Source organism: Sphaeramia orbicularis, chromosome 8, assembly GCF_902148855.1.
Source record: "Sphaeramia orbicularis chromosome 8, fSphaOr1.1, whole genome shotgun sequence".
Taxonomy (NCBI): Eukaryota; Metazoa; Chordata; class Actinopteri; order Kurtiformes; family Apogonidae; genus Sphaeramia; species Sphaeramia orbicularis.
Window position 1 is genome coordinate 20493302 of NC_043964.1, and position 120231 is coordinate 20613532.

At 36.0% G+C, this 120231-nt stretch overlaps 3 protein-coding genes across 6 annotated transcripts; 2 read left to right on the forward strand and 1 right to left on the reverse strand.

Annotated features, from left to right (window-relative positions):
• Positions 1–23092: 23092 nt before the first annotated feature.
• Positions 23093–50054, reverse strand: atp6v0a1a (ATPase H+ transporting V0 subunit a1a). 3 transcript variants are annotated; one of them, XM_030140987.1, is made up of 22 exons: positions 49938–50054; positions 48040–48202; positions 47454–47532; positions 47191–47288; positions 46962–47090; positions 46128–46210; positions 45579–45705; positions 45343–45425; positions 45158–45251; positions 43292–43504; positions 40082–40232; positions 39751–39890; positions 39437–39603; positions 38468–38558; positions 36731–36849; positions 36428–36644; positions 36225–36332; positions 33924–34031; positions 32602–32619; positions 31971–32088; positions 30050–30221; positions 23093–23895 (listed from the first exon to the last, which is right to left on the reverse strand). In XM_030140987.1, exons 2-22 carry the CDS (start codon positions 48154–48156, stop codon positions 23802–23804), a joined length of 2526 nt encoding a protein of 841 aa, XP_029996847.1. In that variant the 5' UTR covers positions 48157–48202; positions 49938–50054; the 3' UTR covers positions 23093–23801. The 3 variants fall into 3 exon arrangements, with proteins under 3 accessions (XP_029996847.1, XP_029996846.1, XP_029996848.1); XM_030140986.1 differs by having other exon boundaries at positions 32602–32646; XM_030140988.1 differs by lacking the exon at positions 32602–32619.
• Positions 50055–54267: 4213 nt separating this feature from the next.
• cavin1a (caveolae associated protein 1a) lies at positions 54268–88594 on the forward strand. The gene is made up of 2 exons (XM_030142339.1): positions 54268–55068; positions 87510–88594. Exons 1-2 carry the CDS (start codon positions 54568–54570, stop codon positions 88260–88262), a joined length of 1254 nt encoding a protein of 417 aa, XP_029998199.1. The 5' UTR covers positions 54268–54567; the 3' UTR covers positions 88263–88594.
• A 4297-nt stretch (positions 88595–92891) lies between these two features.
• On the forward strand, positions 92892–117297 carry stat3 (signal transducer and activator of transcription 3 (acute-phase response factor)). 2 transcript variants are annotated; one of them, XM_030140333.1, is made up of 24 exons: positions 92892–93125; positions 96449–96599; positions 97507–97750; positions 97862–97954; positions 98060–98141; positions 98272–98372; positions 98632–98783; positions 98892–99050; positions 99316–99408; positions 100736–100795; positions 100908–100937; positions 101034–101127; positions 101220–101267; positions 102572–102655; positions 104865–104963; positions 105093–105228; positions 105327–105379; positions 105466–105560; positions 106320–106459; positions 106551–106772; positions 108400–108442; positions 111212–111271; positions 114616–114713; positions 116177–117297. In XM_030140333.1, the coding sequence occupies exons 2-24, from the start codon at positions 96472–96474 to the stop codon at positions 116215–116217; spliced, it is 2355 nt and encodes a 784-aa protein (XP_029996193.1). In that variant the 5' UTR covers positions 92892–93125; positions 96449–96471; the 3' UTR covers positions 116218–117297. The 2 variants fall into 2 exon arrangements, with proteins under 2 accessions (XP_029996193.1, XP_029996194.1); XM_030140334.1 differs by lacking the exon at positions 111212–111271.
• The last annotated feature ends 2934 nt before the right edge of the window (positions 117298–120231 follow it).

The following is a 120231-nucleotide window of genomic DNA, read 5'->3' on the forward strand; positions in this document are numbered from 1 at the left end:
GTATTGATAGGATTAGTCGATCAACAGGTGTTAAACAGTTTAGATCAGTAGATGCTTTTGGTCGGTGATGGATGTTTGGGTCTTTATGGGTTAATAATCAATTATAGAAATTCCTCTAAAACATAAAATGATCTGAATTAGGTTGGATCATGTGTTTCTGTTTCCATGTATTGAACAAATATTTTCTGGGCTGTTTTTTTTTTTTTTTTTTCTTATCTTGGTAAAATGAACTCAAAAACACTGGTGAAAACCCATAAATCTATGAATACCCACAAAATAAGAAAAAATGTGTTTGTCTATTGTTTCTTTCATGAGGTCCAGTGTCACACAGTCAGGTTCCTCTACAGAAGAAGCCAAATATGTTGTGTAATCATTGTCTGGTGCGATCGTGGTTAAATCGACGGTGATGTAAGAGTGTTAGCTCACAGCTGTGTGACAAGGCCTATCCTGTTCATTAAGTTAATATTCAAATTATAAGTGGATAAAAACAGTTCAACTCACTTCATCTGATATTTATTGTGCTCAGAACAACCACCTGCATGTTTCATAACATAATGAAATCATGTTTTGGAGGCAAGAAAATGTCAATATTTTTAGATCTGCCAGGTATATATGTGGTATTTCTACTTTAAAGTATTAAAAAAATGACCGTATTTACCGGAATTTACTTTTTTTACTCAAAAGTTCTTATCCTATTGTTTATATTATTTTACTGGTCCGGCCCACTTTATATCATATTAGGCTGGTTGTGGCCCCTGAAGGAAAATGAGTTTGATACCCCTGATGGAGATGTTCATGAAAACTCAGAGTAAATTCAAAAGTTATTAGATAAAAACTAAAGAAAAAATGACTCTTTCAGCAAAATATATCACTAACTTAACAAGCCTCAAAAATCCACTGTCACTGATCCAACTTCATGGGTTTTACTGGTGAATCAATGTTGTAGAAGATGACGGTGTTTCCACGTCCGATCGTCCAAATGGGTCGTATCTGATGACCATGAAAAGATGACAAACTGTATTTTACACCAATTATTTTCATGTATTGCTAGGATTAGTGTATCAACAGGTATTAAACATCAGAAGTGAGTAGATGCTTTTGGTCACTGGTGGCTTTGTGGGTCTTTATGGATTAAAAGAAAAGCATTGAATATTTCAGGATCCTTCACGCTGAGTCATTCTGTGCAAAACCAGGATAAAACACAAAACATAAGTAGTGGTTTCATAAAAATAGTAACGTGATATCAAAATAAAAACTGAGCCTGATGAAGTTTGACGTCTTGTGACTCAGTTAAAGTTTCAACCATGTTTCTGTGTTAAAGTACGATGAAGCAACGTGAATCTAAACACAGTAAAAGACTAATTATTTCCACCGTGTTCCACTGAAAATCAATAGGAAATGTTTCAGAGTTTTGAGGAGGATTTTTACTAAGAAAAGTTATCGCACTATGTGCAAGTTATTCACAGATTTTATGTTGTTTGTTCTTCAAAGTTATGGGACTTGTGGTTTACCAAAGGTCATATGGAGGATGAAGAATGAAAACAAGCAGCAGAATAATAACTGAAAATGTGCCTGTTTACATTCTGGCAGAGCAGTCCTGTGATAAAATGGACAGACACATCCAGGAATTGTTTTTTTCCAGTGTCCCATCCTTTACGTCAGGTCAATAATTTCCCTGAAATTCATTAAAACTAACAGAAGACTGGTTTTGTAAGTATTTTATGCACGTTGCAATGTAGGAAATGGAAAGCGGTGAAATTCTAAATACTTAACCCATGAAGACGCAAACATCCACTAACAAACAAAACCATCTATTGATCTAAAATGTTTAATATCTGCTGATCCATTAATCCTATCAATACATATGAATAATTGGTGTAAAATACAGTTTATCATCTTTTCATGGTCATCACATATGACCCTTTCGGATATTCAGAGGCTCCGTAGTTACCATGGAAACACTGTCATCTTCTACAACAGGGGTGTCAAACTCATTTTAGTTCAGGGGCCACATTCACCAAAATATGATCTCAAGTGGGCCGCACCAGTCAAATAATACCAGTGAAAAAAGTAAAAATACATTATGATAATGTTTATGTCTACATCGTTTCCTTAAAAATCGGAATAACGTGAACAACTTGAAATGTCCAAAGAAAAACAAGTGCAATTTTAACAATATTCTGCCTCAGTTTATCATTTACACATGTGCATTACAACTACAAATACACAAACATTTGGTAACAGGTATAATATTGATAAAATTGCATTTACTTTTCTCAAGACATTTCACCTTGTTGGTATTTCTTCAGGTTATTCACTTTTTTTTTTTTTGTAAAAGTATAGTTTGTTAATGTCAACATTTTCATGTAATTTAACTTTTTTACACTAAAACAAAAATGAACTCTGCAGTTGTCATTATTTATAGCTTATTATGCCAGTATTTTTCTGGTCTGACCCAGTTGAGATCTATTTAACAACTTTATTTATCAGTTTTCCATTACAATAATACAATTACATCTTTAAGCATATCTTATGCAATTCTTAAACTTGCCCCCCCCCCACCCCCCCATCCAGGTGGCATCCCCACAAATACATCCATATAAATACAGAGACAAACAAAACACCAAAAAAACAAAAAAAGACTCAAACCAATTTATGTTGATCATTTTGGTCATATCACCAACATTCTGGACCTCTTGCATAAGGGAAAAAAGTCCCAGCAGTCAGACTGTGGGCACTGAGAAGACTAAGATGGCAGTAAAAGAATAAAGAAGAAAGAAAAATGCATTAAGTAAAAACAAGGAATCAGGAAAAAGGCAGGTTCTTGATATGAATTATTAACTGTGACCAGGTTCTATCATATTTATCCTCCAACCTGCAGACTGCATATCTAATTTTTTCCAGGTCCAATCCCAACATCACCTCTCTAATCCAATGAACATAGGCAGGAGGGTTCTTCCCCTTCCAGTTCAGTAATATCAGACGGCGGGCATGTAACGATGCAAAGGCAATTACATTTTTGTGGAGATGGGACAAGTTTAGATCATCCCTAACTACACCGAAAATGCCTATCAAAGGGTCAGGCTGCAGTGTTGAGATCTAATTGGTTTATATGTGTATGTATGGAACCTGAAATAAAATGATTTTTACACTATTGATTAATATCTTCAGTGTAATTTTTGCATTTCACAAATTCATCCCAGGGGCCGGACTGGACCCTTTGGCAGGCTGGATTTGGCCCCCGGGCCACATGTTTGACACCTGTGTTCTACAACATTGATTCACCGTGGAGTTTGATAAATGACAGTGAATGGAGACACGTATTTTATGTTCAGTTATTAATATATTTGCTTAAAAAGTCACTTTTTCTTGATTGATTGATAGATTGATTGATATATTTATTTCGAACATGAATGTCAAACAGAAGAAAATAAATAAACAAAACACTTAAACATAAGACATATAATACATATTCGAAAAGGAGTGAGAAGAAGTACAACTTATAAACTCCCACCCCTTCTCCTTATATAATTAATAACAATAATAACCTTCCTCGTCTAATCGTATCTATACACTATGCCATAATATGACTGATACTTACTAGTAAATAATTAGGTTTCTGGCTTTATATTATTATGAACAAATATAATATGATTTACATAAACACATAATCCAATAACACATAAATATAAATACAGATTCATACACAGATCTATACACACTTATACACCTACATATATACACACACACATACACACCTATACATACATTTACACACACTTACCACATACTTGTACATCTTTAGAACACCCAGTGATCCCCAAACTAGGGCTGCTCGATTATAGAAAAAAAAAAAAAATCACGATTATTTTAGCAATAATTGAATTCACGATTATTAAAAACGATTGTTAACCTTAAAGTTGTTTATTTTTTTCTTGCAAAACAATGTAAGATATACTCTTTAAATATAAATAAAGCTTTTAACCATTAAAACAAAGTATGTTCACTTTTGTACGAAACAAAAAAATCTTTGAATGCAAATAAGTGTACTGTAAATTCAAGTGTTTCCTTTTGTAAACAAATAGTGCACTGGAATTAAACTGCTCTAGACTTGCTATAGAACTGGAGCAATAAAAAAAACTCACGTAAAGTGCAAATTATAAATTCAAGTATGTTCAGTGTAGTATGAAACATAGTAAATTCAGTGGCGTGCCGTGAGGTTTCAGTTCAGGCCTTCTGTATACATCAGCCATCTAGAATACGTACGTTAGGGTTATACAGGTTAGGGTTAGGTTAATACAGGAGTTGCAGCGTAAAGAGATTCGGAGACTGAAGATTGCATTGCGGACGAAGTTGTAGACGGAGTTTTTTTTATGTGTTTTAGTTTTTCATAAGATTATGATAAAGGTCACGGTGGTTAAACTTTAGATGGTTAAAAAGGTTTGCTGTGTTACCGGTCGGTGCGGACACAACTACGAAACACTTTTTGCACGTAATGGGTTTTTGCTCTTCATCAAACCCAAAGTGATTCCATACAATTGAATTTGACTTGCCTTTTTTGTTTACCAAGCACTTCTGCTGCGATTCTCCTGCTATTTTTCCAGACCAGTAGGTACAACTTTCCTCTTAGGGTGGACCTGTCGGCTAGCAGGCAGCAGTAGCTTAGAGGGGGGCGGGGCAGAGTAGCTCATGGTAGCTTGCATGCGCGTGAATTAAACAACTCAAAATTAATAATCGTTTTTTCTCGATTACATAATTTTTGTAATCGTTGCGTGTAATAATCGAAATCGTAATTGAATTTCGATTAATTGCACAGCCCTACCCCAAACCCTCCCTCCTTCCTGTACCTCTGAAAAATTGTGTCTTTGTACCTCTTTTTAAATTCTTTCATGCTTGGACGTTGCTTTAACTCTATATTAAATCTGTTCCATAGTCTCACCCCGCTGACAGAAACACAAAAACCCTTCCTAGTCGTGCGTATTAAGGGAATTTTAAAGTTAATTTTCCCCCTTAAATCATAACCCCCCCTCATGAGTACTGAATAATTTCTGTATATTTATTGGTAAAAGATTACTTTTAGCTTTGTACATTGTTTGAGCTGTTTGATAGTCCACAATGTCTGTGAACTTGAGTAATTTTGAATGAATGAATGAATGAATGTTTATTTCAGTTAAATACAAAACACATACATATTAAAAAAAACCAAACAAACATAAAATTAACACAATTTGTAACTGAAAAAGGAGGAAGCTGAAGCCAGAGACTTATTTCTGCTTCTCCTATTCCCATCCTTACTCTAAGTCCACACCTGAAGTTGCAGCAGATTAATACTTAAACACAAATTATACTACATTCGGTGTTATAAGTCACTTTATAATCATATTACTTTCATAGCCCTTCAGAATTTGACAAATTAAAGTCTTTTTGAAACTCAACAGTGAGCTACACAATTTCACTTCATCCTTCAATTCATTCCATAGCTTGACACCAATAACAGAAACACTGTGATTTTTAATGTTTGTTCTTACTTTACATTTTTCAAACACAACCATCCCTCTTAAATTATAATTTCCTTCTCTTAACTTAAAAATGTTCTGAATACAAGGAGGAAGATTTTTACTTTTAACACGAAACATAAATTCCATTGTTTTTAAATATACAATATCAAAAAATTTTAGAAAACCAGATTCTACAAAAAGTGGATTACTTGATTGGAGATAACCAGCTTTGTTTATGACTCTAATAGCTTTTTTTTAAAGTTTAATTATTGGGTCTATATTAGTTTTATACACATTGCCCCATATTTCCACACAGTATGACATATATGGCATTACAAGTGAACAATACAATATATGCAAACATTTTTTGTTTAACACGTCTCGAGTTTTATAAAGAATCGCAATAGCCTTGGACATTTTACGTTTGATATATTCTATTTGTGGTTTCCAACAGAGTTTATGGTCAATAATCACTCCGAAAAATTCTGTTTCATACACCCTTTCAATTTCAATAATTTTCAGTTTTGACTGTAAGAATAATGAGTTTGTGTGTTCCTGGTAGCCAACATTATGAATGATCCGTATCACTTTTTCTTCCATTTTTGATCCAAAGTTTTGACACAATAACCTTTGAATTTGCTGACTTTTCATGAACATCCAAATTGAATATAGGAAAATACATAATTTACAGTGAAAAATGAAAAATGCAGAGGATAATATTATAATAAATGGTGATAAATCGCTTAAGAAAGGTTAAATAGGGAGAAAAATCCTTTTGGGAACTACCAGAAAAGTAACTCTGGGTCTTAATGGGTTAAAAACTACAAAGACTTTTATAATCTATAAAGATATTTGTACTTTGTAACTTCAATCCTCTACCTCAAATGTTGTAATATTTTATAACTAAGTCCAAACATGACACATAAAAGCCTGACTGATTCCTTTTTTGATGTTGAGTACATTTCTTTCACATGTCCCAGAAATGCTTGCAAAAGAAAAACAGAAAGAGAGAGAGAGAGAGAGAGAATTTCCAGAAGAGGCAAAACACTGGTAACCACTGGTAATATGTTTCTCATGGTGGTGCATTCATAGCAGCGAGGGAGGCAAATGCCTTTGGTTAAGCGCAGCTATTTATTCTGTCCCTGGAAACGGCTGAAAAACAACAAAAGCATTCTCAACAAAGAGTAGCGCGACCTGATGCTGCTGTCTGTTTTCCTTAGTCTGCGGTGACCATCCTCCCTCAACATGGGGGCACTACTGGCACTGATTGTACTCTGAAAAAGCCACACAATAGGCACACTCAGCACAGAGAGAACTTTTCAACTCAAACATAGTGTAAGGAACCCAACCAAAACAAGGGACACTGCTAAGTTAATCCTGAAAAGGTTCAATTTCAGTGTGGCTAAGCTCATGGAAAGAAAGAAAAACACAGCCAAGTTCTGTTGTTTGGATTTGTAGGATGCGGCGCACACGAACGCCCGCTAACATATACTCAAATTTTCGATTACGCACACAAACACACACACTCACCAGAGCACCCGCAGTGAACCCTGTCCGCTGGTTCTGCACAAGCTTGGGATGGAGTCCAGGTTTTTAGACAGACAAGGGAGCAGATTCTAGTGGTCTGGATCACTTCACGTTCTTGATTTTCAACCCATGGAACTCTGATTGTTTACTACAGCATTGGATTAGGGAGTTATTTACAGTACATAGAACACACACTGCAGATTCAGACACGTGCCCATACTCTGTTGTTCAGGGCTCTCTAACTCATTTTCTTTCAGGGGCCACATTCAGCCTGATTTGATCCCCAAATAATAGCAGAATAACCCATAAATAATGACAATTCCAAATTTTTGTCTGTGTTTTAGTGCAAAAAAACCTCATTAAATTATGAAAATACTTACTTTTATAAACTGTCCAAATAAAAAAGATGTGAATAACTTGAAAAAACTGAAATTTCTTAAGAAAAATAAGTGCAAATTTAACAATATTCTGCCTCAACTTATCATTTCTACATGTGCGTTATGGATCAGATCTACAAAGACACTAAATACTGAGGAACAGGCAGAAAAGAGTTAAAATTGTGCTGAATTTTCTTTAGACATTTCAGGTTGTTCATATTTGTTCAGGTTATTCACATTTTATTGTTACAGGATAGTTTGTACATGTAAATATTTTCATAATTTAATGTTATTTTTTGCACTAAAACAAAGACAAAAATTTGAAGTTGTCAATTCAAGATTTTTTGCTAAATTTAAGATTTTTTGTTTTTGTTTTGCTTGATTCAAAATTTTTTTGGGCTTAATTCAAGATTATTATCTTTTACTTAATTGAAGATTTTTTTTAATTTTTTTTTTTGCTTAATTCAACATTTTGTCCGTAATTCAAGCTAATTTTTTTTTTTTTTTTGCTAAATTTAAGAAATTTTTTTTTTTTTTTGCTTAATTCAAGATTTTTATTTTTTTTTTACTTAATTGAAGATTTTTTTTTTTTTGCTTAATTCAACATTTTTTCTTTAATTCAAGCTAAATTATTATTATTATTATTATTATTATTATTATTATTATTATTATTATTTGCTTAATTCAATTCAAGACTGTGGAATTTTGACACTTTGTAAATTCATCCCACGGGCCAGATTGGAACCTTTGGTGGGCCGCATTTGGCCCCTGGGCCACATGTTTGAGACCCCTGCTCTTGCTCAATCTTTTATGTATTTTCTCTCCTTTATTGCTTTCATCCATGTATGTTTATGATATGATGCCATTTTCACAACTTCTACAAACAAGGAACAAATGACAGGTTCAGTAAGAAACATTTGTACGTGCTCGTGTGTTCACATGAAATTTGTATTGGAGTCTAAGTTGTTCTTGGAACTGGTCCGTTACTGACGTTACAAGCGAGGCATTGAAGAAACTCGGGAGTGAATATAAGGATTTCATGGAAAAATCAACCTAAGATCCGCTACGCAGAAGTGCAGTACAACTGAGACAATTATCCAAGCACAAAAAGACTCCAGTACATAAGCACAGAAGCAAACATTTAAAGGAAGAGGCTGAATGATTGATTAGAGAAACAGCAAATGCACATGATTTCAGGTTCACTGTGTGGACCAACACTAAGCTGGGAGGTTTTGGACCCATGTGTTAGACAGTGTTCTCCATAAGCACAGCATGCTAATACATGCTAATACAATTAGCATTAGGATTAGCTAATAGCAGAACCTTCATTCATTTAACCCTCCGGTACCCGGGTGCGCCTTTTAGGCACACTTTACACTTTGTTTTAAAAAACTTCATATTATTTTTCACAATTTAAATAAGGTTAGAATTCAAAAGTTGTTCATTTGTGCATGATTATTAAAATTCTGGCCACCAACTAAAATGTGCACATTGTAAACAAAAGAAAATTACAAGACTAGCATCTGTCTCCCAAGTGTGCCTAAAACACACTATTTCTTCCATTTGATATGTATGATTAGGGCTGACCTTGATTTACAAAAATAAAATCAAATTAGAGCAGAAAAATAAATCAATATATAATATTTAATAGTTTGATTTATAGGTGTGCATTTTACGCACACTTGGTGACAGATGCTGGTATTTTTGAACATTTGACCTAGCGCCAAAAATAATCATGCAAATTAACCAATGTTGGAGTTAATCATTAACATATGCCAGGCTGCAAAAATCAAATATGTGATCCACTTTTTATGTAGTATATTGAAAAAAATTTTTTTTTTAGTTTTTTGCATCTAAAAAAATGGTTTGTTTACATTACAAACAGCATTTAAAGGGTTAAAAAATGTGACAATTATTGAGTATTTGGTATTTTTATTTATGGCTCAAGTTAATGAAATAGAAAAAAGTGTAAAAGAATTAAAAACAAACTGTATGAAAATTTTTTTGACATTATTCCACAAGTGTGTCAAAAAGGCACACTTGGCGCTTAGTCAGGGCCTTGCTGGACGCGATACCGGAGGGTTAAACCAAGTTGTGATAGCAAAGGTAAGATTAAATCTGTAACCATTGCTTCATAATGTGACGTTTAATTTTGTTCTATTTTGTCTCCTTCAGTGAGTTTTGGTGGCAGAGAAATAATAATTGTACTGCTCATTTAGTGTTAGCTTAGCGGTGCAAAGCTTGTCTCACTAGTAGCTCTTCCATTGGACATCTGCACAAAACTTTACTGATATTTACTAAATGTCAAAAAAACAGAAGTGCGTAATGTCGGTTTTTCCATTAAATCACAAATGCGTTGATTTGTTTATTTATTATCGCGAGATGACACAAGAAGTCATTCCATAAACTTGACAACAAACGTAAATATGGTGTTGATTTACAGATATATTCATTATTATTATATATTACCCCTCTATCTCGTACTAAATTAAAAAATGATCGGGTTTCCTGGTGTGTCTACACATACCACAACATGTTTCTTCTTCTTCGCGTGTTGTAACGTTCATCAACAACTGTTTTCTTAATTTACCTGACTCTAGTTGTGAAAAAAAGGTCTTTCCATTGCAGTTTTGCGTGATATACCATTTGCGCTATGCCCGAAAAACCACCTCTTGCAAAAACTTTTAACTGAAATATGAGACTTTTGGTGAAATTGTCATTTTTCCATTAGGTAAATTTTTATGCGCAAGTTATATTTGCGCAATTTGAGGGTCAATGGAAAAGTGACTAATGATAAGTTGTTTTTATTAAATGATTCATGACATACGCTGGTCTGTAACTGTTAGCTTGTTTTAGATATTTGCCCATTTAAGTGCTTTAGCTGATGTTCTTCTGATTACGTGGATGTGTATGTTGCTACAAGTGCTATGTAGCGTTACCACGGCAACACGGATGGAACTGCGGCTACCTTCTGTACTGGGGGGGGGGGGGGGGGCAACTGGGTTTAAGAGGCTACAGATTCAATATGTTGCTTATATGAAGAAACCAACCTGATTTATTTATTTATTTTTAATTTTCAATGTGTAACCAGATTGTAACATACCTTAAAAATAAACTCCCTTTTACGTAGAAGAAGTTTTTTCCAAGGGGAGGCCTTTTGTTCACAGGTTTTGTTTTTTTTTCTCTCTTCTGATTGTCTAGTGTAAGACTAGGTAATATTAGTTTTGACAGCGGTTCCCAAACTTTGTCAGCTCGAGGCCCAAAAATTCAATTTTATGTGTCCTTCAGCCTCAAATTGACAATGTATAATGTTATGAGTTGCCTTATTTGTCAATATTTTTACTGACTCTTCCACCATTAAAGCAATGTAGAATTAAATCCGCATGCTAGGTCTTTTTCATCTGTTCCATCTTGGTATTGTTTTGGTCTCGTTACATGTTTTGTGTCATCTGTACTTTGTTGCATATTTTATATAATTTTGTCTCATCATGTGTTCTTTTTCATAAACTCTTCCAGAGAATGCCTTTGTTTTATTTTGATTAGGAAAATGAATTCATATATAGAAAAAAAAAAAGTGTGATGTTGTGTCTATTATTGTTTCTCCCCTTCCTCCTCCTCTTTCTTTTCTTTCCCCTGCAGGTGTATGAGGAGGCGTGGCTAATCTCTGGTTGATAAACTCACCTGTGTCCAGTCTCAGTTCACTCAGTATATAAACCTGGTTTTTGATGATTCTGTTGTGTTGCAGTAAAACCCATGGAGTTGGATCAATGACAGTGGATGGACACACTTGGTTTATGTTCCGTTAATGATAGATTTTGTTGAGAAAGTCAGTTTTTCTTCAGTTTTCTGGTATAATAACTCAAAATTAGTCTGAGCTATTATGAACATCTACATTGTCAGTAAATTAAATACAGGAAAATACATGAATTCACTGAAAAAAATGCAAAATACAGAGGATAATATCAAAATAAATGGTGATAAGTCATTTAACGCATAAAGACCCAGTGCTACTTTTGTAGCAGTTGAATGAATGAATTTTTCTCTCTAAACTTTCTGAAGTGATTTATCACCATTTATTATAATATTCTCCTCTGAATTTAGCATTTTTCCACTGTAAATGTTTTTCCTACACTCAACTTCCTATATTTAATTTAGATCTTCATGAAAACTCATAGTAAATTCAAAAGTTATATCAAAAGAGAGAAAACTGAAGAAAAAGTGACTTTTTCAGTCAAATAAATCATTAACTGAACATAAACCCAGTGTCTCCTTCCACTGTCATTGATCCAACTCCATGGATTTTACTGGTGAATCAATGTTGTAGAAGATGACAGAGTTTCCACGGTAAATATGGAGCTTCTGATGACCATGAAAAGATGAATAATTGTATTTTATACCAATTATTTACATGGATTGATAGAATTAGTGGTTTTACAGTTATTAAACTTTTTAAATTTGTAGATGTTTTTGGTCGCCAGTGGATATTTGGATCTTTATGGGTTAAGAAAGGTGATATCTTAAGTAAAATTCATTTGAGAATTGCCACAAAAGCAGCATTGGGTCTTTATGAGTTAAAAATGTAAAGTCTATCTTAGTTCAAGTGTGAAATGAGCAGATTTTCGCTAAGTAGGTTATAAATGCCTTGTATTTTTTTTTAAAAATAGGCATTAAAAAATATCTACAGTGTCCGTTCTTTGTGAGATCCACAGGTGTTATGCCTTTATTTTTCCCCTGTACGTACATCTAAGTATTGGTATGGCACCTGTTAATACAAAACAATACACTATAACTCTGCAAAATCAAGATCTGTGCCCCTTAACCCTATAACATCAAATGTATCATATTTGACACGAGTTGTGAAACCCTCTACATGATCAGTGCGATTTTTTTTTTTCTTGAAAAACCTGATGTATACAAATAGATACATGCAATACACAGATAATCCACCAGGGGGGTGAAATTCATTCACCAGAGGCCTTTCCAGTGACGCTACAAGATTAAATTAATGAGGAAGGAGGCAGAACTTTGACAATTTTGAAAAGGAATTACCAATTTGTTAGACATGTTTGTGTTATATTATGTTTTTGTTTGTTCAAAAATAATAATATTTGAGCATGGAGACCTGATGTATCAAATATGATACAAAATTGAAACCCATACATAGAGATTGATATTTGAAAAATGTTTTTTGGTTGTTCAGAAGGACCAATAAAGGCTCCGTTTTCAAAGAACTGGAATTTTATGTCAATGATTTAATGCAGTGGTTCCAAACCTTTTTTGGCTCACGACCCCATTTTAACATCACAAATTTCTGGCAACCCCAGACATTCAAAACACAGACTTTTTTTTTTTGCTAAAATTAATTTATTTTTGATGATGTAAAAGTTTGCTATACTATGTTGAAAATAAACATTAATTTTAGACGGCATTTAGTCTATATAATGTATATTATTATGGACGGAGGCAGAAAAGCCAGGTAAAGATGGCTGCACAAAGTGAGAATTTGATTTTCCTTGGTCAGGATATGTACAGTCAGTCCAGCTTGGATTTACAAGGCTGACAATTAACACTGAACAAACAATAACTCAAACTATGAATTATGAAAGAGCTGCAGCATCTGAAACCGACCACAATGAACATTTGAAAGATAAACAGAACCACAGTGCTTCAGTTTCAGCTTCAGTTTGTCATGTCTTTTATGAAATGTGATTGTCTCTGTCAATTCACCATATATTTTTTATTAGTAAGTTTTTTTTGTTTTTTTTTGTTTTTTTTTTATGAATTACTAGAAATTTCAGGTGACCCCATTTGAATTCCAGGCGACCCCACGTGGGGTCCCGACCCCAAGGTTGAAGAACACTGATTTAATGGTTGAGGCTTTACAGGGATAATGAAAGAAATCATGCAATTGTTTGAGAACTGCCACAGAGGTAACACTGGGTCTTTATGGGGTTAAGAAACTATGGATAAATCAAGAAAATACTCCTAGACATTAGAGAGTTTAAAAAAAAAAAAAAAAAGCAAGTGTTTTGGAAAGAAGTAGCGTTTGAAGGTTCAGAGTGAGTCTTTTTTGTAGGATTTGTTGTCAGCTGTTGATTTGTCAGTCCTGTGAATTCTACGGGTGAGACTAAGGATTTTGAAAAGTGAAGGAAACAAATATGTCCTTTTCTGGAAATTGGTGACTCTTCAGTGGAACATACTGTCTCCACAAATATTTCCAAGGTTTCCTGGAGTTTTGGAACAATTAATTACTTAAAAAGTCATCTGTCACATTAGTGATTGTCACTTTGCTCTTTACTTTCCATCTCTTCTGATACTCTGTGTTATGTAACTCTCCTCCTCAGCGCTATGGAGATGTGTGCGCGTTCATGCGGGTGCGTGTGTCATTACTGTCAGGTTTTCATATTGTCCACAGCTTCCTGATGTAATCGGCCAAATCGGTGTGTGAAAAAAGGGCCTGGAAACAATGGCCGAGGGTCAGACAGGTCGTGGAAAACTGTTTGAAGAACAATGTTATCTCATGACCTGGTAATAAAATCCCAGCGGTGTTGGAAAGGTACAAACCCTTTGAGTAAAGAGAGACTTCCGCTGTCCCAGACTCACCTGGGCCATCTATTAGCTTGGCTGCCAGTCACGTCTGCATAAACAAATGTCACTTCTCCGTCTGTCAGCTGGGATTTTTCTTGATCTGACAGTTTATTGCCGTCTGCGTGATGATAAAACAGGTAATGTGGTTCAGTAGCAGATGAATGTCAACAGGGATTAGCATGAGATATCAGTGAGGACAGATAGTCTCTGTGTTTTTTTACCATGAAAATCAAACAAAAACATGTAAATTAATAAAGATAGAATGTCCTTTTACTCAGATCCTCCCCTGAAGCTGTTATTTCCATTTGTATGACATCTCGGAGGCAAATATTGTACATTTTACTCCACAGCTTCAGTTACTTGTCAGGTTGAATGTTTGAGATGCACTCAAGGATTAAGTGTCCCTTTATGGGTGGAGAGCATTCTGCATCTGCTTAAGCTAAATAAACTCTTGGATTTACTGGAAAATGCACCGTCACAAAGCTGAAAATAGACCTATGTTTCTGAGCTTGTGAAAATATGACTTTTTTATTTATTTATTTATTTATTTACCCCGCCCCCTGAAGGAGAAGCAAGGGGTATTGTTTTTGGTTCGGTTTGCTTGTTTGATGGTTAACACTCTAGCAGCAAAACTATAGATTGAATTCATACTAAATTGGGAGTGTAGATTGCCAGTGACCCAGAATAGATCTCATTACATTTTGAGAACAGTCAAAGTTCAAATTTTTGATGAATTTTTCAAATCAGTTTTTTCCCCTTGACTTATAATGGATGAAATTTAAAAAGTCTGTAGCAGCAAAACTATTGGTTGAATTCAAACCAAATTTGATTTATAAATTGCCAGTGACCCAGAATAAATGTCATTACATTTTGGGAAAAATAGGTCGAAGTTTCAATTTTTATGATTTTTTTCCCCATTTACTTATACTGGGCGAAATTTCAAATGCCTGTAGCAGCAAAATTGTTGGTTGAATTCATATCAAATTGGGTTTGTAGATTTGCAGTGACCCAGAATAGATGTGATTACATTTTGAGAGCAGTAAGTCACAGTTAAAATTTTTAATGAATTTTTCAAATCTTTTTTTTTTCCCATTGACTTATAATGGATGAAATTTAAAATGTCTGTAGCAGCAAAACTATTGGTTGAAGTCATACCAAATTTGGTGTATAGATTGCCAGTGACCCCGAATAATTGTCATTACATTTTGGGAAAAATAGGTCAAAGTTTCAATTTTTATGATTTTTTTTCCCCATTTACTTATAATGGGCAAAATTTCAAATGCCTGTAGCAGCAAAATTTTTGGTTGAATTCATACCAAATTGGGTTTCTAGATTTGCAGTGACCCACAATAGATGTGATTACATTTTGGAAAAAATACATGAAAGTTCAAATTTTTTATGAATTTTTTACATATTTTTTTCCTTCCCATTTACTTGTAATGGACGATATTTCACGTCTATAAAAACATCAATTTTGTTTCAATTTACTAAAACTTGGCTCATATAGAAGCAATTAATATGCTGACATCAGCACACGCATAAACATGACGACATCAGCTGGATCTATGCCAAAATAAGCTACAATACATGCGAGGGGTGGGGTTTGTTGTGTCTGGAACCACTTGTTTTTTGGCGTTGCTTTTTTAGAGGTGACATGGTTCTCACAGGACCGCGACATTATAACCAGATGATGATCTTAGAGAATATGGTTCATCGCTTTAGATTTAACAACCCGACAGTATAAAAAGTAATGAAAATGAGCATATACCCTTTAAAACCTGAAGCTTTTTTTGTGGCAACTTTCAAAATGAATTTTCCTCTACATCTAACCTTTCCTAAGTGATTAATTATAAAATTATCCTCTGCATTTTGCTTCTTTTTTTTTTTTTTGGGTGAAAATCAGGTATTTTCCAATATTTAATTTAGTGATCATATAGAGGTTCAGAGTAAATTCAGAGGTTATTACATCAAAACAGAGAAAACTGAAGAAAAAATGACCTCTTTATCCAAATATCTCATTTTCTGAACACCAAAACAAACATCTACAACCACTGTCATTTGTCAAACTATATATATTTTACTGGTGAATCAATGATGTAGACGATGACAGTGTTTCCATGTTCACTACAAAGCCTCTGAACGTCCATATTGGTCAGATCTGACAGTGACAAAAAGCTGAAAAAATGCATTTTACCTGAATTACTATTAGTACTTCAACAATATTAATGGTTCAAAAGTGAAATATTTTAGATCAGTAGATGCTTCTATCCTGTGGTGGCTGTAAAATACAAAATACACATGAATGCAGCGATAAAGTGAATAAAAACCATCACAAATACAGTACAAAGACCATTTTACTGGACACAATTGAATTAATTTAACTTAATTTAATTCAATTATGTAAAGTAAGTAATTTTGTTGTCGCTCATTTACTTCATAAAGACTTCCATTAAGGTTTTTCCCTGAAAATCTCAAGACTGTTAAAGTTCCCTTCAGAAATATTCAGAATTTCATACAGTACCTGCCCTGTAAATACAGACTAGGTAGTTAAAAACAGTAGAAAGTAGAAAAAAAACAGAGTATTAAGAGTAACCCTTAAAGACCCAAACAGTAACTGGTGACCAAAATCATCTACTGATCCAACATGTTTAATACCTGTTGATCCAATAATCCTATCAATACATGTAAATAATTAGTGTAAAATGCAGTTTGTCATCTTTTCATGGTCATCAGATATGACGTTCAGTGCCTCTGTTGTGAATGCAGAAACACTGTCATCTTCTACAACATTGATTCACCAGTAAAACTCACATAATTTGAATAAAGACAGTGGATGGAAAAGCATGGTTTATGTTCAGTTAATGATATATTTTACTGAAAAAGTCACTTTTTCTGCTGTTTTCTCTGTTTCTGATATGAAAACATTCAACTTTAATCTGAGCTTTTGTGAACATCTACATCATAGGTGTCAAACATGCGGCCCAGGGGCCAAAACCGGCCCGCCAAAGGGTCCAATCCGGCCCTTCAGATGAATTTATAAAATGTAAAAATTATAATGAAGATATTAGTAATCAAGGATGTGAAAATCATTTTAGGTCAATTCAATCTGAAGTGGGTCAGAACCAGTAAAATACAATCATAACAACCTATAATTAATTTTTTGTCTTTATTTTAGTGTAAAAAAAAAAAAAAAGTAAAATTACACAAAAATGGTTATATTTACAGACTATCCTTTTACAAAAAATGTGAATAACCTGAACAAATAAGAACAATATGTAATGTCTTGAGAGACGTATGTAGAATTTTACCAATATTCTGCCTGTTACTAAATGTTTTGTGTATTTGTAGATCCACTGTGATCTGTAAGTTATAATGTACATGTGTAAATGATAAACTGAGGCAGAATATTGTTAAAATTACACTTATTTTTTCAGTTAGTTCATGTTATTCACATCTTTTGAAAGGATAGTTTGTAGATGTAAACCTTTTCATAATGTAATTTTACATTTTTTGCTCTAAACCAGGGGTGTCAAACTCATGTTAGTTCAGGGGCCACATAAAGCCCAAAATGACCTGCAGTGGGCCGGATCATTAAAATATTAACATAATAATACATAAATAATATAAATTCCAAAATGTGTATGTCTAATTTTTATGTTTTAGAGTGAAAAAAGTAAAATTATATTATCAAAGTTTCTACATCCTTTAAAAAAATGTGGAAAAACATGAACAACCAATGACCAAAATGAAATTTATTAAGAAAAGAAGTGCAATTTTAACAATTTATGCCATTATTTGGCCTTAGCTTCTCATTTTCACATGTTCATTACAACGTACAGATCACAGTGGATCTACAAATCCACAAAACGTTTAATAACAGACAGAATATTGGTACAGTTACTCTTAATTCTCTTCAGACATTTCAGGTTGTTCATATTTGTTCAGGTTTTTCACATTTTTTGTTAAAGGCTAGTCTGTAAATGTTAATATTTGTGTGTAATTTTCCTTTTTTTTTTACAAAAAAAAAGAGAAAAATTTGTGGTTTTCATTATTTATAGTTTATTATGATAGTATTTTACTGGTCTGACCCACTTTAGATGGAATTGACCTAAAATTATTTTGAAATCCTTGATTGTTAATATCTTCAGTGAAATTTTTGCATTTCACTAATTCATCCCGCGGGCCGGATTGGACCCTTTGGCAGGCCAGTTTTGGCCCCCGGGCCACATGTTTGACACCCCTGCTCTAAAACATAGGGAAAAGTTTGGAGTTGACATTATTTCTATATTATTATGTTATTATTTTACTGGTGCGGCCCACTTCAGATCAAATTTAGCTGAATGTGGCCCCTGAACTGAAATGAGTTTGACACCCCTGCATTATAATCTAAAACAATGTGATTGTTTTCTCTGAGAAAGAACTGCTTTGAGAATCTTCCCATTTGTCTGACACCAGCCACAAAAGTGTGTGTGTGGGTGGAAAAACAGCAGAGAAAAGAACATTAATGTTATTCTACAGCTGCACAGTGCTTGGTTATTTTGAAAGGAAAAAGAAATTCTCATTAATCCATGATCCCACTATGATGTGCAAGGTATCTGAGTCAGGCTGCAAATATGAAGCAAAATGGATTTAATGACACTTGACATGTACTGTAGGTTTTTCTTTTTTTTCTTTTTTTTAAATTTTGCTTTCTGTTCTCGGATCGTGAGGACACACAGGTTTGCACTAAAACAGCTGCAAAAGCATCTTTGTTATCTCAAAAACATCTACTATTACCGGAGCAGATACACAGCATTCCTTGAGACATTTTTTTTTTTTTTTTTTAAGTGCACTTACTGTTTCTTTTAGATAAAAGACCGAAATAATACACTCAGTCTCATTGGGGTTTATACTTGAAAACTGAAAACTACAGGGAAAATAAAAGTCCCTACAAGTGTAAACACGGCAGGATTTCTGGGGTTCTTATGTAAGCTTGCTCTCACCCCTTAGACATGACACGCTGGGAAATATCAAATTAAATGAGCTTATTGAAAAAGCACTAGGATAAATAAAGAGCTCTATTATTACTTTTGGCCTGTCGTGGCTAATAGTAGAAGTCTCCTTGAAAAAATACGCAGCCAAAAGAACACAATGTTCCTCATTCCACTGAAGGTGTATGCTGGCCGTGACACCTAAAACTGTCCTTTATATGCTACACTTTTATTTTCTCACAGGTTGAATTATGAAAACACAATTATTATGTAAAGCTGAATGTTTCCTGCTGCTTTTGACAGGAATAAGAAAGTCAAACAAGGCCTTTAGAATGGGTGGACATTTACGTTTGGACTCATTATGCTGTGATTGCTTTTAGATGGCGAGACTGAGCAAAAACAGTTTACCACATACGTTTAAGAAAAGCCCCATTATGTGAAAAGGTAATTTATTTCCCAAGTAGTCAGCGCTCTTATGGGAAATTTCCTTTCGGTTTGCCAAATTAATAGCCGGTATCCCGTTTCAAGACTAAAGTTCACCCGTAGAGCAGTTATCAAAATACTTAATCTGTCAGGGAAATAACAGAGAAGTGTTTTTACTCTGAATGTATGAGGAGAAACACACCAGCCTCCTCAAACTATGTTTTAACAGCGCTATCTAGTGGAGTAAAAACAGATTACACCACAGTACAAGATCAGGAAAAACCCTCAAAGACCTAAACAGCAGCCGGTCATTGAAAACACCCTCTGATCTAAAAGATTTTAAATTATAAAATAGGTATTTATAACCTGCTGTAGGTATGTAATGATTACCGGTATAACGATAAACCGCGGTAAAATTAGTAATTATCATGATAACCGTGTTTGATTACCGCACTTTTCCGGAGAAAACGCCTATGTAAAGATCTGCTTTTATGTCAAATATTTGAGTATAGTTTTAATTTATTACAATTTTAATTTAAATACCTAATATTTGGAACCAATATTCATTTTTAAAGTCTTTGAAAAGCTTTGTTAAGCATCTGTGTGTTATTTATGCGATAAATTATATACATTTTTCAAATCGGATTTTATATTTTTTTGTGTTTTTTGTCCTTTTATGTTGTTATAGTAGGTTAAAGTGAAAAAAATAATAGACAGATGATATAGATGAAGTTGTGCTGAAAAAACAGATCCCAAACATGGGTATGGTAAACATTTGTTTATATAGTATATAAAAGGCAAAATCAAAAGTACTGAAAAATGGACAAAAAAGGCTCAGACTACTAAGGGTTAATATTTGAATGTTTCTGCAACAGAAGGTACATTGTGCCAATTATTTTATTTATTTATTTATTTTTTTAAATACAACTTGGTTAAATTATTTCAGTGTGTGTCAGTACTTTTTGAACATTTTGAGCACGATTTCAACAAGACCAGAAGTTTTGGGCGTCTGGCTTTTCTTGGTAAACCTGTTGTCTATCTGCCGAGCTAATCGCTACACACACACAAGCAGGGGCAGAAGAATAGGAGTTAAAATATTGTACTGTCCTCGCTAAGACGTCTGTACTTAGTCTGAGCTAGACAGCGAGCTAAACTCTGAATTGACGATGCAAGATATGTCCTCTTTGAAGTTCGCAGCTTTAATGTACATACTTGACATCATACAGATTGACAGAGTGAAACTATAAAATAAAGACAAAATAAATCAATTAGTTATGTCTATTAATGATATGCATATTCACAGAGAATACATAGATGTAATTATTATAAACTTAAATTGACTGCTAATACAACAATCACATTATAAATAAGTAAAGGTTAGTTCAAAGGCTGGCATATTATACCTAAACACAACCAATGAATTTACATAAACTTAACATGAGCCTGCATAAAGAATTTGCAACCCATCTCCGACTGCTAGCATAAACGAATTAGCTTAAACATGTTAAAAACACATTGGGTACGGTTATATGATGTTTTTTAAATCCGATTTATTTTTCCAGAAGAAATTAATTCGGAACTAAAGTATTCTCTCTCTGTTTACATGGAAATGTTAAACCCGAATAAAGGTTTACATGAGGTATTAATGAGGTAGAGAAGTGAACAAAAGGGTTTGCGCTGCAGTGCTCACGTTGCCTTGTTCTGGCAGCCCTTCTGTTAGCTTAGCTTAGCATAATCACTGGATTTCCATGATCACACGTAGTCAGTTTTTTAAAGGTGATTTGTATTCTTTTGAAAGTGATTTTCTGAAATCTGATTCTCCTTAATTATTTCTTTAGATCCACGACTTACTGCACTCATACAATCTTGGAACTGTTGTGTTGACGGAAGTTGGAAAATCTTTTTGTTGGAAGGGATGCATGCGCTAAATTAGCTTTGCTTTACCGTTTTAGCTTTGCATTAGTTTTTATTTCCCCAGATTTTATTACTGCAGTAAGTCACATCACCATGATTTGAGCCTCAATTTGTGATCATATTGACCCCAGCGGACTAAAGTAATGATTAGGGACAATTGAATGTCACAAAATCACTCATAAAATACTACAAATCACCTATAAAAGCCTGGCTACGCCTGACCATAGGAATGAAGCGATTATGCTAAACTAGGCTAAGCTAGGCTAACGGAAGGGCTGCGAGAAAGAGGCATTCGGTGCACTGCAGTGCAAACTGATTTGTCCACTTATTGAACTCATTAGTGCATGACAAGTGAATTAATAAAAAAAACAGGTGGTGAACTCTTCCTTCGGGGTTTTAGAGGCTGGTACATACCATTAGAATAGCCCACTGGAACGGTTTGGGTTGACTAGACTGCATTGCACATTCTTCCGCCAGCGCAGAATGTGTGCGTCATCGCGACAGGACAAGACAATGAGCATGCGCAGAATGGAAGGAGTAAAGTCCAAACAGAATAAAGGTTTTACATGTCCGAGGAATAATTTAGTTCGGAATTAAAAGGGGATTAAACCAGTGACTTTATTCAGATTTAAATTTATTCCGAACTTTTCTTTTTCAACTGCAATAAGGTGTTTACATGGACATCTGAAATAGGATCTAACGTTTATTCAGATTAAACCAGGAATAAAAGTTGTCATGTAAACGCACGGAATGATTGATACATACAGACGTTGCTTCTGCGGGAGTTACACAAAGTTTGATTCAGCATTACTTGGAAAGTTCGCTTTCTCCTGCTATGTGCAGTTCACACAGAGCACTGGCGCTTGGTGCGTGTGGAGCGCCAAAATAAAAGCGTGAGTTTCAAAATAAGAGTCTGTATGTAAAAATGAGCTAAGACTTGCTTGAAAGGCAGAATGGCATTTATAGGAGATTTTTTAAAAATGTCGGCGTTATTTAACCCTTTCATGCATTAATTATGAGAACCTTAGTCTAGATTTTTTTTTTGTCTTGGGTGTTTTTATTCCTCCTTAGGCATGAAAAAAATAATGTGATCCAAGTTTTTTTTTTTTTTTCATGGAGTTACAAAAATGTCCATGCATTTAATTTTTGAAGTATAGAAATGTGTTTAAAACCCAATATCAGAAAGTGATATGAAAACAATGACAGAAAAACATTTTTAATGCTGCTAATCTGATGTTTTCTCACATTTTAACATACTCTAATGCTAGTTATTGCTCACTTCACTGAAATAATATGCAAAAAAACCTCTTTTTTTCTTACAAATAACAATTGATTTACACTAAAACATGTCACTGCTGATCAGGTTTATCAAGAACAGCAAAGTTACAGTAATGGTATGAATGTCAGTGTATGAGATGATGCATAAGCGTCCACTGTATTGGCTGACATAGAACTAAAACAACAAAACCCATGAATATACAAGGAAACGGCTTTGAATAACTGTCCACTGTAGTGACCAATATGCATGAAAGGGTTAATGAATGCGTTAACGCGGTAATAACGCGTTAACTTGCCCAGCCCAGATAGATAGATAGATAGATAGACAGATAGACAGATAGATAGATAGATAGATAGATAGATAGATAGATAGATAGATAGATAGATAGATAGATAGATAGATAGATAGATAGACAGATAGATAGATAGATATGTGCGAGGGGTGGGGTTTGCTGTGCCTGGCACCACTTACTTGTTATATATGTATAAGGAAAAAAATCACAACCAAACCCAGAACTTAAACCAGCTCTTTCCATTTTATTAACAGAGGTGCACAATTACTGACTGTGGTGAAGTGAATCCCATCCTTCTGTGCTACACCCTTCTACATATGACATCATTACAAATTTTAACTTAAATATGTAAATCAACACAAAGGAAAACAGAAATCAGTAACACCAACACCATCGCACAATGTTGCATTTTTACAAAAACATCCACCTCCAGATTCCCCTTCATACTGATCAAAGATGAAACGTATTCCCTTTGGACTTGGTAGCTCAGCCTGCGTCATTATACATGAAGTCTGTGTGTGAAATCAAACAGATGAGCTGCTCTGAGTGTAAGAAGCGGACAAAGGGACAACATGGATACGAGGCTCACATTCACTCATTTCACACCAATTAATCATCATCGCGACGGATTTCATTTATGATGATTAGTAGTAGAAACACTACTACATATATAGACGATACACGTTTCATAAAAGTAAATTACTGCATAAATTATATTAAACTAAATAATACAAGTAAAACAAAAAATGTCACTAAGACGAGATACACGACAGATAATGCTATTTTTTCGGGGGAATGAACAAACGGGGATTTCCGAGAAGATTTTTTTTAATTTTAGATATTGATTCTAAATTCTTTTAAAACAAACCGGCAGAGAAACGTCTTCAACAGCACCAACAGGTTGTCAAAAGACGAGGCGCGGTAGACTTCATTTTATTCTTCGAACCTTCCGTCCAAGATGCTTTCGAATGTGAAGGGAAGGAACTTGAATCCCTGTCCGGAGTAAAACTTGTTTTGGAACTCCACCCTGTAAAAAGATAACAACGGTTTAGTCGGAGCGTCATGTTTAGGAATCGCCACAAACGGACCTGATATCGGTGAGAAACTGGAGCTCGTGACCCCTGTCCTCCATTCCACAGCCCACCTGCACCCACTCATGTCTGCGCCCACGCTTCTGGAGCTGGTCCGAGGGTCACCTAAGCCTCCCCCCGCCCCCGGAAAAACGATGAGGCTCTATTTTTAAAAGGCAGACGCTAAGTGACGGCTGGGCGACCTTTAGCCGACGACCCATAAATACCTGCTGTTCTGTAGTGGATGTGGTGCAGAACTGGAGCAGGGCTGTCAGAATTTACTGGAACATCAGACTGATTTTAAAATGTCTGCACAATTACACTGGAAAAAATCTAAATCTTTCCAAGTGTATTTTTGCCATTTCTAGTCAAAATATCTCGTTGCACTTAAAACTAGAAACGCACTCGGAGAGCCAAGACCTCCGCCAAGGCAGTTCAGTGTTCCCCCGCCCCCCCCTCCAATTTTTTTAAAATCATTTTAATCATTTGTTCCATTTTGATGAAAATTTCATCAAACCCCACCCCCACCCCCCCCACCCCAATCACCACCAAAATTTAAAAATTTGTTCCTTGTGCCAGTATCAACATTTCCTGAAAATTTCAACAAAATCCTTCCATAACTTTTTGAGTTATCTTGCTAACAGACAGACAAAAAAAATCTCCCCCCGCCCCCCGATCACCACCAAATTTTAAATCATTTGTTCCTTGTGCCAGTATCAACATTTTACTGAAAATTTCATCAAAATCCCCCCTCCCTCCCCCCGATCACCACCATAATTTAATCATTTGTTCCTTGTGCCAGTATCAACATTTCCTGAAAATTTCATCAAAACCCTTCCATAACTTTTTGAGTTATCTTGCTAACAGACAAACAAACAAATAGACAGACACAGACAGACAGACAAACCCTGATGAAAACATAACCTCCTCGCCGGAGGTAAAAAATCTGCCAATAGAACAAGTGAAAATTATCTTGATAAGATTTCTTGAAATAAGATTTTCAAGATCTATTGTCTAAAAATACATTCTTATATCTCACTGAAAAGTTACTCTTTAGGTGATTATGTCTTATTTTAAGTGTGATGAGATATTTTGACTAGAAATGAGAAAAATACACTTGGTAAGATTTGGATTTTTCCAGTGCATGTCCCACCCCTGTTTTCTGCACTGGTAAAAAGACCGAGCTCAAGCCAAGTAAATACACGAGCCTCCAACAGTGACTGCATTGTTCCCAGGTGCGTAATATCATTTGGACAGTAAAAAAAGGGGTTGATTTATGGGACTCTCTACCCACTCACCTGAAACTGGAGACGATGCAAATGCTTTTAACAGAGGGCTTAAAGCAAACCAACAGTGCTTACATGTATAGACACGGACAGTTTTTACTATTTTTATTACTACTATTATTGTTGTTGTTGTTGTTGTGATCATAAATTGTGCTTGTTTTGTTTCTTATTGTTGACACGCTTTGGGACGGTGTCAATGTACTTGTGATGTCCATATCAGATAAAATAAATTAAATTTAGATTGTGTATATTTACTCTATGTAACTTCCTGCACATTTTCTCAGTTGTATGTTTGATTGCATTTGTGGCTCAAAGCTGTCGTTTGCACAGATATATTTATATTCTCGAATCGAAAACCTGTGACTATTTGCTGCATCTGAAAAGCCACACAGACCACCTCTGCACCTGTAGCTTCTCTTCCTTCACTTACTTTACTGCACATTAAAACATATTTTTTTGAACTGAAAGCTAAATTACATGACTCCATTATAAAGAAACAGAGAGATGACATTTGTGCATTTGTTCATTTACAAAAGTCTTGCTGGGAAACATCCCTCCCAAATCACATCCTTGTTGTGATTACCTTTGTAGTCTTCTTGGTTTTTACCCCATTTTTAGGAACTGCCCTAAGTTTATAGACTCCAACTAAATAGAACTTTTTTTATTTTTAATTTTATTGAGTGACGTAAGACAGAACATGACAAGTGAAGGACAACTTACTAGCATTACATACAGACAAGACAAGACAGAGACAGACAAGCAGGGACTCATAACATTTTAACACTTTGAAGGTGTTGAAGGCGTTATGTGTCTGTGGATGTGTGCGTATAAATAAACCTCAAAAAGATGTCACAGTTATTGCGCTGAGAGTATCAAATAGAAACAACAAATTAAATTACATAATAAACTAAATGGAGCTTTGAACATAGCACATTAAAACTGAACACTCCGGTCCTCTTTGGTGGATTTATTTTTTATTTATTAACAATAACTATTCTAATTCATGAGCTTGTGTTTCATGTCATTGTCACTCAATATCTTTGCAAATGACAATAAGCCCTCAATTATACTTGAGTATTAATGACGAAACATAATGCCGGTGATAAAAATTATTAAAAATTTAGCAAATTAATTTTTTAAAAAGTAATGAACAGCTCCCCACACCACCACCAGTGTTAAATCATCCTGTACCTTGAAGGCCAGACTCTGTCAACAGAAGTCAATCTGCTAATCTGTAGGCTACTTTACAGTGTAGAATAAGCAAAGCAATCTGTTGTTGTTTTTCATCTAAAATAGTTGTGATGGTTGTTTCACCTCATCAGTCCACTCTACCTGTTCTACTATCAGTTACCAGTGGCAGTAGATGTGTTTACAATTTATCTGAATATCTAGGAAGGTACAGAAAACAGCTGATCAATCATGTGAGCTGTAATGTTCCCTCCACTGCGATTTATACAAAGACCATGTTTCCATTTCGTGGGTAGTCAGAGGGACGCGACTCTTCTTCCCCAGTCCTTGTATTTGAAAAGGTGCTTGAGCAGTGAAACCATGTTCATTTTCTCAAGGGGAACTGAAGTCATTACATCAAATCGCTTGAACTGCTGCAGTTCTATCGGGTAAAAGCTACAGTTCCACACAGAAACAGGCTGACCGAAGGCAAAGTGAAAATATTCTAAATACCATACTTTGTTCACCTGATCTGATGGGTAGAAGAACTACATTCACGGAAAAAAATATTAGACCATCCTTGTTTTCTTCAGTTTCTTGTTCATTTTAATGCCTGGTACAACTAAAGGTACATTTGTTTGGACAAAAAATAATGATAACAACAAACATAGCTCATAAGAGTTTAATTTCAGAGCTGATATCTATCCATTTTCCATGTTTTCTTGATAATAACCAAAAGTTCTTACATCAGTATCTATGGCATTGTACTGCCAAAAACAGTGTTTTTAGACATTCCATGTTTTCTTTTCTGTCTGTTTTAGTCACATGATACACACAGGAGTTAGTACTTGATTGCATAACCATTGTTTTTGATGACTTTTGATGGTCTAATAATTTTTTCCGTGACTGTATAAAGTACACTGCAAAAATAAATTTTTTTTATCAAGTGTACTTTTCTCATTTGTTTTTTTAAAAATGTATTTCTTTGAATTTTGACTCACAGTGCATAGGTTTAGGTTTTTCTCATTTCTAGTCAAAATATCTCATCACACTTAAAATAAGACATAATCACCTCAAGAGTAACTTTTCAGTGAGATATAAAAACATGATTTTAGACTATGTTTCTTGAAAATCTTATTTCAAGAAATCTTACCAAGATCATTTTCACTTGTTCCACTGGCAGATTTTTTTTTGGTTAATTCAAGATTTTTTTTTGCTTAATTCAAGCAAAAAAAGTTCTTGTATCTCACTTACAGGTGATTATGTGTTATTTTAAGTGTGATGAGATATTTTGACTACAAATGAGAAAAATACACTTGGTAAGATTTAGATTTTTTCCAGTGTACATTCTGCTGATGACCCTGTTCACTCAGCCAGTCCTCTCAGACCCTAAAACGCCTCATGATATTGTGTTGCACTCCATTTTTCTCTGTCCTGGTGTCACTCAGCAGCTCCTGTCCACACCAGCCTCCTCAGACCCGATCTCTTCCATTTAAAAACTTGTAAAAATCATAAAGTGGACGGAGTTCAGAGGCTCAGAACAGGGTACCATTACACTTTAAGGTTCCCATAGTGTCTTATCCACAGTAATAGTTAAATATTTCTCCATCTGGCAGTCGAATGAGATCGGAAAACTTCGGTTCCTCTTCCCTCGTGCAGTTATAGAAGATCCAATATGACGGTCTGGTGTTTTATAATTAGTCTCCATGTGTTTGATAGTGACTATCCCTGAAGGCCATTTAGTGAAAGTTGAGTCACAGAGTACTCCAGCGTAGAGGACAATTATAGTGAAGAAAAGCTGCGACAGGCCTGCTTTGTAAACGTGCCAGTGAATTTTAAAACCGGACTGACATTTAAGCAAATCCAGACAAAGACATTAATGAGCAGACAACAAAGGCTCATCCACGCCATACCAAGGAGTCACAGACCGTTGGGCACTGCGCTCATGCAACAGAAATGGAAGTCACAAAGCTGACCAGACCCAAACTTGTTCCAGGACGCAAGCCAGGAAAGAGAAACGGCTGCTGGGAAGCCATAATCTGTTAATCTCAAACTGTCTCAGACACGCCCCCCCCCCGGTGGCGGCTGGTGATAAACACGATGAGACGAGGTACGAGAATATCAACACAGCAGCGGCCAGTTGTAAATCCATCAACGGAGCCGGACTTCTGACCTGTCAATCAGCTTGTATTTTGCATCTGACATATCGCAAGCATCTCCCGTTTTATTATTTTAATCTACTCTGAGTATTTAGTTTAATGCCGCTTAATGAGGTGCCTGTTGTTACGCAGGGCTGTATGACAGATAAAGTTAAGGACGTTCTGTCACCTCTAATTTTTTTTTGTGATTGATTATTTGACTCTCAATTAGACTGAAATCCCTGCGCAGTTGCTGTCACTTCTGTTTATTCTGTCAGATGAAGCGTAATTATACAAGCACAACAGCTTAAAAATCAGAAGTGGCATCAAAAATTTAAAAAAAAAAAAAAAAAGGAAAATATGAACAGTTTTCTAATGAACTGCACTGTATTATGAGAGTACAGAGAAGAGGAAGAGATGAACTGAAAGGTGTAACAGGCTGAAAATGGACAGTGACATCTGGATGTTCTCAAAATCCACGTGGGTGTGCAGGAAGCAACATATCACAGCGCGGCCTCAAGTTACGCAAGCTGGCGCCAATCGAACAGGACATATACACCGATCAGCGGTAATAATATTGATTAATTCAGTACAATGGTACCCTTCAGTGTAAAAGGTACCATGGCTGATCGGTGCGTATATCAACATTAAATTAAACACAATTTAAAAACAGGGAGGAGAGATATGTCAAGCCTTTGAGATCTGATTTTGCTGAGATGAATGCATGAATGTGAACCCAAAAATCCTCTGAAGGAAATATGTTTTTGTGTTTTTATTTATCTTTATTTATACATTGATTCTTTACTTTGAGATCCTGTATGCCAGGACCATGATGAGCTGCTGTACATGTTTTTGTTTTGTTTTTTTACACCCACTCTCTGGATGTGCATAGATTTGTGTATTTGTTTGTTTTTTCAATGTATGAAAAAAAAAATCAGAATTCTTTCAATAAAAAGAGAATTAAAAAAATAATAATAAAATTAAAAAAAAAAAAAAATTAAAAACATGAAGGAGTGTGAATTAGCCATTTTTATTTTTTTGATGTATTCATTTATGTGGGAAATTACGCTCCAGTAATTTTTATTATTTGGGTAATTGGAAGTCAAAGCCCTGTGACTGATTTATAGATATACCCTGACACTGAACAGCATAAAGAGAAACACAAATGTTTATGGTTATGTGGGTTATCTGCTTAGAATCAGTGTAAATTGCATGATGTTTGTTATTATCAATTCTTTTCTGCTGTAAAAAACATGACCCAGGTTTTCACTTTATTGTTAATTTCAGTGAGAATCATTCACTTATACTGGCCAGCAGATGGAGCTATAACTCAGTAGATAACAGCAGTTGTGAGTCTTTCATTTTTTGGTCATTTTAAAGAACATGGAGAAAAAGTGCAGATATTTATGAATACCAGAATAGATGCTCACTGGTCACAGAGGCAGGTTGTTATTTTATCCAAATGCAAAACAGGATTAGATTGTATAAAAATGAAAAATACTATCAAAACTTGAACTTACCAGTGCAGTCGTAGTGCATGCAGGAAGGCAGACAGTCCTTCCATGATAAGAAGAATGGCAATAGTGAGAACAGCAAAGAAGAAAAAGACTATAGAGAGGAGGATGAAGCCTCCAAGGCTGCGACTGCTGAGGCCGATTCGCATCACCATGGACCACAGCACCTCCGACAACTCTGTCAATGATAAAAAAAAAAAACCCACGACAGATGTTAAACTTGAAGAAGCTGCAAATCACTCATGCATGTGTCCTTCTCTCTTCTATCTTTTATTTCTGTCTAAACCAAAAAGATCTTCATCGTCTTCAGGCTGGTCAGAACTCTGCTGCAAGGCTTTACACCCCCACCAGGAAGAAGAGTACACATCGCATCGATTTTAGCAGAACTACACTGGCTCCCAGTTCTTTTTAGGATGAATTTTTAACATTTTAGTTCTTACTTTTAAATCTTTAAAGGAGTGATATTTTGCTTTTTAAAATGGAATTATACATTTTAAAACATTTCCCTGTAGTCCACATAAACTGTAAATGCTATGCTTGGGTCTGAATTCTTCATTAATTCAACTTCACAGGTCCATCTTCAACCCTATTTCTGACTAATGACACCAGAAAGGTCGTTTTGAGCACTGGCCCTTTAAATGCAAAATGAGCCACTTCATGCCCCACTCCCTCCAGGTTGTTGGCTGTGCTGCTCTGTCCCGTTCAGCCACTTGTGTTCGTTAATACAACCAAGAACTGAAATTTTAGGTAATCAGCTCGAAGTTTGGACATATTTTCAGTTTTTACTAGAACCACTGCTGCTGACAAATAATTATGCCTTATTTGGAGAAATGTTAGTCGGAAGTCTTGATCTTACATGTGCAAATGACGTAACTACTTAAAACATGGTAAATGTATCAAATTAAGCAGGAATTAAAACGGGTTGTAGAAATCCACTTGATTTTTGCTAGAATGAATATAAAGATAGCTTTGCAGCACCTGGAGGGTTCAAACTCAAACTTTTTGAACTATTAGGGTTCCCAAACACACAAATAAATGTACCAAAGACTAATAAAAGTGGGTTTAACAAAATATGACCCCTTTAAATACAGACCGAATCTTTTAACAAACAACTGAAGACCTTCTTGTTAAGACAGGCTTTTAGTTAGGGGTGGGTTTTATATTTTTATGCCTGTGTCTGTATGTAGCTGTGTGGTTTTTTTGCCTATGTATTTTACTTCTGATTTTATTGTAAAGCACTGTGTGTAATCCTTCTGCAAAAAGCGCAATATAAACAAGTGGTTCCAGGCACAACAAACCCTGCCCGTCGAACGTATTATAGCTTATTTTGGCATGAATCCAGCTAATGTCATCATGTCTATGTGTGTGCTGATGTCAGTATATCAATTGCCTCTATACATGTGCCAAGTTTGAAGTAAATTGAAACAAAATTGATGTTTTTATAGACGTGAAATTTCGCCCATTATAAGTAAATGGGACAAGATAAAAGATTGAAAAAATTCATAAAAAATTTGAACTTTGACCTACTTTTCCCAAAATGTTATGGCATCTATTTTGGGTCACTGGCAATCTATAAACCAAATCTGGTACGAATTTAACCAATAGTTTTGTTGCTACAGATGTGAAATTTCACCTATTATAAGTAAATGGGGAAAAAAAAAAAGATTTAAAAAAATGTATACAAAAGTGAAACTTTGACCTACTTTTCCCAAAATGTATTGACATCTACTCTGAGTCACTGCCAATCTATAAACCCAATTTGGTATGAATTCAACCAATAGTTTTGCTGCTAGTGTCAACAAGCAAAGAAACAAACAAACCAAATCAAAAAACAAAACCTCTTGCCTCCCCTTGAGTGGGCAGAGTAATAAACTTTATTATTATTATAATACATGTGTGTATTTATGTCTGAAACAGTGTGACTTACGTGCATGAGCCAGACTGAGGGCCCAGAGTCTCAGATAGGAGGCAGTGTTGGAGATACAGCCCAGGCAGTACTCTATGGTGTGGATTGCCTGGTTCACTGCCACGTCACCGAAATTAAACTGTGGGACAGAGACACGTTAATGTGACTGTGTGTGATCTTGAGTAACAGCGGCTCTAGTGTACTACGGCTCCTGAGGTCCACATAGAGAGGAGTCTGAATTATTCTGGGATTATAATCGATCACGAAATCCATTTGCAATAGCGCAGCCGTCTCCCCCCGAATCAGAAGAAGAGGCATCGAGTTGTCAGGACCCTGTGAACCCACACTGAATTATCTTCCCTGCTGATACCTCATGCAAGAAAGCAATAGCCTATAATTCGTCACGGCCACTGTCTGAGGAAAACCCTGCCACCCATGTTTCAACAAGACAGTCCTGAAACATAATTGCTCTGACACCAACTAACACATACAGTACATCCACACACACGTAGAGGGCTAAAAGCAGGAGGCGTTGGCTGGCAGCAGATGGTGCAGGGACTAACGAAGCCAAGGGAGACAGAACTGATAGACATGCACTTTGCCAGGAGGGGACAGTTTCAGGGTGAAGATGCAGTATGAGCTCCTGTCCTACCTCTTCCTCCTCGCGGGCCTTGAAAGCAGGTGACAAAAGGCAACGCTTGGTTATTGACAACACACACACGCACACAGATGGACCGACAAGACATGAGTAAACAGGAAAGTAACAAGGAAAAAAAAAAAAACAGTTACTCACTTCAAAAGACTAGAAAGACTCATTCAACATTCTGCACAGCTGTACATTAAAAAGGAAACTAAATGATGGAATTTCCACATTTCCTCAAATAATGTCTGGAGTTGTCTTTTAGCTCGGCTGCAGAAGGTTAACAGACTTTTATTTGAAGCAGGCTTGTGTTCATTTATTTCCAAATTCTCTGTGTTTGAAGTATAATTGCTCATATTTTACCGTGAAACCTCATCTTGGCCTGCACCTGTTTCCCTGTTTGAATTACGCAGTTAAGACAAACTCAACATTTCCTGTAAACGGTCCAAATTAAAATCCCTCGTAGTGTTTCAACAAACAGACAAAAGCCAACGATCGCAAAACTTTCTTGGCAGAGGTAAAATCGGCCAGATGGAGATTAAAGGGTAAAAAAAGAAAGTAGAGTGGAGGCAACAAACTAGTTCAGTCAAACTCTGTAACTGAAACGTTATAATAACACTTTAGATGAGGAATCCAAAACAGGGTCAAAACACGGTATGCGAAATCTCTCTGACGGGATATTTTAGAGACAATCTGACAGATTAGTGTTGCTAAATGACCCACATTTTAACCTTTAAATTAATTTTTGCTTTAGTTGGACCATAAGGGATTATCCAAAACAAGGAGCTACTTTATATTGAAATAAATGTTGGAATGGCAATCAATTAAAGTTCGCTCTCTGACAGGACATTACTGTGCTTTGACCCAACAACAAAGTGTCAAAAATAGTGTGATTAAAATGCTCAATTTCTTACAAAGCAGTTCATCCTGCTGTGTATTTTAATTGAGGAAATACAGATGCACATTTTTGTTTTTTTTTAATTTTTACATGGAGGTTGTTTTTAGTTTTATAGTGCCAAAGCTTTGCAGGATGTACCACAAAACACACAGAGGAAACAACTTATAAAAGGACATTTGTTAACTGATAAAATACTGGTACTAAATTTCATTCACAGGGTGGAATTCTAACTTCACTAACGTATTCAGGAAACAAGACTTTCATCTATAATTGATCATTTTCAGTACGTTGAAAAGAAACTGGAGGGACGGGTTTCTATTTTCAGGTGAATTATTTAAGGATGTGAGCAGATCAAATAACCGACTCCGACTTGTTCAGCCAGTCGGTGAAAATGCCACCAGGCAGACAAACATTGACATGACCGTGCATCTTTTACCTCCGGCTCCTCCTCCGAGTGCTGCGAGAGCTGATCATGCTGGATGATTTCAGCCTCGTCCTCCGTGGGTCCGTTGCCCACCCTGATACCCCCAAAGTTTTGTGTGCCCTGTCACAAAAGAAAAACACAGTGATAAACTCAGAGGGCAGCAGCAATGCGTTATGATGTCTTCAATAGTAGAGCAAAGATGAATTACATTGATTAGTCATGGTTAGGGATCGGAATTCAGAACCTATGAGCTCAATTCCTTAGAATCATGCTTAACCTTCATCCTACCAAGCGGGGTCATTTATGACCCCAGACGTTGTTTCATGCGTGTCATTGTGTGTTAAACTGAAACATTTATTCATGGTTTCAGGAGTTTGTTCCTTGGTGTCATCCGGTGTTTGTATTGTAAAAAGTTTTGGATCATCACATCAACTGAACTTGTTATGATGGACTGAGTGTCCAGGGTCATGGATGACCCCAACATTTTTTTCCCAAATTGGCAGTATGTGTCTGATGACACATATGTTTTCTAACATACTTACCTGTAATAATCTATCTGTAACATGATATTCTTTTCCTTTACAGTGAAAAATGGCTTTGAGAGGTAGACCTGCTCGATATACTGCTGCACAAGCATTTGTCAGATTAGTTGTTTGTTGATTGTTCCATTGACCATTTCACAATAAACAAAACGTATTTTTATACTTTGGTTACATTGCTGCAAACTAACTATTTGACTAAGTGACATATCGTGACAATTTTTTTCAATTCATACTGAATTGCATCCAAAATAAGACTGGGGTCATAAAAGACCCCACTTGGTAAGTTTTGGATGTAAACTGTCACGGTAGGATGAAGGTTAATGATTCCTCTTATCAACGTCATCATGTCAAATAAATTACCCATCATTTCTGTATTTTTGTTTAGTATCCTCTAAAGTACGGCTGTATTTCACCAGTAAAGATGAAACTAGGGCCATTTATAACAGTACCAGAGTTTATCAGAGTTTCCATTATGACAAAGGGGGAAATACCTAAAAACATGTATGGACATTTAACCACAGCATCTAATTAAACAGCACCAATATAACGTCTTTGCTTAGCTGCTTAGAAAAGTGGACTCTGGAGGCAGAGCATCCTCTGCTGCAGCCACTAACGTTAAACCTCTCTGGGTTCTATTAATACTGTTAATGTTAGCATCATTTCACTGTGTCAACCTGCTTTCACTATTGTTTATGAATAATCTCCATGTCCTATATGTGGGTGCTGCTATGAAACTGGTCACTAAAAGCAGGACATGGGGGCTAAAAATTCAAACCAGATGTAGACTAATGTTATGTAACAAGTTTGGAAGCACTTTAGGTCTATTTTAAAATAAATATTTACTGAGATAAAAGAGAAAATATTTTTCAGATAAAACACATTTTTATATTATTTTTATACAAAAATGCACATGTAACATGTAAAAAGGACATGAAAATTATGCACTACTCTTTTTTCGAATATCTTTTTATTCTTTCAGGTATATTTTAGGAATCTAACTAATTATGCAAGGCAGTGTTTCACAAAAATGACCACTGTTGAAAAATCACTTGCGATTTCTGTGTTTAAATGAGCAGGTTCTGCATGTAACATGAGTGGACACAATGGGTTACACATGAAACCTGGAATTAGACTGCCGATTCATGAAAAACCTGCATGTCTGGATTAGAAAAACCACTAGGATCCTTAAATTTAACAGTGTCTTTATTAATAGTGATATATAAGACCATTTCAAGCCATGTTTTCCAGATCAAATGCACTGACACCTTGGTAGCTTTTCATGTCCCAACTTGGGTCCTATTTTTAGCCCCAATATTTGATTAAAAATTCATTAATTTTAGGAGTGCTCAGAGCAAGAGTGTAATCTTTTTTTGCATTTATCTGAGGTCATCATTAGGTACATCCTGGGGGGAAAATATGTCTAAATTTCTCTTTTATTATTGGGTCTAAAAAGCTGGCAAAGTGCCAGGTACCACAATGAGCCCAGTTTCATAGAAGCACCCATTTACATTTAGATGACAACAAGGCTACAGCAGGTAGCTCTCACATTCCTTTAACCACCCCTTTATGGGTTTTGTTTGAATCTAATGGAAAATGTTAGTGCATATGTGACATTAGAGTTAAAGCAAACAAAACCAATTGTTTATTCCCTAATCCAATGAGAACTGAGAGGGGATCAAATCAATAGGTGATAATTGATAATGGAATAGTAATCGCTAAATTCTTATCCATTCCCATCCCTAGTCATGTTTGCAGGTTTTCTTGGACTTACCAGGTTTTTACGCCACAAATACTGCCTCCGCATAACCAGAGTCTTCACTATTAACATACAAGGAACACACGCCAAGGCGATTAGCACCAACAGTGACTGCAAGGCCGCCTACATATTCAAGAGAAAAGAAAGGAAGGAAACCAGGTTAAGGTCGCTGTGGCTTCTTTTGAGAAAAAGGATGAGTGAGAGTGACTGTATCTAACCTGTCCTCTGTAGAGAGGTTGGATAGTGGGATCACTGTAGTTGAAGAGGAACATGTTAATGAAGGCTATGAGGAGACTGGGAGCATGCCTAGATGTGCGAGCATCATAGGAGAGCCACTTATAGAAGACAAGGATTACTAGGTATCCAAACAGACTGGACATGAAGATGATCTCGGGGATAAATCCCAAGTAGATGTTCAGCGGTTTATTGAAATACCTGAGGAGAGAATACAAAGTGTAAGAAACCACACGATGCACACAGAAGTAAAAGATATGTAGATCTATATTTGGACAGTATCTCACAGATGGTTGAAGAGACTGAGAGTGACTCCAAACAGCATGTGGATGACTCCCAGGATTACAGACATCTTCATCTTGAAGGAATTCAGGAATGTCAGCTTGTTGGTGGCAATGTTCCATATCTTGGAAAAAGCAGGGTCAAAGATGAGTGAGTTTTAAGATGATCAATACGGACTGTCCTTCAATTTTAACTATGATAACCTTTGTTAAATAGCATGTTTATGGTAGCATTATTTTAATAGAAACCATCAAAACATGAGTAGCATTGGCAGATGTGATAAAAATGATCATTTGTACAACAATTTTGCCTTCTGTGTAATGTATATTGACAAAGCTCTGTGTAATGTATATTGACAAAGCCCACATGTGGAATAATTTGACAAATTTGTGACACTGATGGTTTTAATCAGTCTAGGTTTTCAAAATTTAATGAATTATTTTCACAATATAAGCTATGTCTTTGTATTTGAGGTCAACGGACCTCAAATTAAAACCTCTTAAGTCTCTTAACTTACAATACCATATCAATAAGACTAGTATCGATAAAATCTTTACAATACCAATCCCTACTTATGAACCAGAAGTACATTTACTCGTTGCTAATTTCTTGGACATGACTTGTATATGGTGATTACTTTAACACTGCACATTAGGGGCTGACCAAGGGAAGGTTAACATCTAGATCAAAAAATTCATTTATAATCACCTTTTGAAGACTTTTATATTGTGAAAGTACATTGCTTCTAGTGTCCAGCAGAAGTTTTATTTTTTACAAAAATGTGTTAAAAATAATTAGATGGTATTATATTCAGCATAAATTTATGTTTGCATTCTTTGTCCTTCAGTGCAATTCAAAGCATATCTTTGATCCTACTCTATTGGACCTGTATTATACTTACGATAATTTGTAAGGTCAATTTAAAAACCTTTTGCTACTCTTTTTACAGTGGTTACAAATATCTAATAAATTGAGATAAATATATGTTAATGTATTTAATTTGTTTATTAAGATATTTGACTTTGAAGATATTATATAGGCAATGTATTTACTAATATGCTGAATAAACATTTGACACTTGTAATTATTCTCCTTTGTCCATCTGTTACGAAACACTTAGCAAAACTCTTGCTATTTTATGCCCTTATACACTGAAAAAATATAAACTTTTTACTGTTTTACAAAACAGACACCCTAAAGGACCAACAGTAAAGATTTTACAGTTTTATGAAATTTGGAACCGCACTTTAAGGTAGGTTTTAAAGTGGTTAAAAACACATGGTAATTTTCTGTCCATCTGTTACCGTGAGGTTTTTACTATTTTTAAGCCACAAAATTTTGTGAAACTTTTTTTTTCAATCACACATCTAAAAGTGCTAATTATTCCCTGCAAAATGAGGTAGCATTCATCTTTCTACCATAAACAGTTGTCAAAGGGCAAAAACAAATCTAGTAAGGCTGTCCAGCTGTTACTGCTTGGCCAGCCCCATTTAGCAACAGTACTAATAATTAAATAAAACTAGGTTTAGGTTTAAATTTAGTCAGTCATCATCCATAATACAGATTATACAATCAATGAGGTTGATTTTAAGTCAACCAACTGAGTTTTGTTGAGACTGAACAGGTTTAGGCAGAAGCTAAATGTTTATATACGCCTCGCCTACATTCATATCAAAATCAGTATTAAACTACTGTTTAGAGGGTTATGATAATATAATTGACAATTTAAGTAAAATAGTCACCGGATCAATGCCAATGGGGTAGGGCCCTTGGAATACTCCATCTATTGCAGGGTCCAACTGCAGAACTCGACTGCCGTTCAGTGTCTCAAACCTGAACAGAATCAAGGCAAGGCAAGGCAGGTTTATTTAAATAGCACATTTCATGTACAAGACAATTCAAAGTGCTTTACATAAAACATTAAAAGCATCACAGCAAAAGCAATAAAAAATATAGGCATGAGAAAAACAAATAAACAAACCAAAACAAAATTAGGTAAAAAGAAAAAACATAAACAGATACAAAAAAAAAAAGAAGATAAGCAGAAAAAACAGATAAAAACTTTAAGCTAAAAAGAATAAAAACTCTATTCAAATGCAGCTGAGAACAGGTGGGTCTTTAATCTGGATTTAAATAAACTGAGTGTTTCAGCTGATCTGAGGTTTTCTGGGAGTTTGTTCCAGACATGTGGAGCATAGAAGCTAAACGCAGCATCTCCATGTCTGGTTCTGACTCTGGGAACTGACAACAGACCGGATCCAGATGACCTGAGGGGTCTGGTGGGTTCATACTGGGTCAGGAGGTCACTGATGTATTTTGGTCCTAAACCAGGGGTCACCAAACCTGGTCCTCGAGGGCCGGAATCCTGCATGTTTTAGATGTATCCCTCTTCCAACACACCTGATTCAAATGATAAGCCTATCATCAAGCTCTGCAGAAGCCTGATAACGACCATCACGTGTGCTGGAAGAGGGAAACCTCTAAAACATGCACGATACTGGCCTTCAAGGACCAGGATTGGTGACCCCTGTCCTAAACCATTCAGAGCTTTATAGACCAGCAACAGAACTTTAAAGTCTATCCTCTGACGGACAGGCAGCCAGTGTAAGGACCTCAGAATTGGACTAATGTGATGAATGACTAATGAATCACAACACAAATGAGCATTCTGATGAGTTGCCGCGGTGTCCTAAAGCATCCCTGACACTTACGTCCAGTTTCCTCCGACTCGAGGGTTAAACATGGGCCTGACGCTCCATCCAGAGCCGAACACATTGAGAGACTTGGAGAAGCAGTCGTTATAAATGATGCCCGTGTAGACTGAGAAAACTCCCATCAGCAGGATTATGTAGCGTCCTGCGAACACCATGCTGAACATCTGCCATAAAACAAACACTTGGAGTGAAGCGTCATTGAGATTTCACCCGTTTCAGCTGAAACAAGTCAACAAGTCAAGCTGTATCATTTATGGCCGTGAATCTTAAGTGCGGGGGGGCTGACGAGGGGGCTGTGAGGGGGTTCATACCTCGTTATCATTCTTCTGGGCCATTAGCCTGCTCTCCCTCAACACAAGGTACAGGGCCGCACAGGTCATGAGCACCCCGTGGCCCAGGTCACCGAACATGACCGCAAATAGGAAGGGGAAGGTGATGATGGTGTATGGCGCTGAAGACAAAGGAGGAGGGGGTGGTGTGGCGGGTGAGACAATGAGTGAAACATGTCATAATACACAGAGTGTTTATACAGGATGATAATGATGATGAAACAGGCTGAGGCTGGATACCAGAGCCAGCTGGGTAAACAGACGCCTTCAAAGATGAATGGAATAACCAGAGCGAGGTGTGACGCCTGCTTACCTGGGTTTATCTCCCGGTAGCTGCCGATCCCATAGGCATCGACGATGTTTTGAAAACCCGAGGTGAACTTGTTTGTCTTGTTGTAAGTGGGCGGGGTCTGCTTAGTCTGCATTCTATTGAGGATGGAAGGCACAGTGGAGCCGCTTTTCTCCTGAGGTGGAGAACACAAAGCAGTTAGACCAGGGCTGTCAAACTCATTTTAGTTCAGGGGCCACATTAAGCCTAATCCGTTCTAAAGTGGGCCAGACCAGTAAAATAATATAAATAATAGGATAAGAACTTATAAATAATGTCAACACCAAAGTTTTCTCTATGTTTTTGAGTGAAAAAAGTAAAATTCCGTAATCTACGAATATCTACGAACTGTACTTGAACATAACATGAACAAATACAAACGACCTGAAAATTCTTAAGAAAAATAAGTGCAATTTTAACAATATTACACCTTAGTTTATCATTTATACATGTGCATCACAGCGTACGGATCACAGTGGAGCTACAAATACACAAAACATTTAGTAACAGGCAGAATATTGGTACAATTCTACATACGTCTCTTAAGAAATTTCATATTGTTCATATTTGTCCAGGTTATTCACATTTTTTATAAAAGGATAGTCTGTAAATATAAACATTTTTGTGTAATTTTAATTTTTTTTACACTGAAAAAAAAAAAAGACAAAAATTTGCATTTTTCATTATTTATAAGTTATGATTGTTTTTTACTGGTTCTGACCCACTTCAGATTGAATTGACCTAAAATGATTTTCACATCCTTGATTGTTAATATCTTCATTATAATTTTTGCATTTCACAAATACAGCCGAGGGGCCGGATTGAAACCTCTGGTAGTCCGGTTTTGGCCCCCGGGCCGCATGTTTGACACCTGTGAGTTAGACGTTAATAAACCTTCCTGTAACAAGTCCTCGTCTAAGAGCAACTGATAAGGCGACGTACATGACACAATAACCATCTGCTTTATACACATATTCTATTCTATTGCATACTTTAAGACCATGGGACATCTCAATACAAATATGATGTTTATCATATAACTAGATACAGATGCTTTTATGTTGTAATTATGTCATATTCTGAATTAACGGTCACAAGATTTGAGTTACTGAAGGTACAAAGGCTGTTTCTGAATGACTTTCTAAACTATACAAGTCAATATTCAGTTCTGTATTTCAAAGGAAACAGCTAACCTACTTAGACATTCAATCAGATACTGACAACATGCTGTGTTTCTGCGGTTATGAATGAATGCTGTAACATTAGTGTGACTCATTAGGTGATATAGTGCTATTTCCCATAAACAGAGTTTTTTTAGTCATATCACTTGACTTGCGTGGTACTTGCTGATACAGATTGACACTAAACACCTGATGGAGTTACAGATGCAGAGCGTGCCTTACATAGACGTCAGTATACACCGTACTTCTTACCATTCTTTTGATAACAGCAGGCTCCGTCTGACCTTCACTCTAAAGCCCAATGGTAAACACTCCAAATGGTGTGAAAGAACCTCTTCTTATAGAATTGTTATTCATTTTATATTTTCGGGGCAATAATCAGTGAACATTTCTAGATAGTCTCTTTTCATTTATCAATATCTGGAAATTATTAAAAATAAAACTGCATATATTGGATAATTGTGTTTATAAGTAAAATAATATGGTTGGAAACTGCATTTTACTTTGTTTCACTCTTAGTTAGCTTGATTCTCACCCACAATTACACGTGATTCCTTGTCTATTAACTACCACAGCCTGCAACGAGCAATTGTGGGAGTTTGTTTTACCATACTTTCCGGACTATAAGCCGCTACTTTTTTCTCGTTTTGAACCCTGCGGCTTAGACAGCGATGCAGCTCGAGTATAGAGTTATATGGGCTAATGGCCACCAGGGGGTGCTCTAGCAGGAAGCGCAAAAGTGAGACAGACAGGTGGAAGAGGTGATGCGGAGAGGAGAAGTTTTAATCTTAACTTTTAACAATCATTTTGCGTGTCATGCACAAACTCTCATCATGGAAAACACATGAAGAAATGCATATTTTGCAGCTTTTAAGTTAAAAGCAATCGATGTGTCTGTAAAGAGGGGAATAGTGCTGCTGCACGGAAGTGCCACTGAGCAACAACGGAAGAGAGACGTAGAAGGTGTGTGACGGAGCCTTTGCGGATGTTCAACTCCAACACTGAAGAAGACGACTGCAGTGGTTTAATGAGCAGAAGGAAGATGAAGATAGAGATCAATGACTTTTCTGGTTTTTTTAACCAGCCGTGTTCCTGCCGTTTTACTGCCGTGTTCCAGGCACTGTTTGGAAAAAAGCAGTTAAGGTATGGAAATATACATTTAAATAATCTGTGTTTACCATCTTCCTGTGTAAATATCTCATGTCACAACGTGGACACCTGCGGCTTATAGTCAGGTGCACCTTATAGCCTGGAAAGTACAGTATATTTATTTAGGTTTATGGATTTGTGTTTTAATATTATAAGCCTGGAACTCATTTCAGGGTTCCTACAGTTTTCTATGAATTAAAATTTAAGACTTTTTAAGACCTTTTTAAGACTACTAAGAACAGAATTTAATGTCTATTTCACAGCCATACTGGCAAAAAATTTGTGGCACCTACAATTTAGGAAAATGTATTTATTTACACCAACGTCTTGATTCCCATCGATCCCAGTCATTTCTCACCGGGGGCTACAAAGTTAGCAATAACTGGTTCCTAATTTCATTATATATTGTCATGTTGGAACAGTTGGAACTCACGTTACTTTCTTTGCAGCTTGGACATTTAACAGACATATTTAAACATAATAAATCAAACAAGTTTATGGTAACATAACTTAAGACCTACCATATCAAATTTAATACATTTTAAAGACTTTTTTAAAGGTTTTGAATGCAGATTTGTAAATTCCAGACTTTTAAGACTGTCATTTGTTAACCTGTATGTTCTCTCCATAATCTTCAATATCCCTTCAGTGATGAAAAGTTTGGTGGTGTATCAGGATGTTATGTACAAAAAAAAAAAAAAAACACACTTTGGGACTGTTTGCAAAGCCGTTTTGTTTTAAACCACTTCACATGACACTGAACTTGTAAACTTGAACCACTTTCTAAGAAAAAAAAAATAAGGCTGAAAGTACTTTGGTGGAAAATATCCATTAAACATGAACCTCCTGGAGCTCAGTTACTCACCGTTCCCCTGCGAAGCGCAAACTGGATGGAGTCCAGGTCAGACACGGGACACCACACCTCGGCGATCAGACACTTCTGAGTCACATCGATGTTGCAGAGGTTCAGAGTGTGGTAGATGGCCTTCATCTTCCTCACTTTGATGAACCACACTCTGACCGTCTTGGCTGCAGCCTGCAGGACTCTCTGCCTGTGATCCTCAGTCTGGTTCAGCACCTTTGGAAGCAAACAAAGACCAGGAGAAGTGGTCAAAACAGATGGTTATGGACATAAATGGACAGATTAACAAGATTCTTGCAAAAACCGTGACAAGGCCAAAATATTAACGATTTAAATGACCCATCACAGAAGCGAGGGGTCATCATTTCTTCATACAAAAAAGTGAATCAAAGAAATCTTCAAATCTGGAACGTAAAGCTCTCAGTCAAGTCTCCATTGTTTAATACTCAAAAAAGGTGTTAGTTCTAAAATTGACTATCTTTTGTACTTTTGGCAGTTTTAGTAAACTGATAAAGGCTAAATAGTACAAAAATATAGTAAATTTCACAGTTATAATGGGTTAACATGCATATTTTCTGCCTTAATGGAGGTGAATTCATCCATAACAGATCAGAAATACAGTTCTTGTGGGTCATTTTTCTCAAGAAAAGGAAGGTGGTGTCAAATTTTATCCCTTATTGTATCTAGTTTTGTTAATAATGATTCTCACCATGATAATAAAGACTATCGTAATCAAATGCTAAAAAAAGCAGCAATGGATCGTACACCCCAAGATATTAATAGAAAGGCTTTACATTTACTGGCAAAGTCACCGAGCAGTAAGTCACATGTCGGAGGCGTTAGGCTGTTGAATCCATTAGTTTTACCCATGAGAGTTACAGGATATTCCCAGGTATGTTTGTATGACTCACATTTAATGCCAAGTCCCATGATCAGCAAATAGCAGGGATATGGAAGCCCTGTTCTGTCTGCCTACACACAGACTGGTCTGCTGTTCAGAGCCTTAATGGACCACAAATACGAGCTAATTCCAGTTCAATAGTTTGACGTTCTTTCACACCAATTGTACTATTCAGTTTTTGTGCCAATTTAGCTTAACACAGCATCGACCGAGAACCAGCGAGCCTCTCAAACCCGAGTCCTCCCAGCTATCAAGTAGTTCATAACTCAGTGACAAGTCAAGTGTCGACAACTAAACAACAGAGTGAGGAGCAAATATGACTGAAATGCAAATAAGAGGTAACGCCCACAAAGCCTGTTTAATGCCTGACTGATCCCAGGCCACTGACTGTAAAATTCACAGTCGCAACACAATCATGCAAATGTCAAGCTAGATGTATATTAACTTGGGGATATAAAAAAATAAAATAAAAAATCTTAAGCATTGGATCGGACACTCATATGACGACTCTGCACATCATCTACTGTCCTCAAACTCTCCTGTGTTTCTTTAGTTTTTCTGGGCTTTTACCAAGATGGTTGATACGTCTGATGGCAACACAACATATGACCAAAAAATGGCGAAAGTAAAAAAAAAACATAAACAAAACTTCCACTCTCTTTTTCTAACTGAGTTTTATGTCATGTCCTGCCTTCAGCACATTTTATCCACCTTCTAGATATATCTCCTTACTAAAACCAAACACAGTATTTCCAGTTCAGCAAGAGAACAAACAATAGATTATCTGCCGTTTTGTGTTGCATGAGTGAATGGGCAACTGGAGTTCTCTTAAGACAATGACTTCTTTGGGGCATTATGAAATATATTTCCTGATTATGTAAACTAAGCTGACTGGAGGGAAACAAAAAGACAGACGTGAGCAAATTTATTTCTGTGGAAGTAGTTGTTTTTCCAGTCCGTATATTCACCATTTGCAGGTCATCAATACGGGCATTTACTCCTGCAAGCATCTCCTTCCTCTCCTGGGGGGTTTCTGGACATGGATACAGAGTTGCTCTAAACCTGGAAAAAAAAAAAAAAAGAAATTACATACTGCACACACACACACACAAAAAAAATCTTACATTTTTTTAATGCAAGTTTGCTCTTTTACCCCTCACAGATCTTCTTGACTCTGTTCTTCAGCTGATCTCCCTGGAAGAAGATGATAAAGACAGACTTGTGGACCTGGTCACCCTGTGGAAACAAAAAAACAAACCGAGTATCAGCCATGTGTTACACGACTCACATACACTTCAGAATTCACGGTGTTTTAAGCCTTAAACAAGATATTCTAGTATTCTTTGTATAAGGTACTGAATGTCACATTTGTTGTTCAGAAGTACTGACTGTAGTCGGATCCTCCAGGGGATCTTCAATGTCCGCCTGCCTCAGGAACACATTTCCCCTGCAGACTCTCCACAGCATTCGCTCAAATGTGGGAATGCGTTCCCTGCCAATGACTCCAGCTACAAATCTGTAACGAATAAACAAGCAGAAAAGTCTTAAAAACTGAGAATGCTAACAAAATAAGAGAAAACAACATTTTTTATTCAGCGGCTTTATCAGATTTTAATTTACTGGAGCTGAAACATACAAAAAGTGATGTTTTTATTTTTGTTTTAAGGAGATAAGACAGGATACTGTGGGGTTTTTTTTTATGTTTTGGTACTATTGGTTACAGTAAATTTCTGAGTCGATTGGTATTTGTGACTGTAGACCGAGAGCGGATTCCTGTTTCAGGTCACTTGTGTTGCTTGACTAAGCTGGTCTTGTGTGTGGGAGGTTTTTGGCAAGTTCCAAAATCCTGCTTTCAGATACAGCAAATGCACTGAACTAAATCTTCCAAGGAACAGCTTTATCATTTGAACATAGGAAAGAGAATAACATCAAGCTCACCCCAGTCTGAGAGGAGCCGCTCGGTTCACCTCATTGGGGTCTAAGAGGATGGATGACTCCTCCAGTAAACTGGGGTCCTCCATCTGTAGGACAGTTAGTTATCAAATCATCAACAACAACATTATTGTTATAACCAGACATGACCTTTTTGAAACTTGCTTTCGTGATTGTCTGAAAAAAAAAAAAAAAGAGCTGGTGACTGTCTCCAGCACAGACAGTTAATCTGTTAATGGTTGAACAGCTATAGGTTTGGCTAAATGATTGACCTCAATCAAAGCTCATAACAGCTTGTAAAAGATGACGTAAAATGGAAATCAACTTAATGTTCCTTGTCAAAGCAATGAAGTGGAACTGAGGTCGGCCAAAGGTGGGTAGACCAGTCACTGCTTTGGCAAATGAATATTACAGAGAAATTCATGTGTGTAAAGAATTATTCTTATACAGCCATAGTATTTCCTGGTGTGAATAGCCAGTGGTAAAAGAGTTAAGGGTGTGTGAGCAACTATAAACAGTCACGAGTGCGAAAACCTTTTACCAAATCAAGCCTTGATAACTCTTATGCTGTGTGTGTCAGGAACGTATCAGCACAATCTGTTCACTAGAACAAACAGGAAATATTTGTCACTGACTCAGCACCCTTATCTTCTCACCCACACCAATAGTGAATAAATGCCTGACCTAAACATATGGTTTAATTATGTCTTGTATTTCATGTTCTTTAGGTATTGCAGCATAGGCTTGTTAACTGTTACAATATAATTCCTACTTCCCTTTCAGGCTTCTGTCAGTTTACATGGAAGACTTGACCACATTTTTTGGTACAGTTAAGCTGACCTCATCAAAAAACTGCTGTGTACGTCGCAAAATGTGCTTGAGTTCAGTCAGTTCCAGGAAGTTCTTTTTTAGCGCTTCTTGGTTGGTGTTGATTTCCTTCAGTTCATTTTCAAGCTTCTCAAATGTGGCCTGTGGTCACAGACAGACAGAGAAACCACTCATGAGATACAGGAGGCTTATGAAAAATAAAATTCACTGATCAATTTTTAAAAAGAGAGAAGACAGTCACCTCCAAGTCAATCATATCTCTTGGGAACGGTACTTCAGGGTTTTCTCCTGTGTCAACTATTGGGATGTTAGCCTTCTTTACTTCTTTCTCTACAAATCCTGCAAGGGAAATTTTTACTCTTGAAAAACATAGATAAAGACAGCTACGAGTGTAAACAGAGTCTTGCAATAAGCTTGTCATTCTCTCATTAAAAAGTGAATATTAAATAATTAAAGCCTGTTGTGGTATTGGAGACTAGCCCACATGATAGTGTTATGGCTTACTCAGTTTGCGATCCATCTCCTCGCATCGTCGCACCTCATTAACAAACTTCCGCTGGAACACATTTACATCAGGATTTAACTGGAAAAAAAGCAAGATGTTTTTAGCAAACTAGATAAAAATGCATCAGTTATACTTCCACAGATTCAGTTACATACACTTGAAATACACAAAATAAGCTACTTCCATAACATTTAGTGATGTATTAAAATTCCACTGAAAACCATACAATTAAAAGTTTTTTTTTTTTTTTAAATTTCATTTATGTTCTTTTAAGAAATTTTAAAAGACTGAGGAGGGATGGCAGTGTGTAATGTGATTAAAACCACTGATGCCCAGACATATTCAGTTGTAGCCCATCCTTCATTACTGCACAATGCTTTCCTCAGGACATGTCAGGAATGGGCTTTCTCATGCATGGAATGAGGGGTCAGCTGTGAGCACATGACAAACACAACGCAGAAAGCATGCACTTTCTCAGCTATGTTTGAGAATTGTGAAGCAGGTTTCAGCTGGAGAACAAATTACCAAACAAACAGCAGATTATCACGATCCAGGAAATTACAGGAACGGTGCAAGAGGACTTACATCACGGAACTGCACCATCCCAATCTCTCCCAGTTCACTGACACAACAGTAGGCAGCTTCTGACTGGAGGAAGAGCTGAGCCAGCGTCATCTCTTCACTTCTGAAGAGTTCCCCCATGTTGCTGAAGGAAGGAAGTGGACGCCTCGACGAGAAACTCTAGAAGCTAAACAATGGTCATTTCCATTAGTGCAGTGGTTCCCAACCTTTTTTGGCTCATGACCCCATTTTAACATCATAAATTTCTGCCGACCCCAGACATTCAAAGCTGAGATTTGATTTTTTTTTTTTTTGGCTAAAATTAATTTGTTTTTGATCATGTAATAGTTTGCTATACTATGTTGTAAATAAATGTTAATTTTAGATGACATTTAGTCTATATAATGTATATTATTATGGGCGGAGGCAGAAAAGCCAGGTGTAGATTACTGCACAAAGTGAGAATTTTATTTTTCCTTGGTCAGGATATGTACAGTCAGTCCAGCTTGGATTTACAAGACTGACAATTAATACTGAACAAACAAGAACTCAAACTATGAATTATGAAAGAGCTGCAGCATCTGAAACCGACCACAATGAACATTTGAAAGATAGACAGTACCACAGTGCTTCAGTTTCAGCTTTAGTTTGTCATGTCTTTTATGTATTGGGATTGTCTCTTTCAACTCACCATATATTTTTTTATCAGTAAGTGTTTTTTGTTTTTTTTTCATCAATTACTAGAAATTTCAGGTGACCCCATTTGAATTCCAGGCAATCCCACGTGGGGTCCCGACCCCAAGGTTGAAAAACACTGCATTAGTGACATTTTGATATCGAGTAACTAAATAAGAGATCACTGTATTAAAGCACAAAGCATATGACAAGTGCATGACACTTTGGTGTAAGATCACTAATGAATTCATCAGGTGTGTGTTAATTTCACACAAGTATGAGACAATGGCATGAGCCCAAAGAAAATAAATGCCCCCAAGCCTGATCCCATGATTGGTCTAAGAATGTAGTTCTGCTACATAGTTGTCTCTTGAAATAAAGTAGAATAACTAGATGCATTGCAAATTTGAGTATTGAGCACACGTTGTACGCAACCTGATTGGAGTTTTCTATCATATCTGTCGTTTTATACTTTAAGTTATCTAAAGGGCTGAGGATATCTTCAAGCTAAACAGCACAACCTCCAACTGTAAAAGACCACACAGAGCTTATCTGTGGATTATGAGGAAGCATGTGACCTGCAGCTCCTGAAAGTCTTAATACTCACACAACCACATCAAAGCTGCACATTCAGATACACATTCAACGCTTTTATACACAACATAAGCGTGCACCATGAAATCAAACAAAAAAAATACACTGTTTGAAAAGATGGATTAATTCTAGGAGCAACTCACGACGTCTCCCCACAGCTCTACCTGTCAAAGCTGGATATGTCAGAAAGCTAATGGCTACAAATACACCAGACACTAAACTATTGCAGGTACCACATCATCGATCCAATACACTAAAATAGCACCACTAACGACATTAACGAAAATAGAGTTTAGGCTAGCAAGCTAACATAAACTTTGCTTCATAATATCGCTTGACGGTGCTAAACGAATTAGCAGAAGTTATTTCACGTGTAATGGTAAGACACAAAACAGACAACTAACCATAGAAAGGAAACCGGTGAAGTTGCTGACATTAGTCGGTTAACTTCGATAACAGTTAGCTAACCTGCCTCGGTTTGTAAATTCAATTATGTCAGGCTAAAGATGAAGCTAATGTAACTAGCGCACCTGTTGCTCAGTGTTTAAATCAACAATACAGTAGGTACAATCATTAAAAGTATTATATGTCTTATCACTAATTAACATAACTCATCTGCATGATATTTTTCTTGCTGTTAAAGGGAATCCTACCTCTGGACGGTCCCACTTTCCTCTTTGCTGTTTGTTGTGGACTCTCCGGTTCTGTAAACGGAGCCCGACCTTTCAAAGATGAAGTATCGCGTTAAGATAAGTCAACGCTCTGGGACGTCCATGGTGTTACGCTAAATATCACGTGACCACTGGTTTTGTACAATACCAAACACTAATATGCAGGAGGCAAACAGTAAATATAGGATTTACTGTTACTTGCTCTTATCCATGGTAATTTCTTTAATCATTTAGTGGATAAAGGGGAAATTATATGGTTAGTTCTATTTTTTTACACTTTAAAAACAAACTATGAACTATCCACGCTTAAAAGATTTCAAAAGTACTAGGAGGGATGAGTAATACTGTGTATTCATCCATCTCCGATAAAATAATAGTGCAAAAAAATGTATACACAACAAAAAAAAAAGTTAACCGGAAGTACATTTTATTTTATTTTATATTATTTTATTGTATTGTATTTTAAATTAAATTGAACGTTTTTAACATATAACATTTGGAATGAGAAAGTGAGGGAAATGTATCAGATGGAGCAAATTACATATGTACTTAGAATTCAGGTAAAGTTATTTACAAAGAGATGGAATCCCATGACTAAGCTTTTAATGCAATAAGCATTCAGAAGTGGTTGTATACATGTATGTTATTTATATGTATGTATGTATGTATGTATGTATGTATGTATGTATGTATGTATGTACAGGGTGGGGAAGCAAAATTTACAATGAACATTTAGTTGTTTTTTTCTCAGCAGGCACTACGTCAATTGTTTTGAAACCAAACATATATTGATGTCATAATCATACCTAACACTATTATCCATACCTTTTCAGAAACTTTTGCCCATATGAGTAATCAGGAAAGCAAACGTCAAAGAGTGTGTGATTTGCTGAATGCACTTGTCACACCAAAGGAGATTTCAAAAATAGTTGGAGTGTCCATAAAGGCTGTTTATAATGTAAAGAAGAGAATGGCTATGAGCAAAACTATTACGAGAAAGTCTGGAAGATACTATTAAAGAAGAATGGGAGAAGTTGTCACCCGAATATTTGAGGAACACTTGTGCAAGTTTCAGGAAGCGTGTGAAGGCAGTTATTGAGAAAGAAGGAGGACACATAGAATAAAAACATTTTCTATTATGTCAATTTTCTTGTGGCAAATAAATTCTCATGACTTTCAATAAACTAATTGGTCATACACTGTCTTTCAACCCCTGCCTCAAAAAATTGTAAATTTTGCTTCCCCACCCTGTATGTATGTGTGTATGTATGTATGTATGTATGTATGTATGTATGTATATTATTATTATTTTTCTATTTTAGTATTATTATTATTTTTATTTTTTTTTTTTTGTCATTCATGTTTCATTTTAGATTAATTGTAATCAATATCTACTGTAGATATAGATTTTTTGCTGTTGTTTTTTTTTCATGTGTGCCATATGGGGATGTGTGATTATATATGTCAATGTGTGTATAATGTCTTATATTTTTGGATGAGCAAAACCAAAAAAAAAAAAAAAAAAGAAAAGTTAAAAAAAAAACCAAACAAACAAACAAAAAAATGGACGTTTTTTCTAATGGTGTAAACTGTCGCAACAACTTGACCCTCACAGAGCATGCGCAGAAAACAACATGGACATGAAAGGTCACTTTTTCGTAATTATTACATTATTTTACGTTGTTATCCCGAGTGTACATTGTGCAAACGTTAAATTACAAGCAAAAACACGAAAAGAAGACACTGGCCACCTGGTTCTCACAGTGACTAACTATAACTGACATTTCGAAGCACTGACATTGAATACAAAAGCATTGTTATCGCTGCTTCCGGTGAAAATCTAATACAATAATACAATTAAATCTCCGCCATGATGGATTGAAAACCAGGTTCTTTCTCTGGGCTTCTTTGCTCGTTTTTGTAGGTCCAAGCAATATTTCACTTAAAGAAAATGTAAGTAGAGATAAACATTAAGAAAAGTTCACTGTTAACATGTTTTTCATGACTTATATTACTTGAGTTGACTGAAATTAAATCAGTACAGTCATTTCTGGTCAGTCTGTAGAGTTGTGTATATAGACTAACTGACCACCAGAAATCAACTAAAATATGATTATATTATGATACTTCTGTTCCTTTCTGATTACCTCAGTTTTGTCACTTAAGTTTGATTTACCTATAAAAATGCAAATGAAGTAAATTGATAAATTGACATGACAGGAAATCAGGTAGACTCGTAGTTACTTCCCTCTAGTGGCCACAGTGAGGACTAGACATTAAAGACAGAAAGGACACAGGTGTAATTGGTATCATTAAAATCAGCTGCATCTCATTCTTGTGTATTTGTTTCTAGCCTTGGATCTAAAGTCTCTAAATAGAACAGAGCCATGACCAATCAGTCACACCTACAAGCAAAAAAAAGCTGCTGAGAAAGAAGTCCAAGACACTTCACATGTCAAATAAGCATCAATTGGCAGCACAAATGTGTAGGGCAGCAACTAAGAAATATTTTCTCTGTCATTTTATTGATTAATCACAGGTTTTTTGAACAATAAAATGTCTGAAAATGCTGTAAAATATCAACCACTATCCTAAAATGTCTTGTTTGCTCCACAAGATGTTCAGTTTCAGAGATGTAAATAATACTTATTGTCCTAAAGAAGTACTCAAACTGGGCTCCAGCATCCCTATAACCTTTCCAAAGATTAAGTGGCTCAGAAAATGAATGAATAAAGTACTTACACCAATTAAGCAATTCTTAGTCTATTCCAATTAGCATAATAGTTTACAACTAAATGTATAGTTTGTTAATAGTTACGGCTCTGTAAATATGTCATGTACGCAGATTAAGGAAATGAAACCAACTGTACACATACAAAATAAACTTAATTGCTTTCATTTCTGCTTATTTCTGGTAAATTATCTGTTAAGTTTGTCAACAGTCATGCAGATCTATACTATGCTAAGCTATGTATGCAGGTTTTAAGTTGCAGAAAGCAAAATTACCACCTTGTGTTATAAAAATTTGAAGATTTATTTGTATAATGGCTAAAATTTACTTAGGGGGTCAAATGAGTGGCCATTTTTGTTAAAAAAAAAAGTTGTAAGAAATGCATAGAACTGTGTTGAAATAATACAAATACATTTGTGCACAGACTACTGATTTTATTTGACAGTGGAAGCTATATTTTCAGAAATATTGGATTTTGAATAGTACCTATATGTGAAAACTTTTGCTGGTGGACGGACGTGACATTACCCATGATGATCTGGTCAGTACCAGTACTTTATTAGTAATAAACTTATAGACTTACTATTGCTAATTATCCTCTTATTCATAAATGTTAGTATTGTGGATCTAAAACAATAACAGCTTAACAAAAACACAAAATGTGGCAGTGGACGGATGTGACATGGTTGTTACGGATCCTATCATACTGATGCTCGGCAGCCATGTCACCGTTTCCACAAATGATCCCTGTGCAAAAACTAGGATCAGAATTATTTATTGTATAGTTTATCATCATACTAAAGAGTAAATAACAATATAGAATTGTTATTTCTTTATAAAAATGCTTATTATTAGAAAACTGTTGATTTCAAAAGGGACGTGTGACATTCTTAATGTATGTATTGGCGTAACATAAGCAGGATGGATCAGCACCATACTCCATATTGCAACCTGTAAAAATAAAACATGTGATATGTAGTATAGAATCTTGTAAGAAAAATTGGAGAATCTAAAAGAATACAATATTTGTTTTTCAGGTAAATTCAGTTACAATATAACTTGGCCATTTGTGACATGAAAATATAGCATTAATTGTGATGAAATTGGACATTTTTGAGCTGAAAACATAGTTCATGTGACCATCAACATGTTGCAACAGAACTGAAATCCTGTAAATTTGCATAACTTGCATTTACCAACACAAAGTTCCTTTGGGGATTCACTTATATTGATTTCTTATGCACAAAGACATAAATAAGACCTCTAAGCAAATTTTAGCCGATAGCCACTTTCTAAAACAGGAATTAGCAAAGTTATTTAGAAAGTATGACTTACAACAGGCTACAAAAGATAGTAATAACACATAAGAATAATGTTCCAACATGGCATGGGGTGTGTGTTTTTAAATTTTAACATTATCATGTTGTGTTGTTGCACCTACAGGAGCATGCAGTGCCGCCACAGCAGGGGGAGTCTTGATTTGGAGCTATTTTGCCCTGTGCCTGGGGACAGAATGGGGTGGAGCCCCAGCGGTAGGGGGAGCCGGCCGAAGGGAGTAGGAAGGGAAAAGTCTGACTGGGTGGGTTCACAGTGAGCAGAGGCATTTGAGTCAGGGCACACATGCCTCAGCTGTGAGAGGCCCTACTCCCCTTGGCTGGCTGGCATCAGAGCGCAGAGGTAGAGACAGAGAGGGTGAAGAGAAAGTTGAAGAGTAAAGTAGACTAGGACAAGGCTAAGAAGTGGTTGAGAAAGTTTTGTGTAAAGAAGAAGAAGGCATTAGAGACTGAGTTGTGTGCAGCATTGCTCTTGTAGGTTGTTTTTCAGTCGTTTATTTTTATCTGTGGTGACTGTGCCAACGGCTTGTGTTTGGAGTTGACAGTCATGGCGGATACAGGTGTCAAGAAGGAGCGCACAGCCTTAGAAGAAGTGTCTTATGATGATGAAGAGGTTGCCCTGGTGGGTGCCGCCTCAGAGCCAGCAGTAGATGATGATGACCCGGCTCAAGAGGTGGATCTGGTGCTGCCCGATGCTTCTGGAGGCAAGAGTGAAGCACAGATGAATGGCGTCATGGTCCTGGCCCTGTTAGACAAGATTATCGGGGTGGTCGATCAGATCCAGCAGACCCAGACCGGGCTCGAGGCTCGGCAGGAGGCCATGGAGAAGTCTGTGTCAACCATCCAAGGGGAGCTGGCAAAGTTGTCCAAGAACCATGTCGGCACCGCCAACACTGTCAACAAAATGCTAGACAAGGTACGCAAGGTGAGCGTCAATGTCAAGACGGTGCGGAGCAACCTGGAGAAGCAAGCCGGTCAGATCAAGAAGCTGGAGAACAACGAGAACGAGCTGCTCAAGAGACGCAACTTCAAAGTCCTCATCTACCAGGTGAGGGGGCTGAGGGTGAAAGTATGCACATGAGCATGTAATGTTGATCAGTTTTATCACAGACGGCATGAAGTGACCGCAAAACATCACTGAAACATGGAAATAACATAAATAACAAATAACCAGTGGCTATTTACATTCACATGTTAAAATAACACTCTCAGTTCATGTTAGTTTCTCTGTTGGGTGTGTTGTATTCCCCACATCACAAGGGAAAGTATGAAGGAAGTGTGAAATGCACCTGAAAAGCAACGGGAGCATCAGAGCAACTTTTTTACATCATCTCACAAGCGAGTTCAAGTCACACTGTTGCATGGGTTGACCCTCCTGAGTGCAAACTGAAAGAGGGGGCGTATTAGTTTCTCAGTGTGAGGGGAAGCCAAAGCTTTGGCTCTGTGGTTTCCATGACATAAATGTTCGAATCAGTTTTTCCTAAAACTTAAACAAGGCTGTAAGAATCACACACAGTAGCCCACTGTGAGGAAGCTGTCGAACTCTGTTTAACAGTTTAGAAGGAGAAATGAAGCCAGGTAGTGAGCTCTTCTACCTGACTGACAGGACTACACGGTTACCCAATAAAACTATATAAAGATGTGGGCGTAAATGAAAATATAAGGCCTATAAACACTGGCATGAGGGGCTACTTGAGACACAACCAACGCCCCACCTCTGGTGCTCAGAGGACACATAGTTGGCACGCTGCCTCCATCTCAGATGAAGATGTAGTTTTTATTATAAAGCATTGGTGTAAAGTGGGAACATTTATACATAGATAACCCAAATACCTGCACTACTTGATTACCTATATGTGTGAGTGCAATGTATGTTTTTAGTTGAGGGGTGGTTTCAGTTGAGTGTATGAAAAGAAAGAACAGTGAAATGTAAAGAAAGGACATGACATGACAGCGTGAGAAGAACTGATATGTTTTAACGCCTGCTGTGCATTTGAGACTTGGTGAACAAGTCTTTTTTTAGCTGGACATGCTGTCATGTCTGTCTGGTAAACTCAGTGTGCAGCATGCTGCGTGCACAGCTACACCACTGCTTCAGTTTAGTTTGCATGTAAAAAGCCCTGAAATGTGGAAAAGACTAGACTCCAAATGAAGCTGTAGTACAAAGTTACGGTTTGTCACCTTATGCACATTTCACCTTAATCTCTGCAGTCTGCTACGTTGGTGCATTTCTGTCCAAAGCATCAGTAACATCGGAGTTTAAAGTGGTGCAAAGCTATCGTGCGAAGAGCTTACTTAAGATCTGTTTTGGCAAGCTCAAAGTTTTCACATTGCCCTCCTGGGATATCTACTGAGGGAAGAGGTTACACTATTGGCATTTAGCAGAAATCCAATCATAGACACAAGGCCTCAATAAATTACTGTGGCAAAGCAGGTGCCTCCTGCTGTTTGCAATGCTATCTACTGCAAGTTTCCCCAGCTTCATGTGCAACTGTCTTTGGAAAAGATAAGTAAAAATATGGGAGTAGAGTTAAAGATGTAGAACTCATTTGCCTTTTAAACTTGTGATTTTAAGTTTCTCTTCTGACTTCACTGGCTTGTAGTCATGGAAGAAATTATTAGACCATCAAAAGTCATCAGAAACAATGGTTATGCAATCAAGTACTAACTCCTGTGTGTATCATGTGACTAAAACAGACAGAAAAGAAAACATGGAATGCCTAAAAGCACTGTTTTCCTCAGTACAATGCCATAGCTATTGATGTAAGAACTGAAGTGATTTTGGTTATTATCAAGAAAACCATGGAAAATGACTAGATATTACACCTGCACGATATATTGTTTGAGCATCGTTATCGCAATGTACATGTGCGCAATAGTTACATCATAGGTCCTGCAATGTAACAGACAAATGAACTCAATAAGTTCCCATCTCATTTCAACGTGGGTACCTGACACACACTATGCACAGCGATCCACCATCACAATCATTCTTAAGACCACGCCCCTGCACATGGAGTGAGCCATTGGTAACAACATTGAAAAATGAGCAATGAACAGGAGAAAAATCACCAAAAACGAAGACTTGGTGCCAAAAAGAAAAGCAACGTCAGTTATCGTGAATTATTACGGCTACAAGAAGGATGATATTGAAACATGTGTTCTGTGTCGACAGTGTTTTGCACCTGTTACCACAACAAGAGCTAACACAACTGATTTGTTTCACCATTTATGTTGCCACCACACAGCTATTATATCCTCCTGAGTATTTTTTCATATCGCAATATATGTCACTGGGTTAAAGAAAATTGCATTGTCAGTTTTTTCCAACATCATGCAGCCCTACTAGATATCAACTCTTGAATTAATTGTCCAAACAAATGTACCTTTAGTTGTACCAGGCATTAAAATGAACAAGAAATTGAAGAAAACTAGGGGTGGTCTAATAATTTTTTCTGTGAATGTATGTTTCAGCAGACAGGGCATAAATCTTCCCTAAATCACTTCCTTTTGGTGTTACCTTAACCTGAGTTCTCCTGTTACTGTCCACATACATGGTCACCGTCATGGCTGCAGTTGTCCGAGCTTTGGCACCCGGTTTCAGTAGCCGTGTTGAGCTTCTGCGATCTATTTCTGCACCGTTTTCACTTCGGTAGAAAGACCGACCGGTCAGAGATTGGCAGCTAAGCAAATCAACACTGGCACTCTGTCAGGTTTCACCACTTTCCACTTTCTGTTAGTGTGTTAATGTGTTAGAGAGTGTGAGTAGGATAAGTATAGAATTAGGTTAAGGATGAGGTAAGAGTTAAGGAAGATACTGTGAGTAGAGGTTATGGTTAAGGTTACAATAAACATCTCTGGAATTTATGCTGGTGTCCCTACAAGTGTACTAGTACCAACATTTTTATATGTGTGTGGCTGTTACTTAACAAGTAGCGGCTTTCACCCTCAGTGTAAATGACGTATTAAACATTTTCATTGCGTTACATTTGCTTGGTACTTTGGTTTGTTAGGCTGATGCTGGTAGCAACATGAAGTGTGAACCTTTTCCTTCCTGTCGCTCTGAGAATAGACTCATACTTTAGTATTTCTGGACAGAAATATGCTTTATAATTAAACCTGCATTAATGGGAGCATGCAGCATCCCCCAGCAACAGCAGGGTGTGGCCCACGTGGAACAAGTATTCACATCTGTTACTTAAGTAAAAATACAAATATGGCATGGAAACACCCTGCATTCAAAGTTCACTTAAGTAAAAGTAAATGTTAAAAGCAAGATATACTTAAAATATCGAGGAAAAAAAGTAGTCATTATGGACTAAAATGAACCCTGTAAGTGTTTCAGTCTTGTATGTAACATCTTGGATTTATTTCACCACATATCTCAGCACCAAGTTTCCATAAGCTAAGAAACACAGCTCTGTTTTCCATTTATGTTTTTTTCAGCTACACCAAAGAGTTTTAACAGAGATTGTTCTCACTCTCTAAAGCAGGGGTCACCAATCTTGGTCCTCGAGGGCCGGTATCCTACATGTTTTAGATCACAGGTGTCAAAACATGCGGCTCGGGGGCCAAAATTTGCAAAGTGCAGAATATATTAATAGTCAAGGGCATCAAACTCGAAAATAATAGCATAATAACCTAAAAATAATGAGCCATTTTCTTCTTGGTTTAATGTGAAAAAAATAATATGGCATCGTGCCTATAAATAATGGCAACTCCAATTTTTTCTCTTTGATTTACTGCAAAGAACATTAAACTCTGATATCCTTTAATAAGAAAACATCAATAAACTGAGCAAATATGAACAACCTGAAATGTCTAAAGAAAAATAAGTGTAATTTTAACAATATTCTGCCTGTTTTGTGGTGGATCTGATCTGTAATGCACATGTAGAAATCATAAGTTGGGGCATAATATTGATCACATTTTTCTTGTTATTATTTCTTCTTATTTTTCTTCAGAAATTTCAGTTTTTTTCAGGTTATTCACATCTTTTTTGTTGGGATAGTTTGTAAAATGTAACTGTTTTCATTACTTTATGTAATTTTTTGCATGTAAAAAATTTGGAGTTGTCATTATTTATAGGTTATTATGCTATTATTTTACTGGTTCAGCCCACTGGAGATCAAACTGGGCTGAATGTGGCCCCTGAAAGAAAATGAGTTTGACACCCCTGTTTTAGATGATTCCCTCTTCCAGCACACTACACACCTGACGGTCATTATCAGGCTTGTGCAGTACTTGATGATAGGCTTATCATTTGAATCAGGTGTGTTGGAAGAGGGATACATCTAAAACATGTAGGATACAGGCCCTCGAGGATCAGGATTGGTGACCCCTGCCCTAAAGAAACATACATGTATTTTCTCATAAACAGAATCTTGATCTGAAAGCTGTGATGCTGAAAAGTAACTGAAGCTTTTAGGCAAATATAGTGGAATAAAAAGTCTATTTACCTCTTGAAATGTAGAAGAAGTATAAACTGAAGCAGCTTAAAATGGAAAAAAAATCAAGTACAAGTACTCAAAGTAGTAGACTGTTTAAATACACACACTGTACCATTAGATTCTACCATTGGGTGTGGTGATAAAGATGTATAAATGTACATTACAGATCGGATATGCATCACAATATCTTTAGCGGCCCCAGTCATGCCTTGTCATTCCAGATCTTAATCTGTCTATATGAGTAATACTTGAACAAAAGTGGAAGTGTTTTTCCCATGAGACTGAAATATGAAACCCACTTCACTGCTGTCATACTTTAGCAATGGAGACCGAAAAGAAAACACTCGTTAGAACCGTCATTCAGCTAACGATGTGTAGATAAAGGATTGCTGTTGTATTTTAAGGGAGTACATTACTGACATTCATTCATTCATTCATTCATTCATTCATTCAAGTATAGCGAAATAAAAAAAACACACACAAAAATACACAGCAGTAGTAAAAGTAATAAAAGGCAGTTCAATAAAATAAGAAGAGATAGAAGCAAAGAACTATTAAAAATGACATCTGTTTAAAACCTTTCAGTAATAATGACTCGTTTTCATTTGTGTGTAACAAGAGCCCATATAAAGACAGCAGTGACATCAGTGATATATGGTGGTAAAAACCAGTAATATCCTCATGTATATAAATGAAATCCAGTGTTTATCACCTCTTAAAAAGATGGACACACACCCAGCCTTAACATGAATCTCACAATGATGAGAATTGTAATTATCACTAGTGATAAATCTTGGCTTGAGAATCGCAGCTGAGGCATGTGTACATATGTTACAACCCGTCTGTTACAACTGTCCTTCTGTTCTGCGTCTGTCCAGAGGGTTAGAGAATGATAGAGCCTTGGTGTGAGAGTCCTTGAAGCAGTTGAGGGGCTGTCATCAGCGCTCTATGGATCACATATGGCCGATAACACACCAAGGACGGGCTTTCACTCTGTTTCTGTTTTGACTGCATATTCATTTTACGCTTTACAGACCTACTCACAGTTCGTAGAAGCAAACATAATTTGTCCTGAATCGCCCTGCCAGACAGTTAGACTTAGTTGTGGAAGGCTAATTTCCTGTTGTTGTTTTTTTTAACAACACAAGCAGCGAGACACATTAGAATAAGCTGTTCCTCAACAACTCACTTCTGACTAAATGGTTTCCAAATAATATTGCAGCTTTCATATTAGATCCTCATAATTGTTGGTAAATGTGTCTCTAGAGGCCTTTTTTCATTTCTGCAGAAGCTCCATATCAAATCGTATCTCTGCTCATCTTTTAATACAAGTGATATCTGCTTCTTGGCATGATTAACCCATAAAGACCCAAACAGCCACTAAACCACCAAGACCATCTACTGATCTAAAATATTTAATAGCTGTCAATCCACAAATCTTATCCTTACATGTAGATAATTGGTGTAAAATGCAGTTTGTCGTCTTTTCATGGGCATCACATATGACTCATTTGGATGCTCAGAGGCTCCGTAGTGAACGTGGAAACACCATCATCTTCCACAACACTGATTCACCAGTAAAACCCACGGAGTTTGATAAATGACAGTGGATGGACACACTTCTTTTTATGGTCAGTTAATGATATATTTTACTGATAAAGTCACTATTTCTTCAGTTTTCTCCGTTTTGATATAATATCCTTTGAATTTACTCTGAGCTTTTATGAACATCTACATGATCAGTGAATTAAAGCTAGGAAAATACATGATTTACACTGAAAAAACTGAAAATAAAGAGGATAACATGACAATAAATGGTGATAAAACACTCAAGATAGGTTAAATATCTTGAATTACGCTGTCAAACCGCCGGCTTACCTACTCCCAGAAATACAGCCTTTAAAACTACTTATTTATACCTTTTAATGTTTTTTTCACTCAAACCTAACGTTTTAACTGAGTCTTTTTAACTTGAGTGGTTTAATCTAATGATCGAAGTGACCAATTGTTATATTTTTTTTCACCGTGTTTTTACCTATACAGCGCCATCAACCCAAACCGCCATCAACGTAGCGCTGGGGTTTTTTTGTTTGTTTTGTTTTTAGGAATTTGTTTTGTTCTACTGTACGACAGTGGTTTAATTGTACAGCTGTTTATGTTTTTAATCTATTCTTGTATTTTTCTTTCATTTTTTGGGTTTTCCCCTGTAAGTCGCTTTGGAAAAAAGCATCTGCCAAATGCATAAATGTAAATGTAAATATTGAGAAAAGGTCATTTTGGAACTGCCATAAAAGTACCACTGGGTCTTTATGAGTTAAAGCAAACACAGTGACAATAGTAGAGTCTTCTATAGGTGATGTTCTTCTGCATTTCGGTAATGTTTATAGTTGTCCCAGTTCCCTTTTAAGAAATGTCACATTAAGTTCTAGAATGACTCAATTCTTTTAACTGTGACTCGTGATATAGATAACGCACTTAAAATATAATACGTGTCTTTAACTTGAGTAGTAGCTGAAAGTGGCTTTTTCATCACCTCGTATTTTTTGTCATGTCATTTGTCATTTTTATGCTAAGAGGCTTTGCCTTTCGCCAGGGATTTATTGTAGAAAAAGAATGCTTCCTAAATGATTTATCTGGTTAAATAAAGGTTAAAAAAAAAATTCAATCATTTAAAAAAAGGAAGCCTATCCCGGCTATCAGGCGTAGGTTGGGTATGCCCTGGATGTATCGCATGGCTGACATATACGGGCGATTAACCATATGTTCTCACATTTACACCTATGGGCGATTTAGATTGACTGATTAACCTACTAAGCTGCATGTCTTTGGACGGTGGGAGGAAGCTGGAGAACCCAGAGAGAACCCACACAGACACAGGGAGAACATGCAAACTCCACATAGAAAAGCCAGCACTGGGATTGAACTGTTTTGATTCTTACTCGTTAAAACAGGATTTTTAAATGGACTGAGTTTGTAACACCAATCAGATCTGGTTTCCTTTGACTGCACTTGTGCTTTGTGTGAACCTATCCTCTTTTTTACGTGATGTTTTGACTGTATGAGGTGGTACAGTCCCCTGTTCTGTTTTGTTTTGTTTTAGCTTTAACTGAAATAATTAGTGGTTTGTAAAAGGAAATCCTGGAAGGGCAGTATGGACATAAACACTCAAACTTTCTGCATCCATCCTTTTTTTACGTTCTTGAATGACTAAGACTGTAATAAATGTATGTGGTAGAAATTTGCTGGTCCAAATAAAAAGATAATTAAAAGAAAAACAGAGGATTTTTACCGGAGGAGAAATGAGTATGAGCTTCCCAGATGCCATGGCAAGTCAAAAGAAAGGAACTGTGGGCTAAACAGGGGGCTTCCAAAAGGGCAGTCATGCTTTTAGTCATAACCCCTTAATTAAATGGTTGTTATTGTAACTAAGTAGCAATTTTAACCAAAACCGAAGCATTTTTCTAACCTTAACAAAGTCTTAGTTTCACCCAATACTACATCTGTGCCTAACACGGTTTGTTCAAACCACACCAAAGCCATTTCAGATCATAAAAAAGGTGTTGCATTGCACAGCAACTCAACACATATGCCTCAGAGCTCATGTTTCATTCACCAACACAGACCAAACTTCTGTATCACTATGAGTATTATATGAGCCTGACTGTGTGATTGTGGTTGTAATGATCACTGACAAGTAATATATAGAACGGAAAAGTAAAATGGAGGAATGCAGGTACTCTTATCTATTTAACCCATAAAGAGCCAAACATCCAATGGTGACGAAAAGCATCTACTGATCTAAACTGTTTAATACCTGTTGATCCACTAATCTTATCAATACATGTAAATAATTGGTGTAAAATGCAGTTTGTCTTTTCATGGTCATCAGATATGACCCATTTGGACGTTCAGAGGCTCTGTAGTGAACGTGGAAACACCGTCATCTTCTACAACATTGATTTATCAGTATAACCCATGGAGTTGGATCAATGACAGTGGATGGAGACACTGGGTTTATGCTCAGTTATTGATATGTTTTACTGGAAAAGTCACTTTTTATGCAGTTTTCTCTGTTTTTGATATAATAACCCTCAACTTTAATCTGAATTTTTATAAACATCTACTTCAGGGGTGTCAAACTCATTTTCATTCAAGGGCCACATTAAGCCAAATTTGATCTGAAGTGGGCCGGACCAGTGAAATAATAACATAATAATATATAAATAATGTCAACTCCAAACTTTCTTCTATATTTTAGAGCAAAAAAAGTACAATTATGTGATGAAAATGTTTACATATACCAACTATTCTTGAAAACAATGTGAATAACATGAACAAACTGAAACTTCTTAAGAAAACTAAGTGCAATTTTGACAGTATTATGTCTCAGTTTATCATTTAAACATGTAAACGCTTCAGACATTTCAAAATGTTTATATTTGTTTAGGTTATTCATGTTTTTGTGAAATGTTAGTTTGTTTTAGTGTAAATACAGTAAAATGATGTGAAAATTTTTACATTTACAAAGAGAAAAATTTGGAGTTGTGAGTATTTATGGGTTATTCTGATAGTATTTTACTGATCCGACCCACTTGAGATTAAATTGGTCTGTAAGTGGAACCTGAACTAAAATGATTAATATCTTCAGTGTAATTTTTGCATTTTACAAATTCATCCCAGGGGCCGGACTGGACCCTTTGGCAGGCCGGATTTGGCCCCCGGGCCGCATGTTTGACACCTGTGCTCTACATGATCATTGAACTAAAAATAGGAAAATACTTGATTTTTACTGGAAGAAGAGAATATTCTAGTAAGTGATGATAAATCACTTAAAGGTTTAAAAGAGAGAAAAATTAATTTGGGAAATGACACAAAATTAGCACTGGGTCTTTATGGGTTAAAGTTATTTGTTTTATTGTGTTGTATTTTATTTATTTGATCTTGGCAAGGAAGGTGCAATAAGTAGATTAAGTGTATTACATAACTGTGAGTATGCTGACTCCAAAATCTTGAGACTGAGTGTGTGTTGTTTATTATATGTGTCTGATGTCAAGCGGAGGAAAAGGATGGACTCAAATGCACAGCGCTGAAGGAGTAAAGGTGATTTGTTAAACAGAAAATAAACGTTAACATGAAATAACAAAAAACCTGAGAGTGGGAAACAGTTAGAGTCCGGGTTATGGCAAAGAGGTGAATAATATCAGAGTCTGTGGTGGGCTGTGGAGTAATAGCAGATGATTCAGAGGTAGAGGCAGAATGTTCCAGCACCACCCTGAAGAAGAGGAGCCCCTTATATGGGGTTCTGATTATCTACTCCAGGTGCGGCGCTGGCAGGTGAGACTCATTAACCCATAAAGACCCAAACAGCCCCTGGCGACTAAAACCATCAACTGATCTAAAATGTTTAATACCTGTTAATCCACTAATCCTATCAATACATGTAAATAATTGGTGTAAAATATAGTTTGTCATCTTTTCATGGTCGTCAAATATGACCCATTTGGACATTCAGGGGCTCCGTAGTGAAGACGGAAACACCGTAGTCTTCTAAAACAGGGGTGTCAAACTCATTTTTGTTCAGGGGCTACATTCAGCCCAATTTGATCTCAAGTGGGCCAGACCAGTAAAATAATAACAGTGAAAAAAGTAAAATTAAATTATGATAATGTTTACATCTACAAAAATATGAATAACATGAACAACTGGAAACATCTTAAGAAAAACAACTGCAATTTTAACAATATTATGCCTCAGATTATCAGTTAATCCTTTACACGTGCATCACAACTTTCATAACAATTACAAATGCACGAAACATTTAATAACAGGCAGAATATTGGGAAAAAATACATTTACTTATCTTAAGATATTTCAGATTTTTCACATTTTTTGTAAAATGACAGTTTTTCAATATAAACATTTTCATGTAATTTTACTTTTTTACTCTAAAATATAAAATTAGCTGTTTTCATTATTTATCGGTTTGATATGATAGTATTTTACTGGTCTGACCCACTTGATATCTAATTGGTCTGTATGTGGAATCTGAATTAAAATGATTTTGACATCCTCGATAGTCAATTTCTTCAGTGTAATTTTTGTATTTCACAAATCCATCCTACGGGCCAGATTGGATCCTTTAGCGGGCAGGATTTGGCCCCCGGGCCGCATGTTTGACACCTGTGTTCTACAACATTGATTCACCAGTAAAACCCATGGAGTTTGATGAATGACAGTGGATGGAGGTGCTGGTTTTATGTTCAGTTATTGATATCTTTACTGAAAAATTAATTTTTCTTCAGTTTTCTCAGTTTCACATATAATAACCTGCAACTGTAATCTGACCTTTTATGTACATCTACATGATCAGTAAATTAAATACAGGAAAATACTTGATTTTCACTGCAAAAACACAAAATACAGAAGATAATATTACAACAAATGGTGATAAATCACTTCAGGAAGGTTAAATATATAGGAAAAATTCATTTAGGAACTGACACAAAAGTAACACTGGGTCCTTATGGGTTAATTAGATTGAGGGAGGGGTCTGGCAACACAGGATTGCACCATGACATCTGTGGGCAATGGGACAATAAAATTCATTCTGATCCTAATCCTCATATTCTCCTGTTAATAGGTACCAATAGAAGAATAAGTGTGTTGCATAGATGTGTTGTTCTTTCCATGTAAAACTAGCGTCTGTTTTCATTTGGTGGAATTATTAGGTGTTCCAAGCAGCAGCGGTCCAAGGTTTCCATGTGAGCATTAGTCATGCACGTTGTCTATTTAATTATGTAGATTAAACCAGTTTATGCAATGTGATCGCGTCTGTCCATCAGAGTGTGAGACACTACTTCTGCGTGCTTGGAATCTGGGTGTGTTTGGCTGCAGCTCAAGGCCAGCGATAGCCAAGACTTCTCACTTACAGACTACTTATTGCACAGCGGCTTCACAGACCGATCAGAGCTCAGATCTCAGCCAAAAAACCTCACCAGCAGCCACAGCCCACTGTCTGCACTGGCTTTTAACCGTGTCCAAGCTATCTAATATCTTCATTCTACTTTACTCCACACATGGTCACACAGCCCGGGCTTGTTTCAAACCATTACAGTGGGTGATTAGGAAGCACTTACAATTCCATGTAACAAAGAGCAAGCATGAGGAGAACCAAAAGCACTTGACCAGCAGCACTAAATTAGTGTTGTGATTCACCCCACTGGCGTCTCTCTGCTTCCTGCCAGCACGCCCACCGGGTATCCTTCCTTCTCCTCAGCTTCTTTCCACTATCACTCACACTATCAGTGGCGGAACAAATATTTAGATGTCACTACCCACAACTACAAGTATCTATACAGTAACAGTAACAGAAAAAAATACTCTATGAATGAAAAATCCTACATAGCAGAATAAAACCCATTCAAGCGTCTCTGACTGATCTACTTTTATATATGATTAGATAAGATTATTGATTAGATTATTACCCCGCCCCCGAAGGGGAGGCAAGGAGTATTGTTTTTGGTTCGGTTTGATTGTTAGCACTCTAGCAGCAAAACTATTGGTTGAATTCACACCAAATTGGGTTCATAGATTGCCAGTGACCCAGAATAGATCTCATTACATTTTGGGAACAGTAGATCAAAGTTAAAATTTTTTATTAATTTTTTAAATCTTTTTTTTCTCCATTTGCTCATAATGGGTGGAATTTCAAATGTCTGAAGCAGCAAAACTATTGGTTGAATTCATACCAGATTTGGTTAATAGATTGCCAGTGACCCAGAATAGATGTCAGTACATTTTGGGAAACATAGGTCAAAGTTTAAATTTTTAATGATTTTTTTGTTATATCTTTTTTTTGCCATTTACTTACAGTGGACAAAATTTCACATGTCTGTAGCAGCAAAACTACTGGTTGAATTCATATCAAATTTGGCTTATAGATTGCCAGTGACCCAGAATAGATTTGGTTGCGTTTTGAGAAAAGTAGGTCAAAATTCAAATTTTCTATGAATTTTTAAAATCTTTTTTATCTCCCATTTACTTATAATGGGCAAAATTTCTAATACTTATAAAAACATCAATTTTGTTTCAATTTACTTCAAACTTGGCCCATATATAGAGGCAGTTGATGTGCTGACATCACCACACGCATAGACATGATGACATCAGCTGGATCGATGCCAAAATAAGCTACAATACGTGCGAGGGGCGGGGTTTGATCCGCCTGGCACCACTTGTTATTACTGAAGTATTTGCATTAGAGATTAATGTTACTCGTTTTGAAGTAGCAGCCTATATCATACCAGGACACCACATTAAAGTGCCATGAGATTATCAATGGAAAAAAAAACAAAGTTAGTCAGTTTTTTTGGTGAGATACTGGATGATTTGGCTATTGAAATAACCTCCTAAGACCCACTGTCCACATTTGTGGTCAAGAGTTTCACAACTTTATACAAAAAAAACAAAAAAAAAACTGTCCACCACAAAGGATATTCCATAAAAATTATAAAAACTGCATCTGAAAAAACTGTTGCATTATGATGTTTCCAATATAGGCACTTATTTAATAAAAAACAGAAAAGCTTGTACTGTGCTGACATTTCCTGGGTCTTAGAGGATAAAGCAGTGTGAGAAGAGAAAAATCTCTATTTAGTGGAGCTGTTAAAAACTCCAAAATGCTACAAATGTGGAATGGGAGCCCAAATTCACACAGATTTTTGTAAGATGCTTACAAGATGTTAAATGTTTGTTACACTATGCATCTGCAAGTAGCAACTAAAGCTGTTAAATTTGGAGTAAATATGTAGATTATTCGCCTCTGACATGTAGTGGAAAGTGTTAAGTAGTATGAAATGTAAATACTTATTAATACTGAAGTACAGTAATAGAGCTACTCCTCCTCTTATCCAGAACCAAGGGCATGGTTCATTCAGTACCTGTTATAGAGCTTAAAGTACAGTTTGTTGTTCTCTTCCAGCTCCTCTTTCCTCAGCGAGTGGAAAGATCTCTAACAGGCTCCACATTTCACTATTACATGTCAGCTGCTATGTAGAGCCACTTCTGAGTTCTAGTACTTAATCGTGTGGAGAGTTGGGCTGTACATGTAAACTATCTGGCTCATTGTTAATTATTAGCAAAACTAAACTTCTTTTGGACTTTTTAATTTATGCCATTATTTAAGGAATAGGATCAAGAAAAACAAAAACTAAACTCTCAAGAAAACTGCTTCACATCCTCTTAGTTTCCTCTGCTTGCCATTCTCTTTTCATTCGTTTTAGCAGAAAGACTGAACTGAATTTCTTCTTATTTTGCCGTTCTGTGGAAAAAGACTGTATGTTATTGCTTTAATGGGAGTGCACCAACCAGGCCAACATCCTGTACTATTGTTCACTGTGTTTGTTGTAGTCCCCGCTTCAACAAGCAAAGATGAAAGCATGGTTTTGCGACTGTGCAAGCAAACACAATCATGTGGAAAATCTAAATATGGTGAGGTTTAGTGAAGTCATTGTATGGCATCATTGCATAGAGTCCACACCATACACTCTGTCAGTCAGTGATGTGTGTACAGTTTGTAGGAGGTGGATTTGTTGATAGTGTTACAGTAGCATTTCCTGTGGTCCTGTCATTAGGATATACAGTCTGTGCAGCAGAAAGAGGATCCCTGCTATTTCGACAAGTGGAAACACTTCACATGTCTATCACTGATGATCATTTCGGGGATCTATCTGGGGATCTATGTGGGGATCTATCTATACAGGGTTTTCCTCTGGTTTCTAGAGGACTTAGGTGCTGTCTGGGTTCCAACAAGATTGAATCATAATTTCACATAATTTTAATCCATTATCACCTTGTGATTTGCGCACAACTTTGGAAAAGCTGCAGTAGAATGACCAACTGGGGGTTCATTTTTAAGCTGTTTTATGGGTGCACATTAACAGTACATTAACACGTACACATGTGCAGCACCTTAAAGTCGAGCTGTTTTTTCAAGCTGTTCCCCCAGATCCTGAAGAAGACACTTTCTCATTAAAATAACTCAGGCTATGTTCAGACTGCAGGCAAATGTGGTGCAAATCAGATTTTTTTGCCCATATGTGACCTGTATCTGATCTGTTAAAGACAGTTTGAAAAGTGCACATCCAATTTTTTCAAATCCAACCCAGGCCACTGTCATATGTGATCCTAAATCTGATACGTATCTGATATTTTTAAAAAAATTTCAGTCTGAAAGGCCAGGTCACATTTATCCAACCTTTACGTCATTGACATGCGACAAATATCACAATTCTGGTTCGCAGGAGGAGGAGCGACAGGAAAAACATACTTACTTCCGTAAACACAGTGTGCGCCTGTGTGGTCACATAGCTATTATGTCAGGACCTCTTTTGCACATGCGGGTCACTTCAGGGTAGCATTCAGTTCATACTAAAAACTGAGAGAAGACACATTTAATGTGTAATATGAATGAGGACACAAAAAAATTGGATTTCACCAAAAAATCTGAATTGTGCATTAAGACCTGCTGTCTGAACGTAGCCTAAGTTTGATGTGTCCTAATCACACTGCAAAAATCCAAATCTTACCAAGTGTATTTTTCTCATTTCTAGTCAAAATATCTCATCACACTTAAAATAAGACAGTCACTTAAAGAGTAACTTTTCAGTGAGACATAACAATTTATTTTTAGACAATAGATATTGAAAATCTTATTTCAAGAAATCTTACCAAGATAATTTTCACTTGTGCCATTGGCAGATTTTTTTATTTTTTTTTGCTTGAATTAAGAAAAAAAAAATGTAATTAAGTTAAAAAAAAATCTGCCAATGGAACAAGTGAAAATTATCTTGGTAAGATTTCTTGAAACAAGATTTTCAAGATCTATTGTCTAAAATAAGTTCTTATATCTCACTTACAAGTTACTCTTTAGGTGATTATGTCTTATTTTAAGTGTGATGAGATATTTTGAAAAAAATACACTTGGTAAGATTCAGATTTTTGCAGTGAGCTGATCTGAGGGCCCAGCTACCTCCCCGTCTCACTAAACATCCAGATCCCACAGCGGGAGACAGGATTTACCAGCTGGGACACTGATCAGGTCACCCCTCCATTTGAACAGTTGTAGTCCCACCTTCTTGGCTGGTTAACAGAAATGTGTCCTCATGCCATATCACAACTCCGTGCTGTTTATACCAAGATTTGTAGGCACACCCTTCATCTACGAGGCCACAGCCAAAATAAAAAGTTAGCCAAACTATCTGAGCCGGTATATTAAAAGAAAGTGCTATGATGCTTTTGATTAGTCTATAAATACACTGAAAGCGATGTCACGGAATGATGTAGTGTCTGGTTTCATTAAGTACATCTGAATTTAGCAATCAGCACCACCAATTGATTGATTGATTACATGCATTTGTGTGGGTTTATGTTACCTGTGACTGTCTTGTATGTTTACCAAGCTTTGTAGGGCATATACTTTAATGTAAATGTTACCAGTGGACTGTAATTTATGTAAAAAAAAAAAAAAAAAGAGTCATCTTGCAGTGTATAACCTTCAACTGACCAGATATGACAATGAAAACCAGCCTGAGATTGTCTCTAGACATGCTGCATGAATGAATTCTGTATATTTAAGCAAGGATACAGTTTAGAAAATAGAACCCATACATTCACTATTAATATAAGTAACTTAGGAGGTTGCGTGCTAAAGTAAAGTCTGGTGTGCACAGACATTAACAGTCGGGTTACTCCGGTGGTGTATTTCTCACTGCTGCTGTTCTTGTCACTAGTATTTGAGTTATTGCTTTTCTCTGGGAGCATGCCAGGGCACTCTCTGCATTTTGGGAGCCGTTGGGATTAGATTTTGCATGCACATGAAAGTTCAGAAGGAATAAACTATAAATAAGAGAAGTAATAAGGAACAGCTTTGACTAAATCTTAACACTTACATCTTAAAACATTATAATTGTAATGCCTATATTGCCTAATTTCATCATTTCTGCCTGTAATGTTCTCTGAATACAAATATCTACTGTATCAAACTTACTGAAATTAATAGCAAGGCAACATACAGACTGGCATGTGTTTCTGTGTCATGTACATTGCACAAATAGCTGCACAAATATCTCTGTACAGCTATGATTTATATTTGTTTATATGTTTTCAGTTGCATGTGTAGTCACAAACAGATGCTCTTTGTATTAATCACTGTATTTTTTTTTTTAACACATATCTTTATTAAGGTTCTGACACGTTACATATATTTTCTGACATGAATTGACAACATTGTGTGGGTCTCCCTTGAACACAAATCCCCAGAACCCCCCCCCCAGACCACCTCTGAATTTTTAAACAGCTATATAAGTAAATAACATAACAACATAATAATTGACAGATAATGTAAGTGATAGTGACTTGAATACTACTCAACATCCATTTTTGTATATCTGATATATAATCACTGTAGGTTTTAATCATTATAGTGGCTCCCAGCCAGCAAGTCCATGTGGGCCCCTGAAGGGTTACATTTGGGCTGCATATAAGGGTCCCATGTGTCCGCAGTTTCCATGGTGACCCCACACGTGGTTGCCCATATCAGAATCAAAATCAAAATCAGAATCAGAATCTCTTTATTGTCATTGTACCAAGTACAACGAAACTGAGGCAAAGCTCTCTGGCTCAGTGCAAGAATTTACAGACAGACAACAAATATCAGTAAAACAACACCAAATATCAGTAAAAGGCACAGTTATTTACATTAAAAAATAAAAAGTATTGCAAACTAAGTACTATATTTGTAAAATATAAACTGTATAAATTGTAGAATTTAAGTTGTACAAATAAGATGAGAAGTAGTGCAAATGACGTGAAAAATAAATATCATGGGATAAAAAATAGTGCGAAGAATAACTAATATGAGATATTCAGATCTCTGATTCTGATTCTGATCTGGGCAAACACATGTGGGGTCACCATGGAAACTGCGGACAAGCCCAAATGGGACCCTTATATGCAATCCAAATGGAACCCTTCTGGGGCCCACATGGACATGCTGCCTGGGTGCTTATTTGTCATTTTTTGAGTTCTGTAGTGTTATATTTTGCAGAAAAATAGTGAAAATACGTTATATAATGAAAAGATTTAAGTGAAACGGCTCCATATTTAGTACAGTAGGACTCAGTGCAGTGGTTGATGTGTCTGCCAGCTCCAGCTCCAGTCCTCCGAACACTTTCATGGAAAACCTGAGCTGACACTTGTTGAGTCTGGCTGATTTGCTGCTGTAGAAAGTAAGTGTCAGTATAGATGGCACCATTAGGCAGACAGGGAGCTTGTTATGTAATCAATTCCATCGCTGTAGCTGCCAGTTCACACAAAGATGTAAATGGAAAAGTACATTTTCTGTCTTTGCATTAGGTTAACCCTGGAATTCCAGTGGTCTGTGAGTCATAGATGTGGAAAAGCTGAGATGTGGAAAAGGGCTTCCCCGTTCAGGTTCCTGTGTGTGAAATCACAAATCACTGTGACAGAAAAACCAAGGAACTCCCTTCCTGTGGTGTGCGCTGTTGCATGACAACCCATATTAGCTATGCGGTGCACAGAGGTTCACTCTTTGAATGAATATGTCTACAGACAGATCGGGATTGGATATAAATGTTTCTGTTACACAAAGAACTCAGTCATGAATGGGTTGAACTGTTTTTTTATATCAATGTTAAATTAGCAAACTGAAAAAAATCAAAATCTTACCCAGTGTATTTTCTCATTTCTACTCAAAATATCTCATCACACTTAAAATAAGACAAAATCACCTAAAGAGTAACTTTTCAGTGAGATATAAGAACTTATTTTTGGATAATAGATCTTGGAAATCTTATTTCAAGAAATCTTACCAAGATAATTTTCACTTGTTCCATTGGTAGATTTTTTGCTTGAATGAAGTAAAAAAAAAAAAAAAAATCTTGAATTAAGCAAAAAAAAAATCTGCCAATACAGCAAGTGAAAATTATGTTGGTAAGATTTCTTGAAACAAGATTTTTAAGATCTATTGTCTAAAAATAAATTAAGATTTTAAGATTAATTAAGATCCTTTATTGTCAGTATAGTACATTTTTTTTACCACACACTGAAATTCAACCTCTGCTTTTAACCCATCTCTAGAACATGCAGGAACACACCACACACTAGGAGCAGCGGGCTTGCCATGGCAGGCACCCGGGGAGCAAATGGGGGGTTAAGGGCCTTGCTCAAGGGTACATCAGCCAACAAGTTTTTCTGTCAGTCCATGGAATTGAACTGACGACCCTTCAGTCACAAGCCAACTCTCCAGCCGACTCTCCAGCCCTCTGGGCACAGCTTCCCCCAATAAATTCTTATATCTCACTGAAAAGTTACTTTAAGGTGATTATGTCTTATTTTAAGTGTGATGAGATATTTTGACAAGAAATGAGAAAAATACACTTGGTAAGATTTGGATTTTTTCCAGTGCAGGGTTCCTGCGGGGTCTTAAAAAGTCTTAAAAGTCTTGAATTTACAAATCTGCAAGTCATACCTGAAAAAAGTCTTTAAAAGGTATTAATTTTGATATGGTAGGTCTTAAATTATGCTGCCATAAACTCATTGGCTGTATTGTGTTTAAATGTGTCTGTTAAATGTCCAAACTGCAAATAAAGTAACACTATTCTACTCAGTTCCAGCCTGACAGTTTATATTGAAATTAGGAACCAGTTACTGCTAACTTCACAGACCCTGGTGAGAAATGACTCGGAACGATGAGAGACAAGGCGTTAGAGTAAATAAATACATTTTCCTAAATTTTAGGAGGAGGGCTGTGAAATATTCTTAAAAAGTCTAAATTTAACTTGTAGAAACCTGTAGGAACCCTGGAGAGATAACTGAGCTTTTGAACCTTTGTATTTTTGCAGTAATAATGAAAACGTTCATGCAGTAATCTCCATTTTAGTGAAAAGCCTTTAAACAAACTTTTGAATCAGATAATGTAAAACAATGACATTTGAACAAAAAATATGGGCTGTTTTTATAATGAATGGAGGCGTTAGAGCCAAAGTAACATCTTGATTATCAGATAGTGAAAATGGAGAAAAGTTTGGTGGAGAAAGTTTGAGTTTGTACATCATGAATACTGCCCTATTATTGCTATTTAGGTTACAGCATGCATCACTATGCTCATGCTTATGTTGTTACCCCTATTACTGTTATTATGATGATGATGATGATTATTATTATATATATTCATTTTATTCATTTAATTTTTATTATTATTATTTTTTATTTATTTCTTCTTATATTCAGACTTTTATGTTTTTGGCTTGTGACTTTTGAGTGTGTTTAGTTGGTTTATTCCTTTAGGGGTGGGAGGTGGGAAGAGTGCACAAAGGAGAATTGCAAAAAGTAAGACCCAGCATCACTATGTATATACTGTATCTGGATGATTTTCTTTTGTGAAATAAAAAGATATTAAAAAAAAAAAAAAAAAAAGATAGTGAAAATAAAGATTGAAAGAATCCGAAAATCTGAAATATTGACAGATAATCAGATAGGCAAATAATCGCTGAGGCAGGTGTTGTATTAGCAGGGATTATATGGCTTCATGAGACTTCCAGGTCTAAGTCCCATGCGTGTTGCGTCCTTGGTCATTAGACATACCTCAAAAAGTCAGAGGCACTCGGCAGCTTGTTTGAACATTATTTAGTGACTGAGGCATCGATGTCAGTGAGCATATGCCACGATAGAATCCTTATTTTTAACCTCTGTGCACTTTTTAGGGATCAAAAGCCTTTAAGGGTCTGTAACATGCAGACCTGCACCTCTGTTTCATGTCAATCTCTGCTTTGGCCTTCTCTCAGTCTGGAGGGATCAGGGTCAGTGATATCAGTCATTGTGAAAGCTAAGTGCACAGATGCATGGACTGGACAGGATCAGACAGCTGCTCCTGTGACTCACCGCAGAGGCCTCTCATCACGCTGCCTCAAAAGGAATGGTGTGTGTCTGCGCCCTGTGTGTTTATCTATAAGCGAAATGTCACAGCGTGTATGGTGGATCATAATCATGAACAGTAACATGCACCTGATCCCTCACATACTGCGCTGGACACACCACGCATTTGTGACAAATTGCATTAAGAATCACTCTGCCAAGTATTGTTCCATTTTCCACATGCTCCTTTCTGCTCCATCGAGATCAAAACTGGATGTTTCAGCTAATAATGGAACACATCCAGGACACATGTTGAAACTGTCCAAAATTTAGTTAGTGATTTTTGTCTTGTTACACTGCAAAAATCAAAATCTTACCAAGTGTATTTTTCTCATTTCTAGTCAAAATATCTCATCACACTTAAAATAAGACAAAATCACCTAAAGAGTAACTTTTCAGTGAGATATAAGAACTTATTTTTAGACAATAGATCTTGAAAATCTTATTTCAAGAAATCTTACCAAGATAATTTTCACTTGTTCCATTGGCAGATTTTTTTTTTTTTTTTTTTTTTTTTTTTTTTTTGCTTTATTCAAGATTTTTTTTTTTTTGGCTTTATTCAAGCAAAAAAAGTCTGCCAGTGGAACATGAGAAAATTATCTTGGTAAGATTTCTTGAAATAAGATTTTCAAGATCTACTGTCTAAAAATAAGTTCTTATATCGCACTGAAAAGTTACTCTTTAGGTGATTATGTCTTATTTTAAGTGTGATGAGATATTTTGACTAGAAATGAGAAAAATACACTTGGTAAGATTTTGATTTTTGCACTGTAACATAAACAAAAAAAATCATATGCATGTGTTTGTATCCATCTGATACAATCACACATTTTGAAGCACAAAAATATTTTTCAGCAAATATTTCAGGATAATATTTGACATTGTGTGAAATGTAAAGTTTGTCCAAAAACTTTTTTCCACTACAGTAGTCATGGAAAAAATTATTACCACCCTTGTTTTCTTCAATTTCTTGTTCATTTTAATGCCTGGTACAACTAAAGGTACATTTGTTTGGACAAATATAATGATGATGACAAAAACAGCTCATAAGAGTTTAATTTCAGAGCTGATATCTATTCATTTTCCATGTTTTCTTGATAATAACCATAATCACTTCAGTTCTTACATCAATAGCTATGGCATTGTACTGACAAAAACAGTGCTTTGAGGCATTCCATGTTTTCTTTTCTGTCTGTTTTAGTCACACAATGCACACAGGAGTTAGTACTTGATTGCATAACCATTGTTTTTGATGACTTTTGTTGGTATAATAATTTTTTCCAGGACTGTATGTATCTTGATGAAGACAAAAGGTGACTCAGTCTATTTTATCAAAGCCTGTGGATAACAACTAAGATGAACAAATAGAAAAATTCCCCTGAGATTTCTGTAGAACTCTGGAGAGAAATGATAACACATTACCCTGAACAGACCGAAACTAACCTTTTAAAGAAGTGAGATCATGTGTTATTCATGAAATCGTCAACCTGTGTTGACTTTATTAAGGAACAGATGTGTTTTGCTGTTTTCTAAACACACTGTTGCCCATAAAGTTGGAAATAAATATTTATTCTTGATAGATAGAATGTAGCTGGGACTCAGTATGTAAATATTGTACCTAGTCAAAGGTGATTACTGATGTGCAGAAATAGGAATAAGAAAAGGAATGTGTCTGAAAACCAAATTATTCCAATGTGGTGGCTAGGAATGTAACGATATGAAAATTTCATATCACGGTTATTGTGACCAAAATTATCAGGGTTATCATTATTATTGCGGTATTGTTGAAATTGTGCTCAAAATGTTCAAAAAGTACTAATACACACATTGAAATAATTTAACCAAGTTGTGTTTTGAAGAAACACAACAACAAAAAAAAGCAAATAAAATAATTGGCACAATGAACTTTCTGTGGCAGAAACATTCAAATATTAACCCTCAGTGGTCTGAGCCTATTTTGGCCGTTTTTCAGTACTTTTGATTTTGCCTTTATATACTATATACAGAAATGTTCACTATACCCATGTTTGGTATCTTTTTTTTCAGCACAACTTCATCTATCTCATCTGTCTATTATTTTTTCACTTTAACCACTATAAAAATACAAAAGAACAAAAAACACAAAAAATATAATATCCGATTTGAAAAATGTATATACTTTATTGCATAAATAACACAAAGATACTTAACAAACCTTTTCAAAGACTTTAAAAGTGAATATTGGTTCCAAATATTAGGTATATAAAATCAAAATTGTAATAAATTAAAACTATACTCAAATATTTGACATAAAAGCATAGCTTTACTTAGGTGTTTTTTTCCCCTAAAAGTGCAGTAATCAAACACAGTTATCATGATAATTAGAATTTAAACGGTAATACTAACTGTCTGCAATTTTACCGTGGTTTATTGTTATACCGGTAATCGTTACTTCCCTAGTTGTGGCCAACGGTGTATTATAATTAAAGGGACCAAAATCATGGAAAAACCCACTGTTTGTCAAATAAGAACAACAAAAAGCCACCAAAGTGCCTTATCTCTACCCAGGAAAGGTCTGCATGGTACTGATAGCTGCCTTTGTGGTAGATGATGACATATTTAGTCAACTGCAAAGCAAAATTATGTGTTAGTGACAGAGAGACTGAAGTGACTGGAGAGAGACAGATGCCAGGTGCTTTAGTGAAGGCTGCTGTGGCCTCTGAATACTGAGGCCGATTGAGAACTGTTTGCTCTGTTGTCCGTGGTAACAGTCAGTGTTGAAATTATTCTCCTGGCTCTTGTATGAGTCACACAACCTCTGATAAAATGTAGACAATGAAAGACGAAGGCTTCTGTTCCATGAAAAACACCTACGTTTAGAGAGTTTGGCCTGCTTCTGTCGTTTTTGCCGATTCTTTTGTGTTCTTAAAAATCTGACCTCTCAGCCTGCAGGGACGTTTTATTTGCATCTCCTTCTGAGAGACAGTTATTGGCTTGTTTAAACAGATGAGGTACAGAAATGTTGCCACTTCATCTAGCCAGGTTTTCCATGAGGTATGAATCGCACCACTCTGGGGAGAAAGTAGAAGTACTAACAGACCTCCTTCTCATTGAGGAAAACACACACATCGACTCAGTATTCCCCTGGCACCTGTTGCTAAAAACACGCAGACAAACACATAATGCCAGGTTTTCCACTGCTGGTAAGTGGGAGGAAGGGGGAGTGACAGGGGCGCACTAACCTTCTACCTCGCTCTCAGTCTCTCGGTGTGTAATCACGCTGGGAAACCCAAACAGGAATCCCTGATATCACAGAGGGTTAGCGCAACTTCTGAGACTGTAAACAACACAGTGATCTTACGTGCAAAGTTTGTGTTTATGAAAGCAGTTGAGACTTGTCATAGTTAGAAATATGTCTGTCTATGCAAATATACACCTAAGTTAATCAAGATGTGTCATGTTTATACTTCTTCCTACTCCTTTTTGACCATGCGCATTCAGACACATACTTGAAGACAGATTTTGTACATTTGAATGTTATTTTGTTTTTTTCTTATTTTGCTTTATTACCTCCACCAGGTGGTATTGTGATCACTTTGCTTTGTGTGTCTGTGTGCGTATTTGTTTGTTAGCAAGATAACTCAAAAAGTTATTTATAGATTTTCATGAAATTTTCATGAAATGCTGATACTGGGACAAGGAAGAAATTATTGAATTTTGGTGGAGATTGGGAGGGTTGTGGGGGGAGCAGATCTGTCTTGGCGTAGGTCTGCACTCTCCAAGTGCTTTTCTTGTTTAGTTTTATTTTGTTTCTGTGCATGTTCAAAATAAAAAATAAATAAACTAGAAAAGCACTCGGAGAGCAAAGACCTCCACTAAGGCAGATCAGTCCCCCTGTGTGCCTGTATCAAAGTTTCCTGAAAATTTCATCAAAATCCTTCCATAACTTTTTGACTTATCTTGCTAACAGACAGACAAACAAACAGACAAACCCCAATGAAAACACAAGAAAAGTACTCGGAGAGCGCAGACCTCCGCCAAGACAGGTCTGACCCCCCCCTCCCCCGATCACTACCGAAATTTAATCAGTTGTTCCTTGTGCCAGTATCAACATTTCCTGAAAATTTCATGAAAATCCATCCTTAACTTTTTGAGTTATTTTGCTAACAAACAAACAAACATGCAAACACACAAAGCAAAGTGATCACAATACCTCCAGGCAGAGGTAATAAATGTATCATCTGTTTATGTCAAGAGGAATGATTATGAGCTGATCGTACAGCTGTGTGATATATTGACTTTTTGTTTTTGTATGATCTGAAACTGGAAAATCTAAATGAATGCTTCCATTGGGGACTTTTCCTCAGCAAATTGGATGAAACTAGCGCTTTGTCATGTAGGGATCCACAGGTTCTAGATGTGGTCGTTTTTCTGCTGTTGTGTATTTGCTGTACCGCATTTGTCCAGCAGTCACCACCAAAGCATTCTGGCCATAGCGACGTGATTGTAAGGTTGTTGTATTCCAAAATTACTAATATCTCCTAAAATATTGGTCCTGTCAACTTGCCGTTTTCGCTACTGTCTTCCTTGAACAAAAATACATAAGTATGCCAAACAGTAGTCAGCTCTTTTAGGATTTTAGGTGAATCCCTGGACATACACACACACACACACGCACACAGAGGCCACTTGGCTTTTATAATATAGATTTAGACTGTCCTGTGTTGGCATCATCATTTTACCAGATAAGACCAGACCTTTAAAGTCACAAAAACTGTGATTTTGATCCATTATTCACCTCATAACTGTCACTGTATTGCACGACCACTGCCATTATAAATAGATTTGATGTATACACTTTCTATTCTATTAGTATTAGAATTAGTAGTATTAGTCCTATTAGTTTATTATTTATATCTCTTGTTTATTCTTGTTCTATTTTTTTTTTTTCACTTAAGTTTTTATTGAAACTTTATAAACATATGATCAGCAAAAACAACAAAAAGCAAACAAACAAACCTTGCTTGGGTTCACTACACCACATTACATTCACATTATTCAGTCCTTCCACCATTTCGAATTCTGTATCCAGTCCATTTATTCCATTTTTTGTCCATTTGTGCGATTTGTAGTCGCAGATTGTGAGTTATTTTTCCCATTGTATATAGGCTGTTCCTTCAATAATTGTGATCCATTGGTCCTTTGTTGATTTTTGTTGATTCTTGTTCTGTTTTTACTGCTTTTTTAATCACAATGTGAGAGAGAAATGCCAACTAAATTCTCTGTACATCCTGTGCATCTAGTCAGTTGACAGTAAAAAAATCTTTGAATCTTGAATGTTCGAAAAAGATGATGTTAAGTGTGTCTGGAATTTCTACGCCACAGTTAGTATTTTATTTTGTAAACATTTTAAAGCATAAATCAATTTCTCACACCAGAAGATATTCCAAAGCTTTGACAGTAATGATCTTCAGTATTCAGCGTAAACCATTCGCAAGGCACAGTATGAAAATGACATGATCCATATTGTAATGTTCCTATTACGTATGACTTCAGCTGTACCCAGTGTATTGCGTGATGCAGTGGAAACCCACTGGCAGAAAAACTTCCTGTGCAGGCATCGAAGCTGCTTTTTCCAAAAGGTGTGCACAGTTTCATGGAAAAACTGGCGTGTCTGTTTTTGTGTTTTTGAGTGTGGATGGTGTATACATAGTACAAACACTTATGCATTTGGACATGTATTTACAAAAATGTGTTTTTCTTTCCTTCCCTAGATCTGGTTCTCCAGAAACACAAGAGATATCCTTGTAGTATAAATATTTAGCTTTAGACATTTATAAATGTGTATCTAGTTTGCATGTTTGACTCTAGTTAAAAGTAACTGCAGTGGAAAGTTTGACAAGCTACAAGGACTTGAAGACCTTACAACAATTTATTAGACACTTATCACCAATGTAAAGTTTTTACATGCTGTGGGTGACTATATGGGTGCAAATATTTATGATGTGAGGGTTATTTTCCCCTCCTGATTTAGTTCTGGTTAATCCTCAAAGACCTTTCTAGGCACCAGTGACCAAAACCATCTACTGATTTAAACTGTTTAATAAGTTTCCATTAGTCAATCTTTTCAATAGGTTAAATAATTCAGCTAAAATGTAATTTCTCAGCTTTTCCGCAGCATCAGGTATGACCCATGTAGATGTTCAGAGGCTCCGTAGTGAACATGGAAACAGTCGTGTTCTGCAACACTGATTCACCAGTAAAACCTATAAGACAAATACACTTGTTTTTATGTTCAGTTTTGCTGAAAAATGCACTTTTCCTCCAGTTTTCTCTGTTTTGATACGATAACCTTTGAATTTACTCAGAGCTTTTATGAATATCTACATGATCAGTAAAATATTGAATATGATAATACCAGTTTTACACTGTAAAATGCAAATTACATAATAAGTTGGATTTTTTTTTTCCCTCCAAAGTTTTTTTTAATGAATTTTTATATTGTAACAATCATAACTGTACAATTGAATGTACATAAAATATAACAATAGTTATGTCCCAACCCTGATGTACTTCATACTCCAAAAAATATATATAAATGTACACATCCAAAATAAATTTATAAAATAAAATTAATTAATTAAAATTAAAAAAAAAAAAAAAAAAAAAAAAAAAAAAGGTTATATCCTTAGTTACATTGAGAAATTGTTTGTGTCCATCTTTTTAATGTATGTGTTAAGACAGATAGTACGAGTACTGGACCCAGATGCAAGACCCTCAGACAGGAATACAGTTAAAAGGGACTTATTAGAAATAGAGTAACAGGTTCACACAGGATAGTAATGAATATGTCTTCAGCTGGACTGAGTTGGAGAATCGTCTCGGCTTCGGATCTTAAGTGAACCACGTTACAGCCCAGGTCAGGAGCACACGAGGGGAACCCGACTAGGAGAGAGCAAAGAAGAGTCAGAGGGCAGACCAGGTCATACACGGGCAGACAATCAGACAGGCAAACGTACATAGGGTAAGGCAGGCTCACGTACCGATAGTCCAGGCGGGGGTCAAAACCAGGATAAGGCACCGAGGCAGAAGAACAGACAGGGGTCAGGCGTATACTCGGGTGTGATGGACAAACCAGGTCGAAGGCAGACGAGCAGGCAGACGAGGAACAGGCAGAGACGGTGGTCAAAACAGGCAGGCAGGATCCAAAAAACGCTGGTAAGTTATCACACCAAAGGGAGAAAACAAACTGGCAACAAACAGGGGAGAACACAGGGTTTAAATACACAAGAGGGCGGGAAGACAATTGGACACAGGTGGAGACAATCAGGGAGGAGTCAGGTAATCAGGGAAAAGGTGAACACAAAGAGGAAGTAAAGACACCAGACAAGACACATGAGGGAAACTTAACCAAATAAAACAGGAAATGACACTCAAGACAGACAAAACAAGTAAAAGTCCGGGGACTGATATGACAGTATGATGAGACAGACAGGCTGCTACATTGCATAGAATTTTGCTGCATTGCCTCTTATGGTGGAATAATATTATTTTCACACTGGGATTTTTACTTTATCTGTCAAGAATAAATCACATTGTAACAAATATTTCATGAAAAGAGGTACTTTTTTTTTTCAATTGTATGGGCAACAGTTTGTAATAAATGATGACAAATCACTTACAAAAACTGAAATATCAAGAAAAATTCATTTGGAAGTCAGCACAATAGTACTTGTATTTCTTCTAAGGTTTAATATCAGGTCACTTCCCATAGATTTGTCTGTTTTTCTTCTTCAGTGTTTCTCATATGACACAACTCTGATAAAATCTATGGAAAAATAAATCTGTCAGGTTATGTGATCAGAGGTTTAAAAATATCTCTCACATTAGCATTATTATTACATCTCTTTCTCTATTTGCTTGGAATGTATGTCTGCCTGGCAGGTGCAGCGTTTATTTGAGCTTAATTGTAATATACTCGCAACAACTGAGGACCCAATGTGGGTATATTGTTGTAGATATGTCAGCTGTTTATCCGGCTAAACTTCACCGGCCACAAGAGACAACATGAGGAGGTGGTTGCTGTGGTGACAGAGGGTTGTGTTTATCTGTTGCTGTGTGGGAGTGGAGGGTGTTATATACAGGGGGTGTCAGTAGGACTAAACGCTGCAGTGGCCGGTGGCCAGAGAACGAAAGATGGAATCCAGAGAGAGGGAAAGGCCGGCCCAAAATAAACCCATAGAGAGCGACTGGGCCAGCCCTGGTCTATACAGCACCAGATAAGGAGGCAATGTCCGTTTTATTATGGGATCGTATGGCAAAATCTGAACTGCGCAGCGAGGGGGTGCATGTGCCGCACATGTGATCTGACAAATGACAAGTGTCTGTTTCCGGAGTTTGAGTGTTAGAGTTTTTGAATATTAATATTACATAGTATGATATTACGTATTACTGTAAGTTGACTATAAAACCATCCTCCACAATTCATTAACCCTTTCATGCATACTGGTCACTACAGTAGACAACTATTCCACAGCTGTTTTCTTGTATATTCATGGATTTTATTGTTCTGTTCATTGTTTTTTTTTTTTTACACATATCTTTATTAAAGTTTTAAGACACTACAGGGTGTCCCATAAGTCTCCATACATAGGAAAAATAAACGTTTCTTGGCATAAACCATTTTTATTTATATAATATGCTCTATATGACTGCCATTTTGTCGGGAACACATTTCAATGCGTGTCCTCCACTGCTGAAGAACTATAAAGAAGAAATATAAAGAAATACATGTTAGAACCATATGTATTATGTCTCCTATGTATGGAGACTTATGGGACACCCTGTACATATCTTTTCTAACATGAATTGGTAACATCATGTAGATCTCTCCTGAGCATAAACCCCCAGAATCACAAGCCCTCCCCATAGTTTTCACGCAATTTATCAGTAAATACAAATTTCTGTGCGTCAAAAATTAAACGTGTGGTGTCCAGCTGAGTGGACATTTTTGCAACCTCATGAAAAATAGGTTCATAAGAATTTTTTTTTTCATTGTTATTTTATATATATATATATATATATATATATATATATATATATATATATATATATATATATATATATATATATTTATATATATATATATATATATATATATATATATATATATATATATATATTTATATATATATATATATATATATATATATTTTATTTTATTTTATTTTTTTTTTTTACATTTATTTTTCAGAAGAAAATTTTCAATCACATTGTTTTTTTCATGCCTAAAGAGGAATAAAAACACTCGGGAAAAAAATTTGATTAAGGTTCTCATAATTTGTGCATGAAAGGGTCAATATTCAGTAATTTATTCATATAATTTCAGTTTTTAAGTTGTAGTAAATCATATAAAAAACATTTAGTTTCTTTTACTTGTCCTAACCCTGAAATATGAACATACTTTCAAATGTTTTAGTCTCCTCGTGCTTCTTTTTCTGTGTGCTCTAGTCTATAATTTGCAAACCAGGTCTACAGGAAAAAAAACAAAAAAAAACATTAAACTTCAAACACACAGGGCTTTAGGAAATGTAGCTTTTAAGTGCTTGTTGCACAACAGTTGACGATAGTTGATCTAATTGAAAATGACAGCAAGGAAAAGAGAACAAAAGGTAATTAAATTCCGTATAATTGGAAGGTAAAGATGTTCACTTTTGTTAGTGATGCATACATGTAATCTGTTGGCATGGTGATAGTCATTAAAATAACTATTTAATGCTGCTTTGATGAACTGTTTTCATACAATATATCCAATCCAATCCATTGTTATTTATAAAGCACAAATTTAAATAAACACAAAGGTTTCCAAAGTGCTGTGCAGTAAAATAAACATTAAAAACATAATAAGAAGATAAAATACTAAGATAAAAACACACTGAAATATAATAAATGAATAAATAAATAAACTGTCCACACCAGATAAAATATCCAGGTACATAAAATCAACAACCTACACGGTGTGAAAAGCCAAAGAAAAGAGGTGGGTTTTAAGAAGAGTTTTAAAATTAGTGGCTAGGCCAGTGGATGTCTACAGTCCTGAATCTTACAGCAGAAAAGAAAAATAAAAAATCGGCCAGTCCTGTGCATGAGGTTCAACAGAGGCAGTGTTGATAATAACTAGACTTATCATCTATCCACTGGATCAATATTAAAACATAATGATAAAATATGATGGCAAATTTATTTAGTTTGTTTTCATTTCAGCATCTTTGAATTAAGTTTCGGATCAAAACTGCAGATCAGGTTGTGAATCTGGTGCCTCTCTCTACTAATATTACACACCTAGTTGGAAAGTCTGTTTAATACTGTAACAGCAATAAATGTAACAACATCAGCGGTGATATTGATGGTGGGATTACCTCCAGACAGAAGCAGTGAGGTGTGGCACCGAGGTTGGGACTATTTATTCCTTTTGGAGTCATAAATGGTATATGGAAGAATGAGTATAACGCTGTAAAAATAGTACTGCTTCTTCCGGTGTGTGTATTACCCGCAGTCGCTGTCGTGGGATCATGGTACAGCATAGGATTGTAGTTGCTGCACCTCTGAATTATGTGCAGCTGTCATCGTTACAGCAGTGGGAGTGGGATAGGGATTATTTTATTCCCAGCTGATTGTGTAAATTTAACTTGGCCATATTTCTGCATGTCAATCAGATACAAATGTATTTAATATTTATGTATTTATGTGAAAATTATGTGCTGCTTAAAATAAATGTATAGTTACATTTGTTCAACATTCTGAAATATAGATTATATTTCACAGTCTCTACATCAGGGGTGTCAAACTCACTTTAGTTCAGGGGCCACATTCAGCCCAATTTGATCTCAAGTGGGCCGGACCAGTAAGATGATAACAGTGAAAAAAGTAAAATTATATTATGATCAGGTTTACATCTACAAAGTTTCCTTAAAAATCCGAATAACATGAACAACTTGAATTAAGAAAAACAAGTGTAACTTTAACATTGTGCCTCTGTTTATCAGTTTATCATTTACACATGTACATTACAATCGCACCAAGCATTTAGTAACAGGCAGAATATTGGTAAAACTGCATTTACTTTTCTTAAGACATTTCCGTTTGTTCATATTTGTTCAGGTTATTCACATTTTATAAACATTTTCATGTAATTTTACTTTTTTACACCAAAAAATCAAACTGAATATTTGGGGTTGTCATTATTTATAGGTTATTATGATAATATTTTACTGGTCTGACCCACTTCAAATCTAATTGGACTGTATGTGTCTGTCTGTGGAACCTGAATTAAAATGATTTTCACACCATTGGTTGTGAATATTTTCAGTGTAATTGCATTTCACAAATTCATACCGCGGGCCGGATTGGACCCTTTGGTGGGCCGGATTTGGCCCCGGGCCGCATATTTGTCACCCGTGCTCTACATGTTATTCACTGCAGATACATGTGGAAATCATTAGTAAATTCAGAGTAAACTTGAGCTGTACCAGAGAAATGGCAGGAAGTCCATCTGTGGGTAGAAGTAGCGGTCTCAAGTTTCAATATGACTGAAAAGGTGAAACCCCATTGTTTCCTATTTATAAGGTATAATACCCAATTCGTACAAATATAGCCTCTGATACTCAATTTCCAACTTTTGAGATGATTTGTTACAGCCCTGTTGGGACATTACAACTGCCATATGACTGTCACCACTAGATGGCACTGTGCACTTTCAACATGCAGTGAACTCCTGTGTACACTGAATGTAAAGATGACACATGATTTTGAGTGTCTGGCTCATATTTTCAATCTGCTTTCTCACCAAAAAGGCAATTAACTTTGCTGTCTAAGGCTGATGTCTTTTTTTTTACGTGACCTATTAACTGAAATGCCATTATTTAAATGAATCATTAATCACTAAATACAATCAGTGCATCCCATTGCAATATTGTTGTAAATGTCAAATATGAAAATGTTATTCAATTCACTCTCTCTGAGCCCACTGATATAATTCTTTCTGTCTTTCCTTTCTGTTGCTCATCAGGACCAAGTTAAACCACCAAAGGCAACCAAAGCAAAGACAGCAGAAGAGGGAGTAGTGGAGGGCCTTGAGCAGATACCTGAGGAGGGAGGAGAAGGAGTCCAGGCCAATCTCAATTCAGATGAGGAAGTGGAGATAGAGGAGATTATTGAAGAGTCACGCACTAAACGCCTCCAACGCACCACAAAGCAGCAAGTCGACAACATAAAGAAAGCTTTCTCCAAAGAGAAAATGGAGAAGACCAAACTAAAGACCAAGGAGAACTTGGAGAAGACCAAGCAGAGAACGCGCGAGAACCTGGAGAAGACGAGACAGAAAGCCCGCGACAACCTGGAGAAAACCAAGCACAGCCTGGATAAGAAGATCGGAAAGCTGGGGACCCGCATGACCCCCAACCAGGAGCGTAGGGCCAAGATGAAGAGCTCCAAAGACAAGGTGAAGAAGTCCCTAACGCCCGACCACACCGTTTATGCTCGCTCCAAGACCACCGTGTACCGCGTACCCCCGTTCACCTTCCATGTGAAGAAAATCCGAGAGGGCGAGGAGGAGGTGGTGCAGAACACAGAGATGGTGGAGGTGACCGAGGCAGAACAGCAGTCGGGAGAAGAGAACGGGCTGGATTTGAACGTGGAGGTGGAGGAAGGGGAGCTGGTGAGTGTAGACGGCCCCGAGATGGAGACTCTGTTGCAGGTGACTGAGGATCCTCAGCTGGTCCTAGTGGAGCCAGACCACCTAAAGAAGGCCCAGAGAGAATAAATCAAACCTCCCAGCTACAACAGGACTGGAGGAATGGAAGAAAGAAGAGGGGGATGGGGGCTTGTTATATGAGTCTAATCACAAGGACACTGTTATATTTGTCACAGGGACTTTCTAGATGTGATCACAATCAATGACATCTCTTTTTTTTTCTCTTTCTATTTTACCCAACAGGGGTGACTTTCATATTTGCTTCACTATAGAAACAAAGAAGAGCAGAACAAAAACACTAGCTTTTGTCTGTTCCCATTACTTCTGACAGCTTATCCTAGACTTGCATTGCTACAGTATTTAAAGATTGTTGTTGGTTTGATAAATTGAGTGGCTATTAGCAAACAAAAAAAGGTATAAATAGTCTTTGTTATGATGTTATGTATAATATAATGTTTCCTTGTACGATATGCACGCTAATACGGCAGTAAATGGGAATTGTTAGCAAGTTTAGTTGGAATGGATGGTTTAGATCAGTGTTTCCCAACCTTTTTGAGCCACGGCACATATTTTACATTTGAAAAATCCCAAGGCACACCACCAAACAAAAATGTCACAAAAAGTATATTTATGGAAATATAATGCAAATCTAGTCTCAATTTACTTATTCAGTGGGAAATCTGGGCCTGTTTAGTTGAACACAAAGATGATATTCTTACAGAAATTGAAGAAAGACACACACGAATTTTCCTCAACTGCTCTGAGTCTCTCTGTTTTTTTGGGGGGGGCGCACACACTGGGGGTGCAGTCTTTTGGAACAAGAAAGTTGAGAGGGGTACATTAGTTACCCTTCAGACGGACCCCCAGATTGAGGTCCGTCCCCCTCTCCACCCTGATACCTGGGGTTCGCGGGTATCTCATTAATCTGCGCATCACTACTGAGGGGGGCTTTATCAACAGAACGCACCGCATCAGGGCCGATTCAGTTTCACTTTTATTTTTCAAAGGGAAACAACAGACTGTTGTTGTAGAGTGGACTGGTGCATGTAGTCGTATATATCTGTATCACGCTTACAGTACCAATCAGGTGAAATTAGATAATTTTCCACGGCACACCTGAGGATTTCTCATGGCACACTTATGTGCTGCGGCACACTGGTTGGGAAACACTGGTTTAGATTATGCAATGTGCATATATAAAACAAACTGAAGTAGGCTAGGTTCAATCCTGCCATGAAATAAAGAATTTAAGAGAGAGGAAAAGAACATAGTGAATATATTTTTCTATTTCAACTGAAGAGTTTACATAAATATAACCCCCTGGTATGCACATATTATTAAGTCATATAATAAATAACTAATAAATGTGCCAGATCAACAATTTCCATGTCACAAGGTAGAATGTGCATAAATTATATATGAACATTCAAGCAGTGACAAATTCAACCACCTGCATGTTTTAAGACTTTCAGAAAACCCATCATTTACTCAGTTATTACATGGATTCAGCGCTGATGCACCTTTATGGAGCAAGTCTCTTCATATTTTGACTGAGAAGTGAAATGAAGAATCACAAAGAATCAGAAGAATCCAGTCAAGAGTTTTATGTTACTCTATATTATTGTGTGTGGAAACATCTCTGGGTCTCTTTTCTGCGGGTCACTAATCCAGACGTTCAGGAATAATTAATGAAATACTCAAAGATAATTTCAGTGGGATTTTTAATGCAACCTTTGCTGCAGATTTTCTTTACAATGCATGCATAAAAAAATGCATGTACTGTGATGATTTAATATATATTCACTACAACATATTTGTTTTTTCTGGACACATTGTTCCCACCAAGTTCCACTGCTGCTCACAGGAGAAGAAAAATGACTGGGTCACCATGGACACAGCTCATCACCTCACATTTGCACATCCATGTTGAATTTTCCACGGTAATTGTCTGCAGAAAAATTATGGCAGGACGAGTGAGATGACAGTTTGACATTGACAGACTATGTAACATGGAAAGGAAAATGTCATCTTAGAAGCAGGTGAAGTGAGGTAGCGCACCGGCAGGTGTTATGAATAACACAGGATCATTCAATCTACATGATCCACTGATTTTTTTTTTTTTTTTTTTTTGAGAGACCAGTTTAACCTCTGTTCTTCCTTTGAGTTATACAGTGAACCTTCACACTGTGAATACATCAGAAAATGAGGTTATCAGAGTGACTTAGACAAGATGATTTTGGACATTAAAGTAAGCTATAGTAACAGGAGTGTCATTATTCAGAGCCTGATGCCATCTAGCAACGTACAAGTAAAATTTTTGTAAGTAAAGCAAGGATATATGAAGAAGAGAAACACATGGCTTTCATTTATTCCTTAGGGACTGTGTGTGACCTTGATCTGGCATAGACACGCAGAAGCCCATGCTGTACCATTGAGCACCATTAAAATAATCAATATGGGCTGGGGAATGCAATTAGGGAGAGTGCTTCCTTTGAGCACTGAGCAGGGTAGAGAACAGTGAGAAGGCAAGAGAAAAAAGAGTGTGTGAGTGCATTTGTGTATGTGTGTGTGAATGTGAGGACTAGAGTATGTACATAAAGTATACCCATACTGACGTGATGAAACGTAAATATAGACAGCAAGTGGAAAGAAGAATATTAATTACAGGATCAATTACAGGTTACACAGGCCTAAGGTCTGTAAAAAATTAAAAGGACGCTCCAAATGTCCAGACTTGAACCCCACTGTGAAAAGTTGGAATGTGATCAAGAGGAGGATGTATTGTTACAAGGCATCACACTAAGCAGAGTAGCTTACATTCTAGCATGAGGAGTGGATTAAAAGACCCAACAGCAGTGCCAAAGTCAGTGTGAAAATCAGTTTAATTCAACAAATGCTCATTTCTTAATTTTTTGATACTGAAACGTTGTTATGGTGTTTTGAAATGAATGCTTACTTGTTCCCTTTACATTATTTGAGGTCATAAAACACCAAATTTTAATAATATTCATAATATTAACCCTTTTCTACAAAATACATGCACCAAATGACAATATTTACATCAGGAGAAATATTAAAAGTCATTTTAAGACCTATTGATTTCTTAATTTTTTCCAGAGCTGTATCATCTAAATCACAGGTGTCAAACATGCGGCCTGAGGGCCAAATCCAGCCCGCCAAAGGGTCCAATCTGACCCGTGGGATGAATTTGTGAAATACAAAAGTTACACTCAAGATATTAACAGTCAATCGTTTTACTTTAGGGGCCATAAAAGCTCTACTTTAGTCTCAAGTGGGTCAGATCAGTAAAATACTACCATAAAAACCTACAAATAATGACAATTCCAAATTTTTCCTCTGTTTTAGTGTAAAAAAAAAAAAAAAAGTGAAATTACATGAAAATGTGTAAATTTACAAACTAGCCTTTCACAAAAAATATGAAAAACTAGAAATGTGTTAAGAGAAGTAAATGCAATTTTCCTAATTTTCTGCCAGTTCCTAAAATATTTTGTGTATTTGCAGATCCATTGTAATCTGTAAGTTGTAATGCACTTTTACAAATGATAAGCAGAGGCAAAATACAGTTAAAACTGCACTTATTTCTCTTAATAAATTTCAGTCTTTTCATGGTTGTTCATGTTATTCACATTTTTAAAAGGACAGTTTATAGACATAAACGTTTTCATGATGTAATTGAACTTTTTTCACTATAAAACACATTGAAATGTTTGGAGTTGGCATTATTTTTATATTATTATGGTCTGGCCCACTTCAGATCATACTGGGCTGAATGTGGCCCCTGAACTAAAATGAATTTGACACCCCTGATCTAAATAGTGTATCAAACCCACTCTGTTGTACATCAAACACTGTAAAACACTTGTTAGATATCAGTCCCTCATGTTGAATTCTGTTGCCACCTTGTACATTTTGCCCAGGTTTACTGGTTTATTATAATGTACCCACCTCATAGAATGTAAAGCTTGTGTAGAGGAAAATGATTAGCCATATGGCTGTAAAACACAAGATGTAAAACATGTTTATTCTTGGTGTTATGGATGCATATTCAAATAGTAAAGCTTGCATTTTCTGTTGTGTAAGGACTTTTTTTGCCTAATAATTTCAATTCAAATAAAGGCTGGCTGAATAATATCTATATACTGGCTTTTATTATTATTATCATTGTTATTGCTATTATTATTATTATTATTATGATTATTATTATTATTGACTTCTGCTATCCATCTGTACAGCTATTTCCTGTTTTGTTTCGTTATTTTATCTTTGTTTTATTTCTTTCACCTCATGCAGAAGTGGGCTAGAAAAGATATCTTTCTGAATTACAATGGGGGGGGGGGGGGGGGTCAATACTGAACAGCTTCGGTGTTATTAAACTGCTGCTGACGTAGTCACTGCCAGTAACTCAGATGACTTCCAGCCTGGCTCTTCTATGAATCTCAACATCCTCCCTTCGTTTACAACCAGTCTCTATCGGTCACCGGCGGGAGGGTGTGACAGCCAGAACAGCGCAATTGCGACAGCAGTAAACACGACGTCTACAACCTACCTCACTTACAAGTCCCACCCCTAGCGCTTCTATACTGTCTTCGCATTGGCTAAAATCACATTCCGCTTTTCCTATTGGTTGTTAGAGACGTCAATAAAGCAATCCATCAGGTTTGTCTGGCGTGAAACCCCGCAATGTAAGAGATGGGTTTGGTGTGAAGGATTGGACGTGTAACGGAGAAGTGTGTCACTCGCTAACAAGTTAAACACAGACAGTCTAGTTGCGTTTTTAGTGTCTTCACGATTGGTGTTGTGTGTGTTTAGTCTTGAGTGAGTTTGTCGCTGACTGCTACGGTCAGTGGCTTTGTCTGGAAAAGGTTCTTATATTGAACCGAGAAACTTTCTAAAGGGGTAACAGCGAGTCAGGTAAGCGACTATAGCACTTCTGCTTCTCACATTTATTTATTGTAACATTTGTTGCATATATTATCTCGCTATTATCTCCCCGCAGACCACTTTAATACAACTACTTCTTTTATTACCACATTATAACGTTTATAAGCCCACATTGCGGCATTGGTAAAGCTATAACTTATTCATGTTGGAGAAACCATTTTGTTTCCACCATGTTACATAAGTTAAAAAAAAAAGTGTTTGTGCCTTTTAACTGTTTTTACTAAGTTTTTCCCAATTTGAATGTTAGCAATGTTAGTTCATCCTCCTTCTTTTTATTGTGTTTTTTATTGTTTTAACAATGTCACTATTATCTACTGCAGTTATTTTTACTCGTGTGAACTTGGTCATTTAATTTAATGTCGTTCATGCAGACACATGGAGCCTAAACTTCCCACAAAATGCATGTTCAAAAGCACAAAATAATCAGGTCATTTTATTGTTTGCCTTCTATTGTCACGCCCATCTCTATTCCCAGCTGCAAGCCGACATGTCTAACACCTGCCACTGCAATTTATTTATTTATTTATTTATTTATTTGTATTGGCACAAAACAAATTTACAGAACAAGAATGGGATAAACATTACAAAAGAGAAATATAGAAATACATTGTGGTGGAATGATTAAACACAACTACTACATCTATCAGAAACAAAAAAGCAAACAAAAAGAATAATTGTTAGACATTTGAAATGTAATGAAAATATTGAAGCAGAAAGAAAAATAAATATCTAAATCAGACTAGACAATAGAGCACAAAGGACTAGGCAAGATATAATTAAAACAGCAAGGACTTAGATAAACTAAAATAAAGTTTTCTGGCTTTTTTTTTTTTGACATATTTTCAATATACTTAAGAGATTTGTAATACTTAAATAAAATCATAAAAAAAAACAAGTTAAAGGAGGGGTGCCACTGCAGTTTATCTTAGATGACTTATATAAAACCCACAGTCACGACTTCATTGGATCTGTCTGAAGATTCACTTTGTGTTCATTTTGAACTTTTGCAGAAGTTCTGTTTATTCTAAATGCCAGTTGCAGTCATATTCTTGTAAGCCATGAAAATATTAAGTTGCCACACACGTAATTGTCCTCTTTTTTACCTGATGTAAAGCCAGATTGTTTGGAAATTGATAGTGATGATGCTTTATTTACAGATAATGATACCTTCTTTGGGGCATTCATGTTAACAAAGGCCACAAAAAGTAATGGGAACCGGTCTTTTTGTTAATACAAGGAAGTACTTCCTGGAATATTAGTTACATAATTTTTGGAATCCACTTGTGTTTTACTGTAAGGGCCATGTGATCTCTGAGGCTATGACCCACGTAAAAGGCTGACCTGGCTGGTTTAGGTGTTGATGGTTTGATATGGTTGCAGTTTACTGAATCTGTAATGACGATCGATTAGGTTCAGAAAGAAAGCTATTACATTCATCCTAAACCTAAAATTAAACAGACCAGTCAGTTTTTGTGTAATATATTAATAATTAAGTTCTCACAGAGTCTGAGTCATCCTCACACTTGATTTATTGATTTTATTGATAGTATTGGGGTTATCAAATTTCTAAATATTACTATGCCTGAAGAAATGTAATGGAATCTACTGTGAAAGAACTGTAATATTCACTTTTATCTGGTCAGTCTGACATAGAATTCTTAATGCAATGAACAAAATATAATGACAGAGACTTACAATCTAAGGTCACCAACTAGAGAAAGAAAGACACTCTATTTAGGTTAAATATTGAAATCAAATTATTGTTCACAAGACTGGTAATGACTCAGCTGCTCATCTGCTCACTGTATTCACTTGCCCAGAAATTGACACCATGCAGATGCACCTTTTTCATTTATCAGTAAAAGAGGAACAAGGGTCATCTGAAAAGTTTTAGGAGACAACTTGAGATACATGACTGTAAAAAAGGACCCATGTGTCATCACTGAGACACTATACTAAAAATGAAATCGAATACATAACCCTGCAATATAGAGCATAATGGCAGCACAAAAAGCATTCAGCTTTTGATGAATTTGTCTCCAATAAAACCTGATTAAATATGTGGTAAAACCTGATGGCTGTTGGATTAGGTATTTTATTTGATCCTGTCACATTAAGCACTTTGTTACACCTTTCCACCTGTGAACTTCATAAATGGGGCAGGTTTCATCAAATACAATGTGAGTGAGGCAGATTTAGGTAGTTACTACATCATTTTTAAAAGGCAGCAGCAGTTTTTAGTTTGCTCTTGGAAAGTGAAAGTGTTGTCAAGTTTCTAGTCTAGAATATTTTTGACTCATCTGGTACCAAGGTTCAGAGCTTTGCTACATGTCTGTGTAGGTTCTCATTTGCCCAGGTTAGTTCTTCTCTTCTGAAAAACTGAAGAAGTCTCTTTTATGAGAGACGCAACATTTTCAAAAGAGCTAAACCAGTGCAGTCGAACCGAGAAGAACTAAGAAGAAGCTTTCCTTTACTTCGTATGTCTCCTCGTTGCTGTGTGCATGACTCAGTATTTTGCAATATTACTGTTCATAGAGTGGCTTTTATTGATTTTATGCAACATTATCCAGAAGTTATGCAAGTCTTTAACAATGGCTTCACCTGCAATAACTTTCCCTGGGTTGTCATTTAATATGGATGCTGGGAAAAAGAGTTTGTGTTGGATAATCAGGTTGTGGACATTGGTTATTGTCTGGTTGTTGTTAGTTTTACAGTCCTGAGCTCCCTGGGGAACACTGTACAGTTGTCTGCTATCATGTTGTCTGATAGCTAAAACCCAGAGCTCTTCTTCAGTGAGAAATGAAAGCATATTAAGTTCATCCATCATTATGAAGGAAATAATAATAGGCTAAGACTTTTACTACATGAAATCCTTCATGTTTATCTGGATTAAAGTCCTTAATGTAAAAAAATGTATGTTTCTCATTATTTTAGTGAATAAAAGTGACGTGAGAACCTGGTCAAAGATCAGACCCTTATCTGCCTGGGAGCTGACATATTAATCTATATTTCTAGGTGGAGGCGCTGTGTTTCTCTGAACAGGAAGTGACTGTGGTTGAATAGGAGACTGCCTTTAGTGTCTGTCATCAGTTTTTCTTATAGCTTTTCAAGTTTCTTGAGAAAAGGGAGAAAAGCTGTCATTTGTCTGCTGCTCTTCAGTTAGTATCACAGTTTCATTTTATAAAGCTGTGACATTGTGGCTTTCAAGAACACAGGAAGGGAAGTAGAAGCGCCTTGCCAACAGTCCTGGGGTACCTGACCTTTATGTTGTCACATTTACTTGTTTTGTGAAGGTTTTTAGGAGGCGTTTGTCAACATGGCGCAGTGGAACCAGTTACAGCAGCTGGAGACCAGGTATCTGGAGCAGCTCTACCACTTGTACAGTGACAGCTTCCCCATGGAGCTACGGCAGTTCCTCGCCCCCTGGATTGAGAGTCAGGACTGGTGAGTATTATAAATAAACTACTTGCATTTATAGGCGTAGCTCCAAAACCAATTAAGTCATGCATTTGAACTGCTTTTACCTGTCACACTGGAAGACAGTTGGTCACCATGACTTGTCAATAGCTGTTATTTTTAGATGGTTGTAATTTTACTGTTAATTATCTTTTCCACTTCCATTAGTATAGTTAAAGGCAAACAGAACTTTATTTGCATACATACATCACACCTAACAAAGAGTAAGAGCCATGTCTTGCCATTTAATATTGGAACATGAATAAATTACATCTTTATTTGCCCTTTAAGACCTTACACAAGCAGATTTGACATAAATAAACAAAATATACCAAGACTATCACTAATGATGGCTGGTAAGCACTACAGTATTAAGGTGGTGTAACAAGATCTCATAAAAGAAATCATATTCCGATCTCACATGGTGGAAATGATGAGAAATGTGACATTTCCGTTAGTTTCATTCAGCAGTTTTTCACAGGAAAATGGAAACGATTATGAGCAGTAATTGCTGAAAGAACTGTAATAAGATGTGTAGTAATTGCAACAGGCCTTGTTTAATAGTGATTTCTTTCTTCTCCTGCCATTTTCTTCCCGTATGTCACCTTGACAAGGATCCATTTTTTTAATGTATCCATTTTTCCACCAGAACCAATTGTCATGACGATTCTTTTTCTCTTTTATCATAGTAATAAAAATGGATTGGATTTCTTTTGCGCTTTTCAAGGCAACCAAAGCACTTAACATACTTGATCCGTTACTTTGAAAGCTAAATTAATGTACCTATCTTTATTTTTTTTTACTGTATTTTGCAACTTTTGTGTATGTTTAGTTAGCAGGCAATCTGTCAAATTAAATTACCACATCCTAATCACTTATTTCTGTTCTCTATAAGGGCTTATGCTGCCAATAAGGAGTCACATGCCACATTGGTGTTTCACAACCTCTTGGGAGAAATTGACCAGCAGTATAGCCGTTTCCTGCAGGAGAACAATGTACTCTACCAGCATAACCTGCGCAGGATTAAACAGCATCTCCAGAGCAAGTACTTGGAGAAGCCGATGGATATCGCTCGTATTGTCGCCCGCTGCTTGTGGGAGGAACAGAGGCTGCTGCAGACGGCCACCTCAGCTGCACAGGTACCAAACATAATGTAATTAATTATCTGATAAACAAGTAACACTTTCCCATTAGTAGTACAGGCTGTAAGGGTTACAAATACTCTAAGATTATGTTTTATTCTCCCGCAGGATGGTCAGGCAGCACATCCCACTGGCACAGTAGTGACGGAGAAACAGCAGATCCTGGAGCACAACCTTCAAGACATCAGGAAGCGTGTGCAGGTAAGTTTCCATTTAATACTTCATGCCAAAATATTTGATTACGCAATCCAAAGCAGTACTTATTATATAATTAGTCGTGACGTAAGTATTATCGGACTTTAACAGGATATGGAACAGAAGATGAAAATGCTTGAAAACTTGCAAGATGACTTTGACTTTAACTACAAGACACTGAAAAGCCAAGGAGGTGAAACATTTTTTATTGATTTTTTTTTTTTTTGGCAGTTTTTTTTTAACTGATGAAGATTGGTGCACTTTTATCATTCCTCTGGAGCTGATTGAACACATCTAATTAGTCTTTTCCACACTCTTTCCAGAGTTGTCCCAGGACCTAAATGGTAACAGCCAGGCATCCGCTACTAGACAGAAGATGGCCCAGCTTGAGCAGATGCTGAGCGCTCTGGACCAGCTCAGGAGGGTAGGTGTCTTAATGAAAAAAAAAAAAAAGGAAATTTAACCCAAAAATATATGAATTGTAATAAATTTGTGATGTTTTTTTATTCACAGTATTTTTTTTTATCACCAATTGTAATTTTTTTGTTGATTTTCTCAGAATATATACTTTTTTTTGTCTGTTACATTGTGATTTTAATACAGTTATTGATAAAATCTTCGTGACAAAATATTTGATCCATCAATCTAATCACATCCACGTTATCTGCATTTTTCTCTTGCAGCAAATTGTGACAGAGATGGGAGGATTACTGACCGCTATGGATTACGTTCAGAAAAACCTAACAGATGAAGAGCTGGCAGACTGGAAGCGGAGACAGCAAATTGCTTGTATAGGAGGTCCGCCTAACATCTGCTTGGACCGCCTCGAAACATGGTAACCATAGAGAAGAATGAACGTTGTCCATTTTGCTGTAAAAACAAATAGAGGCATGTGTCTTCTGTTGAGATATTTAACTACAACTGGGTCTAATTTTCTAATCAGGATCACATCCTTGGCCGAGTCCCAGCTTCAGATTCGTCAGCAGATCAAGAAGCTAGAGGAGCTTCAGCAGAAAGTGTCCTACAAAGGAGATCCAATCATCCAGCACCGACCTGCTCTGGAGGAGAAGATTGTGGATCTGTTCAGAAATCTGATGAAGAGGTACAGTATGGAATTCATTCTCACTGTGTGTCCGTTTAGGCAAAGTTGACTAGTGTGAAGTTAGTGAATATTCAGTCTAATGACCAAAGCTTTCATCGGTATCCCAACATAGTCAGTCATAGTTCTGTGAATTAAATCAACAATCTTTATTACTGTCATGTGATGGCAAAATTGCGTAATTCGTAGTTTGGTTGTGGATTACGCTGATTCATATTGTGTTTTTTGGAAAGTTTTTTTTTGAACCACGATCAACTTTCTGTTTTAGTGCGTTTGTGGTTGAAAGACAGCCGTGTATGCCCATGCATCCAGACAGACCTCTGGTCATCAAAACAGGAGTGCAGTTCACAAATAAAGTCAGGTAAGATCATATTCTTTAGTACCACAGAAGGCATAAACATATATATTTCTTCACATACTGTATATAGGGTGTGCACAGATCCTTAAAAGTCTCAAATGTGATTGTCCTAAAGTAAGGCCTTAATTCTCCTTCTATTCTTAAAATTGATAACAATTAATTCTTAATCTGGAACTCCAAAGTCTTAAAATTCCACAGACACTATAAATGATATCACCATATTTGCTGTGGAAATCTTTGTCAAGAATTTGTCAGATTTGTAATTGGTGTGTAGCATTTTAGTATTACAGATTGGTGTGAATGATGCAACCAACAATCATTCATGGGTGGAGGGGTTCAGGTATGAGCTTGTCCACCTGGAATGTCAGTAGTAGAAACAGTATTCATGGAGAAATGGTGTAACAGGATGTTGCTCGATTGAAACATAGTTATGTCTGTTCAAGCAAATAACTATGACTCCAGTCATACTTGGGGGTGTGTATTGGCAATAATCTGGTGATACAATACAAATCACAATACTAGGATCACGATACCATATATCCTGATATATCACGATACTGTTAAAAAGGCCATTTTTTTATTGGTTTTGTTTCTTTTATAAAAGATTATTTCCTGGAAGAATTGAATTACACCAGAAATATGCACCAATACTAAACAGATTTTTGTTTGATCACAACAGGATCTAATGCTATATCACAAAATGTTCCTGTGTTCAAACTGAAATTCTGTTTTACAGACATTACAGTTTAAGATCCTGTTCAAATGTTCATATTCTATTAGTTCAGAACTAACATCAGAACATTATTTTTGCGCAATCCCAACAAAGGAAGTAACATTATTTAATAAACAGTGTTAAATAATAATAAGTAAAATATAAACAAAAAAGAAAAACAAAAATAAACCACAATATGTGCATTTGAATAAATACCTAAAAATATCGATACCGTACTTTTTAATATCGGTACAGTATTGTGAAATGAGATATCACGATATATTGCAGAACCGATATTTTCTCACACCCCTAGTCATACTGTAATTTTTGTGAATGTAAGGTGTTAGATCTGACCAAAGATGCCTTGAAAAATGTCTTAAAAAGTCTTAATTTGGCTTCTTCAAACCTACAGATACTATGTACATACTACTTATAATTCTTTTAATGTTTTATGTAAAGCACTTTGAATTGTCTTGTACATGAAATGTGCTATATAAATAAACCTGCCTTGCCTTACTTTTAGTCCCAGAACTAAAGTCACAAAACCAACAGAACACAGACTGACCAATACTTACGAAATGTACTGATTCAGACATTGCCTTTCCCTTATGTTTCTAGGTTACTGGTGAAGTTTCCTGAACTGAATTACCAGCTGAAAATCAAAGTTTGCATCGACAAGTGAGTATTTTTTGTCATTTCTGACCAATCTTGATTAATGAGACACATATTTTACTGAAAAATGCAGGAAAAAGTATATATTTAATGATATGCGACGTTTTATTTTTTTAAGGGAATCTGGGGATGTTGCTGCAATTCGAGGGTGAGACTTTAAAAAAACACTTTGTTCCCATCTTTACCACTATTGACTAATACCTAAAAAGATGAATCACTCTCTGCTCTACTGTGATTCACTTAGGTCACGAAAGTTTAATATCCTCGGCACTAACACAAAAGTTATGAATATGGAGGAATCCAACAATGGCAGCCTGTCAGCAGAGTTTAAACACTTGGTGAGTTATACACGCAAACTCCTACTGTTCAACCATGATGACAGTTTCTGATAATAGCCTACTGTAGAGCACTGACTTCCTGTTGATTACAGACCCTGAGAGAACAGAGATGTGGCAACGGTGGCCGAACTAATAGCGACGTGAGTACACTGTCTGATATTTGGCAACATAAAGTAAACAGTTAGTCTAATACAACTACAGTCTTTGGTACATTTATTTGTGTATTTGGGGACCCTAACAGTTCATAAAGTTTGAATTTGAATCCTCCAGGTGCTGCAAAGCTATCTTTATATTCATTCCAGCAAAAATTTAGTGCATTTCTACAACCTCTTTCAATTCCTTCTTAATTTGTTAGGTTTTATAATTAATTACATCACAACATTTGCACATATAAGGTCAAGATTTCCAACGAACATTTCTCCGAGTATGACATAATTGTTTGTCAGCAGCAGCGGTTGTAGTCCATACTAAAAATACAGGGTGGGGAAGCAAAATTTACAATGAACATTTTGTTTTTTTTTCTCAGCAGGCACTACGTCAATTGTTTTAAAACCAAACATATATTGATGTCATAATCATACCTAACACTATTATCCATACCTTTTCAGAAACTTTTGCCCATATGAGTAATCAGGAAAGCAAACATCAAAGAGTGTGTGATTTGCTGAATGCACTAAAGGAGATTTCAAAAATAGTTGGAGTATCCATAAAGACTGTTTATAATGTAAAGAAGAGAATGACTATGAGCAAAACTATTACGAGAAAGTCTGGAAGATACTATTAAAGAAGAATGGGAGAAGTTGTCACCCGAATATTTGAGGAACACTTGCGCAAGTTTCAGGAAGCGTATGAAGGCAGTTATTGAGAAAGAAGGAGGACACATAGAATAAAAACATTTTCTATTATGTACATTTTCTTGTGGCAAATAAATTCTCATGACTTTCAATAAACTAATTGTTCACACACTGTCTTTCAGTCCCTGCCTCAAAATATTGTAAATTTTGCTTCCCCACCCTGTATATCCAAACTTTGAGCCGATTACCTAAAATGTTCAGTTGTTGGTTGTATTATCGAATACAAGTGACTGAACGGGACAGAGCTGCACAGTCAACAACCTGGAGGGGGTGGGGCGTGAGGTGGCTCACTTGCATTTAAAGGGCCAGCACTCAAAACGACCTTTCTCTTGTCATTACTCAGAAATATTAATGAAGACAAGCCTGTGGAGTTGAACTAATGAAGAATTCAGACCCAAGCGTAGCATTTACAGTTTATGTAGAGCACAGGGAAATATTTAAAAATGCATAATTCCATTTTAAAAAAGCAAAATATCACTCTTTTAAGACTTATGTTTATTTCTGTAAGTCTGTTTGATCTATCTTTAACATGAACAACTTGTTTATTTCCTCGCGTTTTTATACCATGAGGGTTTTCTTTCTTTTTGTAGGCCTCTCTCATCGTCACAGAGGAGCTTCATCTCATCACTTTTGAGACAGAAGTCTATCATCAAGGTCTGAAAATCGATCTGGAGGTGAGCCCACTATGCTGAGAAACGTTTATGCTTAATCTTTGTCGTCGTGTAAGGTCTGACAAATAATATATAGAAAGACAGCGGTATGGCTCTTTGACACCTTTTTATGGGGGAAAACAAGTCACCAGACAAATGACTCATTCAGACAGCATCACCCCCTCAGCTTCTGATAGAGATAAGAGGACAGGTTGAAAACTTTAGAGCTTTACAATGAAGGACAAATGCCAAATTGATTAAACTCAGCATTCATTTAATTCAACCACTTAGAATTAAAATAAGCACCAACAAAAGTCTCATCTGTTTGGGTTGTAAAAACTGAAACTGAAGAAGTGTGTTTTTGCAGGAAAAAGGTTTAACTCCCATGGACATGAATGTTCATCTGGTTTCCTCATTAGTGCACGAGGCCTCTGCTTTAAAAACATGTGGCGATGAAAAAGACACATCTGCATTTGAGGAGTTTTTACCGTTAACCCATAAAGACCCAGAGTTGCTTTTGTGGCAGTTCCCAAATGAATTTTTCTCTCTATTGATCCTTTCTAAGTTATTTATCATCATTTACTATAATAATACCTCTTACATTTTGTATTTTTCTCTGTGAAAATCAGGTATTTTCTCATATATTAATTTCTTGATCATGTAGATTTTCATAAAAGTTCAGATTAAAGTTGAGGGTTATTGTATCAGAAACAGAGAAAATCGAGGAAAGAGCAACTGCAAAATCCAATGTCATTTGTCAAACTCCATGGGTTTTACTGGTGAATCGATGTTGTGGAAGATGACGGTGTTTCCACGTTCTTTATGGAGCCTCTGAACGTCCAAATGGGTCATATCCGATGACCATGTAAAGATGAAAAACTGCATTTTACACCAATTATTTACATGGATTGATAGGATTAGTGGATCAACAAATATTAAACATTTTAAATCAGTAGATGTGTTTGATTGCCAGTGACTGTTTGGGTCTTTATGGGTTAGGCTTCTGTATGAACAGGATTGTTTGAAGAAGCAGTGTTTGAAGAAGTGTTTGGGTCACAATGCCAAAGAGTATACTGGAAAAAAAAACCCACACAAGGCTTTGATGGTCAACCTATGAACCTCTCCTTCCTTTACCATCAGTCTTTAGCTTTTTCACAGTTATACCATTGTGGGCAAGATAACCACTTACATTTTTGCTCATAAACTCATATGAGGAACAGAAGAAAAAGCTGTTGGTGAACACCCTGACCCTAATCTTGTAGTGCACAGTCTATGAGGGTTGTTGAACAAATGGAAATCCTATTAGAGCAAAATATGTATTTTAAGAACAGATGTATTTTTGAGAGAAGATTAATGAGTGGACATAGTAACAGGGTTGACATTTGTAGAAGGAACTTTTTTTTTTTTTTTGGATCAGTGTATTTTTATTAAGTCTATGAAACATACAAAAAAGTAAGATAAATACTGAGACATAGCAGAGGTTTAAGACGCCACAGAACAAAAAAACAAACAAAAAAAACGTTAAAACATTTCACAATGTAGTTACCCAATCACTTTATACACAGCATACAATATCCAGTATCAAGGTGCATTGTCAGCTATTCTACATAAGAAATTCACAATCGTCCAGTAGGAGGGGGGTTTGTCATTCTTCCAGTTTAAAAGAAGAAGGAACATTTTTTATTTAAATAAGCTTTTAAAGTACGGTGCTGTGGTGAAAGTTTAGGCCGTCTTTAGGTTTCTAGTTTACAGTTCTCTTTATCAGAATATAAAATGAAAAGAAAGATAAACATTAAAAACATAATATTCCAAAATAAAACAGTTTATAGTGTGATCCCTTTTTCCAGACAATATTAGATTTACAGAACAAATTTTCTGGTGTTTGATGCAAAACTTGTCAAATGTTTTTTTTTTTTTATGGTTTCAGCTACTTTTTGTCAAAGGAACAGAGGTCTTTTATTTATTTATTACTGACTTTTGCATGTATGTAAAAGCCGTCTTGTTTGTTTGTTTCTTTTTTTTCCATGTGTTTTTAATACTGCACTCATATTTCCTGTATTTCCCTCTCGAGAAACAGAGAAATTATTATGAAAATTTATCACCACTTTGTAAAAACAACACCACTAAAGATGGTCTTAGACTTTTGCACTGTACGGTTAATGGCTACTAATAATAAAAAGTTTAAAGTAGAAGAAACATATTGAACGCCTTTTTTTTTTTCCTCTTAATGCAGACCCATTCCCTGCCAGTGGTCGTCATTTCCAACATCTGCCAGATGCCCAATGCCTGGGCCTCCATCCTGTGGTACAACATGCTCACTAACCACCCAAAGGTAAGACAGCTCCCTCTGGTGGAATGGGGCTGAACTCAGGGAGGCTGTTGACACTTGGCACTTCCAGATCTTTTTACAGGTGAATAAGTGGATTTATTTAAAATATCCTGTGTGTGCATCACCATACAGAATGTGAACTTCTTCACCAAACCTCCAGTGGGGACGTGGGACCAGGTTGCTGAGGTTCTAAGCTGGCAGTTCTCCTCCACCACTAAGAGAGGCCTGACCATTGAACAGCTCACCACACTAGCTGAGAAACTGCTAGGTAAGTTAAAAACACACCTAAACATATCTATACCTGAAAAATAAATGTCACTCGTACTCGTGTTCATTTGTAACGTCCTTCTGTGACTGTATGTTCAGGACCTTGTGTGAACTACTCTGGCTGTCAGATCACCTGGGCCAAGTTCTGTAAGGTACTTCACCCACTAAACACTCCAAAGTTCAATTTGCCATCTTGCCATTGTGTTGCTATAATGTCAGTTTTCCTTCCTGCTTGTAGGAAAACATGGCTGGAAAAGGCTTCTCCTTCTGGGTGTGGCTGGACAACATCATTGACCTGGTTAAGAAGTATATCCTGGCACTGTGGAATGAAGGGTGAGAGGTTATTTTTTTGTTTACGCTCTTGTATGGTTTGTTTTTGAGCATTTACTGGAAATGAAGGCGGACTTTCGCGTCATAAGTTCTATTCACACAGGACTAGAATAACCTTTGGACCTCTGGTGATTTGGAAATTAAAATTAACCCCATATGTCTGTGTTTCATGGGGTGCAAGAAAAATCAAAACATCTTTTTATTCACATTTACTTACATTACTCCTCAGTTCTGATGTCAAGGGCAGGTTCACCATTTACAGATAACCGTTGAAAGACAGAAAAATGTTCACTACTGTAGATGTCATCATGTCATACATCCATCCTTTCACATGAAATATTGCTCCGTCAGTGAACATTCTTGCTATATTGCCTCTCGAGTCTCCTGTTTTTCTTAGTAAAACCCTTTAAAAGCTTTGATTTACCATCACGACCACAGCCTCCCTCATCCTCGACCAGGAAATAGGCTGAATAAATGGGCAGAGGAAACAAATAATGCTACGTATTCCACCAAATTACAGATTATTATTATTGCTATCCCTGGACCTGCGTGTTTGCTGAAATAGTGTAGGTTATTTGCAGCAGATTTCTTACAGACATGGCTAATTTGCACAGGATTACGATTACAAATGACCTGTAATTATTACACATTATCAGAGGTCCACAGGTTAAATCCCATCATCCCATGTGAATAGGGCTATAGAGAGCTTTTACATTATATTATCTGATTAAAATTAATTGATCTGACTTTCATTTCCTGCAGGTATATTATGGGCTTTATCAGTAAGGAAAGGGAGAGGGCCATTCTGAGCCCAAAACCTCCCGGCACTTTCCTACTGCGCTTCAGCGAGAGCAGCAAGGAGGGAGGCATTACGTTCACATGGGTTGAGAAAGACATCAGTGGTGAGTAATTCAGAACTCCTTCGTTTACTGGATTACATAGCAGTTTGTTTTATGTACAGCTGTGGCAATGAGCATACGTGTGTTTTATCAGGAAAGACCCAGATCCAGTCAGTGGAGCCCTACACCAAACAGCAGCTTAACAGCATGTCATTCGCTGACATCATCATGGGTTACAAGATCATGGATGCCACCAACATCCTGGTGTCACCCCTCGTCTACCTCTACCCTGAGATTCCTAAAGAGGAAGCTTTTGGGAAATACTGTCGACCTGAGGCAGCTCCTGAACCTGAGATGGGAGGGGACTCAACGAGCAGTAAGTCACCACCAGTATTTATGACTAGAGCCTGAAGGATATGGGATTTTTGGAGCCGATGCCGATATTGGGGGCTAAAAAAAAGCTGAAATCCAATATATCGGCCGATATATGAAATAAGAACACTGATATACACTAGGGATGGGAAGATTATCCGATACGCATTGATACACCGACACGCGCGGTAGTGAAGCTGCGAGGGAATGAAAAGTTTGGAATGATATCGCGATGCATTGGTTATTGAATGTTTGTATCGATAAAATTCAATCCGTTCAATAGAATATATTTTTACTAGCATTTACAAGTGTTACTATTTATTTGGGTAAAGTTTTTCTTTCCTTCAGACCGACGTTAATGTGCGCTTCAGATTCGCGGATGTGTACACTGCACACTAATAGTCTGAGTTCCGTAGATGGACTGTGGCACAAGCGCCGCGGATGAATACTGTAACGTCTGTATCTCAATCTGGCAGACATAGAAGTAGGAGATGACATGTGGTTAATGAACGTGTACTTTTTACTATATCAACTGCATTTAATACTGCCGTACAAACAGGAGATACTTCCTTAAACAGTGTCATACATATCCAACAGTGCATCCCAGAATACCTTGCGCAGGTGTCTCTTAAAGTGACAGAACCTTTTTCTGTTTTACCTACATTACAAATGCATTACATTACAAATGGATTCGGTGAGGGAGCAAGAAGTTGAGTGTTATAAACATGCAGAGAAACGACTTTGGAAACAAAGTCTTAACCTTTTCACCTGACTGAATGTGAGGCACGTGTTCTGAAATTGAACTAAAGCCACTTTGTAAAAAGTCATGGTCTTATTTGATAAATAATTAATCAAACTCATTGAATTGCACTGCATATTTTTTTTTTTTATCAGAATGAATGTGTTCAATCAGAATGTGCTTAATTGCTCTGTATCGTGATTTGGGTGTGAATCGTATCGCATCAATAGATGCCATACATGTATCTTTAATATATCAGATCGGTGAAGCTGTATCAAGATGCGTATCGTATCGGCCTTACAACTAAGATTCCCAACCCTAATATATACAGCATATAACAGTCTAATGTTAGATAATGGTGGACATGTGAATTAACAGTTGCATAAATCTTTGGAACAGGAAGCGCACGGATGGAGGTAGGGGGTGAATAGTTTGTAAGAAGGGGGTCCATCCGTGTCAGAACGGGGGGGATGGAGGACCGTGGTTTTTGAAGCAGGGGGTGGGGGGATGGGGATGTTACATCGGTTGCATATTGGCTGATGTTGATTAATTGGTGATACGCTATCATCGGCCAATTAATTGATCGGGCTCTATTTATGACGCTTTTTTTTTAGATTTTATTTTGAGTTTTTATTGCACAGTACAAAGTACAAGAAAAACACATTCAGTATGTATGTGACATAACATTTTTTAACCTCTACCCACCCCCCACCTCCCAATAATCCCACGCATCCTTCTGTGTACAGATTTACATTCCATGAACATGAAAATAATCTACAATTTGCCACCCGAAAAAAAAAAAAAAAAAAGTAAAATGTATGACATATGACGTTGTTTTCTTGTGCATTTCATATTGTATTTGAGTATAAACACATACTCTTTTCTCTCGCAGCTATCCAGCCATACTTGAAGACAAAGTTCATCTGTGTTACTCCGTAAGTATCACTCATTTCTCATCTGATTCATTAAATTTGTGGGAAGACCTTACCTCACCCACTGATCTGCAGTTATTTAGCTTATACTCTTATCCTCAAAGGTTCATCTTGAATGTTTCCACTCATGTACTTCCTTTTTTATCTGTTGCGTGGCAAATGTTGCCAAATATTTGAAGAAAAGGGAACAAAGCTTTCTCTTTCTGTGAAGGAACTCTGACTCTTGTGGACCTAGACAGTGAACTGAATTGTAGAAGAGGTTTAGCAAGATACACCACAGTTCATACTTGTCATTGTGTTGTTTCTTTACAAACAGTTTCTAATGGGAATTAATGTCCTTACTTAATACAACAAAAAGGAAAGATGTCTGCTTTAAGCTTTCAATAGGAAAACATATTGACTACAAACTGTATAACACGGAAGTTATGCAAATCCCCCTCTATCTTGTTTGATTTGCAATCAGATAAAATTAAACATTAATATATTGAAAATGTTGCTGAAGCTCAGTAATGGATTGTTGTTATTTCCCCTCTATTTAGATAAGATAAGATAATCGTTTATTAGTTCTGCACTAGGAAAATTTACCCAGTTACAGCAGCAAAAAACAATTACAGCAACAAATGCAAGACAATATTAACAGCAAAAAATAAACCTCTGTATTAAAAACGGTAAGAGATAGAACTCAATTAATATTATACAGAACATGTTTTATTTCTGACCATGGAAGTGCAAATGGCAACAAAACAACAGCTTTACTTCTCAAAATTGTGCACATACCCTATACCATATCAGATAAAATAGCTGAAATTGTTATTCTAGGATATGAAAACAATAAAACCCATTAAACCAGAATGGGTGCAATCACTGCACGTCATTAAAACATACAATATACTTAAAGCTTTTTCAGATTTATTTACCTAGAGGTCAGAATTTTTCTTAGACTTATAAAAATCATGGAAATTTCTAAATTTTCTTTTATGTGTATCATAAACCTCACCAGTCGCTCATATTTCAGTGGACTGGGTGGAAATGTCAAGCAAGTAACTATGATAAACTAAGGCAAGGCAAGGCAAGGCAAGTTTATTTGTATAGCACATTTCAGCAACAAGGCAATTCAAGGTGCTTCACACAGGACATTGAAATAAAAGAAACAAAAAGAAACACATTTAAAACATTATAAAAGAAACATATAAAAGGTGATTAAAAACAGCGAGTAAGAAAACAACACATAAAACTAATGATTTGTTTCATTTCCCAGCACCGGGAAATACATTGAATGAATTCAGGTTTTGGTTCCTGAAAATCACGAGATTCCTGTGGAGACCTTTTTGGCTCAACAGAAATTCTAAATGCAGCCTTGTTATATATTAATAGTAGATGTCCTTTTCCAGTCATACAGTGGTGACTAAAATTATTAGAACACCTGACAGATTTGAAAATATTGACCTTTTTTATTTCATAAAGTTGATGAAACATGCACATGGTTGCTTTGAGCACAATAAATATCATATATTATAATTCCTACTGTTTTTATCCACTTTTAATGTTAGTATCCTAATATCCTCAGACTCACATCACCATCAATGTAACCACAATCATACTTGATAATGATAATACAAGGAATTTGGCCTCTGTGAAGGAACGTGATTGTGTGACTTTGACAGCTTGTTTTTTGGAGGAAAAGGACCTAAATATCCTTATGACGGCTCTATTCTATGATTTATAGAGCATAATGAAGACTTTGAAGATATTTCATGCATCTGCTGGATGTTTTAATGGCTAGTTAAAGATAAACACACAGATGAAAGTAGAGCTGCAACCGATTAATCGACACAAAGTGATCCAAAAAAATAATTCAACCACAGTTCTCCTGAATCAAAGCTTTGTTTCCTTCATGTCTCTGCTGTTAAACATTGGTTCCACTGTTGTGTTTCACACGGATGTTTATTGTGACGCACAAAGAAGCTTCAATTCTGGAAAACTGCAACAGAATATCTCCCATCAATCAATTCGAGTCGATTAATCGAATCTGGAATTTTTACATTGGCTTCAAGCACCTAATCGATTAATTGGTTGCAGCTCTAGATAAAAGCTCCTAAATATATCAAGTGTGCTAATAATTTGGGCCACAAGTCTATATGGCAAAAAGTTTTAGTTGAAACAGAGCGGATTTGAATCATGTTTTTTCTTATAGCTAGAAAACAATCAATTAAAATATAAATTATTCATGAAATTACAGAAAATAAAGATAAGAGACTTTATTGTCGTATTTTCATACAATGAAATTTGGGTGCACCCCCATAAAAGATACTCATACATGCGTATAAAACACACAAGGTATAATTAATTTTTGTAGTCGATCAGTTAAAAAGTTAAATATTTCAGTTGAAAAATTAAAAGTACCTATTATTGCACATCATAATTTCACTGTCTGGTCTTTCAGACAGTATTTTTACCCTTATAAATAAATAAGGGTTGTATTTTTGGCCATATTGTTGCCTTTTATTTCAAATATTTTCACTTTCCTGTGACCAGATTCTGTGCAGCTGTGATACATGGATTCAGTTGGTCCTGCTTAAAAAATAACCTGTCGTAGATCTTAGTAAATGTTACTCTTCACAAGAACAAGGTTATCGTCATGACCCTGAAACTGTTAAATGGGAAACTACAGTCAGTAAATACTACATGAGGAGTTCAGGCGTCAGGAGGATGTGACGGTGTGAGGTGGACCCAGATCAGAGGAGTGGGTTAAATAGCGTGCTGTCTCCGTAGGTGTCCCTCCGTGTTCATGGACTTGCCGGACAGTGAGCTGCTTGGGAACGGATTCCCAGGGTAGGCGCTCGGGGAGGGGGGGGCGGGAAGGTGGCATGCAGGGCTGTGTGGGCATCTTGTCCCTTTTTGTCTGTGTGTTTTTGATTGGTGGGTTTCAAGGATCATTGCGTAACACCCCTCCCACCTGTGCACTTCCTGTTTTTGTTTCCAACTTTGCCACATTTCCTGGTTCTAATATTGGAGCATCTTCCTGTCATTCATCAGTTTTTCATTTAAGGTCACAGCCATAACTTCCATAACTAATCGATTGGATGGATTCAACAGTCCAACGTATTTACTGCAAATTGATAGTTGATAGACACTTCAGATAACTGTAGTGTTATGCAAAAACGGGGAAAATAGTTCCCATGTTTTGTTTTGTTTTTCAATCCTAAGAAGGCATAAGTAGCGGCCTGTTCGATCCACTTACTCCTCTGTTCTAACCAACATCTCTTTGGTCGTTCACTGTAGAGTAGTTGTCATTAACCCTGATTCAGCGTCTTTGTGTTGCCTGTGTCGCCTATTTGTAGGTGCCTGAAATGTAGTGTGTAGCATGTAAAGCATCTTTTGGATCCTTTACAGAACATTCTGTTTGGGGTTGAAATCAAACATGCGTCTGCCAGGGTTCCCGCGGGGTCTTAAAAGTTTTGAATTTACAAATCTGAAATCTACAATTTGACATAGTAGGTCTTAACCCTTTCATGTATGAATTATGAGAACCTTAGTCAGTATTTTTTTCTTGAGTGTTTTTATTCCTCTTTAGGCATGAAAAAAACAATGCAAATGATTTTTTTTTTTTTTTATGAACGTATTTTTCATGGAGTCACAAAAATGTCCACTCAGCCGAACACCATGCATTTAAGTTTTGAAGCAAAGAAACATGTATTTAAAACTCATCATCAGAAAGTGATATACTATGTGAAAACTATGAAATAAAAACATTTTTAATGCCACTAATTGCTAAATCGCTAATGTTTTCTCACATTTTATCATACTCAAATATTAGTTATTACTCATTTCATGGAGATAATATCCTCCTGAGACCCAGGAATTTGACAGTTTTAGCTTTTTTACATTAAAAAATTGTCTTGATTGGAAACGGCATAAAGCAACAGTTTTTTCAGATACATTTTTAAAATAATTTTAATTTATTGATTGATTTTTTTTTTTTTTTAATGGAATGTCCTTTGTAATGCACAGTATATTTTGAGTAAAACTGACAAACTTTTGTCCCCTACAGAAGACAAAACGCATTGCTGGGTCTCAGGAGGATATGCCAAAAAAAAAAAGTTTCACAAAACTAGTAATTATAGTCTAATAACAATTAGCATCTGATTTCCACTCAAACATGTTAGTGCAGATCAGGTTTATCATGAGCAGCAAATTTACAGTAATTGTATGAACTGCAGTGTTTGGGAGGATGCATAAGCGTCTACTGTGTCGGCTGATATGGAACTAAAACAAGAAAACCCATGACTTTACAAGAAAACAGCTGTGGAATATCTGTCCACTGGAGCGACCACTATGCATGAAAGGGTTAAATTACACTGGCATAAATTTGTTCGCTGGACTGTGTTTAAATGTGTCTGGGAAATGTCCAAGCTGTAAAGAAAGTAACATCAGTCTTCTTGGTTCCACCTGGCAATTTATGTTGAAATTAGGAACCAGTTATCGCTAAATTTGCACCGTTCTGAGTCATTTCTCAGAACGGTGGGAATCAGCAAATAAATACATTTTCCTAAATTCTAGGAGTCAGGAGTTTTTAACCAGTATGGCTGTGAAATGGGCAGTAAAGTCTGTTCTAAGTAGTCTTAAAAAGGTCTTAAATTTAACTCATAGAAAACCTGTAGGAACCCTGGTTTGCAAATTGTGAATTATCCTTCAGAATATCAATCATAAGTGATTTTTATTAGTCGTAGCCCAATCATTGAGTCACTAGTCGCTTTTCCATTGAACATCTACGCAAAACTTCACCAAAATTTACTAAATGTCGAAAAAAACAGAAGTGCGTAATGTCAGTTTTTCCATTAAATCACAAATGCGATGATTTGTTTATTTATCGCGAGATGACACAAGAAGTCATTCTATAAAGATGGCAACGAGTGTAAATATGGTGTTGATTTACAGATATATTCCTTATTATTATTATTGTATATTACCCCTCCATCCAGCGCTAAATTAAAAAATGATACAGTTTCCTGATGTGTCCACACATACCGCGTCATGTTTCTTTTAAAACTCTTTTTTGCTTGTTGTAACATCCGTCAGCATCCTTTTTTTTTTTTTTATTCACGTGACTTTAGTTGCGTAAAAAAAAAGGTCTTTCCATTGAAGTTTTGCATAAGATTTACCATTTGCGCTACGCCACAGGTGTCAAACATGCGGCCCGGCGGCCAAAACCGGCCCGCCAAAGGTTCCAGTCTGGCCCGCGGGATGAATTTGCAAAGCGCAAAAATTACACTTAAGATATTAACAAGTCAAAGTCGTTTTTGTTCAGGTTCCACATAAAGACCAATGTGATCTCAACTAAAATAATCGCATAATAACCTATAAATAATGACTCCAAATTTTCTTAGTTTAATGTGAGAAGTATAATATTACATTACATCTGTGAATAAGTAATGACAACTCCAAATTTTTCTCTTTTAGTGTAAAAACTTATATTAAATGATGAAAATATTAACATTTACAAACTATCCTTTAACAACAAAATGCGAAAAACCTCAAATTTTGAAAGTGAAATTTTAACATTATTCTTCCTGTCATTAAATATTTTGTGCCTTTGCAGATCCAATCCGTAATATGCATGTATAAATGGTAAGTTGAGGTATAATTTCTGAGGTGAAATTTGTTTTTCTTTTCAGGTTATTCACGTCATTTTTGTTTGGATAGTTTGCAAATGTACATATTTTTATAATTTAATTTTGATTGCACTAAAACAAAGAGAAAAAATTGGGAGTCGTCATTATTTACAGGTTATTATCTTATTGATTAACTGGTCCGGCCCACTGGAGATCAATTTGGGCTTAATGTAGCCCCGGAACTAAAATGAGTTTGACACCCCTGCGCTACGCCAACAACAAGAGTTTTGGCGAAATTGTCGTTTTTCCATTCAGTAAATTTTTACGCGCAAGTTATATTCACGCAATTTGAGGGTTAATGGATAAGCGACTACTGACATGGACAAACTAGTAACTGTTTGGAAGTTGATCACATGTTCTAATATTCTGGTCACTGTAGTCATATTGAAAGTATTAAGCAGTAATAGTACGGCACATAGAGTATCTGTGTATTATTGCGTACACTGTAGTTCAGTTTATATGTAATCTATAATTTGCCAACTTTCTCTTTGTTTGTTAATACAGAACAAACTCTGGAAACACCAGTGACTTGTTCCCCATGTCTCCCCGCACTCTTGACTCCCTGATGCATAACGAAGCAGAAGCAAATCCAGGTCATATGGGTGAGTTACACAACGCACGTCAATAACACGTATTTGTACTTCTGTGTATGTACTTGTACTTAATAACTGTGGAACCAGCTCACATTTCCTCAACCTTTCCTGTTGAATGTCTTTGTGAATCTGACCTTTAACCTCAAATATGTTATTAAAAAAAAATACAAGAAAAGATGTTGTTACCTCTATTTTTACATCTTGGATTTTATTTATTCTTTTATGTTGTTTTCATCTTTTGTTTTCATCATGTCGTACAAATAATTTAAAACCGCAGCTTTTTTACTGGAAAGAAATATTAACTGACTTAAGAAAATAAATATCGACTATTGTGAATGTTTATGTCAACTTGTGTCTTCTATTTTGTTTACTTTTTGGGTTTTTTGGTAAATTTGTTTTTATTTTATTTTTTATGTTTTCATCTTTAACTTTTTCTTCTATTGTCTTTTACTTTTTCATTTTCTTCCGTCTTTTGCTTTGTTTACATTTTATATCTTTTTTTGCTTTTGTTTTTTACCTCTTTTATGTTGCTTTAGTTTTGTGTCATCTTTTCCATTGTTTCCATCTTTTTGGATCATTTACAGATACTTTAGATTCAGTATTTATTTGATTTTTATCATACATTTTTTGATACCATCTGATTTGAAAATTTTTGTCATTTTTTTTTTTTTGGCTTGTTTTCATCTTGTTGCATCTTTTACTTTTTCTTTTTGTTAAACTTTTTAGTTTGTTTTCATTTTATTTCATCTTGTCGTGTCTTTTTTTCTTTGTTTCCATTTTATTTTATCTCTAATCTGTTTTCCTTCTTTTCATGTTACCTCAATTTTTTCTTACTTTTATTTTCATCTTTTGTTTTCCTCATGTACAAATAATTTAAAACCACAGCTTTTTCACTGGAAAGAAATATTAACCGACTTAAGAAAATAAATATCGACTATCGTGAATGTTTATGTCAACTTGTGTCTTTTACTTTGTTTACTTTTTGGTTTTTTTGGTTAATTGGTTTTCATTTTATTTTTTATTTTTTCATCATCTGTAACTTTTTCTTCTATTGTCTTTTACTTTTTCATTTTCTTCCGTCTTTTGCTTTGTTTACCTTTTATATCTTTTTTTGCTTTTGTTTTTTACGTCTTTTATGTTGCTTTAGTTTTGTTTCATCTTTTCTTCTTTGTAGTTTGTTTTCATTTTATTTCATCTCGTCATGTCTTTTTTTCTGTTTCCATTTTATTTTATTTCTAATCTGTTTTCCTTCTTTTCATGTTACCTCTTTTTTTTTTCCTTACATTTATTTTCATCTTGTTGCTTTTTTTTTTTACTTTGATTTTGTTTTATTTTGTCTTTTTCTTTGTTTTCATCTTGTTGCATCCTCGTCAAATAATTTACAAACACAGACCACAGCTTTTTAATTCATGCTAACACATTTCTCTACAAATATATAAATAATAATGTCTGTTTTCTTCTTTCTCCCACAGATTCACTCACTTTGGACATGGATGTAGCATCACCTCTGTGAACACATTTGTCCACTTTCTTTCTTTTCCTGAATATCTTTTTGGGTTTTATATTATAATGAATGATTTGATGATGATTTCTTTCTGCCTATCTCCACATGATGCGGCATGTACAGTACATTTGTCTTTAGTTTCTGTATAAAAATGGCTTTTTTTTTTTTTTTTTTTCAGTTTTAATCTTTTTCCTGTGTGAAAGTGAAGAGTCATACTGACCTGTTTTGTTTTAAAAAGCATCCCACTCCTATGTAATACTTCAAAATACATAATTAGTAGAGAACCTTGAGGATCTGGAGACTTATTTTTTCAGAACATTGTATTTTCTTTGTTATCGACTTTTAAAATTGTTAGAAAAAAAAAAAATTATTGTGCTATTTCTCGCATAAAAATGTACAAACGATAATTGTTGTATAAGCTAAGCCTCTTTGGAAATGTATTTGAGCGGTTTTGATGCAATTATTGATGTTTTTATATGTTTTTGTCTCATTTTAATCATTTAAATCCCTGCCAAATGTAATTTATGTCATGTTATGTAATAAGTATTGCGTATTCCACAGTACCCGTGTAGCATACAACATTGTTTTTCACCATTACACAATATGCAGTATATCTTATTTGGAGAGCCACTTAAGGATTTATAAGACTGTAGATATTTAAAAAGATAGGGACTTTCTGACATGTCTATAGCTATTTTTCCTTTTTTTTTCCAACAGTACTGACAGTAATTTTGTAAAATAACAAGTTAGAGTAGTGCACTGTAAACCATTTTTGGCATCCTGCTTACATACTAGATTTTTTTTATTAATCACATGAGTTGCACTTGCTTTTTAGTTTTCCTATTTTGTTGCTTCTAACTCTGTGCTTCGATAAATGTTAGAACATCAATCACTTTCTGAACGATTTTGAATTAGTTGTGTCGTAACGTGCGGTGACAGTCGTAACCTTCCGTAGACTTCAGTAAACTGTGTCTGTTTAGTTCTGTTCTGAATCTACCATCTACCATCAAATTCTTTCCTGTTGAAGAGGTGATCTGAGAAATATACTGTAACCATTTGTCATCCGAGGGCAATAAAAGGCACTAGAGGAAGTCTGCTGTGATCTGTCATTTAACATTTCAGATGAAGAATGTTCTGAAGAATGTTTGTTTTACCAGCAGCTGACAGAGGGAATTAAAACAGTTTGAGCAGAGGTCAAAAAAATACAGCCGACAGTCAAAACACTTTACGCTTTAGACCACAGGTGTCAAACATGCGGCCCGGGGGCCAAATCTGGCCCGCTAAATGTTCCATTCCGGCCCTGCGGGATGAAAGTGCAAAAATGAACCTGAACAGTCCAGGTTGTCAATCATTTTGGTTCAGGTTCCACATACAGACCAATGTGATCTACAGTAAAAATAACAACACGATAAACCATAAATAATGACGACAAATTTTCTTTGTGAAAAATTATGTGGAAAAAATTTAACTGAAAAAAATAAGATTACACTGAAAATATTTACATTTACAAAACTATTCTTTCACAATAAAATGCAAATAAATACAGGGTGGGGAAGCAAAATTTATAATGAACATTTAGTTGTTTTTTCTCAGCAGGCACTACATCAATTGTTTTGAAACCAAACATATATTGATGTCAATCATACCTAACACTATTATCCATACCTTTTCAGAAACTTTTGTCCATATGAGTAATCAGGAAAGCAAACGTCAAAGAGTGTGTGATTTGCTGAATGCACTCGTCACACCAAAGGAGATTTCAAAAATAGTTGGAGAGTCCATAAAGACTGTTTATAATGGAAAGAAGAGAATGACTATGAGCAAAACTATTAGGAGAAAGTCTGGAAGATACTATTAAAGAAGAATGGGAGAAGTCACTTGAATATTTGAGGAACACTTGCGCAAGTTTCAGGAAGCGTGTGAAGGTAGTTATTGAGAAAGAAGGAGGACACATAGAATAAAAACATTTTCTATTATGGAAATTTTCTTGTGGCAAATAAATTCTCATGCTTTTCAATAAACTAATTGGTCATACACTGTCTTTCAATCCCTGCCTCAAAATATTGTAAATTTTGCTTCCCCACCCTGTATGTGGAAAAAATTTAACTGAAAAAAATAAGATTACACTGTGAATACATTTACATTTACAAAACTATTCTTTCACAATAAAATGCAAATAAATATATGAATAAAAACAAAGATAAACAACCTCAAATGTGCAATTTGAACAATATTCTGTCTGTTACTGAATGTTTTGTGCATGTATAGATCCACTGTAATTTGTAGTTTTATTAATAATAAGAGATGGAATACCGTAGAAATTGTTCAAATTTTAGTTCCAAACTTCAAAATTTTAACAATATTCTCCCTGTTACCAAATGTTTATGTAACATTGTGTGTAAATGTACATGTAGAAATAACACTGGGTAACAAAAAAATGTTTTTTGCAAGTTGTCTAGGTTTTTTCAACTGAATTAGGACCATTTTGCACCGCTAAATCCAAAAATGACATCTGTTTTTCCCAATCAGGTCAGGTTTTTTTGCTAATTTGATTTTGAAAAATTTGATCTTCTGACAAAATTGATTACATTTTTGTGACTTTATCAGTTGATTTTTTTTTTTTATATAGTTCTCACCCAAAATAGGTTTTAAGTAAAAAAAAATCATTTTCTAACAGGATGTATTTATTTGTTAAGTGTTACAAACTTTAATTCCTGTAAATTGGCTTATTTTTGCAAGATCTTCTAGTCGAAGCCATTTCATTCACCTGTAATATTAGAAAAAAACATCATAAATTGGCAAAAGTAAAATCTTCAGAACTTGTTTATTGCAAGAAATATGAAAGAATTTTGTATCATATGATGTGAAAATGCCCATAAATGTAAGCAAAAATGTTCAAAAGCCAATATGTAGCATAGTTCAGAAAGTTGACCTGATTGAGCAAAATTAATGTGATTTTTGGATTCAGCACACCAAAATTATCCTAAATCAGCTCAAAAAACTTAAACAATAAATTTGTTGTTGACCAGTGTAATAAGTCCAGGCATAATATTGTTAAAATTGCACTAATTTTTCAAAAGAAATTTCAGTTTTTTCAGGTTATTCACATCTTTTTTGTAAAATGTAAATCTTTTCATAATTTAATTGGGGTTTTTGTGTACTGAAACAAAATGAAAAATTTGGATTTGTCATTATTTATAGGTTATTGAGTCATTATTTTACTGGTCTGGCCTGCTTGAGATCAAATTGGGCTAAATATGGCCCCAGAACCAAAATGAGTTTGACACCCCTGCTGTAGACCATCCAAAGTCATCAAAAACAATGGTTATGCAATCAAGTGTTAACTCCTGTGTGTATCGTGTGTCTTTTTTTTTTTAGCTTAAAAACTCTATTTTATGGAACTGTTTACAACATTTCAGTATTACTTGTAGAAAAAAAGATAGAACTGATTACAGACGCGGAAAAAAATTATTAGACCATCAAAAGTCATCAAAAACAATGATTATGCAATCAAGTACTAACTCCTGTGTGTGTCATGTGACTAAAACAGACAGAAAAGAAAACATGGGATGGAATTTTACAAGATAGAAATTAAATCAAAGTGACTTAATGATTTATGGGTCAGATCAAGCGAAAGTGAACAGTGTCAAAAATTAAAGTTTCACCTGTTATTTTTTGAAATAGACCCTTTTTTTTTTAGCTTAAGAACTTTATTTTATCGAACTTTTTACAAAATTTCAGTATTGTAGAAAAAAAAGATATACCTGATTACAGTTGTGGAAAAAATTATTAGATCATCCAAAGTCATCAAAAACAATGGTTATGCAATCAAGTACTAACTCCTGTGTGTATCATGTGACTAAAACAGACAGAAAAAAACACATGGAATGTCTAAAAGCACTGTTTTTGTCAGTACAATGCCATAGATATTGATGGAAGAACTGAAGTGATTTTGGTTATTATCAAGAAAACATGGAAAATGGATAGATATCAGCTCTGAAATTCAACTCTAATGAGCTATTT

Bases quoted from the DNA above. Each gene is read 5' to 3' on its own strand.
- cavin1a (XM_030142339.1), top strand. From the start codon at position 54,568: ATGGCGGATACAGGTGTCAAGAAGGAGCGCACAGCCTTAGAAGAAGTG. The intron at 55,069-87,509 runs GTGAGGGGGCTG...GTTGCTCATCAG, and splicing joins TCAAAGTCCTCATCTACCAG to GACCAAGTTAAACCACCAAA.
- stat3 (XM_030140333.1), top strand. From the start codon at position 96,472: ATGGCGCAGTGGAACCAGTTACAGCAGCTGGAGACCAGGTATCTGGAG. The intron at 97,955-98,059 runs GTAAGTTTCCAT...GGACTTTAACAG, and splicing joins ACATCAGGAAGCGTGTGCAG to GATATGGAACAGAAGATGAA. The intron at 98,373-98,631 runs GTAGGTGTCTTA...TTTCTCTTGCAG, and splicing joins CTCTGGACCAGCTCAGGAGG to CAAATTGTGACAGAGATGGG.
- atp6v0a1a (XM_030140986.1), bottom strand. From the start codon at position 48,156: ATGGGGGAACTCTTCAGAAGTGAAGAGATGACGCTGGCTCAGCTCTTC. The intron at 36,850-38,467 runs GTGACTATTTTA...GCTTTTTCCAAG, and splicing joins ACCCCATTGGCATTGATCCG to ATATGGAACATTGCCACCAA. The intron at 30,222-31,970 runs GTAAGTCACACT...TATCATTGACAG, and splicing joins CCTCAGTCTGGCTCATGCAC to AGTTGTCGGAGGTGCTGTGG.